At 42.5% G+C, this 144,179-nt stretch overlaps 1 protein-coding gene across 1 annotated transcript; it reads right to left on the reverse strand.

The window, feature by feature from the left end:
- Positions 1 to 24,283: 24,283 nt before the first annotated feature.
- On the reverse strand, positions 24,284 to 111,076 carry LOC124595829 (brachyurin-like). Its single transcript, XM_047134727.1, has 7 exons — positions 110,997 to 111,076; positions 107,908 to 107,974; positions 72,328 to 72,496; positions 66,631 to 66,797; positions 50,984 to 51,082; positions 26,274 to 26,410; positions 24,284 to 24,543 (listed from the first exon to the last, which is right to left on the reverse strand). The coding sequence occupies exons 1-7, from the start codon at positions 111,042 to 111,044 to the stop codon at positions 24,373 to 24,375; spliced, it is 858 nt and encodes a 285-aa protein (XP_046990683.1). The 5' UTR covers positions 111,045 to 111,076; the 3' UTR covers positions 24,284 to 24,372.
- Between the last annotated feature and the right edge of the window lie 33,103 nt (positions 111,077 to 144,179).

Here is a 144,179-nt window from a genome sequence, read left to right on the forward strand (position 1 = left end):
AAATCGAGTATAGATTTAAGTGTCAGGAAGTCGTTTCTGAGAGTATTTGTGTGGAGTGTAGCCATGTATGGAAGTGAAACATGGACGATAAATAGTTTGGACAAGAAGAGAATAGAATCTTTCGAAATGTGGTGCTACAGAAGAATGCTGAAGATTAGATGGGTAGATCACATAACTAATGAGGAGGTATTGAATAGAATTGGGGAGAAGAGGCAGTAGGTACTGGGAGATGAAGAAGCTTGCACAGGATAGAGTAGCAGGGAGAACTGCATCAAACCAGTCAGGACTGAAGACAAGAACAACAACAAATAAAGTGTATGCATGTGCGTATTACAGACATTTGAGACACATGAAATAACATTAGAGAATACAATCTTTCAAGCCATTTGCTCACATTTCGGAAAAACACAATCATTTTACTTTCTACAACGACAAGCTATAATTCAAAGGGACGCTGCTGTTTTGTACACTATGGCAAGTTCTGTTTTTTCCAATGTGATGCTACATCACACCTGCGTTTACAAAACAAATCGTGAGAGCCTGTTTTGTAATAGAAACTCCTATAAGTTTTTACTGTGTGTCTCTCTCTTCCGTTACATAGAAACCAAGTACTGCCTGCATGCTTACATTTGATGTTTTTGCTCCATAACTCCCCGCTACTGACCTGCATGTAAAATTTCTGCCATACAACAGGTTATCATTCGCAATCGCAGCAGATTCTTGCATTCTAGTTTTGTAAGCAATTTGATCAGCACAGCTTGTTTCACACAATCTTCTCACATGTCGGGAATAAATCATTTTTAGGTTCCACAATGAACTATAGCTCACTTGGTGTCTACTTAAAATTAGATGTTATGAAGTATGAAATAACACAGGGCTTGCGGTAACACCTATTTTTAAACATGCAATCGTGGCGATAGTAATAATAACTCACATGATTCCACAAGAATAGATACAGCCTATTTCTATAAGCAGAGGTTGAAAATACTATTTCAGTTGTAAATTTCTTTATTTTCACACAACCGGTTTCGGACTGTTATAAGCCCATCTTCAGGTATTGTAGCTGTGCTGTGATCCCCGAGTGCTGTGTGTGCCAACAGGATTGTTTCTATTTCTATTAGTTTTATGAGCAAAATCAGTGTAGTTCAGAGAGAACTATTTGCATTCAAACTTTAACCAGTTACACCGCTCCTTGTAATAGAACTGATGAGTCGACAGAAGTGCCGACACAGTGTGATTTGAGGGGACCACAATGCACGCTATAAACACACGAAGGATGGCGTGAGGTCTGAAACAGGATACGTAATGAATGCTATAAAGACAAGTACGTAGCTGCTGGAAAACTTAACTTTAATCCATCCTTGTTGTATACATCGTTCTTGATGAGACATGCTTTATACGATGAGTATCAATTGCTATGTAAGGCTAATGGCGCCTTGCTAGGTCGTAGCCATGGACTTAGCTGAAGGCTATTCTAACTTTCTGCTCGGCAAAGGAGCGAGGCTTCGTCTGTGTAGCCGCTAGCAAAGTCGTCCGTACAACTGGGGCGAGTGCTACTCCGTCTCTCGAGACCTGCCGTGTGGTGGCGCTCGGTCTGCGATCACTAACAGTGGCGACACGCGGGTCCGACATGTACTAATGGACCGCGCCGATTTAAAATTACCACCTAGCAAGTGTGGTGTCTGGCGGTGACACCACAAGAACCTCCTATAAGGTTTTACCATCTCTCTCTCTCTTCTGAAACATCGAAAAACAAATAACGTCTGCATGGATACATTAAGCATATTACATAAACATATTTCACTATTTGGAGCAATTGGCCAGTGCTCAAAGTCACTTGCACAGATCTGTGAAAAGTTTTGTCGGCTGTACTGGAAGAAGACCACATCCAACAGTCTATTAATCACAAGAGAGCGTTTGGGTATTGTTCCTTCATAAGCAGTTTAATAAACTGTTTTTTTCGGCTGTAACACTTCCAAGCAGTGTAGGACTACAACTTTGTACAACACCATACATTTTGTTTTTCTACGATGACATCAAGGTCTGTGTCAGGTGCTAAAAAACATTAACACGTTTTAATCCATTGTCTCTCACAGAAAATGGAACAATGAATTGTGTAAATTATGCAGCTCCCACGTTACATAGATTGGTAGAAATTAAACCCAGATTTGCTATTTGTCATTAACTAAAATGTGGAACACATCGCAACACATGGAAACTGGAAGAGTTTGTGGCATTGTAGAGCTTTTCCAACAGTACCCAAAGGTGATGACCTATACAGTTAATTTCATCTTCCACAACAACGGGGTAATGGATATCTTGATGCTCTGTTTTGAGGAGCATTGCTTCCACATTTTGCATTTACGTCCATGATCAGCATGCTGGTGTTGACCATCGCTGAAAGGTGCTGTTCACAACACATGTGAAGTAATAGAAACAAAAGGAGGTACTGCTATCTTATTGGTGAAAAAGAAAAAAAGCGTGTGGAGGACATCGCAGCTTATAGAAATAGGACGAGTCTGAAGCATTGAGAAATGCTTTTAAACAATTGTCTGAAGGTGATGATCACTACATTTAATTGCATGTTCCACAATGACAAGTAGCAGATATCCAGTGTTCTGCCAAGACTCCCTCCATCTCAACCAAGTGGTTTCAATCAATCATTATGTAATCAACAGCATACCAGTTGACAGACAGGATGGGAAGAACACCATTGATATGGGACGATGTACTGTAATATGCACTGCAGTTGATAGTGCGGTCAGTTTTAGCAATTTTACCATTATTCCATAATTTTAATGCCAGCCAATGACATAGCAGATTTTTTCTCAGTTTCTGTATCATCACTAAATCACTTCTCCATTACTTTGCAAGTACCATACACTAGATTGTGAATGTAGATAGATGACTGTGCAGTACTTCCATTCGGTCATATACATCAAAGTATACCATTTGTTCCACAATTTGTAGCGCCATCCAGTGACATGGCCGGATGCTTCTCAATTTCTTCATCATCGCAAATTCATCCCTCAGCTACTTTGCAAGTACCATATGCTAGATGGCGAATGCAGATAGATGACTGTGCAGTATATCCATTTGGTCATAAACATCAAAGTATACCAGGTGTTCCATAATTTCAGTGTCAGCCAATGGCACAGCAGAATGCTTCCCAGTTGGTGTACCATTGCTAAATCATCTCTCCTCTAATTTACATGTTTCATATAGTAGACTGCAAATGCAGATAGATGACCGTGCCGTGTGTACATCTGGCCATATACAACAACGTATAGCGTCCTATACCGATGCAATTAGATTATCTTCATATTTCCAGCCCATCAAGCACAGTGCAGATATTACGATTACGACTGGCCATCTTTCCCTGTGTGGATGCGTGTCACAGAGGGCTCTCGCATTTGTGGGACAAAGCTGGAGACTGACAGATCCCTCCAACATTGCCATTGACCAGTCCTCTCTACAACACCAATCTTACCCCATGGCACCCATTCAAATGCACAAGATCTCCTAAGATGAGTGCTTGTCGAATATGGTAGAACCTCTTATCGGTGCATTGTAGACATGAGAGTGTTGCAGTGATATAACAAACAGTTAAGAAGAAATGTGTGGTTTACACATGATGTAGCTCCAGATGGATGGAGTTTGAAACATTTCACGTAAATCTGCCGTGCTATCAATTCTTAAGCATTATTCCACTGTCTGGAGTGATTACCAGGAGGGTACCGGCACGAAAGAAATGATCGTAGAGCATAAATTCACGCTCCTATGGTTACACGGCTCTGCACCTAAAAATCCTGTACTGTTAAAGCCATATTGTTTTCAAAGTATTAGTCATGCTCAGTGCAATGCTCTTAATACTATAATGCGGAATTATTTGTCCAACATCAGGCATACAACCACCTGCAAGTTTCCTACCCCAATCACTACAGTGTCAAATTTGAAAATGTTAAAACTACTTCCTTCTACACTGTTCTGGTGTCCTAGGAAGGCATCATCAGTGTATATCCTCCGCTCCAGATGCTTATGAACTAGAACAAAGTCAGGAGACTGCTGTTCTGTTTCTTAGGAAATTAATGCATTTATACGTTTCCATAGGTCGTAAACATACATATCCTCAATAATACATCCCACGTCAGTTGTGATTATCATTAGTAGTAGTAGTATCAGTTTTGATGGATGTGGCCATGTCTCACTAGGAAATAGAGCGAGGAAAACCGACATGAATATTTTCGACAGCTGATGCATTGAGGCACCACCCACGCCTTGCTGCACGAAAATGCACACGAAGAAGCAGCAACTTCTTATGACGGAGTAAGCACCATAATAAGTAGCCAAAGGAGCAATCTTATTGCTGTTTATAGTAGCATCGCCACAGCTCTGGTAGCATTACACTTGCCCAAAACTTTCCTGGTCTGATTTTAGGTAATTTTGCCCATGTGTAGGATAATATAGCAATTTTGTCCTAACACCACATCTCTCAAGTACACCCCTCTTACGGTATTGAAGGTGATATATATGGCATCGGTCCACTCTCCTACAGAACACTCCAGGGAATGATTTAAGTCTGATAAACACATTGATTCTTCTCCTTAATACTTAAGGAATAAGATTGCATCTGAGAGCCAACAATAATTCGGTAATATCTATATTCGACTGCATGCGTGAGAACACAGTTATGGACTGGGATACATGTGTTTCACCTGCTTTAATGTAACTCCTCTGTGTAATACTTATGTCGCCTCTGTTGAAGTATGGGTTACGAAAACCCACACAGGGAGAGGGGGAGGGTAAAACTGAATACAGCTACAGCATAATTTTGAAGCATTTTTCGGTTTTGAGTGTCCTGATACCCCCAACCCACCTCTGTTTCCCGCATTTCATGGTACTTTTTCTCTAATTTTATGTATTCTCAGTCAATTTACATAATTTTTCAAGTTTTTTTGCGATTTTACATATTTCGTCGTATTTCCCTCAATTTTACCTATTTCCCACCAATTTGTTATAATTATACCAGGTTTTCCTCACTTTTTACAGATTTTATGTCATTTTTTCGTATTTCTTATATTTTTCCGAATGTATATGGCCACATTGCTGGCATATGGCCAGGATTGATTTTATACGAGGATATTTGCATGTCATATACACCAGCCTATTAAAAAATCCTTAGAATTCCCCTCTTCCCAATGATCTACATGCATGCATTTTGGATAGGAAGATCATGAAAAGAATAGTAACGCCTCATACCTAGATGAGACTCAACAAGTGGTGCAGATTGGAAACAAGTCAGTGTACTGAAATTACACATCAGAGAGCTTGTCTGCAGACTCGTGTAGTGATGCACTTGATGGGTACTGAAGGCCTAGCATAGTTCTACACTCTCTGAGTTCCGCTCTAATGTGTAGGGATCAGCAAGAGGGAGCTGTCAAGTGTGTAGAGTTGATTTTTGCTGCTGGTCTGATGTTTTTTTTCCGAAAGTATATGCTATTATTGCTTATGAGATGAGCTTCACTATTTTTGTGTACGCCTTCCAACTCTGATACGTCCCCACAACCATGTCAGAACGTATACAAACTGTAGATTCCAGATTTTTTTTAGTCCTAGTAATAAGTCATTCGTTAGTTGGCAGTGTGTCGACTGCACTTAGCATCTTGGAACGTGAGAGTTTCCCCTACCCGTTGTAACGTCCCCACAAAATAAAATAAATAATATAAATATTATCCTCATTTAGCGTAACCTCAAAACAGAAAAATCCCTAAACTTCTCAACAGTAAAAATTATAATTATGTCGTTCACATTCAGTGTAACGTCCCAAAAAAAAAAAAAAAAAAAAAAAAAAAAAAAAAAAAAAAAAAAAAAAAAAATTCAGTAATCTGGTAATAATACAATGTAACTAACCTCTCAATTAAATTGTCGCTCACTTATAACTTTTCAATAATTGACTGTGAATTTAACCTGGTAAATTTTGGACGTCAGCAGTGTTGCGTCATGGCCCTGAAAGATCATTCTGAATAAAAAAGAAAAATTCTTACCTCAATGAAGTCACCGGATTACGCATATATATCTGCTCTTACGATAATTTTTTTTTTTTTTTTTTGGCACAGCCCTGTGCAGTGCTGGCCGATAGATTTGTCATTCATGAAAAGAAACAACTGATTTTTCTTTTGCAATAATCAGGATGATCATGGATTGGAGAAATTAGTAAATTATTTAAATTGAAATGAATGGTTGTTAAAAGTTACTTTTTATGAGAAAGATTATTATTAGGACATTTTTTAAAAACATTTACATGGGACTTGAGATAATAATACTACATATGCGCGAGGCTGCTTTTACCTTATACAATAATGCTCAGGTTCCGCCATCGCTGCACCACGACCGGCCCAGCCAACACGATACACCAGACCAGACTAGACCAGACTGCTCGCTAGCAACAACTTACTGCTACTGTTACACAGTTCCTACAGCAGTCAACACTGCTCTTTGGTCTCAGATTCTCTTACAGCTTACATATCGCAGGCAGCGCGTGAACAATACATCGATATTACATCTGCTCGGACCTCTTACATAACCCTCCACTGGGGGGCAAAAATCTGGCAGCGATGGTGAATCAATCGGACTTGCCATGAACAACAAATTTTTCTATAATCTACTTAATTAACTAAGTCTACAGTCACAGAGTATATACATTATTGATAAGTGCAGAACATATTAAGTAATGAAATAGAGTGCACACTCACTGAGTACAGAATATATCAAGAAATGACAAAAAGTATACGCAATGAGTACAAAAGATATTAACAAATGACAAAGTGCACATGCACTGTATAAATCTTTAGCATTTTTACATAACATATCATGAAGTGAAATAAAGAGCACACACACTGAATACAAAATATATTAACAAGTGACATAAAGTGCACACGCACTGCATAAGTCTTTAGTATTTTTAGGACAACTGATCTTATTAACAAATGAAATAAAGTGCACACGCACTGTAAAAATCTTTAGCATTTTACAAGAACAGATTACCCTAAAAATGAAATAAAGTGCACACACACTGTAGAAGTCTTTAGCATATTTACAACATATTATGGAGTGAAATAAAGTGCACACGCACTGTAGGAGTCTTTATCATATTTAGGACGACTGATCATATTAGCAAATGAAATAAAGTGCACATGCACTGTAAAAATCTTTAGCATTTAACAAGAACTAGGAAAGGAATGGGAAGGATTGCATCATGGTTGTAGCACAGTAGGTTGCACGTAGCTGCACTGAAAGTCCATATCTTTCTACACAAGCACAACACCAAGTGAGACAATCTGAAGTTCTCTTCCCTGAAGTATTTATCAGTGTAGCCAAGACACTGAAATATTGTATTAATATTCAATGTTATCATTTTGGTAGTACATTAGGTACACCAAACAGTAGGACCATAATAAAATCTCCATCGTTCAAGGTGGTGGACAGCATGATGTGTCAACACCACATTCTTGTAGAATCCATACTCTTTCACCAACGTAGAATTAGTGCAAAAACCAAATATAGTGCTCAATGATCATGAGGATGGACAGGACAAACGGATATTGCAGTAATTTCTGGTAATTAGGTCAGAAGGTGAAGGACATGAAGTCTTATGCTAGTCATCATTGAGAATTACACTAGTGTATCAACCGATTTGAGTAATTATTGGCATTCATTGGCTATTTACACAGCATTTAAGTAGTATGTATGGAGTATTACAGAACATTATTCATAAGTCATCTCAATATAGTAATTATTGGCACTCATTGGCCAGTTACAAAGCATTGCTTTATGCATTATTCAGAAGTCATAATTCAAAATGAGTTAATCATTGGCATAGCATTTATACATAATTCATCTAATTATAGTAATCATTGGCATTCATTGGCCAGTTACTAAACATGTAACAAGTATTGAATATTACAAAACACTATTCATAACTGATCTGATTGCGGTAATTATTGGCACTCATTGGCCAGTTACAAAGTATTCATACAGTTTTACAAAGCATTATTCAGTATTATTCAGAAGTCATCATTCAAAACAAGTGTTAATTATTGGTATAGCATTTATAGAGTGTAACAAAAATATTATTTATTGAAATTATTGGCATAGCATTTATGCATTATTACAAAACATCATTCAGTATTACTCAGAACTCATTATTTAAGTGACATAGGACATATTTAAAATGTAACACACTGTAACTATTACTCAAGGTCTGTAGTCCAATAATACATAGACATAATGGAATCAATACATCAGAAAAATTTGCATTATATTTAGGACTAGAAATACATCTTAAACTGGTAGTATTATTTAGTTGTGTAGTGGTAGTAGTTGGGACTGGTAATATTTTTTTTTTTTGTTCTAGCAATGCATTGCGTTGGGATCGATAATTAATTGCTGGGGCACGAAAACATTTGCTTTGGACTTATTGCTGGAAATAAGGATTAATAACGTCATGAGTCAGCTGTAGCAAGGTTATGAAACAAGTAGAATATATGTGATCACATTCATGAATGATACACACAAATGGGTAAAAAAAATGCAAGTACTAGAACAGGTTTAATGACTAACTGCTTATAGCTTATTAATTTCATGAATAGCTTTTCCTGGAAAAAATACAAAATGGATTATTGAGCTGAAAGAAGAAACGCATATTATGCTGAAAAGTAGTGAAATTCGAATTAACAGGTAATGAAACGTGTACTCAATATGTATGTACTCTAGCTGTCCTTTCCAAAACATTCAGTCATTACACCATGCGACATAAGACAATTTGTCAAAACGAACTGCAACAAATACTTAAATAACTACATAGCATCTCTTAACTAACAGTAAATATATAAACTTCATCATTATCATCATCTCCAAAGAAAAACTTCATTATTCATATTACCAAAACTTCATCACTATCATCACGTGCAAAGAGAAACCTCATTATTCATATTAGCATATTCTTCATATAATTATTCATCATCATTTATTATCATCTGCAAAAAAGGATATTTAATTATTCATTATTCATATTACCATTTACGTCATTCGACTATCCATAGTATAGAGTTTCTTATTTCTAGCATATTTCATCACGAAAACTAAGATGTGTAGTTCTGTCTGACAGCCTGCATCAATCGCCTCGTATTCTGAAAGAAAAATAATTAGTCAACACTGCTATCATACGATGTGTATAGTATATTCTGGTTAATGCTTGTTAATTCTGATCCATTTACTCTTCATGACAAGCTATTGCATTATCTTTCGTTCATTCCGATGGTAAAATTTCCATTTCAGAGTAAACCACTGTGGTTTGTTTAATTTATTTCTTGTACACGTTATTGCTTTCTGAAAATGATGAATAAGGATTAATATCTTGCATTTAAATCATATACCCATTAGATAAAAACTTGTTTCTAGTGATACAACTAAGCATACAGCATAGCATGACAGAAAACGTATAATGTCAAAAACATAGACAGTTTTCGAGTGCAAAAAATGTACACAGAGTATCATAATGTAGTAGCAAAAAATGTAAAATAGTCAAGATATTGAGATATCATAAGGATAAATGTCAAAGTCAACTGGTGTTTGTTATATCTTAAAGATTACATAGTGCATACAGACAAAAATTCCACTTTCGATAGGAAAACAATCATACATACACAAAAAATGGACAATGTACACGGTCCGATATATAACGACAAGAAAAGCGACCTGATATCCTTACCTTGCCGAGCGCTTGCCAAGAAAAAATATGATAATCATCAGTAAATAGTCACATAGATGTAATTGCATAAGTGGTCATAAAATATGTAAGTTTATCTGGAAAAATGTGCACGGTCTGATGTGTAACGACAAGAAAAGCGACCTGCTAACCTTACCTTGCCGGGCACTTGCCAGAAAAAAAAAATGATAATCATCAGTAAGTGTTCATATAAATATAATTGCATAAGTGGTCATATAAAATTCAGGAAATGGCATTACAGTGTGATAAATCATAAAGTATATTCATTCAATAAAGGGTTTAATATTGGAGACATGGTGATTGCCTTTGCTTTTTCTGGTTCTCAAAATTTCGACGTGTACTACATTGGGGTGAGGAATGCTGCGAATTCGATATGGACCTGCGTATAGAAGCTCAAATTTACTGCATCTACTCTTTCCTCTGTTGGATAAAGAGTGTGTACTAATGTCTTCTGTCCAACGTGAAGGTTACGGCGTGTACAAACCTGTTGCTGTCTTCTCCGGCCCTCTGCGCCCCTTTTGATGTTGTTGAGTGCAATGTCAATTATTTCATGGTGGCGTAGTCGACGAGATGTAGGAAAGGATACTAATGCTTTAATTTTGTTGGGTGGTTCAACATTTTTCAATATAACAGTCGGAAATAGCATAGTAGATTCATTTGGTATGGAGTTAATTACATCTTGGAATGAGAGTATGTGTGTATCCCAATCAATACGTTTTTTTATGGCAGTATGTTCTACATAGTTTACCAATTTCTTTCATTAGTCGTTCACAACGGTTCGAAGAAGCGTGATACTTGGATATATAGATCGGAGAAATGTTTCTAGCTCGTAACATACGGGTCCATATTGCAGATCGAAATTGTGGTCCATTGTCAGAAATTACTTTCAATACATGCCCTACATGAAATAAAAAATGTTTTACAAATGCATTCGAAATCGATTTAGCAGTAGCTTTGCGTAACGGAGTGAAGGTAACAAATTTCGAAGTGAGTTCAACAGCGACAAAGATGTAGAAAAACCTCTATTAGTTCTGGGAATCGGACCAAAAATGTCTACAGCGGCCATGTGTCTCAATTTAACGGGTACAATGGGATGTAACGGAGGAATATGTGAAGTATTGTCTGATTTAGCTTTCTGACAGATTTTACATGACGCTAAAACTCGTCAAATACGTTTCTCCATGTTGGCAAAATAACAATTCTGTTTCAGTATAAGAAAACATTATCTGGCTCCGTAATGTGCGTAACTTAAATGAGTATACCAAATTAATTTGTTAACAAGCTCGTCAGGAATACATAATAACCAACTGTTGCTGTCAGGGTGAGAGCGGCGAAACAGAATATTATTGCGAACAGTGTAATGGTTTCTGATGGTAACATTATTTCTATCTTGCCAGAGGCGTTTAATTTCTTTCCATACGTTGTCTTTGCTCTGCTCTTGTGCTATGTCTCGTAATGACGATGAAATGAAGTTTTCAAATGCGACTTGTTGAATATACATGACGCTAGAATTTGCTTGGCAGAAGTTGGTTGCGACGTCTTGCTGATTGTTGCTGAGAGAACGGGACAGTGCGTCTGCTACAATATTTTGTGTATCGGGAATGTGAAAAATTGTAAAATTAAATTCCTGTAAATAAAGTTTCCTTCTGCTTAATCTGTCATGTGAAAATTTAGCTGAAAGTAAAAACTGTATAGCTCTATGATCTGTGTAAACGGTCGTATGTCTTCCATAAAGAAAATGCGTAAATCTCGTAAATGCCAATACAACACATAATGTTTCAAGTTCTGTAACAGAATAATTGCGTTCAGCAGGTGACAGAATGCGACTTGCAAAGGCGATGTTTTTAATTACTGTAGTACCATCTTCTTCAATTTCCTGAAAAATGTGTACGCCTAAAGCGGTGTTAGAACTGTCGGTGGCAATGGAAAAATTTCTGGTAAGGTCTGGGTGTGATAAAAGTAGTGCATTCAACAAAGCATGTTTCAAATTAACAAATTCAGAATGTGCTTGCCTATCCCATGACCAAATAGTGTTTTTACCCGTCAATTGGCATAATCTAGGGGGTGTCTAATGCAGAGTAATGAATAAATTTACGAAAAAAGTTAATTAAACCCAAAAAGCTGCGTAGTTGTTTCTTCGTCGTAGGTACAGTAATGTCACGTAAAGCTTGAAGTTTTTCCGGGTCAGGCGCAATGCCTTCTGCTGAAATTACATGTCCAAGAAATTTTATGGACGTTTTACCAAAGTGCGATTTGCTAAGATTAACTGTAAGTCCTTGTGCACGAAAAGTTTGCAACAGTTGTTCCAGAATCAGATTATGTTCAGACCAGTTAGCTTCTGCAATAAGAATGTCGTCTACATACGTTGTGATTCTGTCTTTCATGCAAAAGTGTGTATCGGATGTCGTCAAAACTAATAATATTTTCGTGAACAAGATTCTCTGTTTCAAAAGTATTGCTTACGTTGCTGGAAGATGCAACCTATACTGCATCTAGTCAAATTCTTTCTGACGTACTGTTATTTGCGGGAGGATGCTGTGGCATTTCAACTATTTGTACTGTTCTGTTATTTCTTCCTGACGTATTACGTTCGGGATGATACCTACTGTCTGGTTCATTCATGATAATCTGTTGTTGTGGTTGATAATGCTACTGGTAAGACCGACTGTTATTAAACGTACGCTGAAAATTGTGCTCATTACTTTTACGTCTGTCATGATAGTCATTTCTATACGGCGCGTTGCGATAGGAGTTGAAATGATGTGTTTTCTGTACGTACTGATTTCCATGTTGCGGTGCGTTACTATTTGGCGGAGCCGACACTATACGTGTAGGCGGCGAAACATTAAAGTTTGATTGACCTTGCACATTACATTGTTGGTTGGGTATGCCAACCGGCTGGTTTTGTTGCTGTTGTGGGGAAAAACCTCTAATGTTACCAAAGTGTGTCTACGATTGCTAATAATTTTGTACATACTGATGATTAAAATTTTGTTTGTTATTAAAATTGTGCTGGTAGTGCTTGTCATTTCAGGAGTGTCTAATGAAAACTGTCACTTTCAGGTAAAACTTGTCATTTCAGGTTTTCTTTACACATTTCTAATCCTAGATAGGTCGATAGTTGAAGAGCTGTTTTGATAGATATAAAGGACAGTAGAAGAGAAGGCAGCAGTGCAGAAAACTAAAGATGAAACAACACTACTACAGCTCGGGGCCCTGTGCACTCTACGGCACATATTCATCGAAATGTAATGAATCCCCTGAGGTCACTTACGCGCTGCAAATAAATTTTAGTTTCTGCGTTACAGGCAATGCCGGTCAAAATTCAAAAACAAATTGTCGTATCCAGTCCAAAGCGTGACTTTGTGTTCTGTCATTATTAAGTACCTTAGACTTTCTCACGGTTAGAAAGTGCTTGTAATCAAAATTATCGTGTCTGAGTATGTTCAGGATTGCATGAGAGACTATTTGCCTGTGTCTGTTCGGAATCTTCTAAGTCACGTACTCTCTCTAAATCACCTAAGTTACACTGGCTGTGTGAGTGTGAGAAATATTCGGAATGTGGCGTATGCTGTGCCGTGTTAGAGGGTGAAACATTTTTCATTTCTGTCACTTTAAAACGTTCGTCAATATGGCTGTTCTGTTGTTCAAATTTCTTATCGACTTTCGCATCCGAAGTGCGTGAAAGTTCTGCTGACATTAATTTAAACTCGTCGCGTAACTGTGTTGCTTTTTCAGAACATTGTTCAGTGACTGCACTACTTTCATCTCTAAGTAATTTCGTTGTGGCTACACGTGTATCACGTAACTCTTCGCTACTATTCCTAGCACAAGCCTTAATTTCCTCACGTAATTGTTCTTTAGTATCATGTCGCTGCACGGCAACGGCTGCAATCTCTTCACTAAGGTGTTTGTTCTGTTCATTAAGGTTGTCGTGTTTTTCATTCGACTGTTTGAAATTTTCATTAAGCTGTCCGTTCGATTCATTAAATTGTTTATAACTGTTTTCTTGTTTTTCATTAAGCTGTTTGAAATTGTTGTTTTGTTTTTCATTCCACTGTTCGAGATTTTCATTAGGTTGTTTGTACGATTCATTAAGTTGTTTGTACGATTCATTAAGTTGTTTGAAATGGTCGTCTTGTTCTTTCTTGAGTTGTAGTAATAATGCTACAACTTGATCCGAGCCAAAATTAGTTGCTGTATTCTCTGTGCTGTGTGATGGTGTATCTGCATGTGTCACGTTTTGTGTAACCATTTGGTCATTGTCTGACTCGCGAAAAGGTTTGCCAATCGGACGTGCACTGTTGGTCACATCATTGGAATCAAATAAATCTGACGTATTCTGACTACATTGTTCACCTTCGTTAGAAACAATTATCTGTTCGTTACGTAAATTTTGCAAATCGGGTACGTCAAACTGGGCAGCGTTCATTGTATCAGAAAGTGCCGCGTCATCAGTTGTTACATTTACTGTGGACATAATTGAATTTGTTTGCTCATCATTAGAATTAAAATCATTACTAGTGGTCGGTACGCACTGATTATCAGTAATTAGAGGATTATCGCTATTACACTGAGTGTCGCAAGTATTATCGGTCAAATTATTCGAGTCGGCTATTTCACTCATTGCACATCGCGATGTACTGTTAACAGTTTTTCGCGGCATTTTTCACAAATCAAAATTTAGCACAAAATGAAACAAAGACAAAGCAAAAATGGAACAAACACAATTACAACGAAGAGCAATAAATTGCCGATGATCTGTGCTAGAGTGACAAGTTAGTAAATGCGTTGCGCCAGCTGCAAACTACATTTAAAATTGAGTAAATAAGAACAGATATATAATTCACTACTTCTCAGAAATTCTCAAAGAAATACGATCCTGGCCGGTTGTCGCCAAGTGTAACCTCCCTACAAAATAAAATAAATAATATAAATATTATCCTCATTTAGTGTAACCTCAAAACAGAAAAATCCCTAAACTTCTCAACAGTAAAAATTATAATTATGTCGTTCACATTCAGTGTAACGTCCCAACAAAAAAAATAAATTCAGTAACCTGGTAATGATACAATGTAACTAACCTCTCAATTAAATTGTCGCTCACTTATAACTTTTCAATAATTGACTGTGAATTTAACCTGCTAAATTTTGGACGTCAGCAGTGCTGCGTCATGGCCCTGAAAGATCATTGTGAATAAAAAAGAAACATTCTTACCCCAATGAAGTCGCCAGACAACGCATATATATCTGCTCTTGCAATAAATCAAAGGCAGCATGAATACACTGCTACAGTGTCTCCACAACTGGAATGGGCTCTGCATACTTGATATTTTTCAGATGTCCCTATAACCAGAAATGGCACAGGTTGAAGTCTGCTGAACAACCAAGCCATGCAACTGGACCCTTCGTCTGATCCATCGACCAGGGAAGACACGATTGAGATATGTCCAGACGTTAATGTCTAATTGGGCTAGAGCGCCATTATGTTGCAGCCACATAACTCTTCGTATCATCAATGGCACTTCTTCGAACATGTGAGGCAAAGTTGCCTACAAGAAACGCTGATAGTTCCGGCCTGTCAGGAGACGTGGAAGGAACACTGGTCCTAAAATATGGTCGCCAGTTGTCCTGTCCCACACATTCTGGCTGCACTGATGCTGATGTTTCGCTTTCACCAAACCATTGGGGCTCTGCATACCATCCCACAGATGATTGTTATGAAAGTTGTAGATATCACTCCATGTAAAGGTGGCCTCATCTGTTAATACGATGGATGACACCAAGCCCAGAATCGTGGTTGGCTGGTGAAGAAACCAATGACAAAACTGCTCCCGATGTCTGTCACTAGTTAGCCCTGCATACGCTGTAAGTGATAAGGGTAGTAACAATTGTCACAGAGGATGTTCCACATGGCCGTCTGACTTACCCTTTACTGGTGGGCCAACTGCCGGTTGTCGCCTTTCACAGTGTTAATCACATTTGCCTCCAAGTCTGGAGTTCGAACATTTCAGGTACATCCTTCATGATTTCCTGCTTCCTGAAACGACCCCATCTCAGACAAACGGCGAAACACTGTTGCTAACATTGAATGCTGTTGGTATTGTCTACTGATACAAACTTGCCGTCCACTGCCCGTTGCTATTTGCGTTTCCGTAAGTAAACACCATGTCGGCAAGCTCTCGATTCGAAGATGGGACTATTGCGTACAACACTGTATCACATCTATTACAATGTGACTCAGCAAGAGAAATGAATCGGACACAACATTACCAATTACTATGGCAGGAGAGGGCGTTAGGGCATGAAATATGAGGAAAAGTGTAACGGTCTAGAAGGAAACCATGCATACTGTAACCATGGCTGCATGGCACAGCGCATATTAGACCGCAGTCTCTGTAATAATGTATGATTGAATAACTGATCACTAGAATGTAAACCATGAATTTCTGGACGTACTTCATTAGACCTTCTTGTTCTGTATCCCCTCATCGATCAATCCCTAGAGATTTTACAGGGTGGAAAAGTCACCCTGTATACAGGGTGGTCAGAAGGAGTCTGAATAGCTTGCAAGGCTGTTGCAGGATAAGTTGTGCTGAGAAATTCTTCTTAAGAAAAAACTTCTATATTTTGCGGCGCTTATGAGTTAATTAACATTGAATTTAGCCAATCAAGCTGTTCCCCACTAATTCAAGCGGTCCGCCAGAGAAGTTATTGTCAGTTGTTCTCCTAGAGTAGATGATAGCGCACGACACTGCACAGTCCTTGGCTTGGGTTCGGACCTTACGACCGTCCCACATTCAATTTTTACGTCGCTCACCTGTTCTGTTTTAGGAAACCAAATGAAAATTAATTTTAGCCACACAATCTCTGGCGGGCAGCTTGAATACGCACGCGCAACACTTCGGTGTTAATCAACTCGGAAACGGCTCAATGTATCAATTTTTTTCTTAACATACTGACCCCACGACTTACCTTAGAAGCTAGATTAAGGAAAGGCAAACCTACCTTCCTAGCATTTGTAGACTTAGAGAAAGCTTTTGACAATGTTGACTGGAATACTCTCTTTCAAATTCTGAAGGTGGCAGGGGTAAAATACAGGGAGCGAAAAGCTATTTACAATTTGTACAGAAACCAGATGGCAGTTATAAGTGTCGAGGGGCATGAAAGGGAAGCAGTGGTTGGGAAGGGAGTGAGACAGGGTTGTAGCCTCTCCCCGATGTTATTCAATCTGTATATTGAGCAAGCAGTAAAGGAAACAAAAGAAAAATTTGGAGTAGGTATTAAAATCCAAGGAGAAGAAATAAAAACTTTGAGGTTCGCCGATGACATTGTAATTCTGTCAGAGACAGCAAAGGACTTGGAAGAGCAGTTGAACGGAATGGATAGTGTCTTTAAAGGAGGATATAAGATGAACATCAGCAAAAGCAAAACGAGGATAATGGAATGTAGTCGAATTAAGTCGGGTGATGCTGAGGGTATTAGATTAGGAAATGAGACACTTAGAGTAGTAAAGGAGTTTTGCTATTTGGGGAGCAAGATAACTGATGATGGTCGAAGTAGAGAGGATATAAAATGTAGACTGGCAATGGCAAGGAAAGAATTTCTGAAGAAGAGAAATTTGTTAACATCGAGTATAGGTTTAAGTGTCAGGAAGTCGTTTCTGAAAGTATTTGTATGGAGTGTAGCCATGTATGGAAGTGAAACATGGACGATAAATAGTTTGGACAAGAAGAGAATAGAAGCTTTCGAAATGTGGTGCTACAGAAGAATGCTGAAGATTAGATGGGTAGATCACATAACTAATGAGAAAGTACTGAATACGATTGGGGAGAAGAGGAGTTTGTGGCACAACTCGACTAGAATAAGGGAGCGGTTGGTAGGATATGTTCTGAGACATCAAGGGAGCACCAGTTTAGTATTGGAGGGCAGCGTGGAGGGTAAAAATCGTAGAAGGAGACCAAGAGATGAATTCACTGAGCAGATTCAGAAGGATGTAGGTTGCAGTAGGTACTGGGAGATGAAGAAGCTTGCACAGGATAGAGTAGCAGGGAGAGCTGCATCAAACCAGTCTCAGGACTGAAGACCACAACAACAACAACATTTATTTCTCAGCACAATCTACCCTGCAACACGCTTATAAGCTTTTCACACTGCTTCTGGCCACCCTGTATATTAATTTCACAATGCAGTGTTGGTAGCTCCATGTAAAAAATTATTTGATCGATGTGTTGCATTTGTATGTGAGGGCGAACCAAACTTAACAGTCTGGGCTAGGATTCAAGATTGTGCTGAATGTATGGCATGGACATATTACCACAGATGTATGTGGAACCTACTGCTAAGTTATCTAAGTGACAGTGGTCACATGACTTACGGCACTTTTTAGGCGGATTATGTTCTAACAGAAACACTATTGATGTACAAATATCATCTTCAAGAATCTTTATTCGCTGATTGAGTTCCACTAGCTTTGAATCAATATACTTTTTTATTACCAGATTTGAGGGTTCGTTTACTGTTATTGTTATTATTAGCTGACAATTTTTTTGCTCTGATGTCGCCAAAATTTGTCCATCATGTGGAATATTCAAGATAGGAGGAAAGGGCAGCATCGGTCGTAAGCTTTTATTTTTTAAAACTTCAAAACTTTTAATTTTTAAAATACATGTTTATTGCATACCGATTTCAGCTATTATATAGCTACCTTTCGTGCATCTATATGCAAGTCATGATGACTTAAAGCAAATAAAATCGCTAATGTTTTAACTGTTCGTTATCTGTCATGTCAAATGGTACCATATGCGATTTTGGTTACAATGAGTCATCTTTACTTGGTTATAATTGCAATGAAGATAGCTACACAGTAGCTGAAATCGATTGCAATGAACAGGTTAAAAATTTACGAGCGACACTGCCGTTCCCCCTCTCTTGGATACCGTTGATGTGGTCTGTATCACGCTGTTCCTGATGGAAGTAAAACGGGTGTGGAGTATTTCTTCAGATTGCTGTGAAATTTTCGTCGGTCTGCTACAAATAGTACTGAAGGTAGAAGAGAAATTCCCGTCGAGTGGAAAATGGGGAGAGGAAAAATATGTTTAATGGCCTACCAGTTGCCTCACTCTATCTTCCTCAGCACCTTCAAAAATTTAGCATGAGAACATATTGGAGCTTTTTTAACATGCAACTCACCTCAGACTCTCATAAGCTAGCTTAACTTAAACTCATTCACACCCACTGGTCCGTCGCTGTAAACCGCTCATGCCGATCCGCTCCCAGTTGCCCTTCCTCACTCACTTACTCAGCCCAACTCATGTTCATTCGCTCTTTGTGTCTCTTGTGTCACAGCCACAGTTTCCAACGCTCTGTCTCACTACTGCTGTCTCCTTTCACTGCCACTGTCTCCCTCTTGCTCTCTCTCTTACTGCTAATATCTCATTCCTCCGCTCCTACTGCTGCTGTCTGTTCCCGCTGTCACTATCTCTCTCTTCCTCGTTGTCATTGTCATACACTCTGTCTCTCATTATCCATTATCAATGGCTCTTACGCAGTTCCACTTTCCGTTTCTCTTTATTTGCCCCCCCCCCCCCCTGCTCCCCGTACTGTCTTCCTCACTCATGTCATACACTGTTCTGTCACTGTCAGCTATGTTCCACTGCTACTACTGTGTCCAGTGACCCTCTCTTCCACTGACACTGTGATTGTTTTCTTCGTTCTTTCTATAACAAAACCACTGTCTGCTATCTCCTACTATTTATTATGAAGAATGAGGCTGCTGGTACCGCACTTTTCAGGTAGAGTCACTTAAATAAACATGATTATATTCGTATTTTTTTTTATACTCCGACAGGAACGTTTTTGCACTGGTTCCCTTTTTTCCCCTACTGCAGCAGGACATGTAACTCACATGAAACGAATTGTACTGGTCCGTAAGATTTAGACAATTTATTATGTGAAATTGAAATAACGCAAGACTGATTTTATACCTCTGACCAAATTGTACGTGCAAACAAATTTTTTATGTGCTTCAGTACTACAGCGTGGGGTTTCCAGATGGTAACGGAGACACTTCATAATATATTCCTCCGTGATACATCACTTTATAAACTACGTTTTCCCATCACACCGGATTTTATGCGCGTATTTTACGTGTACACGTAGGGTAACTTTGAACCTCTGTATATCGGAAAAGGATGAAGATATGAAGACAATTTCCAAGGTTTTTTGAGATCAGAATTTTAGGAATACGCTGTAAAAATCACTGCCATTTGCTGTGCATAGCCGCCTCGAAATTGGCGGCTGGGGTTTGGTTGTTTCTCGAGAACGGATAAAGATTTCTGAAAACGGGAAGGTGGCTCTCCTAGATAAATGCCTAGAGAATATACTGTTAAAAATAGCTATTTTCTGCGGTTTTTCATTGTTTAGATTTCGCCTGATATCGGATGTTACGTGTAGATATAATGTAACATTGAACTCCTGTATCTTGGAAACGGATGAAGATACCAAGAAAATTTTCAAGGATGTTCGAGATCGGGATCTTAGGAATATATTGTAACAAATTCAGCCATTTGCTATGCATAGCCGTCTTGGAATTTCCAGCTGGAATTTGGTCCGCTGGTGACGGTGGAAATATAGTAAAAGAACCATCTTTGTGAGTTTTTCTGAGGGCTCGCCCATGAACTGATGATGCCTTCATAACTACCATCATGGACCACATCAAATGCAAAAGAACCAACCGATTTGCTCCATTTGCCTAACGAGGAGGAAGTGTGAAATGTTCATACTTTGACCCTATACTGTAGGGCAGTGACACTAAGAGGACCCTACTGTTGGGTATACATATGATTCCTACCCCAAGGGTGATCCAAAACACTGACCCTACCTTATTATCACGAATAGAATCCAAGGTTTGTTCACGGGAAATAGCCTTTTTTATGCGCAACATTTTGAAGTATATAATTTAACAATCGGTATGAAGTGCTAATTATACAATTACTAATTGATCAATTTGTCTAATCTGTATGAATTACGTATAAGATTATTAATTTATTTTTGGTATTCGGTGAAAGTGGGATAAGTGCTATTTTTATTCGAAGTGTCATACTTCATACTAGTTCACTTGATATTTTTCAAACAGAAGCTTCAATAGTCGATATATTAAGCCACAGAGGTTCTGAGTACAAGCAATGTCATCTTTGGTTGTCAGTCGCACTGTCGTTGCCAGTATAACATTCGGTGAGTAGTATGTGAGAGGGTCGGGTGTTGGTTATGCTGCTGAGTGGTCCGGAAATAACTAGCAGAACACCAAGAGACAAACGCAGAAATGTTGCTCTTTCACAATATGATTTTGTGAAAACTGATCTGAAAAGTGTGAAGATATACTGTTGTCGCTGCACTGCTTGCTCACGCATAGTTAATCATGAGTCTGAGAAAGATAAACTTTTAGCATAATTTTTCTTTATTGTTTTATGTTAGTTACTTCGACTGTCGAGACGCGACTAAACAAAGTTATCTGCCCAAGTGGTTTGCATTCCGAGTTATAGATTCACCACTCATTTACCATTCTATTAACTAATTTTATGACAGAGCTACATTTTTATAAGATTTAATTTTTGTGAAGATGGTTGCAATTGTTAAGGAACCAGAGTTTCACACTACAGTTTTTGAATACTAGTCTCTTTGAATCACTCAGTAAGTCGAGGCTTTCAGGCCGTTTCCTCACGAAAGTTTAATTTTACAACTGTGTGTTGCCTCATTGCACTTAGCGGAACACGGTTGCTCAAAATGTAACGCATGATGTGCTTAGCATAGCTACGTTTTCTTGCATTGCACTTGGCAAGGTTTTTCCTTTAAATGGTTTACTGTTTCGCCATATTTTGGTATTCATCACTTTCGAGCAGTAACAAGTTTCCGTTGCCGCAAGGCAAGTCATGAAAATTTGTTATTGTCAGTTTAACATCAGTCAAGACGCAGCAAAATCGTTCACGGTCAGGCTTTGTGTGTCGATTTATTATCAGGTTCACTTTGGGTAAAGTTCAATGCAGATCTCTTCTGTTTATGCTAAGAGTCTTATTCTTAAAGTGCAGTGTTACGTCTTCCCGTGTATATCATTTAGCGTTCGGAATTTTGTTTAACCAGTATGCATACGTAAAAGCACAGGGCATTTTAATAAAAGCATTTTGGATATTTATGCTTTCAAATTTTGATTTTTAATTTTATATAGAATATTTATTCTGTTTGTTTCGTGTGTTGACTGTAAGACAAGCACTGTGACGTCACACACTGAAGCACTCTACAATGCACAGTACATAACTTCATAGGATAGCTTATTTAGTACACAGTCTTAAGTTTTCTAATCAGTTTTGGTAAAAGTTATTTGCAGTACAGTTATAACGTTTCAGACGGATTTGACGACTCTTTTTATCAAAAAGCTTTTACATAAACATTGTTTAGGTTTACCTTAAAACAAAGACCCACACGAAAGTTGAAGAACAGGGAAACAGTTTACATATACAACAGCGACAAACAAAACAGTTACACAGTGCATCTACATCTACATACATACTCCGCAATCCACCATACGGTGCGTGGCGGAGGGTACCTCGTACCACAACTAGCATCTACTCTCCCTGTTCCAAACAGAACGAGGGAAAAATGACTGCCTATATGCCTCTGTACGAGCCCTAATCTCTCTTATCTTATCTTTGTGGTCTTTCCGCGAAATGTAAGTTGGTGGCAGTAAAATTGTAGTGTAGTCAGTCTCAAATGCTGGTTCTCTAAATTTCCTCAGTAGCGATTTACGAAAAGAACGCCTCCTTTCCTCTAGAGACTCCCACCCGAGTTCCTGAAGCATTTCCGTAACTCTCGCGTGGTGATCAAACCTACCAGTAACAAAGCTAGTAGCCCGCCTCTGAATTGATTTTATGCCCTCCCTCAATCCGACCTGATGGGGATCCCAAACGCTCGAGCCGTACTCAAGAATAGGTCGTATTAGTGTTTTATAAGCTGTCTCCTTTACAGATGAACCAAAACTTCACAAAATTCTACCAATGAACCGAAGACGACTATCCGCCTTCCCCACAACTGCCATTACATGCTTGTCCCACTTCATATCGCTCTGCAATGTTACGCTCAAATATTTAATCGACGTGACTGTGTCAAGCGCTACACTACTAATAGAGTATTCAGACATTACTGGATTCTTTTTCCTATTCATCTGCATTAATTTACATCTATCTATATTTAGAGTTAGCTGCCATTCATTACACCAATCACAAATGCCGTCCAAGTCATCTTGTATCCTCCTACAGTCACTCAACGACGCCACCTTCCCGTACACCACAGCATCATCAGCAAACAGCCGCACATTGCTATCCACCCTATCCAAAAGATCATTTATGTATATAGAAAACAACAGCGGACCTACCACACTTCCCTGAGTCAGTCCAGATGATACCCTCATCTCCGATGAACACTCACCATCGAGGACAACGTACTGGGTTCTGTTAATTAAGAAATCTTCGAGCCACTCACATACTTGGGAACCAATCCCATACGCTCGTACCTCAGTTAGGAGTCTGCAGTGGGGCACAGAGTCATTCGCTTTCCGGAAGTCAAGGAATATGGCATCCGTCTGATACCCTTCATCCATGGTTCGCAAGATATCATGTGAAAAAAGGGCGAGTTGCGTTTCGCAGGAGCGATGCTTTCCACAGCCGTGCTGATGTGTGGACAGCAACTTCTCTGTCTCAAGAAAATTCAATAATTTCGAACTGAGAATATGTTCGAGAATCCTGCAACAAACCGATGTTAAGGATATTGGTCTGTAATTTTAAGGATCCGTCCTTCTACCCTTCTTATATGCAGGCGTCACCTGCGCCTTTTTCCAGTCGCTCGGGACTTTACGTTGGGCAAGAGATTCGCGATAAATGCAAGCTAAGTAAGGAGCCAATGCAGTAGAGTACTCTCTGTAAAACCGAATTCGAATCCCATCAGGACCTGGCGATTTATTTATTTTCAACCAATTCAGCTGCTTCACAACCCAAGGGATGTCTATCACTGTGTCCTCCATACGGGAATCCGTACGAGACTCAAATGGCGGTATGTTTGTACGATCCTCCTGCGTGAAAGATTTCTCAAATGCTAAATTTAAAATTTCAGCTTTCGTTTTGCTGTCTTCGGTTGCCAGGCCAGACTAATCAGTACGTACGTCATTTACGAAACTAGCAGAGAAGCATTACAATCGAGTTGCTTCTGCGTGCTTGCAAGATTAGCTGTGTGTGATTGGTAATGACGAATAGCGTAAGGCTTTTTTTTGCATAATTTGTGGCCTAAACACAAAACATGGCTGCCTTCTTAAGTGCCGTTATCTGTATGTTTCGTACATGGAACTGAAATTATGGAACACAGAAAGTTTCCAGGTATACTGTGTGTGTAATTGACACATTCATAGTCTTGTTAATTAACGAGCAATAAATCAATAAATAAGACACTTCATATAATGAATTATTTATTTGGGGTTCTGTATTGTTCACAGTTTCTTCTCTCGAGGAATCTGGAAATAGCCGGTGATGAATGTGCTGCCTTTACGGAATGGTGATGCCGGCGGTACTTGCGATCCAGTCGAGGAAGTAGGTGACCCTGGTGAAGCCGGCCGGGTCTCCGCTCGAACAACCATTGCCCGAAATCCAGCTGACGACGGCGATCTGCGTGTAGCTTCCCTGCGAGCCAACCACCAGCGCGCCGCCGCTGTCGCCCTGAAACGTGACCACAGTATAATCTCTGGCTGGTGGGAGCCCCAATCATGATTTCCCCAACACAGTAAAGTGTCACTCACTCAAGATGTAGCGCTGAAGGTAAACACATACGTTCTAAAATAGTACCACCATAAGTTCTTGAAATCGCTTCCCTGGAATGCAACTGCCATTGTGGCGGATATTCGGTATCTGTTCTAAAGTACCCGTGCGTGTCCACCACGCATCTTTACGTCGGCGTGAAACAGTGTGGAGACACTTACAGTCAGGTGTCTGAACGTATGTGGAGGAATGCTAGCCCAAAACTAGAGGACGTTGTGCTGTAGGACGCTGCAGTTTGAAGTAATGGAAGTCGACCAAAAAGTGTTCCATTGTGTTCAGGTAGGGACTCTGTGCAGGCTAATCTATTTCAGGGATGTTATTGTCCACAATCCATTGCCTCACAGCTGCACCTTTATTATAAGGTGAATTGTCATGCTGAGACATTCATGATCTGCTAACTGTTCTTCTACTCTATGAAGTACACGATGCTATAAAATACACTGACGGAAAAATTTTGCAACACCAAGGCGTCCTGCGACATACACGAAAACTGATAGTCGTGTTTCTACATCTGAAAAATGAAGTCTACTCAAATTTCGAGCTATTCGCACAAGAGCGCCGCTAGTAGCGTCACTGTGAGGATACAATCCAGGTTTGCTTTAATTACACGCTGTAATGGTCGTGAGAGTTAGTTGCATTTGAGGCTGAACTTGGTGAGTTGATTGTAGTCATGAATGCCTTTAGGCGATAAAGACACCAATATCATCACCTCACTGAATTTGAACAAGGTCGTATAACAGGGTTGCGATAAGCTGGATGTTCCTTATTCGATACTGTAGAAAGATTTGGTAAGAATGTAGCCACTGTGTATGATTACTGCCAGCGGTGATTACGAGAATGTAGTCACGAGAAGACCGAACTTCGGGCCGGCCGGGGTGGCCGAGCGGTTCTAGGCACTACAGGCTGGAACCGTACGACCGCTACGGTCGCAGGCTCAAATCCTGCCTCGGGCATGGATGTGTGTGATGTCCTTAGGTTAGTTAGGTTTAAGTAGTTCTAAGTTCTATGAGACTGATGACCTCAGAAGTTAAGTCCCATAGTGCTCAGAACAATTTGAACCGGACTTGGGACGGCCACGTGGCACTACCGGGAAGGAAGACCATCGTCTTCGGGGTATGGCTCTGGCGCATCGTACTGCACCTACTGCAGCAAACTGAGCAGCAGTTGGCACCACAGTGACTCTACGAACTGTTACACATCAGTTACTTCAAGAACAGCTTCGAGTCAGACGCGTTGTAGCGTGCGTTCCACTGACCACAAACCTCTGCCAGCTCCAGTTAGCAGCAGTCGAGGATAGTTCTAGTGCAGTCGTAACTTTCTTACCGAAAGTAGTGCATCAAACTGGCATCAAGACTTTCAGTACGTATATTTCTATGTAGAGAACGTGTTAACTTGTCCCTGCTTTGCTAAAGACTTTTATATGGATTTCAACAGGGACACTTTATACCAAACTTAAGTGTAATACAATATTACGTTGAGTGATGATGTTCACTAGTTCTTTTGATTTCTGTCCCAGAATCCGCGCACTGTCCCGACTGGACATGGTTCTCGTGGCGGTCAGATTACTCGGCCACTTCAGTTATCGTGTGGAATCAATATCTGGTGCAGTGAAAATGGCGGTAGATACTTACGTTGCAGGTGCTCTGTCCGCTGGAACCGACGGCGCAGAGTGTGAAGTCTAAGATGGGACCGCCGAAGTATTGGCTGCACTGCGTGTTGGACATGACGTTCAGTGTCGTGTACTGCAGCGCGTCTGGGCTGGCACCGTCTGGAAACAAACAACACGGCCTCGTGTACCCCTCAATGCTTCCATGAGTGACAGCTTCACTAGATGTGCGGATGTTCAGTTACCAAGAATGTTCTTTATCATGTTGCGTTACGGAATTACACAGATAACGTAGTGCAACAAGTAGGCCGAACATTAAACAAATGTCATGTATTTTGTATTATATGTTACTCTTCACACGCATAATTTAGTTGTAAACTTTTATTAGGATAACCAGTGACACAAATATTTGCTTTTATTGAGGCATGTACAGGGTGACAATTATTGAACTATACGAAAAATAAAAAACGTAAATTAGTTAGAGACTACTGCAGGCACACATTTAATTCAACATGTTAACGTCACTACAAATATTCGGATATAGGTTCGATACGCTTGCCATCATTGGCGATGATGTAGCGCAGACGAATAGCGAAATTCTGCATGATCCGCTGAAGTGTCGGAATACCGACGCTGTCGATGACCTTCTGAATGGCTTTTCTCGTCTCAGCAATAGTTTTGGGGCAATTTGTGTACACCTTTTCTTTAATATAGCCCTACAAAAAGGAGTCGCATGTGCTCAGATCCGGAGAATATGACGGCCAATCGAGGCTCTTGCCTGTGGGCTCCGGTTACCACAGAGCCAGAAAGCGGTCCCCACGGTCCCCAGAGAGCTCCTCCAGGACATCAAACACTCTCGTGCTTCGGTGGGGTTGAGCTCCGCCTTGCATGAACCACATCTTGTCCATATCAGGGTCACCTTAGATAATGGGGATGAAATCATCTTCTAAAACCTTCACGTACCGTTCGTTAGTCACCGTGCCATCGACGAGTATCGCACCCATTACATTCCGTGCATGGATATTACACACCACACAGCCACTCGTTGATGTGAAGAGACTTATCTTTCGTAAAATGCGGATTCTCAGCCCCCAAATTCGTCTATTTTGCTCAATGACGAACCCATCCAAATGAAAGTGGGCTTCTTCGCTAAACCAAACCATACGGTGCATACTCTCTTCATGTCCCGCGGCCAACCGTGCAATTTGAACGTCGTAGCGCGAACCATTGAGAAATTTTATTTCATAGAATTCAATAATTGTCACCCTGTAACATTTAAGTGAGAATGGCGAGAAGAATCATAAGTTCAAGGTATGAGACTTCTTACTGAACTGGTTACCGTTAACATAGGAGTATGGGTTCGAATACCTGTCTCGTATACAATATAAACATGTATCAAATAAAACTTCCTGGCAGATTAAAACTGTTTTAATCTTCCAGGAAGTTTCATATCAGCGCACACTCCGCTGCAGAGTGGAAATCTCATTCTGGAAACATCCCCTAGGCTGTGACTAAGCCATGTTTCCGCAATATCCTTTCTTTCAGGAGTGCTAATTCCGCAAGGTTCGCAGGAGAGTTTTGTAAAGTTTGGAAGGTAGGAGACGAGATACTGGCAGAAGTAAAGCTGTGAGGACGGGCCGTGAGTCGTTGATGTCTGACGGGCCCGGGTTCGATTCGCGGCTGGGTCGGAAATTTTCCTCTCTCAGGGACTGGGTGTTGTGTTGTTATTGTAGTCGGCTCTCAGCCGTGGCAGCGTGCGGACGGCCGCGCGCGCCGGCCAGTGCTCCGCTGCAGGCGTTGTTTACTTCCGCGTCGTAGTTTTAAGGCTTGTGTCCGTCCACCGTGAACAACATGTCGAGCGCTTACCGCCAATGGACTTAAGTTCAAATACTCTGATGGTCACGTCGGAGCTGTAACACTTGAACTCGCAGAGTACGGTCAACGCACGATTAGGGTGTTTGAACTACCTTTTGAAGTGCCGAAGGACGAAGTTGTCTCTGCTTTACAACCATACGGCAACGTCATCGGTTACGTAGTGGAAAAAGCCTTCACGACCTACCATGTCCTTAATGGTGTGCGTCAGGTCAAAATTGAACTGAAAGAAACATATACCATCATACCTGACAATTGGCGGGGTGGGAACCATTGTCATGTACAACGGCCAACCCCGAACATGTGCGGGTTGTGGACAAGAAGCCCACGTCAGATCCGCCTCCATGCGACGCCGCCTGATCGAGACGCCGGTCGGCGAGGAAGCGTCCCCAGCGGTGATCACTCAGATCCCTGTCACATATGCCAAGGTTGCCAAGGAAGGTAGCACCTCGACACAGGGTCTTCCTGCTCCGTTGACGTCGCCTGATCAGGTAGGTTCAACTGCTACTGAGATTCCTTCTGAGGTGCCACAGACGCCAGATCCTGACCTGCCGAATCTTCGCAGCACTGTGACTGAAAATGCTACTGAGATGGACGTTGATTCGGGAGTGGTACCTACTTCTGCTTTCTTTCAGACATATGGAGTCAGACGAAAGCCACTCGCAATCAGACTCTATACGACATGTTCGAAAACAAGGGTCGACACGAAAGAGAAAGAAACGTAGCCGTACACCCCCTGATGAATCCATTCTACGGATGGATACCAGAGATGCAGACCCGAAGATGGACGACAAACCGCTCTTTGATGACCAAAAGTCTGATGCGAACGACCCGCCGCAGGCGACCACTGGCAACGAACACCCCTCCTTACTGGCGCCGTTCCCCCACGGGTCAACGTTGAAGAGAGCCTATCCGCTGAGCCGAAAACTACGTCTCCTCTCCACGTGGATGATGTGCACAGCCGATGTCCTACCGCAGTATCAGTCTCCTGGGCAGACGACGTGGAGATCGAAGGGACTGGGGTGGACGGTGCTGATGATGGGGCGCCCCCATCAGTTGCGCCCGCAAACTCTCCACAATAGCAACCTCTTCAGCGGACCGGCAAGATCGACGACCTCTCGCTCCTGAAGAAGGAGCCCCACCTGTGCCTGTCGGAATCCAACACCAGCATTATCGTGTCGCAACGATTAACCTCGCGACCATTCGTGCGCCCTGCAAACTAGCGCTGCTCCGCGATATGATTTATGATGCGGACATAGATATTGCGCTTTTTCAGGAAGTGCATGTCGCCGATTTTTCACCACCACATGGCTTCACGGCGCATCGTTCTCCCGCTTCGGACACCGGTAGTGGTGTTGCCATTATCTTACGAGAAGGTCTTCCTGCCGAAGATGTCCTATACCTCCCCAACAGCAGAGGTATGGCCCTTACTCTCTTTGGTGTACGCATCGTCAACATTTATGCGCCGTCGGGCTCCAGCTACCGTCGTGAACGCAATGCCTTCTTCGCGAATGAAGTTACACCCCTTTTTATGGGACCACACGATGATTGGGTCATGGGTGGAGACTTCAACTGCACCCAGCGACCTCAGGATCAATTGCCGCGTCACTCACCATGCGCAGCTCTGGAAACAGTCGTCACGCGGCTACAATTTGTCGACACGTGGAGACATGATCACGGTGATCTTACGGGCTTTACGTACTACACTGCGCACTCCTCTAGCCGACTGGATCGCATATACATCTCGCGATCCCTAATTCAACACACTCGACAGGCTGAAATCTGGCATGTTGCTTTCTCAGATCATGAGGCTTACTTCTGTGATGTGGTTCTCACAAGACAGGCAGTATGGCACGGACGTGGTTTATGGAAACTGAACACGGCACTTCTTAATTCACCTGACTGTCAACTTCTAATAGAAGACACTTGGATCACATGTAATAGACGCCGTCCCACGTATCCGTCTACCATATCCTGGTGGATCAGTGTGCAAAACCTGCTCTTCGAAAAACTTTGATCCGGTATGGCAAAGTTGTTGTAGTCTGGAGGAAGAGCACTATGGACTTTTACTACAGGATCCTACGAGAATGCTCCACGATGCCAGCCTCCCCTGAGCGCCATAGAAGGATGAACCATGCTAAGGCACAAATCTCCAATCTCATGCGGAGGCATTTGGAAGGAGCGATAGTACGATCTCGTACTGCTGATCGCATGCCTCATGAACATCCGTCGATGTACCATATCATCCAAGAACGCCAAAATCGACGCCGAAAATTGATTAATGTCCTAACAGACCAAGAAGGGCGTCGCTACGTAACCCAATCTGCAATAGGGAATGTGCTTCACGCCCACTACCAGCAGCTCTACGCCGCAATTCCACATTCCCCAGAGTTGATCGAGGAAGTCTCACAGCTCAACTTCGGTGGTATCCCAGGAGATGCGACGAGTGACTTGATGTCAGAGGTGACTGATGATAAAGTTCGCAATGCGATCCGGGCAGGAACCATCAATCGCTCTCCAGGACCCGACGGTCTTCCCCTCGAATTTTATCGCACCTTCCGCGATTTGTTAGACTCCACCTTTACCTCCATCTGTCGGGAACTGATGTCTCCGGAAGTACCTGTGCCGGACGCTTTCATGGAAGGAATCATTATTCCTGTACATAAACCGCATGGTGGCAACAATGTCAGTGATTATCGGCCCATCACCCCCCTTAACAGTGAATCTTCACTCGCCTTTTGGCGGCACGACTTAAAAACGTTGCCCGATATATTGTATCGCCAGACCAAGCATCTTTGGGAGGGGATAATAATATCCGCACGGCTTGATGCCGCTACAGGGATATGATCGCTGTTACCCAGGCACAACGCCTCTCTGGGGCACTTGCGTCTTTGGACTCTAGTCAAGCTTTTGATAGGGTTGACCATTCGTTCCTTACGGCCGTTCTCCACCATATGGGTTTCCCAGTCGCCGTTATCACAGTAGTGATGCGCCTTCTGCGGGGTGCCTCATCCAGGATTATGTACAATGGCAGACTCACTCCTCCGATAAAAATAGGTCGATCCGTACGTCAAGGTTGCCCTCCATCAGCGATTTTGTACGCCTTTTCCTTGAAATCCTTGCTATGTGGACTAAGACAACGTTTGGTAGGGTTGTCCATAGATCGCTACCGATTCTGTTGCACGGCCTATGCTGACGATGTAGTCATCTGTTTACGTAATGCCGACGAGGTTCGAGCCGTTTTGACGTGGATAGCGACTTATGGTGAGGCATCAGGTAGCTCTTTAAACGTACGAAGTCACAAGTTATGTTCATTGGCACGGGACTTCCCGTGGAGTGCGTTACACCTCTCACCACCGTTGATACCATTCGCTGTTTGGGAATAGATTTTTCATCTGATCCCCAGCGTTCGGCCACCATCAACTGCCGACGCCTCCTTTTAATGATCAGAGCAGGTCTTATGGGCCATCGCCTTCGATCCCCAGATATTCTCCAACGAGCTTGATATGTAAATATGTATATCGCATGCCGAGTTCCCCATGTAGCACAAGTACTACCTTTCCCACTTACTGTGGCACGTCACATGTTGCCAGCGATGGCATCTTTCGTCAGCTCTGGGCTGTTGTTCAAAGTTAACTATGCAACCCTTACTCTTCCCCGTGAAAGAGGTAGGATAGGTCTGTTTCACGTGCCGGATAGAGCTCGCGCCCTATTTGTCAGCTCTCAGATGACGGTATGGACACGTTGCCCAACGAGCCTCACTAGTCTCCTCCTGTCGGCATATTCGCCGTTCTCACTGTCAGCCCCATTCTCACTGTCAGCCCCAGTGATGATCTCGGATGTTCCGGCCCAGTTCCATTATATACGATACTTCTTTCTTAAACTCAGTTATCTACGCCTCACTTTACCAATACAGCTTTTACTCAAGACAAAGGCAGTATACAATGTCCTCCAATTAGGTCGTCCACCTAACCCGATTGAACAAAAGTTCCCCCAGGTTGACTGGCGTCATGTATGGCGCGCGGTGCTCGCCTGTTACCTTGACACGAATGTTCAATCTGTCTGGTACCTAACTGTCAATGGTAAGCAAATCAACCAATTTCGCCTTCATCGTATCCACCTCGCCCAATCATCTCTATGTTCCACGTGTGGAGTGCCAGACAATGATGAACATCCGTTTGTTTGCGGACCGGCGGCGGAGGTTTGGCACTTGGTTCGTCGTATTGTGGCTTTTCTAACGCGGGACATTCCGGATCGGATTACTCCCCTTTCATTATTATTTACGGAACGTGACTATTTTCCTCGGACAAAGACCAATGCTGTGAATTGGATTCGCGGACATGCCATTCACCACCTATTTGGACAAACTGTAGACTCTGTACTCGATTTTTGGACATACGTCAATGACCGTCATTATGTCATTGTCCGTCACCCAAAATACAGACAATTTTTCTCGAACTTCCTTGGGAGTGCTTTCCACGACCCGTCTCGCAGCTGGAATGTGTTAAGCCAAGAGAGAAGAAGGTTTCCTGTTTGAACCAATGAACATTTTTGAACAATTGAACGAAACAGTTTCGAGAAGACGTGACTGAACATATTACTAGCGGGGCACAGAAGGCCTCTGATCAATTACACAATAAAACTAAACAAAAAATAAAAACAATAAAAATATAATTCAGAAAAAGGAAGATTTTGTTTTGTTTGTAAGGATAGCCCTAACCTTGATTTCCCATATTTTCCCTGGTATATAGGTAGCTCTCTGGAGTAGGTTTAGTCAGGAGCCAACGCCTGAAGTGGACCAGATTTTTTTGTAATAGGCTGAAAAGTGGCGGTGGCACTTAGGGTTTTTTTTGTAGTTCCATTTTATTAAGGGACTTTCTAAAAATTAAAGAAGAAAAAAAGAAAGAAAAAGAAAAAGTTGGTAGAGCAGTTCCCCGTAAAGCAAAGGTCCCGAGTTCGAGTCTCGGTCCGGCACACAGTTTTAATCTGCCACATCAGCGCACACTCCGCTGCAGAGTGGAAATCTCATTATTTATCAAATATTAAATCATGACTATTCTCCACTGCGCAACGCAATTAAGGCATTACTTTTTCGAAACCTCGTAAGTGTCTTCCATTGCAACTCAGAAGCTTAAGATCTGGCTTAAGGATCACTACAACTTTCTTCTGTGATGGTGCAAAAACGTGGCGCCCTGAGACTTTACCCTAGAGCTGGACGAAGCCTCAAACATCAAGGTGTAGACACAAGGAAAACAAACAAGGCCAGATATTAGAAGTTCTTATGATGTACAGGGCGGATTAATGAGGCCACATTGGTACCTTATTTCACCATAATTCTGCTTAGCACCACCGCGGACCTGTCACACGATGGGATGACCGCCACACTCCCTCTTACCCACATTTCACCCCTTCTTTTGACGCTTCTGCGATGGAAATCAGAACCGCGACGCCCAGCGTTGAAATCGCGGAGTTTTCTTATGGGTGGCCGAGAACAATATCTGAGACACACCGCCGCTCACAATCAACACGAAAAGGCCTGAGGGGGTGGCGTAAAGAGCGTCAATGAGAGCGCTCTTTTCCTTGGGGCGTTGACTCCTACACATTTCGCGGAAGAAAACGACAGTTCACAGTGCGATGAGCGAGAGAGCATTGTTGTTGACAAACTTTGACACTACTCACACCCCGAAAGACATTGTGGATCTGTATCCTCGTTCAACGTGATCGGACCTCTTTGCAGCGCAGTGCGACCGCCATTTCTGCTCTCGTGTAGGGAGCGTTCAAAACCATTCGACGAAATTTAAACGAGATTCTAAGCATCAAAAGGTGCTCGTTATTTTTCAGTCCTTCTGTTTCACGCTGTCCTGTGGCGTAGTCAGGGGATGGGACGAGGCGGATGGGGGTGGGGACTCCAGCATTGACACATGCTTGAATAAAAAGTGTCCCTCTACGATTCACAGTTCGGCAGCATCCTCAGTGCCACTCCCACATCCATACAGAGAATTTTAAAAACTTGCCTTTACAGAGATATTCTGCAGAGACCCCTTCAATTCCAGATGTCAGATGACCGCCTGGCGGTTAAAGAATTTTCGTATTTAGTTACTTTAGTGTAAGAACTCTCGTATTATGAAAGTACGTCGACTTAAAGCAATGGCACATTGAAGATCCGTCAAAATAGTGTTGTTTTGGTAGGATTTTTTATTATTAAATGTCAGTTAATAACATATCGGCGATTAAAGCCTTCAGAAGCCTTAATGTAAAATACAAGGTTGCTCACAATAGAACCTCAGTGTAGCGTAGGTGGTAGGGGCGCCACGTAATGAACCCGTGGGTAGTATGTTCGCGTCCCAAATCCCACTTTTTTGTTTAATTCACCTTCGTGTTTTCCAAAGGTTTGAGACTTTCTTATTAAATTAGTAGGAAATATTTCTGTAGTATTTGATGTTGTATATATATAAGTGTGCTCTCTCTCAGAAACAGATTCGTTCTATTTTGTGAAGTTTTATAAGCTGATGTCCTAACTGACTGGACATATAATTTTCCTTTTTCTGTTACTACGTGTTCGTCAATATTGAAGTTTTCATTTGCGTATCCTACGGACGAAACAGTACGACTAGCATGTGGACAGGGACGGAATGTGCATAGGAATTTCACACGCGTCCGTTTTCGAAAACAAACTATGTGGATCGTGAGCCAAATAAAGCCGACAACTGCAGCTGCAGTGCGCTGAGAGCGTACCGTGTGCTGAAGGCGCTGTCTCTCGTGACGTTCGATTTCCCATCCGCGTATGCGTCAGCGTTAGCTGCCTTGTGACGCCGGCTTAAGGGCTGGACTCAAACCTGCGTGAGACATAGAGGTGAGACTCTCAGCCCCAACACAGCTCGTGGCTGTTGCTCCTAGAGAACGCCTCTGTAGATAGACTGGATAGGAGTGAGTGAGGCTTGACCATACAAGCACCCAATGATCAACTGACGAGAAAACGACATCAATGAACGGCCTAGATGGCAGAGTAGACGGAAGAACCTGTTCTATGGCTTGCACCATAGTTCTAACAACGGACAGGCACATCTGTCCATCAAACATGGTGAAAATAATTTCTGAAAGACCTATCAGGGGTGGTATCAGCCAACGAGACTCCATTATCGCGCACTCAGGTCTTTGGATTCTTGGAAGCCTGTACAACCATTCAGAATGGAGTCAGAGCCATCTGTAACCCTTCAAGTAATAAAACTGAGACTAATACTTCAATAAAGATAACCAGGTATAATTTACGTGTTCAGAAGCGTCACTATTTTTGAGCAGTCAGCTTGAAAACACTAGTTCAGTTACTTGCATGCCTGGATACACACAGATTTCGTCACCTTTGACTCTCAGTATTACTGACTGTACTAAGGGAAATCTAGAAAAATGATCGAGCAAATCTACGATAGCATTCTGAGTTCAAAAACAAATAATGGTCTCCATAACAGCCTCTCCGGAGGTAAAATAGTCCTCCTTTCGGATCTCCGTTCGGGGATTACTACGGAGGACGTCGTTATCAACAGAAACAAAACTGGTGTTCTACGGATCGGAGCTTGGAATATCAGATCCCTTAATCGGGCGGGTAGGTAAGAAAAATTAAAAACGGAAATGGATAGATTAAATTTAGATATGGTGGGAATTAGTGACGTTCGGTGGCAGGAGGACTAAGACTTCTGGTCAGGTGAATACAGGGTTATAAATACAAAATCAAATAGGGGTAATGCAGGAGTAGGTTTAATAATGAATAAAAAAGTAGGAGCGTCGGTAAGCTACAACAAACATCGTAATGAACGAATTATTGTAGCAAAGATAGACACGAAGCCCACTCCTACCACACTAGTACAAGTTCTATGCCAACTAGCTCCGCAGATGACGAAGAGATGAGATAAAAATTGCAAATTTGTAGTAAGTTCCCAACGGACCAAACTGCTGAGATCATCGGTCCCTAGGCTTACACACTACCTAAGATGAGATAAAAGAAATTATTCAGACAGAAAAGGGAGACGAAAATTTATTAGTCATGGGGAACTGGAATTCGATATTAGTAAAAGGAAGGGAAGGAAAAGTAATATGTGAATATGGAATGGGGGTGAGGAATGTAAGAGGAAGCCGCCTGGTAGAATTTTGCACAGATCATAACTTAATCATAGCTAACACTCGGTTTAAAAATCATGAAAGAAGGCTGTATACGTGGAATACACCTGGAGAAAATGGAAGGTTTTCGATAGATGATATAATGGTAAGACATCGATTTAGGAACCAGGTTTTAAATTCAAAGACATTTCGAGGAGCAAATGTGGACTCTGACCACAATCTATTGGCTATGAACTGTAGATTAAAACTGAAGAAACTGCAAAAAAAGGAGATAGGACTTGGATAAACTGAAAGAACCAGAGGTTGTAGAGAGTTTCAGAGAGCATTAGGGAACGAGTGACAAGAACGGGGGAAAGAAATACAGCAGAAGAAGAATGGGTAGCTTCGAGAGATGAAATAGTGAAGGCAGCAGAGGATGAAGTAGGTAAAAAGACGAGAGCTAATAGAAATCCTTGCGTAACAGAAGAAATATTGAATTTAATTGATGTATGGAGGAAATATAAAAAAGCAGTAAATGGAGCATGCAAAAAGGAATACACATGTCTCAAAAATGAGCAGGAAGAGCAAAATGGCTAAGCAGGGATGGTTAGAGGAGAAATTTAAGGATGTAGAGGCATATATCACTTGGGGTAATATAGATACTGCCTACAGGAAAATTAAAAAGACCTTTGGAGAAAAGAGAACCACTTGTATGAATATCAAGAAACATGGAATCCCAGTTCTAATCAAAGAAGGGAAAGCAGAAAGGTGGAAGGAGTATATAGAGGGCCTATACAACGGCGATTTCAAATATTATGGAAATGGAAGAGGATGTAGATGAAGATGAAATGGGAGATATGATACTGCGTGAAGATTTTGACAGAGCACTGAAAGACCTGAGTCGAAACAATGCTCCGGAAGTAGACAACATTCCATTAGAACTACTGACAGCCTTGGGAGAACCAGCCCTGACAAAACTCTACCATCTGGTGAGGATGATATATGAAACAGGCAAAATACCCTCAGACTTCAAGAAGAATATAATAATTCCAATCCCAAAGAAAGCAGGTGTTGACAGATGTGAAAATTACCGAACTATCAGTTTAATAAGCCACGGCTGCAAAATACTAACACGAATTCTTTACAGACGAATGAAAAAACTGGTAGACGCTGACCTCGGTTAAGATCAGTTTGGATTCTGTAGAAGTGTTGGAACACGTGAAGCAATACTGACCTTACGACTTATCTTAGATTACGGAAAGGCAAACCTACGTTTCTAGTATTTGTAGACTTAGGGAAAGCTTTTGACAATATTGACTGGAATTCTTTCAAGTTCTGAAGGTGGCAGGGGTCAAATACAGGTAGCGAAAGGCTATTTACAATTTTTGCAGAAACTAGATGGCAGTTATAAGAGTCGAGGAGCACGAAAGGGGGCCAGTGGTTGAGAAGGGAGTGAGACAGGGTTGTAGCCTATCCCAGATGTTATTCAATCTATATAATGAGCAAGCAGTAAAGGAAAGAAAAGAAAAATTAGGATTAGGAATTAAAATCCATGGAGAAGAAACATAAGCTTTGAGGTTTGCCGATGATATTGCAATTATGTCAGAGTGAACAAAGCACCTTGAAGAGCAGTTGAAAGGAATGGACAGTGTCTTGAAAGTAGGATATAAGATGAACATTAACAAAAGCAAAACGAGGATATTGGAATGTAGTCGAATTAATCAGGTGATGTTGGGGGAATCAGATTAAAAAATGAGACAATTAAAGTAGTAGATGAGTTTTGTTATTTGGACAGCAAAATAACTGATGATGGTCGAAGTAGAGAAGATATAAAATGTAGACTGGTAATGGCAAGGGAAGCGTTTCTAAATAAGAGAAATTTGTTAACATCGAGTATAGATTTAAGCCTCAGGAAGTCTTTTCTTAAAGTATTTGTATGGAGATTGGCCATGTATGGAAGTGAAACATGGACAACAAATAGTTTAGACAAGAAGAGAATAGAAGCTTTCGAAATATGGTGCTACAGAAGAATGCTGAATATTAGATTGGTAGATTACGAAACTAATGAGGAGGTACTGAACAGAATTGGGGAGATGAGGAATTTGGGGCACGGCTTGACTAGAAGCAGGGATCGGTTGGTAGGACACGTTGTAAGACATCAATTAGTACTGGAAGGAAATGTGGGGGGGGGGGGTGAAAATCGTAGAAGGTGATCAAGAGATGAATGCAGTGACCAGATGCAGAAAGATGTAGATTGCGTTAGTTATTCGGAGATGAAAAAGATGAAAAGGCTTACACAGAATAGAGTAGCATGCAGACCTGCATCAAACCACTCTCTGAACTGAAGACCACAACAATAACAAGAGATTGTAGTTCCCCTTCTGACAGACTCTCTACTGTAACATCCAAATGTGCGAGCAAAATGTACAGAATGCTCAGTGACAACGCATTCATAAATGAAGACAACCGAAGAAACCCTGAAAGCGTGGATTTTCTTTGGAAACAGGTAGAGAGATAAATACAAGGAACCTCAACTTGGAGTTTTAGTTTCATCACGCGAACTGGAAAGGAACGTCAGTTTCGGAATGTGACTGGCAACTATCCTGCTCACAACAGAACAAATTTAAATGGCAGAAAACTTATTGACGTTTGTGATGCGTTTGGTCTTATACTTGTGTCTAGGGCTTTTTGACATTTCACGAAAAAGAAAATTCGGCGTTTTCCACAAAAAGATTTTGGGGAATTTCAACTGGGCTACGTCGCAATATCGAAACGCGATGTTAAGGAAGTAGGGAAAGTAGAAGTGAGGAAAGGAGGCAGTTTTAACCGATCACTTCCTGCGGCGCGATGTAGCCGCCTGGTCCAAGGCGCCTTGCCACGGTTTGCGCGGCTCCCCCCATCGGAGGTTCTAGTTCTCCCTCGGGCATTGGTGTGTGTGTGTGTGTGTGTGTGTGTGTGTTGTCCTTACCGTAAGTCACTTTAAGTTGGATTAAGTAGTGTGTAAGACTAGGGACGGATGACCTCAGAAGTTTGGTCCCAAAGGAACTTACCACAAATTTCCAATTTATGACTTACTACCCGTGTCAGACTTCTATCATTAAATAAGAAAACACTGCCTGAGATTAAAGTTATAAGAAACGACGATGAAAAGCCTAGGCTAAGCTAATTTTTAAGAACTGCTATAGCAAAGGAAAACAGAGATCTGGCATGATACCTGAAAAAATACGCACCTACAGAAAAGGAAATAGCAGCGTTACAAAGAAGATGTAAACTTGCTTGGTGGACTGAAGGCTGTCATAAGGCAGTCCGCCTAATAACAGTGGGTTGTAAAACATTGTACGTTGCCAAAACAAGAGATAAGCTCTCAGAATACGAGGAAGTGCTGAAGCAGACAGCAAAAATTTTCTGTAAAACCAAAAGTTCAAGAGGGCGAAGGGAATGTGGCAGTGAATAATTAAGAAAACTGAAAGACGTTGGTTGTGTAATGATCTTGTGGATGTTGGAGTTCTTATTTGCGTGCTTTCTAAGAAAAAGTCGAGACGAATTCCGCGTTATTCAAGAAACTGTTTTATAGTTTTTTTACCCAGTAATGTTTCAGCACTTTTGTGCTATCTTCAGTGGATTATTGTTTAGTTTCTTTCTGAAAAACTGTTGTTTCATATTAACCTCTCCCGTAGATTGTTTGAACTTCTGGTACAAATGTATTTATATTTGTAAAAGGAGCGATTGTTAAGTGTCAAACGTTTTTCATTAGTTCGCATACAGTACAGAGTTGAGACATACACACATCAAAAGAGTTTTGCATCGTTCCGGTTCCCAGAACTCCTGAAGACAAACGTTGAGTATGGATATTGTATCACAGACTTTGACTGTTCAGAGACGTCTGTAAACCCGCCCAAAGATGTAAACAACCATGCATGAGCAGCGCCTATTAGACGGAGGAGGTTCGACAGCCGATAAGCTGCAGTCATTCCACCATGAAGAAGGTACACGGCTCGTGTTGTCTGCAGTTCTACTATGCCTAGACGGTCAACACCGCGGTTCGATCGCGTCCGCTTTGTTACTGAGTGCCAGGATGGTCCCTCAAGAAGGGAAGTGTCCAGGCGTCTCAGAGTGAACCAAAACGATGTTGTTCGGACATGGAGGAGATACAGAGGGACAGGAACTGTCGATGACATGCCTCGCTCAGGCCACCCAAGGACTACTACTGGAGTGGATGACCGCTACCTACCGCTGATGGCGCGGAGGAACCCTGACAGCAACGCCACCATGTTGAATACGCTTTTTGTGCAGCCACAGGACCTTATACACATTGTCCAGCGAGTGCAGTAGGATGGAGGTTCGCTGCTGTTTTCGGGTGGCATTATGTGGGGCCGACGCTGTGGTCATGGAAGGCGCCGAAGCGGCTGTGCAATACGTGAATGTCATCCTCTGACAGATAGTGCAACCATATCGGCAGCATATTGGCGAGGCATTCGTCTTCACGGAAGACAGTTCGCGCCCTCATCGTGCACATCTACATCTACATCCATACTCCGCAAGTCACCTGTCGGTGTGTGGCGGAGGGTACCTTGAGTACCTCTATCGGTTCTACCTTCTATTCCAGTCTCGTATTGTTCGTGGAAAGCAGGATTGTCGGTATGCCTCTGTGTGGGCTCTAATCTCTCTGATTTTATCCTCATGGTCTCTTCGCGAGATATACGTAGGAGGGAACAATATACTGCTTGACTCCTCGGTGAAGGTATGTTCTCGAAACTTCAACAAAAGCCCGTACCGGGCTACTGAACGTCTCTCCTGCAGAGTCTTCGACTGGAGTTTATCTATAATCTCCGTAACGCTTTCGCGATTACTAAACGATCCTGTAACGAAGCGCGCTGCTCTCCGTTGGATATTTTCTATCTCCTCTATCAACCCTAGCGAACAAGCGTACTGTAACCTACTTCCTTTGTTTTCAGATTGCATTTCCTTAGGATTCTTCCAGTGAATCTCAGTCTGGCATCTGCTTTACCTACGATCAACTTTATATGATCATTCCATTTTAAATCACTCCTAATGCGTACTCCCAGAAAATTTATGGCATTAACTGATTCCAGTTGCTGACCTGCTATATTGTAGCTAAATGATAAGGGATCTTTCTTTCTATGTATTCGCAGCACATTACACTTGTGAATGACTTCCTTCAAGATAACGACATCGCTCGACTAGAGTGGTGAGCATATTCTCCAGACATGAACCCTATAGGACCTGCCTGGCATGGATTGAAAATGGTTGTTTATGGACGACGTGACCCACCAACCACTCTAAGGGATCTACGCCGAATCGCCATTGAGGAGTGGGACAATCTGGACCAACAGTGCCTTGATGAACTTTGTGGATAGTATGCCATAAAGAATACAGGCACGCATCAATGCGAGTGGACGTGCTACTGGGTATTGTAGGCATTGGTGTGTACAGAAATCTGGATCACCACCTGTGTAGGTTTCGCTGCATGGTGGTACAACATGCAATGTATGGTTTTCATGAACAATAACAAGGGAGGGAATGACGTTTATGTTGATCTCTATTCCAATTTTCTGTGCAGGTTCCGGAACTCTCGGAATCGAGGTGATGCAAAGCTTTTTTTGATGTGTGTATATCACAGGGTTAAGACTTCAGGAGTTGTTCATTTACCGTATGCCTAAAGATTTTGGTTTTATGGTAAATTTGAAATAAGACATGTATATAAATGTGTTTACACACCTCACGTGAAGCTATTAATTGCGTACGGTGGTAGCTTTAAATCTACTATACAATCTACAGCTTTCATCTGCAAACAACGAAACGACTTTTTATTTTCTTTGTTTGTTGTTTATTCCGACTGGGAAATCGATATATATCGAGGTATTTGGCGTGTTGCGGTTATTCTAAGTGAAGTGGTTTTTACCTCGTTTGTGTCGTATAAACGAAGTTATTTTTTAACTTAAAGGGGGATCACTGTTGTCAGCTGCAGCAGGACGTTACGCGGAATCAATAGCGACAAGTGTCGTTTTACTTTCGCTCGTCGCCGCTGATTCCGCGTAACATCCCGCTGCAGCTGACAACAGTGATCCACTGATCCCCCTTTATTTTAATATAATGTTTCACAGCTGGGAATTCTGCGCGATGTCAGTTCTTACGGACATGTCCGAAAGAACAGACACCACGAATCCATATAAGAAGCTATTTCTTTTACTGCTGTCGTTACACATGCATTTTGTATGATTCATTTGCCAAGACTAGAGTTTCTACCGCCATTCCACGTTTTATGGCTATATGGTGTTCATTTCTTTTGTGAGGTGTTTCTTTGGGTGCGGCGTGCGTTTTTGACATTTGTGATGCTTATGTCATGTTTGTGTGTATGTATGTGTGTGTGTGTGTGTGTGTGTGTTTAATTTTACAGCTTGAGCGTATGTGTATGATATACTTTGCCTAAAAGATGAATCACACTCTCGAAGGAAAGAACTTTATAATGACATAAACGCTATCCACCCACAAATACAAATCACCATTGAAACGAAAATAGAACACAGACTTAATGTCTTAAACCTCATCATACCAAGAGAAACAATAAGGCTGAGTTCAAAATTTATATGAAGTCTATAATCTCCAGCGCAGTTGTTCAAAACCAATCCAATCACTCCATAACTCACAAAGAAGTCAGTTTTAAATATTTATTACACAGAAGGAGCACTACATCTATGAACAAACGTGATTACACAGAAGAACTGAACGTAATAAAATAAACTGCACAGGAGAATGGGTACGATGCAAAGCCAACAGACAAAGTAAACAACAAAATACAAAAACAGCGAACACATAATAGACAAACACACACACACACGCACAGAGAGAGAAAGAGAGAGAGGTGGGGGAGGGGGTAGAGGACCGCTACGGTCGCAGGTTCGAATCCTGCCTCGGGCATGGATGTTTGTGATGTCCTTAGGTTAGTTAGGTTTGACTAGTTCTAAGTTCTAGGGGACTAATGACCTCAGCAGTTGAGTCCCATAGTGCTCAGAGCCATTTTTTGGAGGGGGTAGAGAGAGAGGGGGGGGGGGAGGGAGATGGAGATAGGTGACACTACTCAGATACTGTCAACAGATAGTAACAAAAGGCACGTAATGACTTACAGCAACATAACTACTCACTGAGTAGGCAATATGATAAAGAGTCAAGAACTCAACAAAGGATACCGAAAAAACAACACAATACAGAACAGACTTGGAAGACATAATACCGGCGCTGATAAATATAGCCAGTCTGGTATATATCGATTAACACGCAATTACAGTCAATCTACATATGTGGGTCGAACGTGGAGAAATTGTAGAACCAGATATACAGAACATGATTGCATTCGCAATTGTAGTGATGTTTTAGTGACTTTTGGCTATTGATTACGCCTTTTCTCCAATCGCCCACGAGAGCAATGACCATTTGGGATCCGTGTGCGGTTGTGCTACAGTCACTAAGTATGGAGCATATACAACCACAAATCCAGACTTTTAACCGATTGCTACCACGGTTACTGCAGAAGCCCAGAACAATTTTAGATTTAGTGCCATACAGGACTGTTTGCACTCCTGCATATGTTTTTAACCACATTATTTTATGACATTGTAACTGGGCAACACAGCTCTTCAGCTGTCTTTGCCGATTCGTCGAAACAGGAGTCCGTTGGTTGCCCTGTAGATCGAGTCCTCTAGGTCCGGCAGCCTCGGGACTTAACTGCCTTCGACGGGGAATTTCAAACGATCTTGCGGGCAGTGGAGCAGATAAGATGCTGCTTCAAGTGCAAAATTCCTTGTCTATTCAGTTTCTCTGAGCGATCGTCATTCTCTATAATGCTTGTACCCAGCAGAGAAAGTAGGACAGAATATACAAGACACCTACCTCTAAGTACAATGGCTGTGGAGGGAGGTCTTTTTTCTTGGTACCAAGGCACATGAATATTGCGGGGAACGAAAGCGCAGATGTAGCAGCGAAGGAGGCATGTCGTGATCCTCAGTTATTTCACTGTGCCGTCCCCTTGCACACTGTCGCCTCGCTGTTGAGGTACAGAGTCATGCCGCGATGGGAGTAACTGGATGTGACAGGTAATACGCTGCATCTAGTAAAGCGCACTACGCGGCGGTGTTTCAGCCACGAAGACGGGGTGAGCTTCTCCTTGCTCGTCTTCGCGTAGGCCACAGTCCTTTCGCGCCTGGCTTCTTGCTCCGGCGCGGCGACCCTCCAGTGTGTGGTACTTACGGTGTACAGATCACTGTACGCCACATTCTGTTAGACTGTGTTTTATCTTCGGGACAGAGGGCAACGGAAAATTTACCAGTAGTTCTGCCCTCTGTTTTAAGTGACATTGAAACGAATTTGGTTAGAGTTTAAGGTTTTGTAATCTGTCCACCTTGTTTCCGCAGATTTTAGGGAGATGTTCTTAATGTGTTAACAGAGGAACGGTTTGGTCCTTTATTGTGGCGCTGTTCGTATTGAGAAGTGTTCATTTATGTTCGAGCATTAGAGACATACTTCTGTTCCTGGCCAGAGTAGGCAAGGAGACTGCAGTCTCCTAAACGATTGCGATAACTGAGTATCTTCAATCATAGGAGTTTTCCGACGCAATAATGAGTCCATTGAGTAGCCGTATTTATTTTCTGGACGTCACACTGCATCTCCAAGGCGCCACCAGTCTTCTACGATGCGGAAGATCGACACTTTGCTGATCACTCGGGTGACATTTGCGCATCGAACAAGAGGGAAGAGTAAATTCACATACATGCAGTCCCGCTAATTCGTCTGTGAGTTTTTCGTTGTCTACGCCAGCTTGGGTGGTGGTTAGAACTAACAAAAGGGTTACAAAATCAACCTTTGCAGTGTTCTTAACGAACATAACAGGGGACGCGTTTTGACCGCTAGGTGTTGTGCCAGTCTTGGATAGGGTAAATAGTAGGATTTATAATTGTATATTTGTTAGGATTTCATGTTGTGTGTTTTGCACTTTCATTTTTATTTTACAGTTAAACATTCAGTAATAGAATTCTCTTAAACTAGGTTTTGTCCTTATTCTCACTCTGAATACACTAGACAAGGGATAGATATACATGGAACGGTCAATTAAATTAATTTTTCATGCCAAGAATACCTCAGTGTTGTCGCGAAAAACAAAGCCAGAGTAAGATAGCTATGAATGCACTACTAACGCCATTGATGGCATCTTGCAAAATAACCCACACAAGAGGTCAACTGGTTACAAATTTTCAGAAAGAAAACAAACGACCCACATCTTATATTGCATGCAGTAATATTTTTCTATTATCTTTTCAATGGATGATGAATACAATGTAAGTTCTAAGGACAAAAAGATATTTTGTATGTGACATAACGACAGTTCAACAATTTTAGGATTTTTTTCCTGTATTTGTACTGTGAAACCTTGCTTCTTGTCAAATTTCATGTTTCTAGGTCAACGGGAAGTACCCCTAAGGTTTTGATGAGTGAGTCTACGAGTATTAAATCTATGACATAAATGGCCGCATATTTCGATTTCTTTGACTTGCAAGTTTAAATGTTTTACACCGTCGACGGACCGTAGATCGTAGTATGTGACATAAATTTCAACTTGATACATCTATCCGTTCCAGACAAAAATGTATCTTAGGAGTCGGAACGACAGACAGACAACAAAACAATGCTATAAGGATTCCGCTTTTACAGACTGATGAATGAAACCCTAAAAAAAGATAGGAAAAAGCGTGTCACCCCACCCAAAGGATTACTAGGGGACGTCTTAGTTCCACAGTTTTTTTTTATCAAGATAGGAAGTCATATCGCCCGATGAACCATGTACCATCGGTGGGGTGACATGCATTCCTCAGCGATGCAGATAGCCGTACCGCAGGTGCAACCACAACGGAGGAGTATCTGTTGAGAAGCCAGACAAATGTTTGGTTCCTGAAGAGGGGCAGTAGCCTTTTCAGTAGTTGCAGGGGCAACAGTCTGGATGACTGACCGATCTGGCATTGTAATATCAACCTAAACGGTCTTGCTGTGCTAGTACTGCGAACGGCTGTGATATTTCCCGGGCTCATGCAGCTCTGGTAAAATATTCCAGAAGTAAAATAGTCCCTCATTCGGATCTCCGGGAAAGGACTGCCCAGGAGGATGTCACCATCAGGAGAAATAAAACTGTCATTATACGGATCGGTGCGTGGAATGTCAGAGCGCTTAATTGGAAACTTTAAGAAAGGAAATGGATCAATTCAACTTAGATATAGTGGGAATTAATGAAGTTCGGTGACAGGAGGTACAAGAATTCTGGTGCGGTGAATACGGGTTTATAAATACTAAGAGAAATATGGGTAATGCAGGAGTGGGTTTCACAATGAATAAGATAAAAGGAATTCGGCTAAGCTACTATGAACAGCATAGTGAACGCATTATCGTATCCAAGATAGACAAGAAGCCCTCACCCACCACTGTAGAACTTGTTTATATCTCAACTAGCTAAGCAGAAGATGAAGAAATTGAGAAACGTATGACGAGATAAAAGAAGTTATTCAGATAGTTAAGAAAGACGAAAATTTAATAGTGATGGGGGACTGGAATTCCAAAGCAGGAAGCTAAGGAAAAATAGCCGGTGAATATCGACTGGGGAAAAGGAATGAAAGAGGATGCCGCTTGGTAGAGTTTTGTACAGGGCATAATTTAATCGTCGCTGAAACTTGTTTTAAGAGTCACAAAAGAATATTGTTTACGTGGAAGAGACCTGGAATACCGCAAGGTTTCAGACTGATTATGTGGTGATAAGACAGATTTAGGAATCAGGTTTTAATCTGTAAATCGTTTCCAGGGGCAGATGTAGACTCTGACCACAATATATTGGTTACTATCTGTAGAATAAAAGTGAAAGTATTGGAAAAAGGTAGGAAATTAAGGAGATGGGACCTGAATAAGTTGAAAAAAACCAAAGGTTGCTGAGAGTTTCAGAGGGAGTATTAGGGGACGGATGACTAGATCAGAGGAAAGGAATACAGAAGAAGACGAATGGGTAACTTTAAGAGATGAAATAGCAGCAGAGAATCAAATACGTAAAAAGACAAGCCCTAGTGAAATACATGGATCACACAAGAGATATTGAATATAATTGATGAAGAAGAAAATATAAAAATTCAGCAAATGAAGAAGGCGAAAGGGAATACAAAACTCTAAAATATCAGATTGGCAGGAAGTGCAAAATGGCTAAGCAGGTATGGCTAGAGGACAAATGTAAGTATTTAGAAGCGTATTTCTTTACGGGAAAAATAGATACCGTCTACAGGAAAGTTAAAGAGGCCATTACAGATAAAAAGAAGCAGCTGTTCTAATATCAAGAGCTCAGATGGGAAACTAGTGCTATGCATAAAAGGGAAACCTGGAAGATTGGTGGGGTACATAGAAGGTCTGTACAAGGGGGAGATAAACTTGAAAAGAGTGTTACAGAAATGGAACTGGACATAGTTGAAGATGAGATGGGAGATATGATACTGCGAGAACTTGACACAGCTCTGAAAGCCCTAAGTCGAAACAAGACCCCAGGAGTAGACGATATTCCGTCAGAACTTGTGATAGCCTTGGGACAGTCATCCATTAAAAAACTCTTCTATCTAGTGTTAAAGATGCAGGAGACAGATGAAATACCCTCAGACTTCAAGAAGAATGTAATAATTTGAGAGAAAGCAATTACTAACAGGTGTGAGAATAACTGAACTATCAGTTTGATGCCATGGCTGCAAAATACTAACTTGAATTCTTTACACAATAATGGAAAAACTGGTGGAAGCTGGCCTCGGAAAAGATCAGTTTGGATCCCGGAGAAATGTAGGAACATGCGACGCAATACTGACCCTATGACTTACAAGAAAGGTTAAGTAAAGACGAACCTAAGATTGTAGTATTTGTAGACTGAGACAAAGCTTTTGACGACATTGACTGGAATACTCTCCTTGAAATTCTGCAGGTAGCAGGGATAAAATACTGGGAGCGAAAGGCTATTTACAACAGAAAACAGAAGGCAGTAATAAGGGTCGAGGGGCATGAAAGGGTAGCAATGGTTGAGAAGGCAGTGAGGCAGATTTTTAGCCTATCCCAGACGTTATTCAATCTGTATATTGAGCAAGCAGTAAAGGAAATAAAAGAAAAAATTTGGAGTAGGAATTAATATCCAGGCAGAAGAAATAAAGACCATCAGGTTTGCCAGTAACATAATTCTGTCAGAGACAGCAAATTCCTTGGATGAACAGTTGAACGGAGTGGACATTCTCTTGAAAGGAGGATATAAAATGAACATCAAGAAAAGCAAAACAAGGTTAATGAAATGTAGCCGAATTAAATCATGTGATGCTAAGGGAATTAGATTAATGGATGAGTTTTGCTATTTGAGCAGCAAAATAACTGAAGAATGCAGAAGCAAAGAGGATATTAAGTGTAGACTGGAAATGCCGAGAACAGGATTTCTGAAGAAGAGATATTTATTAACATCGAATATAGATTTAAATATCAGGAAGCCTTTTCTGAAAGTATTTGTCTGGAGTGTAGCGATGTGTGGAAATGAATCATGGACGATAAACAGTTCAGACAAAAAAAGAGTAGAAGCTTTCGAAATGTGGCACTACAGAAGATTATTGGATATTATATGTGTAGATAACGTAACTAATGAAGAGGTCCAGAATGAGATTTTCACTCTGCAGTGGAGTATGCGCTCATATGAAACCTCCTGGCAGATTAAAACTGTGTGCCGGACCGAGACTCGAACTCGGGACCTTTGCCTTTCAGGGGCAAGTGCTCTACCAACTGAGCTAGTTGGTAGAGCACTTGCTAGTTCTGCAAGGTTCGCAGAAGAGCTTCTGTAAAGTTTGGAATGTAGGAGACGAGGTACTGGCAGAAGTAAGACTGTGAGGGCGGGGCGTGAGTCGTGCTTGGGTAGCTCAGTTCGTAGAGCATTTGCCCGCGAAAAGCAAAGGTCCCGAGTTCGAGTCTCGGTCTGGCACACAATTTTAATCTGCCAGGAAGTTTCAATGAGGAGATACTGAATATAATTGGAGAGACAAGAAATTTTTGGCACAACTTGACCAAAAGAAGGAATCGGTTGATAGGACACGTTCTGAGACATCAAATGTTCAAATTTGTGTGAAATCTTATGGTACTTAACTGCTAAGATCATCAGTCCCTAAGCTTACACACTACTTAACCTAAATTATCCTAAGAACAAACACACACACACATGCCCAAGGGAGGACTCGAACCTCCGCCGGGACCAGCCACACAGTGCATGACTGCAGCGCCTTATACCGCTCAGCTAATCCCGCGCGACTCTGATACATCAAGGGATCACCAATTTAGTATTGGAGGGAAGTGTGGAGGATAAAAATCGTAGAGGGAGACCCAATGATGAATAGAGTAAGCAGATTCAGAATGATGTAGGTTGCACTAGTTGTTCGGAGGTGAAGATACTTGCACAGTATAGAGTAGCATGGAGAGCTGCATCAAACCAGTGTTGCAACTGAAGACTAAAACAACAATAAGTCACCTTTAATGGAATTTTCTCGAAGCGTTTCGAAGTTAAGCATTCGATGTCAATTTTGGCTAGTGCTACCTCTACCTCTAGGAGTCAACTGTCACTGGAAATGTCACCATTCGTGAATCCCGAAAGCTATGGACTAGAAACTAACATAGCGCGTTTTCGGTTTTTTTTTTTTTTTTTTTTTTTTTAAATGTCGTTTCCTTAACCACCTAAGACTCTACCCTAGGGGTATCTTACCCCACAGCAAACTCTTCTAAATGACAAGTCACATTTAGCAAATCTGATTCGAACTTTTTACAGACGATCTAGTGCTAAGCATATCTATTCATATTCAGACGGTAGTTGTCTCGTTGTACTAACTCATATGTATCAAGTCTTTGTGAAGCATTGCAGGCCTTTCAGAGCTATGGTCGAACAGGATACATGCGCAGTATGCGAAGTATCTCGTAGGACAAGACTGTCATCCACGAACCTCATAAATGGCACCTTTATATTCTTAATTTTATCTTGCATTGAGGTTCGTCTTTCCCTTATACCACAAAAAAATTATGCTGCAATGTTAATGAGCTGTAGCTCTCTTTTACAAAACATTTAACTTCACTTAGCTTCATTCGGTTTCGACAGATATTATACTTAAGCGTCTCTCCTGTATTGCATTTCGTTATCTACATAATTCTGAATATCTTATTCCAGCTTTCACATATAATGATTTTTTAAAGATGGGTATTCAAATGTAAATTTCGAATAGCTCGTGACTATCTATCACTACCTGATGGACATTCTTTTCTATTCTTCTCTGGATGCATCCAGTCAGCAATTTATAAGTTTCCCATGCCTTGTTGATCATGTGGTAGCTCTTAGCGTTATCTGCTTTTAATTTCTGCCGCAGTATGAGTACATTGCTTTCCTGGAGGCCTGACGGCGCGTTTCATATCTCATGATCACTGATTTTAGTGATTCAGAAGATACTTCCATAAAACTGTTGCGTTGAGGAGATTACTCAGTTTACATAAAGTTTACTCAGATCGTGCAAAATTTGACGTATTGTATGACATGAGACAACGTATACAATAAATGTAGACTCACATGTTGAAATGTATTACCTCTAACAACATTCGGTACCCTTACACCAACTTTCAGGATGAGACGGAATTAATAAAAAGTATAAAATGTAGTCACCAGCTACGTAGAACGCGTGTACTTACTGTCGGTAGTGAGGCCCCAGCCGCTGACCGTAGCGATCTGGCCTTCGAAGCTATTGCTCGCCTGTGAGCGAGAAGGCAGGTTCACCAGCGCGATGTAATCTGTAAAAATAGAAACATATATTTTTATATTTCTCGTTATCTCCCAGGAACAATCAAGACGTAGGACTCTCTTGAAGAATGAAGTCACAGAAGCAATGAAAATACTCTCTTAACTACGATTCTAGTAATCAAGATACATTAACTGTGAACACATATGGACGCATTTAGTACGTAAATGAACGGACGTCTATATAACGTAGTTGATTACGATGACTTAGAAAATATGAGCACTCGACCTACAGTTTCTGAGAAGCCAGGTGTTCTTACCGGTAAAATTAAGACAGTTACGTGCGAACCATCGTGTGCCGTCCCTATCTGTTTGTAGAGAACTGCTTTTGCCGAAAATTTACCACGGCATTTTCTCAGATATTACCAGTGAATCACAGAACATTATCAACAAAGACAAACGATGCCCGCATATATTTCGTTCAAATAAGTAGCTTCATGTTTAGAGAAATTTTGTATAAATGACTTGGCTCAGATAAATAATGCAAAAATCTATGCATGGAAAAGCATTCCAACAAGCAAGAAATTAAGCTAAAAATGGCCGTGGAGGAACTATTCAAATAGGGAAACCGAAACTAATTTTACTGTTAAATTATGTTGCAAATGAGCCAATTAAATAGGCTGAAATATACATTATGCTCTGTCTCTATAAGGGTAGGTAATAATTATCAGAAGATGATGAATGAGAAATGCACGATAATTTATTATTATACAAATCGATTCTCGGCTGTTACTCTACTATCAGGTACATGCGTAAATACGAGTGGTTGTGAAATTATTGCAAGGTCAAATATTTGAAGTGTGGTGTATTTAGCGAATATCTAAGTTTGTTTTGAAATATGACAGTTGGTAATATATGATTTAGGACGAAAACCAGAGAAGTTTTTCAGTAAAATGCAATGTAAGACTATTTAACTTAGGTTAAATATGTGACAAATGAAATGATAAACTACATGAAAATTATAACAATTGTTCTAGTTGCACAAAATATATATCCATAATTACTTTAGGCTTCGGAATACGTTTCATTAAATACTGCGATCAGAGAGCAAGTAATGGTCCCCCTGCAGCGTTTTGTCTCATCCCACTCCATTGATCGGAGACAAGCAGCAGTCGCACTAGGGAATTCTTATCTCATTTGTAGGCTGCCATTCGCACCACAACACAAACGGCTCAGTTTTGGAGTGGTGTCATGATCGGGTATCGTGGACTGCTGATGAATGACACCTCATTATGTTCAACGTCGCATTGTGGTCATCCACTACCCAAGACAACCATTGCCGGTGAGTATGATTTTGACCTGGGCAGGGGACCCATTCTTCCAACATACTGGGGAACAAAGTGGTTTTACTTCTGGCGTCATGATGTGGGGAGCAATTGCCTATGATTTCAGGACACATTTGGTAGTGATCGAGCGAACTCTGGCGGCAGAACAGTACGCCACGGACTTGTGTTACCGCTCATGTGACCTTATCGTGATACCATTTCTTGCAACAGGACAATGCTCGTTCATACATAGCCCATATCCCTATGAACTATCTCCGTGATGTTGAGGTACTCCCGCGACCACCAATATCCCCAGATATTCCCCCGATAGAACAAGTATGGGACCAGCTCGGACGTCCACTCCGACCCAGTGGATATCAAGGACGAGTTAGACTATGTGATCAAAAGTATCCGGACACCCCCATAAACATACGTTTTTCATATTATGTGCATTGTGCTGCCACATACTGCCAGGTACTCCATATGAGCTACCTCAGTAGTCATTAGACATCGTGATAGAGCAGAATGGGGCGCTCTGCGGAATACGGACTTCGAACGTCGTCAGGTGATTGGATGTCACTTGTGTCATACGTCTGCACGCGAGATTTTCACGCTCCTAAACATCCCTAGGTCCACGGTTTCCGATGTGATAGTGAAGTGGAAACGCCAAGGGTCACGTACAGCACAAAAGCGAACAGGCCGACCTCGTCTGCTGACTGACAGAGACCGCCGACAGTTGAAGAGGATCGTAACGTGTAATAGGAAGACCATACACAGAAATTCCAACCTGCATTAGGATCCACTGCAAGTACCATGACAGTTAGCTGAGAGGCGAGAAAACTTGGATTTCATGGTCGAGCGGCTGTTAATAAGCCACACATCACGCCGGTAAATGCCAAACGACGCCTCGCTTGGTGTAAAGAGCGTAAACATTGGACGACTGAACAGTGAAAAACGTTGTGTAGATTGACGAATCACAGTACGCAATGTGGCGACCCTATGGCAGGGTGTGGGTATGGCGAATGCCCGGTGAACGTCATGTGACAGCGTGTGTAGTGCCAACAGTAAAATTTGAAGGCGGTTGTATTAAAGTGTGGTCGTGTTTTTCATGGAGGGGGCTTGCACCCCTTGTTGTTTTGCTTGTCACTATCACATCACAGGCCGACATTGATGTTTTAAGCACCTTCTTGCTTCCCACTGTTGAAGAGCAATTCGGGGAAGGCGATTGTGTCTATCAACACGATCGAGCACCTGTTCACAATGCACAGCCTGTGGCAGAGTGGTTACACGACAATATCATCCCTGTAATGGACAGGCCTGCACAGGGTCCTGACCTTTGGGATGTTTGGGAGCGCCGACTTCGTGCCAGGCCACACCGACCGACATCGATACCTCTACTCAGTGCAGCACACCGTGAGGAATGGGCTGCCATTCCCCAAGAAACTCTCCAGCACCTGACTGAACGTATTCCTGCGAGAGTGGAAGCTGTCATCAAGGCTAAGAGTGGGCCAGCACCATACTGACTTCCAGCATTACCGATGGAGGGCGCCACGAACTTCTAAGACATTTTCAGCAAGGTGTTCGGGTACTTTTGATCACGTAGTGTACATCAGTTATGGGGCAGCTTACCCCAGGGGAGGATACCACGGCTTCCCAAATGAATGAGAGCGTTCAACCAGGCCAGGGTGGGTGCAGCGTCATACTGTTACGTAGCTTCGTACTTTTTGACTATTTTGTAATCACCGAAATAACGTCACAAACTCTCTCCATCCGTGAAGTTTCATGTCGTTTGCTGCTCTCCTTCTGGGAGCTTCACCTTTTTTTGTCAGGCAGTGTAATAAATACTACAGAATATCACATCAGTGTAGTGCATTATTTCATTTATAATGTGTAAAATTGTCGTGTCCTGATACAGGACAGAGGGAAGGCCGGGAGTTTAAGGTCAGTCTGTAATTTCCGAACGAATGCAGTAAAACAAATTTCCAGTGAAGGCAGGTTGATGCCTTGGATCAGCGCCAAACTCTATCACAGGGCATCTACGAGAGACGCTTGTTTTGGAGCTCGACAGGATACTTGCAGCGGGAGATTAATGGAAGTCAGGAGTCTTATTAGCACTATTTATTTGCGATCATACTAACTACTACACCGAAGACCAATTCTAAAGATTAGAAGATGCAAAGGAGGAATTTACTTGCACAATAGGAGGGAGGGGGGGGGGGGGGGATGCTAACGCAACTAGGGAACACAAGCAGCACGTCAAGTACAAACTTGAGAGCAGCACCCCAAGTGAGAGAAATACGACATGCCGGAGCTTATCGGGGTTGGGAACGAAGTTTTTCGCGACGGCACTTATATGTAAAACATGTTTTACTTATCGGGGTTTGCCACGAGCGGCACGGAGTCGGCACCCTAGCGATTTCAATGAGAACTCTCTCTTAATACAAAAACAAAGGTTATTAAAGAGTCGTGGCGGAGCAACATTTCTATCTTCCTATAGTCGACTTGCCAATCCACCGGGTTAACAAGCTTTAGTCGTTCAGCAGCTCCAGAACGCCTCTGGCCAACCACATTTAGATCCCTCCCCTACTCCTACACGATAGGAAGAGGGTTTTAAGGGCGCACGACGGCAAAGTCTTCAGCGTACATTCAGTAACAGATTGAGACGGGTGTCAAGAAAAGACTCAGAACAATAAGATTAAACAGAACATAAGACACAGGAAACAACCTTGGAAAACTACGTGCCTACCCACACCGAAGCGAGGGGCGAAACGTGCCGCCAGCAGTAAAACATGGTCAACTCAGGAAGAAAGTGGTAGAGGGAGCTAAAACAATAGAGCAGATGGAAGTGGCTGGCTGACCGCAAGGAGAAGGGGAGGAGCCAGCCACTGTGCAACACACTAAAACCTCCAGCCTAAAAGTTTAGGCCAGAGTCCAGACACATCACAAAACTTTGAAACCCTAGACACACACGTCTCATCATTAGCTAAAACACAGGGCAGATCCCCATCAACTTGTGCTTCTGCCCTTGCATCATGGTATAAAAGGCAGTCTGTTAAAATGTGCCGGAAAGAGATGTGCACGCCACAACCATCACAAATCGGGGGTCCTCCCGCCGTAATAGAAAGCTATGTGTGAGAGGACAGTGCCCAATCCGAAGACGCGTGAGGGTCACTTCCTCCCGCCTGAGCAACCGCCAGGAGGAACGCCATGGCCGAGTTGTTGACTTCACCAACCGCAATTTATTGGCCGTCACCGCCAGCCATTCTTCCTCCCTCAACTCCATGCACTGCTTGAGGAGTGCAGAAATTACACACTGCAAGGGAATAGGACACTGGACCACATCCTGCTCTCTGCAGGCCTCCTTGGCAGTCCGATCGGCCTGTTCATTGCCCCGTATACCTACATGACCAGGCACCCAGCAGAAGGACACCTCCTTACCCCGCCGTTGGAGCAAGTACAGCTGGTCATATATCAGCTAGACCATCTCCTCAGTGGGGTACAGATTCTGCATCGATTGTAAGGCACTAAGAGAATCGGAGCAGAGGAGACATCGATTGCCCCGAACACGATTCATCCGCTCCAGTGCCTTCAGGATCGCGTGGAGCTCCGCTGCGAAAACTGTATATTCATCAGGGAGGCGAATCCGGGTAACATGATCAGGGAACACTACAGAACAGCCAATGAAATTCTCCTGTTTGGAGCCATCAGTGTAAACGACGGTAAAACCGTGATGCGCATCTAAAATGTTAAAAAACTGAGATTGGAATGTAAAATCTGGTGTACTATTATTCTTAAAATTAGTCAAATCTAAAATAAGTCTGGGTCTCCGGAGGAGCCAAGGTGGAAATCTGCTCCAACCGCGACAGAAAACTTGAAGACCAGCCATATGCATCGCAGAGAGGCAATCCTGTGCGCGAATACCATAGGGCCGCGTCGCTAGTTGCCGGTTATGAAATAGCCGTGCCAGAGGAAGCAGAGCAACGGTATGCAGGTGTGTATGGTGTGGACAAAGTTTTATACGCCTGGCGCACCGTAAGTAGCCGCCGCCGCATATGAAGCAGCGGTTCACCAGCCTCTGCACAGAGGCTTGGTATGGGACTAGTTCTGAATGCCCCAGTGGCCAACCGAAGCCCTTCATGGTGCACAACGTCCAACATCTTTAAGAAAGAAGGCCTGGCAGACCCATACACCGTGCACCCATAATCGAGCCGAGATCGCACAAATGCCCTGTAAAACTGGAGTGCCGGCCGGAGTGGCCGAGCGGTTATAGGCGCTTCAGTCTGGAGCCGCGCGACCGCTACGGTCGCAGGTTCGAATCCTGCCCCAGGCATGGATGTGTGTAATGTCCTTAGGTTAGTTAGGTTTAAGTAGTTCTAAGTTCTCGGGGACTGATGACCTCAGAAGTTAAGTCCCATAGTGCTCAGAGCCATTTAAACCATTTTTATAACTGGATCAAACAAGTCCTGTCGGCTCCCTATGTACTGTGGCTAAGATATTTTAAAATACTTAAAGCCGTAAGTGACCGTCGTTTCAAGTCTTTGAGATGAGGTAACCATGTAAGCTTCGAGTCAAAAATGAGCCTCAGAAATCTCACTGTGTCTTTAAAAGAGAGGACAGTGTCCCTTATCCTCAACTCAGGAAAGGTTAAAATTGAACGAGAACGGTGAAAAAGAACACACACGGACTTCTCGGTGGAAAACTTAAAACCACTCTACTGCGCCCAGTCATCCAAACGTCTTAGAGTATGTTGCAACTGACGCGTTGTCGTTGCAAGGCTTGAAGAAGAGCAAAACAAAGAGAAATCACCCACAAACAAGGAACACTGGACAGGACTTTTCACTATGGAGGTAATGCTATTAATAGCGATGGCAAAGAGAGTCACTCTTAAAACGCTACCCTGAGGGACACCGTTCTCCTGCTCAAAGCGATCAGACAGGACGTCACCAATTCGGTATCTAAAATATCGTGGCGAGGGGAAATACTGAATAAAAAGAGGAAGACAACGACGAAAACCCCCTTCATGAAGCTGCACCAGGATGAGACGCCTCGAAGTGGTATCGTAGGCCTTCTCAATGTCAAAAAATACACCTAAACGGCAGATGGTGATGGCGTAGGAAAGCTTGTTGTATAGCCGCCTTCAAGAGGGCAAGGTTATCGAAGGTGGAGCGAAACCTCCTGTACCCGCACTGAAAGCGACTAAGGAATGTTCAAATGGCTCTGCGCACTATGGGACTTAACATCTATGGTCATCAGTCCCCTAGAACTTAGAACTACTTAAACCTAACTAACCTAAGGACATCACACAACACCCAGCCATCACGAGGCAGAGAAAATCCCTGACCCCGCCGGGAATCGAACCCGGGAACCCGAGCGTGGGAAGCGAGAACGCTATCGCACGACCACGAGATGCGGGCAGCGACTGAGGAGTTGCCAGGATTCTAACATCCAGACAAGGTGGCGGTTGACCATCCGCTCCAAGGTGTTTCCCATGCAACTAGTGAGGGCAACACTACGGTAGCTACTCGGGCTCGTGCGGTCTTTCCCAGATTTTAAAAAAGGAATTAAAACTGCCACACGCCACGAGTCAGGAAAGTGACCTGACGCCCAAACAGCATTAAAAAGTGCGAGGAGGATTTCTTTGTTGGGCCACATAGAAAATGTGCAGTTGTAAACTTAACGAGAGGTGGACTGGAAGTCGAGACTACACCTCTCAACAACCGATCTATGGCGCTGGAAACCCGGATCCTGACTGATTGTTGCAGTAATCATGGCAAAATACGATGCCATAGTGTGGGCAATGTCTCGCGGATCCGTGTGGAGAGTGCCGTTAACCATTACAGAAGTTTGGGGCACCTCCCTCCTCTCCCAGAAATTCTCCTGATGGTCCCTCTCACAATGGAACTTTTGGCGAACGATTAATGGTGTTGAGGAACTGTTGCTACGACCTCTTCTACAGTGGCACCTTACGACAGCGTCTAGGTGGTGGATTGAGTTACCACTTAACTCTCTGAAGTGAAACTACTCCCCTGAGACAAAAAAAAAAAAAAAAAGGCTCTGAGCACTATGGGACTTAACATCTGTGGTCATCAGTCCCCTAGAACTTAGAACTACTTAAACCTAACTAACCTAATGACATCACACACATCCATGCCCGAGGCAGGATTCGAACCTGCGACCGTAGCAGTCGCGCGGTTCCAGACTGAGCGCCTAGAACCGCTAGACCACCGCGGCCGGCCCCCTGAGACAGCTGCAATTGGTAATAGTGTTACTATTTATCTCCGGAAACCTAAATTTTACCACTTTTGCTTGTTCTCCACGTTTTATCTCTGATTACCTGTCTTAGAATGCCCTTGATGGCTACAAACAACATGTCAGATGGATCTCATAAGCGATCCTTATTTGTCATCGGAACAAGTTTAAAGCCATTATGTTTTAAATATGTACGGCCACGAAATAAACGTGGGTGCTAACTAATATGTTTACCGACTGGATTCTCAAATTCAGTTTACGAGAAAAGCATTAAGCGTGATTATTACTGATAATTCTCCGCAATGCTGCAATATTAAATTAAAATACATAAAGCATAGAAATCTCCCTACGGACACCACAAATATATTGCAACCGTGAGATCCACGTATCATACGAAGCTTGAAATTTCACTACCAAAAGAACATACTTGCAATTGTAGGAAATCGAAGCACACGGGGATTTCTCCCCAGTCTTTTAGATGCATTACAGATGTTTCGACTACGTACGTTGCGATCTGTATGGAAGTTAATGGTGCCAGTGACATTTAATGAAACGTTTGGGAAAGTTTTTACATTATTGGACGGTTCTACACTATTGCTGTTACACTTACCTACACTCTATAAATACACAACGACACACCTCCCACATTTCCGCAAGAGAAGGGCCAAATTGCGTCGAAGAACAACAGCCTTTCCGACAACGGCTGCACCCACCCTCTGGGATTCACAACTAAAAATGCCATACCATACTAATTTTACCGGGCGAATTTGTTGCAGTCCATGAGGACCTTGTTTTCCTAGTGTTAGTCGCGGAAATACGACGCTAGTCATGCGTACATCCCCAGCCCTCTCACTCCCAACACTAACCAATAACCCTGGGTTCGGTGTGGGGCGGCGGATTAGAGCCAACAAAATGTAAGAAATTTGACCTCGGCAGTCTCATGACATCTTCAGAAATTGCAAGAAAAAGATTGCTCAAATGGCTCTGAGCACTGTGGGACTTAACAGCGGAGGTCATCAGTCCCCTAGAACTTAGAACTACTTAAACCTAACTAACCTAAGGACATGACACACATCCATGCCCGAGACAGGATTCGAACCTGCGACCGTAGCGGTCGCGCGGTTCCAGACTGAAGCGCCTAGAACCGCTCGGCCACTCCAGCCGGCAAATTGCAAGACACTGAAATACCCACCGCTCAGCAAAATCATTCTACGCCATAAGAAAGATCGCTATAATACCACCAAAACAACTCTTATTTTAGTATTTTTAAGTATTTTATTAGACGACGCGGCAGTGCACCAAAAAGGATTTTAAATGGATGGTGACGAATATGACGATTGAATAAACACTACAGTTTCTGTCCCCAGTACATAAAAATGTGGAACACCATTCAAAACGCAGCTGTTTAAATGCTCATTCGAATGGTGACGTGAACAAATTCGGACGACATCGAACAGTTTGTCGAAAATTTTTTGTTTGAAAAGACGCTGCAAAATACAACAACAGATTTTCCTAAGAAAAAACGAAAACGTGTTGCTTATGGACTTCCGGTCTTCAGTTTTTAAGTACAAGAGTAAATGTCGGCAGGAGATCGAATTCTCTAACAAAATTTGACGAGACCTAAACTACAGCATTATTGGACTTTTCTGCGTACACCACTTAACACGGAATTCTATTAACACTAAAAACAATTTCGGTCTCCTCAGTTTCGTGTTAAGAATTTTTCATCATACTCTTCTTAGAAAATGTCCTTGTTCTTTCTAAAATGCTCAGAAATAGTTATATTTATCATACGTTACCTGGCACACGTAAATAATTTTGCTTTACCGACACTCATTTAGCGCATAATGTCTAATGTGTGAATGCACATTTCAACAGAGACAAGCATATTTTGTTTGAATTTTAATTTTTTGTTTTATTCGTTAAAGTTCAGTTTAGCAGCCATCTTCTGTTTTCAGCATTTGGTCACAGCTCTATTTTCACACCATTAAAAACAATAACTCGCTGGGAAAATAATTTTTTTATGTCCTATTGAGGGTGGAAGCAGTCAACCTGTTTGGTAGGGTATAAGGTCTGACTAATGCGGATATTTTTCAGCGTACAGCACATGAACTGAACAGTTGCTTCCATTTGCCAGACCATAACAAAACATCATGTCTGCCGTTTCCTCTGTCTAGTAATAAGCTTACATTGTGACGGAAAGTGCGAAAATAAAACTCTTCATCTCAGCGTAGCACCTGCAACCTGCGTTCTCAATTATTTGCTGGATGTTCCAATCTCTGTCTCCCTCTACAGTTTTTGCCCTCTACAGCTCCCTCTAGTACCATGGAAGTCATTCCCCGATGTCTTAGCCCGGGTTCCCGGGTTCGATTCCCGGCGGGGTCAGGGATTTTCTCTGCCTCGTGATGGCTGGGTGTTGTGTGCTGTCCTTAGGTTAGTTAGGTTTAAGTAGTTCTAAGTTCTAGGGGACTGATGACCATAGATGTTAAGTCCCATAGTGCTCAGAGCCATTTGAACCATTTTTGAACCCGATGTCTTAACAGATGTACTATCATCCTACCCCTTCTCCTTGCCAGTGTTTTCCACATATTCCTTTGCCGGCCGAAGTGGCCGTGCGGTTAAAGGCGCTGCAGTCTGGAACCGCAAGACCGCTACGGTCGCAGGTTCGAATCCTGCCTCGGGCATGGATGTTTATTATGTCCTTAGGTTAGTTAGGTTTAACTAGTTCTAAGTTCTAGGGGACTAATGACCTCAGCAGTTGAGTCCCATAGTGCTCAGAGCCATTTGAACCATTTGAACCACATATTCCTTTCCTCTCCGATTCTGGGCAGAATCTTTTCATTCCTCATTTCATTAGTCCACCGAATTACCAACATTCGTCTCTAGCACCACATCTCAAATGCTTTGATTTTCTTCTGTTCCAGTTTTCCTACAGCCCATGTTTCACTACTACACTATGCTGTGCTCCAAATGTACATTCTCACAAATTTCTTCCTAAAAGTAAGGCTATTGTTAAATACTAGCAGACTTCTGTTGGCCAGGAATGCTCTTTTCGCTATTGTAAGTCTACTTTGATGTGCGCCTTGCTCCGTCCGTCATGGGTTGTTTTGCTGCCAAGTTAGCACAATTCCTTTACCTCATCTACTTCGTGACCATCAATCCTCATGTTTACTTTCTTGCAGTTCTTATTTTTGCTACTTTCTTCGATTTACTCGCAATCCATATTCTGTACTCGTTAGACTGTGATTCCATTCAACAGATCATGTAATTCTTCTTCACATTCACACAGGATTACAATGTCATCAGCGAATCGTATCATCACATCTTTTCACCTTGAATTTCAATTCCACTCCTGAAACTTTCTTCTCTTTCCGTCACGGCTTCTTCGTTGTATAGATTGAACAGTAGGGTGAAAGACTAGATCCCTAGGATACACCCTTTTTAATCCGAGCACTTCGTTCTTGGTCGTCATTTCTTATCTTTCTTGGCTGTTGTACAAGTTGTACATTACCCGTTTTCCTCTATAGCTTATACCTATTTTTCTCATAATTTCGAACATCTTGCACCATTTGACATTACCGAAAGCTTTTTATAGATCGACAAATCCTATGAACTTTGCTTGATTTTTCTTTAGTCTTGTTTTCATGATCAACCGCAAGGTCAGAACTGCCTCACTGATGCCTTTGTCTTTCCTAAAGCCAAACTGATCGTCATGTAACACATCCTCAATTTTCATCATCGACACGTAAGTCATCCCGTATGATAATATACAGAATGATGGAGAAGAAAATTGAAGGTAAAACTGCAATGTAATAAAAATATTTGACAGTCTAATCACAACACAGCCTGGTTCCAGCAGAACTAATGTATGCTCTGCACTTACCCAGAACCCTAAATACCGTTTACAGTAACAACACTAACAAATGTTTACTGCACGCTGTATCCAGGAAAGTAACAAAGGAGTGTGTCCTCATTGGTTCACTGCGTTTTACACATTATTCGTAGTAACAAAGAGCTTGCAATACAAGAGATGTGTTTCACACTATCGAAGATAAGAAAATGGTCATAGCTCTTAAGGTATGCACTTTGGAGCCTGTATTTAGTGGACTTTTTGTCTTGTTTTTGGTTCATATATCTCCTCTCATTTATAATATTTTCCAATGACACACAATTAGCGCACAAGGCGTTATTTTGACAATGTCATACAGTCCAGGGTGTAAAGTTACGTTCTGATGTGTTAATTTTCAAAGATTCACTATTCAAACCCCCCAACCCCTAACCCCCCACAATCCCTCCTCGTATGACGACGTTAGTCGGAGCACTAGCTCCGATATGTCAGAAAACCAACAATGGCTTTGTCAGTGATTCATAACATTCCCAAGCTAGAGTTGAAAGATTTAAGGATTAGGGTTAGATCCTTGCTCCTCCCGAATCCCAGGCCATTATCTCCATGGGGAGGAACTTGGCCTTCCATTTCCTCCATATGAGAAACTTGCTCGCTGAAAGATGTGTGCACTTATCAACATCCCTTGATTCCATTAGTGAACTAAAAGAACCGCCAATAGCTTCTTCAGAACAGAAACCGGAGATTTTACGACAGGAATGCGTTAAAGTTTCTCGAAGATTCTACTTATTGTAGTTTTTGTGGTCCTCAGTTCAAAGATTACAATGACGAACAGCTGCCAAGATGAGAAACATAGAAGCAGATATCCTGGGTGTAGAAAAGCAGCTTAAATCACTTAATAAAGGCAAGCCCTCCCGTCCAGATTGTATACCAGCCAGGTTGCTTTCAGAGATTGTTGATAAAGTAGCTCCACATTTAGCAATTATATACAACCGCTCGCTCACATAAAGATCCGTACCTAAAGACTGGAAAATTGCTCAAGTCACACCAATACACAATAAGTGAAGTAGGAATAATCCACTGTTTAACAGGACCATATCACAAACGTCGATTTGCAGTAGGGTTTTGGAACATATACTGTGTTCGAACACTATGAAGCATAACGAAGAAAACGATTTATCGACACATAGCACGGATTCAGAAAATATAGTTCTTGTGAAACACAACTAGCTCTTCATACTCATGAAGTAATGAGTGCTATCGACAGGGGATGTCAAATTGATTCAAAATTTTTAGATTTCCAGAAGGCTTTCGACACCGTTCCTCACAACCGTCTTCTAACCAAACTGTGTACCTATGAAACATCGCCTCAGTTGTGTGACTGGATTCGTGATTTCCTGTCAGAAAGGTCACAGTTCGTAGTAATATATGGAAAGTCATCGAGTAAAGTAATATCCGGTTTTCAGCAAGAATTATAGGCCCTCTATTGTTCCTGATCTGTGTTAACGACACGGGAGACAATCTGAGTAGCTGTCTTGGATTATTTGCAGATGATACTGTCATTTAACGTCTTGTAAAGTCATCATATGACCAAAACGAATTGAAAAACTATTTAGACAAGATATCTGCATGGTGCAAAAAGTGGCAATTTACCCTGAATAGAGAAAAGTGTGTAGTTATTCACGTAAGTACTAAAAGACATCCGCTAAATTTCGATTACGCGATAAGCCACACAAATCTGAAGGCTGTGAATTCAATTAAATACTTAGGGATTACAGTTATAAATAACCTAAATTGGAACGATCGCATAGATATTGTTGTGGCTAGAGAAAACCAAAGACTGTGATTCATTGGCAGAACACTTAGACGGTGCAACAGGTCTACTAAAGAGACTGCTTACACCATGCTTGTCCGCTATATTCTGGAGTATGCTGTGCAGTGTGGGATCCGCATCAGGTGGGACTGACGGATGACATCGAAAAACTTCAAAGAAGGGCAGCTCGTTTTGTATTATCGCGAAATAGGGGAGATAATGGCACAGACATGAGTCGTGAATTTTATTGTCCATCTTTCACTTCCATACATTGATGCACTCCATACAAATACTTGCAGAAAAGACCTCCTCACACTTAAATCTGTACGCGATGTTAACAAATTTCTCCTCTTCAGAAACGCTTCCCTTGCCATCCCCAGTCTACGTTTTGTATCCTCTCTACTTCGACCATCATCAATTATTTTGCTTCCCAAATAGCAAAACTCATCTACTATTTTAAATGTGTCTCATTTCTTAATCTAATTCCCTCTGCATCACCTGATATAATTCGACTACATTCCATTATCCTCGTTTTGCTTTTGTTGATCTTCATCTTGTATCCTACTTTCAAGACACTGTCCATTCCGTTCAACTGTCTTGCAGGTCCTTTGCTGTCTCTGACAGAATTACAGTGTCATCGGCAAATCTCAAGGTTTTTATTTCTTCTGCCTTTATTTTAATTCCCACTCAATTTTTTTTCTTTCCTTTACTGCTTGCTCAGTATACAGACTGAGTAACATCGGAGAAAAGCTACAACCCTAACTCCCTTCTCAACCACTGTTTCCCTTTCGTGCCCCTCGACTCTTATAACTGCCATATGGTTCCTGCACAAACAGTAAATAGCCTTTCGCTCCCTGTATTTTACCCCAGCCACCTTCAGAATTTGAAAGAGAGTATACCAGTCAACATTGTCAAAAGCCTTCCATAACTCTACAAATTCTAGAAGCGTAGGTTAGCCTTTCTTTAATATATCTTCTAAGATAAGTCGTAGGGTCAATATTGCCTCACGTGTTCCAGCATTTCTACGGAATCCAAACTGATTATCCCTTCTACTAATTTTTCCATTGTTCTGTAAAGAATTCGTGTTAGTATTTAGTAACCGTGACTTATTAAACTAATAGTTCGGTAATTTCACACCTCCTTTCTTTGGAATTGGAATTATTATATTTTTCTTGAAGTCTGAGGGTATTTTGCCTATCTCATACATCTTGCTCGCCGTATGGAAGAGTTTTCTCTTGCTCTCCGGAGGCTATCAGTAGTTCTAACGGAATGTTGTCTGCTCCTGTGGCTTTGTTTCGACTCAGGTCTTTCAGTGCTCTGTCAAATTCTTCACGGAGTATCATATCTCCCATCTCATCGTCACCTACGTCCTCTTCAATTTCTATAATATTGCTGTCACTTACGTCACCCTCGTGTAGACCTTCTACATACTCCTTCCACCTTTCTGCCTTCCCTTCTTTACGTAGGACTTGTTTTCCATGTGATCTCGGGATATTCATTCCCTTTTCGCCAAAGTTCTCTTTAATGTTCCTCTATGCGGTATCTATCTCATCCCTATGATATATGCTTCTACATCCTTAAATTTGTCCTCTAAGCATTGCTGCATAGCCATTTTGCACTTCATGTCGATCTCATTTTTGAGGCGTTTGCATTCCTTTTCGACTTTTCATTTACTGAATTTTTATATTTTCTCCTTTCGTCAATTAAATTCAGTATCTCTTCTGTTACCGAAGGTTTTCTACTAGCTCTCATCTTTTTACCTACTTCATCCTCTGCTGCCTTCACTATTTCATCTCTCAGAGCTACCCATTCTTCTTTCACTGTATACCTTTGCCCTGTTCTTGTCGATCCTTCCCTCATGCTTCCTCTGAACCTCCTTACAAACTCTGCTTATGTCAGTTTATCTAGGTCCGATCTTCTTGAATTCCTTCCTCTTTGCAGTTTCTTCATTTTTAATCAACAGTTGATAACCAATAAATTATTGTCGGAGTGCACATCTTCTCTAGGAATGTCTTACAATTTAAAACCTGGTTTCTAAATCTCTGTCTTACCATTATATAATCTATCTGAAACCTTCCAGTGTCTACAGATCTCTTCCACGTATACAGCCTTCTTCCATGATTCTTAAACCAAGTGTTAGCTATGATTCAGTTAAGGTCGGCGCAAAATTCTACCAGACGGCTTCCTCTTTCATTTCTTACCCCCAGTCCAAATTCACCTACTACTTTCTCTTCTCTTCCTTTTCCTAATGTGGAATTCCAGTCCGCCACGACTATTCTGTTTATACAGTGTATACAGTGGTAAATTTTTAGATAATGTTGGAAACTATTTGTCTGTATGATAATGTATCCACATATGTGTGAGACTTACTGCTGAGCGGGACGTTGGTACCCAGGAAGACGACGGCGATGTCGTTGTAGAGGTTGTTGGGGTTGAATTCGGAGTGCACCGTCGCCGACCTGGTGACGATGGTCACGCGGCTAGGCTCAATAATGCTGAGACTGGTGAGTCCAAGTCTCACCTCCCACGTGCTGAACCTGTCGCAGCAAAAGAAGGTTACAGCACAGGTTAGCGTGACGAAGTAAGAATATGCTGACTTAATAGTATTCAGGAGAATTTTCTTCCTTCTTCTTCTTTTCTACAGCGTTAATCTATACCGTTATGGGCTCTACTGTACTCAAACTTTGGCAGTTTTACGTCTGTTTTACTTTTTCTGTCGTCAAAGTAGTTTGTTCCCTCAGAGAGGGCAGTCGTGTGCTCAAATTGTCTGTGGATCGCGTATTTTTTATCTGCAAAGGGCGTGAATATGCCGCGAACCGTCACTGTCGGCACAAATGTAAACTGTACTAGTTGACGGTGGCTCGATTACGTATCTGGGGAGCTGAACCTCGGAAGAGGAAACGAAACTCGACATTCGATTCGATCTACCGGGGATGCAAAGAGTCTGAACAATGCGTAGGTGTAGAGAAAAACACAAAACGTGACCAGCGAGAGGAACTGAACAACAAAGCACCGGAAACAGAGCACGGTGCGTGGTGAAGGCCTCAGCCAAGGAAGTGTAAATCAGTTTAAGAGCACAGCTCCGGTCTATCACTGCCGACAGGTAAACTCCAGGGTCAGTGACTCTGCCTATAAAATGCGTTAAGCGCGCCTTCAGTGGCAATGTGATGCACTATTCTGCAGCGAAACCCACGCCATATCTGCGTCCACATCGATGTCCACAGGTGGGAATGCTAATTCCGCCACCCCTGGAAAGGCCACGGGTCGGTGGAAGAATGTGCAGGCTGGAGTAATGGATGGTCCGTCTACATCAGTGGGGATGAGAACAAATCCACGGGAGAGCGGCAAAAGTAAGGCGCTGGTTCCAATTCCATGTAGTCCGAAGTGGGAGTCACGGGAGCAACACCACACTACCCTATTCTGTGGGTGAAAGGATGGCAAAGGAAACAGTGAGGGTGGTATGCGCGCTGTATCAGTTTAGTCTACGGGTAGAAATATGCCATGACCGACACTGTCGCCCTGCTGACACGTAAACCCATTTATGCGAAGCAAGAGCAGTTGAGGGCTCTGTGGAGGGGGCGGGCAGGGGGGTGGAGTGGAGGCTTCTCCCTAGGCACTTGGCCCACCTTCAGAGCAGAGTTACTCTGCATTCTGTTTGAGCAGTTTCTGCATCTGCTCGTGCTGCAGGTTTTATTGCTGTTCCTGGAGGGACAACTGCTCATACTAACATCGCAAAAATGCCATCTCCGTGATGGCCACCAATTAAAACTACAAAAGAAAAAAAAAGCGTCTCACGCATAAGAATATCCTACCTCGCCACTTTTGCATCCGCAAAACCACCACGCTCGGCACAAAAGGGTTCAAATGGCTCTGAGCACTACAGTACTTAACATCTGAGGTCATCAGTTCCCTAGACTTTGAAACTACTTAAACCTAACTAACCTAAGGACATCACAGACATCCATGCCCGAGGCAGTGTTGGAATCTGTGACTGTAGCAGTCGCGCGGTTCCAGACCGAAGCGCCTAGAATCGCTCGGCCACTGCGGTCGGCCTCTGCACAAACTGTTGCAAACTATACTAGCCGACTACAAAGCCCGTGACCTGAAACCCCAGAAGAAGGAATGAAAATTCGAAATGTGAGCTGATCTATCAGGGAACAGAGTCTGAACACTGCATATACCGTAGATAAGCGTGGAGGAAAACACGAAACGCGCGCTGTAAACAGCACTGAACAACTAATCACACGGAAATAGTGGAGGACAGGTCTGAGGTGGTTGAAATCACTGTAAGAACTGACAGACGTGGCTTATCGCGACAGACAGGAAACACATGGAGCAGTGGATCTGTAAAATTGTGAACTTCGGATGATGTCTGACGCTGAAGTGCAATTTCATCGCAGAGGCGGCAAGGGTAGTAAACAAGAGACATTTCGATGCCAGGACATAAAGTCTTTGTTAATTTCATTCCGTCTACTCAATTGAACGGTACATACGACTCGCACACAGACAGCATTTGAGAAAGGGCTGATAGATGGGCTCACAGAAGACGGTTGGAGTAATCGACGCATTGTTCGACATTTGAATAGGAGCGATGCTATTATTCGACGATGGCAACAGGAATTTATGAACCATGGTGAACTGCATGCTAGGTGGGTAAACTTAATTACTTCTGTAAGTTGTCTTAATGTTCTGTGGTTAAGTACAGAAACTATAAAACTATAGTGCCATGTATTGTAATTATTATTGTGTCTCCCAGATTTTAGTTATGTTTGATTGTGTCGAAATCATTTAATTGTTATTTTCTTGTTTGAGCTGTGCTTGTAGAACTAAATTGGGGTGAAATCTAAGCTCTGTTTAGTTGTTACTGATCTATTGTTAGAAATTTTATGTTTATTTGTTAAGCTGAACTCATACGTGCACAACCCACAGTTCTAATCCAACGCCACTGAAATGCTACGTATCCATATCTAAATGGTGGCAACTAGAATAGCAACACCGGGAAGGACAGCAAATAACGAAACTTCTGACAGGTTTTCGAGTATGATGTAGTAGGGGACTGGACGTAGAGCTAGGGGCTGGTAGTCCAAACAGTCTGCTGCCAGCGCCGCTCTGGCGCGGCAGTTCTTGTCGAATGATAGTGGTAAACCTGGATGAAAATTGTTGTCTCGTTTGACAAGGGCATCATCTGTCGTTATTTCCACCGCCTCTTTGATCACAGACTCTTCGATCCCTTTGGCACTGTACAGCACTATGACCTGTTCCAAGTTGTCATAAGGTGTGTCTGTCATTGTTTCTCTGTTCTGCAAATGATATAAAGGAACTCTTTTGTACGCTGCACCCAATGCCGCAAGATACTGCAGAGTGTTTGGTGTATCCACAACTAACATTGCAAACACCTAGTCGGCTTTAATGGACAGCACCACATTTTTAATTCTGCTATTATTCAGGAAAACACGGTTCATTTACATCTCTACATAGGCTTTCTTCCGGAGGTATCGAGCAGGACTTATAGTTCGGTAGTTCGATAGATAGGCTGTTTCTCTCAGATACTTGACCTGTACATGTGGATGGGTAGCACAGAGCGTTTATTTGGCAACGTCCTACAGCTCCAAAGTTACGACCTGGTGTGATAATTTGGAAATAAACGTTAGATACATTACCCCAAGTTCCAACCCCCTCCTAAAAAACGAGAGACATAGAAATAAATACGAATTAGGCAGACTAGACATCTCGTCGATGGCGATGTCGTCAGAGTCTGAACACAAGCTCTGATGAGACAGTAAATGTGCGCTGGTATTGTCAAGGAACGATTTAGTTCCCGAATTCATGTTTAATAACTTAAGGATAAAGACCAGACCCTTACTCCTCTCAAATTGCTGTCCACTGTCTGCATATTAGGTACTTTATCGTTCAGGGATGTGTGTAGCGCACAACATTCCTCGACTTCAGCAGTGGAGTAAAACATCTACCAGAAGCTTGTTCAGAATAGTAATATTTTGATTTCAGTGGAGAGCTCTAGGAATGTGCAGTAGTTTCTCGCACGTTCTTATATAATGTCGAAAACGACTTGTTTTTATATGTGAACTAGTGACACATTCCTGCTTCATGCGGGTAGTTCAAAGTATTTACGACGGACGAGTTGTCGGGGTTAGCGGTAATGCCGCCACCGCGCGTGACAATGAATAAAAATCAGAGAACAACTCAGACCATTTAAGCAGTGCACGCCAGGGAAGTTCTGAGGAGGCCTGAATGTTGTCTGTTCCGTAGTTAATGGCGTTTGGAGTGATTTCTCAGGGAAATGAAGGGAGAACTTCATGATTTGTTTGAAATGTTTATAACCAATGCTAATAGGATATGTCTGTGTGTGTGTGTGTGTGTGTGTGTGTGTGTGTGTGTGTGAGATTGGATATCACTGGGCGGATCATGTCTTAAGGCGACAAATTAAGTAAAATAAAAGCAAGCTTGTCCAATGTACATGTGTAGCCCGTGACGGCACTGGTTCATTGTACAGATTTATTGACACAATTTTTTGTAGCGGACTCTCTGTGGCAGATTTTTTCGCCATACCATGCATAGAACCGTTCCTGCATTTAGCTCTGGTACATGGAAAGCAGAAAGGTGAAAGTTCATTTACAGCTCCGCTGAAATAAGCGAACCAAAGCTGCATTCGTGGCTGAAGTAGATTTTTGGAAAATTTTTACACTTTGCATAAAAATTAAAAGTCACAGTTTTAGGATTCTCGTTTTTTTTTTTTTGCTATACAATTGCTCTCAGACTATTTCAGGGAAACTACTCAGTAAAATTATTTGATTCACCCGCATATTATAGTCTTACATCGTAGCTTGATGGTAAGTGATTATGTTTTCGTTATTGCCTATGTTTATTGTGATACTTTTTTGGAAATGCGTCCCCAACCACCTATAGCAAGGGATTTCTGAATCCTATTCCGTCCTCTATGTTTAAGGAATTAAGAAGATCATGCCCATGTCTGTTTCCTTCAGTTTATATGTGGATGGATAGATGATAGAAGATCCACTGTTATGTCAGTGTTGCCTGCATCTCTGCTCCCACCCACATTTACAAGGCCCTCCAAATCATCGGACGCCATACACTCCACCTTGTCTTCGGTATCCACCCTCCTTCCCCCACACGGCTCCTGTTCGACCTCATCCTTTTCCTCCATCATCTCCACATCCTTTACACTGTCCGCAGGCTTGATCCCCCCACCTCCTGGTTTCCTTCTCCTTCTCCACCCCCCGCCCATTGTCGCGCCTCTATGGCTGTATCCCTCCCTCTCTCCACCTCCACACCCTCCATCTCTTTCATTAGGGCAATTTCCAGCACCTCCTCCTCCCAGATATTGAACTTCGCTGTACAATGTACCCTTCCTTCCAACTGTAACCTGGCTTTGTTCCCTTCCCTCCCCAGGGCCCCCTTTCCCTCTCCCCTCTTTCTCCAAGAGCGGATTTTCCTCCTTCCCCCCCCCCCTCTGCGTCCCTGCACCCTCTCCTCAATAGTGTCCCTCCCTCGTCCTTCTGTTCCACCTTTTTTGTTTTCTATATTCCGCCATGTTTTCTTCTGTATATTGTTTTAAATGTCATCCTGTCTATTTTTGTCTCTCAGCTGAAGAGCAGCGCTTATGCTGCTGCCAGCCTGCCCCTGATGGCAAACGGAAATAACAATAAAGGGAAAAAAAAGGAAATGATAGAAGAGCGAGAGAAGATAGAATGCAGAAGACAGATAAATGCTAGGTAGGCTAACACGGTAGATAGTGTTGCGCTGTGTCAGATGAGGGCAAATGCCGGTCCCTTAAGGAAGGAAGAGTGCAATTCATAGTATATTGAGGATGACTTCATACAGGATACGAGCCCATCTCCTGAAGTTGATCAGTAGGAAGCTTGTCGAAACATTGCTTCAAGGCAGTATTGTTTTAAGGTAATAACACAGGAAGATTTCGTCAGTGCAATTCGACGTCAAGTCTTATAATTGCAAATGAACGTAGTCTTCTTCCGAATATATATGAGACCACCTTTTGGATCTTGGCGTTGGTACATTGGTTTTACTCACCCGGAAGCGCAGTGCCCCGCTGTTAGGACGACAGAGGTGGAGATCAGCGACCCGCCACACAGGTAGGAGTAGTCCATGATGACGGACGCCTGGTGTGGGAACTGGCCAAGTGAGGCTGGGGTGCCACCTATAATGCGGCCAGCAGCCTCTTCAGCCTTTGGGTGTCCAGCTGAAACAGTCGGAAACTGGTCATGGGTTGGCAGTTTACTGAAACAGTTCAGGAGGGATTTGGGAATATGACAAGTTTTTGTCCTGGTTGTGTCTATATATGCAGATAAAACTGCCACAAGTCACACAAAACATACACTGCCCAACTTAAAAAATGAAATATCACGAAGAGGTGGTGGGATGACAATATCACTTCGTACACATACAATCGGCATGTATGTAAATGACAAGTGCAATGTCCACCAAAGTGAATTAGTGTTCTTCGTGTTTGGTGTTGTTGGTAGGGTATACAAGAAGCGGGATCAGTATCAGATGTTGAATGATCGCTGTGAAGAACACGGAGATGCTCTATACTCGCGTGAGACACCATTATGAACATCTGAAAGAGTTTGAAAGGGGCATCATTCTTGGTCTCCATTTGGCCGGCTGGTCGAATCGTGTAATGTCCAAATTTGTGGGGCATTCAGACATGACAGTGACCCGAAATTGGCCTGCAAAGGAAATGTAAGGGCAGGCATACTTGTCTTCAATGCTCTGGTCGACGACTTCTGACTATCGCAAGCGAGGACCAACTTGTTGTGAATCGAGCTGATTGTAACCCGCCGGCCGGAGTGCCCGTGCGGTTCTAGGCGCTATAGTCTGTAACCGAGCGACCGCTACGGTCGCAGGTTCGAATCCTGCCTCGGGCATGGATGTGTGTGAAGTCCTTAGGTTAGTTAGGTTTAATTAGTTCTTAAGTTCTAGGTGACTAATGACTTCACAAGTTAAGTCGCATAGTGCTCAGAGCCATTTGAACCATTTGATTGTAACCCCTTCATATCAGCGCCTGCCATCCGAGCACAGGTAAGAGACCCACTGCAACATTCTGTGTCATCCCACAACATAGACATTTGCGTTTGGAGGGGTACCACGCCCAGGAACACCACTTCACCTTCATGAGTTATCTCTCAAGCGACAGTAGCTTGGTGGCAACTTTCAACAAGACAGTGCTCGTTCAAATATGTCATGTGTCACTGTGAACTGTCTGCCTGATGTTGACGTACTACCGTGGCCAGCAGGACCCCAATCTGCGCTTATATAACATTTATGGCATCTGTGTAGATGCGCCAGTACACTAAGGACCAGTATAAACAGTTGCAGACCAACTTGTCTCAGGAGAGGATACAATGGCCTTCTTACAACCTTCCCAACAGACTCACTGTTGCAGCCAGGTGAGAGGCGGTGCAACGTCACACTGATATGTGGGACACACTGGTAAGTTCTTTATAAATTTGACTTGAAATTGTAATCTCTGCAATAACATCATACACCCTCTCAACCTATGAAGTGTGTGCTTCTGTCATTTTCTCACGTAATGTAATTCACTGTTACCGACTTCGCTCATCAGATGAAAGCATCAGAGCAATGATTGTAACTTAGCGTGTTGTGTCTTTTACTGACCGATTATATGTGAAGTTGTTGTTAAATACTGTAATTTGGGCAGATGTGATGTTGTTCACCCATGAGGGGAGAAGCCAATATTTGTGAGCCTAATACTATGCGACTTGTGGCTGTTTCGTGTGAATATTAATTAAAACTGTCGCCGTGTACCCCGTAGGCGACCCCTACGTTTTTTAAAAATGATGTCCAGTTTCTGTATTAACCAGTACTGTGACCTCCATATACAATTTACCTTTTGTACTGTCTGTAAAATACTGCTATTTGTGAATTATCGTATGGAATTTGCAGTAGATCCACAAACTCTGCAAACCACTGTGAAAAGCGTGGCAGAGGGTACTTACCATCATTTCCTCCAGTGAAATTCACGTACAGAGCGTGGGAAGAATGATTGTTTAAATTCATCTGTCAGCACATTATTTGTCTCATCCCGTCTTGAGAATAATTACAGGAGCAATAAATATGGGGCTATAGTATATTCCTATACTTCTTACTCATCGTCTTCGACATATCGTCGAAGCAGGAAGCGGAAGACTTGCCAACAACAGAGTGCCAAATTCAACCAGGAGAACCACAGACCCAACTCGCCGGCTCAAAGAACGCCCCATGGCGTGGGACGGGAGAAATCAAAACCACTTTCCCTATACTCGAAACACACTGTGAATGACGTTGAGGATTATTTAAGACAACTTTGACAAAGTGAGGGTCCCAAAGCAAGCAAATAACACGCACGGAAAGTCTAGAGGATATACCCAGACGCATGAGAAAATTACATTGCGCATGTGATGGTGCATAATACCAAAAATGCCTAAGGGTAAACAGCGGAGACATACAATCTGTAATAAACCACCATAAAGCAACCGCTAGTCTTTCGCATTACAGTCAAAATTAGATAAAATGCCTCCATGCCTTAGCTCAATCTGGTTGTTCAGTGTGAGTTGCGGGTACAGTTCCATGGCACGCACTATCTCCACCTCTTCTAATACATAAATAGTGAGACACTTTTCCTGTGTAAGTAATATTCTTAAATTTTTAGTCGTGTGACCACGGAGTGTTCATACTCTCAAAAGTCAGTACTCAAGGCAGTCCTTGAACTTTGTGCTCTTTGAGCCACCCATGGACCCACGTCCACTCTGCCACGCGTAACGAGTAAGGCAATAGTCATACATGATACAATAAACCCCTGTTGCCTGATATTTTTGACAAGTCATCTGTACTCTGTATCTCACTCTCTCACCCAATTTCCCAGGCGTAGAGAACGCAGGTCTTATACTTTTTTGCCGTGACATGTGAACCGTGCTGGCCCCAGCTTATGCGTTGGTTTAAACCTTGACTGTTACTCTGTGTTTGGTTTCCCGCAGTTATTGCGGTAATGCCATGTTTCTTCCTCTTTCTACGTGTAGCAGCAGCAGTGTGTATCGATATTCGCGCCTTGTACTATCTTTGGTCTGGTGCTTATAGTTTCTAGCTAGCCGGTGTGCGGCAGTCGGTCGGTTGGTGTGTATGAGCCAGGAACTCTCCGCGCAGCGCAGTGGGCCGGGCCCGCTGGCAGTCTCTACGCAGTGTCGGAGTGTGTGGGAGCTGTTCCGATTGCTACGAGGTTCGTGGCTCACCGACCCAGGACATCAAAATTGAGTGTTGATTTAATTACCGAAGCCAGTCTATTAACATTGTGCCGTTGGTTTTCATGGTTGGCTGTTGGGGAGTTGCCCGTGAGCAACAGCGAGTGTTCGAGCTGGCGAAAGTTTGGCAACCATCCGGTGGACTTTAACTGTATTTGAAGTCCAAGTGCACCAGCGGATTTTCTGCCTTGTGGCCGTTAGTATTCGGGTTACCTGCCCTGGCCGCTGATGTAAAATTCAGGCAGTGTCCTTTCGTCATCGTGTTGTCACTGTCCAACACATGTGTGTAGTTTTGAAAGATTATGCAAACTTGGTTGTGGGCGGCTACGCCTTTTACGTTTTGGCTTTGGAGTTTTATCGCTGGGTCTGTTGACTGTTTCTTGGTTGGATTGCCAGCGGATCGGATATAGTTGGGCCGACTACCAGTCTCCCCTAAGCGAACGTTAATATTTCAAGTGCAGACCGACCCCTGGAAACCTCTGAGCGGCGCTGGTTGTACTGGCTTTTCTTATTGCTGTTTGATTGTGTATTTTAATGGCTCGTAGCCGATGCTTTGAATCTGTATGCCTGCAGCCGCTTTAAAATTGAAAGTTCCTTTCTTGTCAAGTCTTGCATTGTTTGGTCCATCAGCCTCATTAAATTTTTTTTTTCTGGATAAAGCTTTGGGCGTTCTGCCTTTTGAAAATTTATTGTTGTGTTTTTTTCAATTATGGGCCTTCTTCCGTCTTAAAATTTAAATTCGTTACTTGTTAAATCTCAGATTGTTTGAGCCTTCAGCCTCATTTGAAATATTATTTAAGCATAAAACGGTGCACTTTCTGCCCTTTGAAAAATTATTGTAGTTATGTTTTAAATCATGGGCCTTCAGCCGTTTTAAACATTAAAGAGGTTGTGCCCTTAAGCCATTAGATTGTGTGACATATTCATTCGATAGTTAAGGTCGGAAATTTGCGCTGTTATGTTTGGGCAATGTAATGTGCGTACTGTAAGACCTTCGGTACACATACCATCAGATTATTTGACTCGTCGTTCTAACGAAGTAGACGAGTATCAGCAATATGTCTCGTGCTCTTATCGTGACATGTTTATCTTCTGCCGTTAGGTCAGACGATAGAAATGCCACTTGCACGCTTAGAGTAGCAGATTGACGGTCACCAACTTTAAACAGAACTTGATTAATTTTCGCAAACATTTATTAAAATAATAACAAGCATAAAAATAAATTAACTTGGTTCTGGATGCTATTTACAATTGACAATCTGAAGTTCCTTTGGTCTTGGTACGTTAATCTTATTCTCACATATCTCTGATACTTGATACAGTGTCTGTACATTTTTCTTCATGGCTATGAACAGGAATATGATAATCTTATTAGGCGCAGACTGAAACTTGACTACAGACAAATGCAGACTAATGCAAACTGACTAATCGAAGGTCAGCACACTCGTTATAATACCTCAAGCGTTCAGGTATCACTGAGCGAGTGTGAACCGCGAGGAGAAAAGGTTCTACATTAGCAGCAGTCTCATTGGCTGCATGACATATAAATACGCGGATCGGCGGAAGCAGAATTTGGTCCGTCTCTAAGACAGCGCCGTCTAGTAGTGCGGAGACGGACGAGCGCTGCGCCTGCGCTGTTGTGCTTAGCGGGGCGCGCCCTAGGGGGAACGTTGTGTACGCGCTGACTACGCAGGACTATGTACACAACAGGCAACTAAATAAAGTTATATGTGTTCAAGTGTAACTGACAGCCGCTCATTTTTGGCCCTTTTCCACAATTCCAACTACCTGTTCTGTGCTTCGGATTTAACCCGGAGATTCAACATGATTAATAACTTTTTTCCTAAATTTCACCTCTTTTTTTTCCTACGTATGATAGTTGCTATGATGCGAGTCGATAACTGTTACGTTCTGAGAAGCCAGATCTTACATCCTCGCTACTAATGATAAAAGGGTGGAGGGTGGTCAAAGGATCTGACGTCGTGGGATATGGATAAGCAAGCAAAAGATTAGTTGAGACAAGTGCACTTCAAATGTATACGAGGGCTACTCGGAAAGTAAGGTCTGATCGGTCGCTAAATGGAAACCAGTGTGAAATTCAAAATGTTTTCTTTGAAATAGTTAGCTAGACGTTCCATTTACTTCTCTACATAGTCGCCGCTCGGGCTTCGACATTTGTCGTGGCTTTGTACCAACTTTCCAACGGCCTCGTCATAGAACGCAGCCGCCTGTGCTTTCCGCCAAGTCTCTACGCTAATCTACAGTTTGTTGTCTGTGCCAAAATGTTGTCTTCATAGCCAGCAGCTCATGTGAGCAGAAATGAAACTCAGTGGGTGCCAATTACAGGCTGTATTATTGGTAATCAAACAATGTCCATCGAAAACATTGCAAGAGCATCTTCATTGCTCCTGTAGAGTGCGGGCGAGAATTGTCATGATGAAGGAAATGCATGACACTAATGTTATGTGGGTTGAATAGCTTCAAGCGAAATGTCTCACCAGAACCTCACACTTGACGAGAAACGCTTTTTTCGAGGTATCCTTACGTGCTCACTGTGCGCTCAAAACTGAAAAGAGCAACTTGACGCTCCCTGTCGTTTCCATTTCGCGATCGATCTGGTCTTAATTTGCGAATGACCCTCGCATATTATTCTCGACTTGTCCGGCAGAACTGCTACACTGTTGACAGCTTGTGGCAGACGCGCCTAGCCATAAGCGTCTAAGTAGACTGACCGTTTGCCAGCAGGGCTATGAGCTACTCGGTGTAACGTTCGGAAGCATCTCGCGTCACAGAAGTAAACTCGACTAGAAGACTGGTGCCCAGGTGCCCTCCAGTTATAATACCGTCCTCGTGTTCTTCATTGGTCGCCGGCCTGGAGGTTCCTCATCGGTGGCGATGTGCTCGCGACGCCCGGAGGAACTTTCTAAGAACCGCCTCCGGCAGTTTCGATAAGCTACGACACTACAGTAATGTCGTCAGGTGTTGCAGATACGTCGATGACATATAAGTTTTGCGGAGGAGCACCAAGGACAACAGCTGTGAGATTGTCCATGAGAACACCCAGTTCACTATACAGCGAAGGGGGGAGGATTGGTTATCGTATTTAGGGTTGAAGATTTGCCCTCACGATTCTCTTTTTGACATCTATAGTAAAACCTCCGCCACAGATGTAGTTATTCATCGGAGTTTTAATCACCCGCTTCCATATAAGATGGGTGCTTTACGGTCTGTGCTACACTCCTAATGTTCCCCTGTGACGTGAAGCCTAGGAATTTTGTATCATTCTTCACCTAGGTCAATGAAAACGACAGGAATTTTTGACCGATATTAATAAGAGCGTACATCGCAAAAATGCCTGGTTTGTTACTCGACAGCCGGCCGCTGTGGCAGAGCGGTTCTAGGCGCTGCAGTCCGGAACCGCGCTGCTGCTGCGGTGGCAGGTTCGAATCTTGCTTCGGGCATGGATGTGTGTGATGTCCTTAGGTTAGTTAGGTTTAAGTACTTCTGAGTCTAGGGGACTGATGACGTCAGATGTTAAGTCCCATAGCGCTTAGAGCCATTTGAACCATTTTTTGTTACTCGACAGGGAGTGAGGACGAGAGGAAGGAGGCTTTTCATATTATGTGACGGAGGGAAGATGGATGGGAGAATGGGTTCGTACGTTATGAGAGGATTTCGTTTTACAATAAAATTTCGGAAGAAATCGGTAAGCTTCTCAAGGCAAAAGTTTAAGAGCTGCTTTCTTCATCCCTGACAAGCTGGGTCAAAGAGTGAGACAGAGAGAGCAGAAGTCATGTCATAAATATCAGGTCACACAGGTTTATCGTATCCAGTGTGACGATTGCCTTATGTGTTACACATACTAACCGTCAGCTCGGTGTAAAGTTCAGAGAGCGCACGCAAATTTGAGAACTTCAAGGTCTGCGTTGAGCTCCCTTTTCCGGTAGTACGGTCACTTTGTGCTCAACGTGCCTAAATTATTTGAGAATTTTACACAGGGAGAAAAAGAGTAACACCCTAAATTTTTTGAGATGGAAATCATGCATGGCATGAAATTGTATCCGAAAATGACTTGAACAAATGGATCGAGCTAAGGCATGATGGAATTTCGTGTAATCTTGACTCTATTGCGAGAGCCTAGTGGTTCCTTTAACCTGGTTTATTACAGCTGTTTGTCTCCCTTGTTTACCCTTAGGCATTTTTGGTTTTGTGAGCTTTTCCTTACAATGTATTCGGCTGTGCCACCATCGTATGCGCAATATAATTTGCTCATCCGTCTGGTTTTATCCTCTATAATTTACATACGTGATATCTGCTTGCTTTGTAACCCTTATTTTGTCATAACTGGTGTCAATAATTACCAACATTTATAGCATGTTTTGAGTATAGGGGATGAGGTTTTTGGTTTCTCCAGTCCAAAGACATGGTGGCGACTCAACGCGATGTATACTTTCATACACCATGTAGTCCCTCACGTGCACTGCGGCCGGTGGTTGTTACAGCAGACCTGGGTCGCTCTGCATTGTCGATAAGCGTTCTGCTTCCTGTCTCGATGACATGTTGCTTGAAATCCAGCATCTCACTTTCACTCGTTGTTACGTGGCACTCCCGACGCCCAACTTTTTCATCAGTTACCATCTTCCATTGACTATCCTGTGGCATTAAATATGGAGGTCGCACTTTTTGTATTCTGCGTCAAGTTGTTTATCATGTTTTAATTTTCTTAAGAGCAGTTGTATTTTATCTAGTGTCATAATTTAGCGCTTTTGGTTCTGGTAGTACTTTGATGTAATGGGTTCAACCACTATCATTGTTAATGCCTTGTTGTTTAGATGTACACCTGATGATGTAACTATAAGTCACGAAACAGACAGCATCTTAATGGAATTAGTTCAGCTGTTGGTACAGCTGTTTGCGAAGTTCTTGCTATAAAAATGTAATGGTTGACATTGCGAATGTGTTTGGAAATCTGTTATGACCCGGAGCGTTTGCTTGCCTTAGAGAACTACAGAGTTCAAAATGTTTGTACCTAACTTCAAGGGCACACTGTGGAGGGAGGCATAATATCCATTAAAGTGGTGAGGTTGTAATGGGACACCCTCCTCTAACATTACCTTTTTTAATAGAAATAGCCGATACCAAGTAACTCTTAAGGGTGAACACTATCTCAACTGTTTAACTAAATGAATTTCATATGATTTTGTATACGATGTATTTTATTTCAGGTTAAAATGTATAAAAATAAATTAATGTGTTACAATCGATATGTGCTAACAGTTAAAATTACTCTTCTTTTAGAAATATTTGAAATTACGAAATATCTGCTATCCTTAAAAATCATATTATTAATTGCACAATCTAACGCTAATTATTAAATTTATTTCTGGATTTATTTGCAGAATAACGTTATATGTCGTGATTCTTCTTTTGTCAAGAAAGTTTGTAAGCTCTTTTGCATTGTGAACTCTTTGGGATATTGTGAGTACCACAGAATGTAAGGAGTCGTGGGCATGCCTCTGATGGAAACAGACGTAATTTTATGACTTACACTAACAATGTAATTTGCGGTGTGATAGAAGTGGAAATTGCAAAGACGGTGTGATACTGAAAAATGTGATAAAGAATAAAATTCAATAATAATACAGGCAATTTTTCATCAGTTATTTAGTCTTTGGGGACCCGATCAGTCAAAATTTCAGCCGCAAGATTTAGACACAAAATTATCGAGACTGGACACCATTGCCTTTTAGATTCCAGTGCAACTGTTTAGACTCTATCATGATGCAACAGTCACTACTGTCATTGGATTTTTAGCCAGTGTCTGAACACACACACACACACACACACACACACACACATACATACATACATACATACACACGAAGTGCGATAGAAACAATACGTGAGTCCTAAGGCATACACACAAGAATGTGCTGCTGACGCTCACAGGAGCAATTGGGACAATATTGTGGAGGCATTATTAGTCATAATTTACTTCGTTCATCATAAGAATAAACCTGTTGTAAACAAATAGAAACGCAATGATTAGTCAGCAACCGTATCAAACACACACTGGTGTTGTTACGCTCCGGGATGTAGGTCCTATTTATATTTGCTCAAATGGTTCAAATGGGTCTGAGCACTATGGGACTTAACTTCTGTGGTCATCAGACCCCTAGAACTTAGAACTACTTAAACCTAAGTAACCTAAGGACATCACACACATTCATGCCCGATGCAGCATTCGAACCCGCGACCGTAGCGGTCGCGCGGTTCCAGACTGTAGCGCCTAGAAACGCTCGGCCACTCCGGCCGGCCTATTTATATTTGTATATATTATTACTGTGCTGCTGTAAATGAGACCTGTATCTCAATCTGCTCGTGTGAGCTGGCTCGCTCTATCGTCTCGGCAGTGAGGTAGGTAGTAGGGTGGTAGAGCAGTCTGAAAAGCATGTATGAGCAGGCTATGTTGAGAATTAATTCCTTAAGAAAAAAATCGATACGTTGCACTGTTTCCGAGTTATTTAGGATTGAAGTTAGCGCTTAAAAATTCAAGCAGCCATCGAGAGACAGTGTTGTAAACTTGTTCTTCCTTTGGTTCCCTCAAACCAAACAAACGCAGATTTCGCTCTGCTACCTTAAATTTATCACTTCCTAAAAGGTTACATCTCCCGCCGCCCCTCCTATGTTACCATCCATAATGCCAATTCCCACACCTCCTACCCCTCTGCAGGTGTGCCCCAGGGCAGTATTCTCGCTCCTACCCTCCAATGGTCCCAACGCCTTCTCCAGAATCACCTTGACCTTTTTGCCGCATGGTGTAACCAGTGGCTCCTGAAAATCAATCCTTCAAAGACCCAGGCAATCATCATAGGTCGTACCACTTGCTCCTTCCGGCTCCTGGATTTCTCCCTTACCACCTGCACCCGACCTGTCCGCATCTCCACCACCCTCGCCTACCTTGGCCTTACAATTGACAGTCACCTCACCTGGATACCTCATCTCCACTCCATCCAATCCAAAGCCCACACTGCCTCTGACTCCTCAAACTCCTCTCTGGCCGTACATGGGGGTTGCACCACTCTACCATCCTCCACACCTATAAATCCTTAATCTGTCCCATCCTCTGTTATTCCAGTCCCACCTGGATATCTGCCCCCCCCCCCCAAATTCTATAAATCCCTTCAGATCCTTGAGCATCATGCACTCCACCTCGCCTTCCATATACACCTCCCGTCCGCCACGCAGATCCTCTATGACCTCTTTCCTTTCCCCCATCTGCTCCTATTACTCGAACATCTCTGCATACTCTACACCCCCTGCCACCTTGATCCCCCTCACCCCCTGGTTCCCCCCTGCGGGTCCGGGGTAAGAATAGGCCCGAGGTATTCCTGCCTGCCGTACGAGGCGACTAAAAGGAGTTTTAACCGTTTCGGCCTTCCATGTGATGGTCCCCCATGGGGTTTGACCTCCATTTTTCAAAATTCTACTGAAGTACGAGCCTTTTGGGGAAGGACACCTTACGTGGTGTACCACTGGTCCTAAGTGCACGAAGACCTTGGCACTCAGCATTGCACCGGCGTTGTAACCATACCCACTATTCCTCAAATTGGGCCTAAACGCCTGATGGGTTGTCCAAGTTATGCCCATAGTGCATCTCCATCTGCCCCAGCGATCATGATGGACTTTCCATGGCACCAGAAATCCAGCACGGTAGCCAGCCCATTGTGGTGGGGTCGTCATGTACCCTCTAGGTTGTAGCCCCCTGACAACACAGGGATCGTACTGCCGATACCTGAGCTGCACCCTCCCCATGTCGGCCAAGGAGTAGATGCCCGTCTCCTTGGGGCATCAGGACTCCCGGCAATGGTCATCCTGCCAGGTGGCCCTTGCTGCGGCTGGGTGGCGCCCGTGGGCAGAGCCCCTGGTCGGAGTGGGTGGTATCGGGGCGGACGTTTTGCAGATGAAACGTCAACACGTATCAGGTCGCTCTGCGGCCGAGTCTTTCAAAAGAAAATGTACCGTTTCTAGTCCTGGTTCTCCTGCCCTTTCCCCCTTGCCCACTCCATGGGAGGAGGGACAGGCCCGCCGGCTTGGGGCGAAGTACTTCCCCCGCTATTTGGTCTGTTCTCGAACCGATGGGGGGGACATTCGCCACATCCAAGCCCATGTTCTTTGTTCAGCACATTGAGGACATCTTCGGGGAAATCGAGGCTCTCAGCAAGATGCGTTCAGGGTCCGTTCTTATCAAGACCACCTCCGCCACACAGTCGGCGACGCTCCAGGCGTGCGACCGCCTAGGGGACATCCCAGTATCCATTGTCCCACATCTGGCACTAAATAGGACGCAGGGGGTTATTTTTCATCGTGACCTCCTGCTACAATCTGATGAGTAGCTCAGGGCCAACCTGGAGCGCCGAGGCGTGCATTTCGTCCGGCGAGTCCAGCGCGGCCCCAAAGACAGTCGCATTGACACCGGGGCCTTTATCCTCGCCTTCGAGGGGACGTTCTCCCGGAGAAGGTAAAGGTGATGTGCTACCGGTGTGACATGCGACCTTACGTCCCGCCTCCTATGCGCTGTTTTAGGTGTTTGCGCTTTGGGCACATGTCGTCACGGTGTGAGGCTGAGCCCCTTTGTGGCGATTGTGGACGTCCTCTTCGTGAGGAACATACATGCACCCCACCACCTCGGTGCATTAATTGTCCTGGCGTCCACTCGCCTAGATCCTCAGACTGCCCCACATATCAGAAGGAGAAGAAGATACAAGAAATCAAAACTTTGGATCGGCTCTCTTATTCTGAGGCCCAGAAGAAGTACGACCGCCTCCATCCCATGCCATTGACCACTTCGTTTGCCTCAGTTGTGTCCACTCCTTCTGCGGTATCCTCACCCCTATCCTGTCCCCCCTCCACCTCCTCAGCCCATCAGGGGGCTCTGCCTCCGCCTCCCAAATCCCTCCCTTCCAAATCCTCCTCCCCGTGGCCCCCACCCCCTCTGCCCCAGGGGCCACCCTTCCTCCTCCTCCTCCCCCCCCCACGCCACCTGAGAAGCGATCCTCTTCTCAGGCGTCCATCGGGGAAACGTTCCGGACCCCAGCTTCAGAGGTCCGGCGTTCCAAAACGGACCCCGCGTGTGAGGACCTACTTCGGGTCCAGCCCACCATCCCTGTGCCTCCTCGGCCTTCCAAGAAGGCCTCCAAGAAGAAGTCTCTATCCCCCTCTCCACCCCGGCGCGTTTCGTCTGACGCTCCATCCGTGAGTCGCTGCTCCCGGCCGTCCTCAGTTTCGCTGGGACGCTCTGCTGCCAGGCGCTCCGCCGGCCTTTCGTCGGTAAATGATGCGGCCCCTCCTACACAACCAGGGACAGCGGCCGCAGCTGGCGACGAGTCGATGGAACCAGATCCGCCTCCCGTCGGTTGTAGCGTTGTTCCCTCGCAACCTGGCCCTCCGTGGCCGTCGAGGTGACCAGCTCTTCCCCCGTCTCGTTCCCCCAACTTTGTGACTAGCGATGGCGTTGTTTCATTGGAACATAAGAGGTATTCGATCTAATCGGGAGGAATTACAACTGCTCCTCCGCCTGCACTGTCCGCTCGTCCTTGGTCTCCAGGAAACCAAGTTGCGCCCGACTGACCGTATTGCCTTTACCCACTATACCTCGGAGCGGTATGACCTCACCCCTGTGGACGGTGTCCCAGCTCATGGTGGGGTCATGTTGCTCGTTCGGGACGATGTCTATTACCATCCCATCCCATTGACCACCCCACTCCAAGCAATAGCTGTCCGCATTACTCTTTCTGCTTTTACTTTTTCAGTTTGTACCATCTACACTCCACCGTCATCTGCTGTTAGTCGGGCTGACATGATGCACCTGATCGTTCAGCTTCCCCCACCGTTCTTATTGTTTGGTGACTTCAATGCCCATCATCCCCTCTGGGGCTCTCCTGCATCCTGTCCAAGAGGCTCACTCTTGGCGGATGTCTTCAACCATCTCAATCTTGTCTGCCTCAATACCGGCGCCCCGACTTTCCTCTCGGACTCTACTCATACCTACTCCCACTTGGACCTCTCGATCTGTTCTACCACTCTTGCCTGTCGGTTCGAGTGGTATGTCCTTTCTGACACCTGTTCGAGCGACCACTTCCCCTGTGTCGTTCGTCTCCTGCACCACACCCCATCCCCACGTCCTTCGAGCTGAACATACTGAAAGCTGACTGGGGACTTTACTCCTCCCTGGCGACCTTTCCGGACCACGATTTTCCCAGTTGTGACAGTCAAGTCGAATACCTCACGGCTGTTATCATCAATGCTGCCGAACGTTCCATTCCTCGTACTACTTCTTCTTCACGACGCGTTTCCGTCCCCTGGTGGAACGAGGCTTGTAGGGACGCTATCCGTGATCGACGACGTGCTTTACGCACCTTTCGCCGCCATCCTACATTGGCGAATTGTATTGAATACAAACGACTCCGAGCCCATGCCGTAGAGTCATCAAAGACAGCAAAAAAGCTTGTTGGGCCTCTTTCACCAGCTCCTTTAACAGTTTTACTCCCTCTTCCGTCGTTTGGGGTAGCCTGCGCCGGCTGTCGGGCATTAAGGCCCACTCCTCGGTACCTGGCCTGACCTCAGGTAATGAGGTCCTTGTTGATCCTGTGGCTGTCTCCAACGCCTTTGGCCGCTTTTTCGCGGAGGTTTCAAGCTCCGCCCATTACCATCCTGCCTTCCTTCCCAGGAAAGAGGCAGAAGAGGCTCGGCGACCTTCCTTCCACTCGCTGAATCTGGAAACTTATAATGCCCCCATTACTATGCGGGAACTCAAACGTGCGCTTGCACTGTCCCGGTCCTCTGCTCTGGGGCCAGATGCCATTCACGTTCAGATGCTGGCACACCTTTCTCCGGCGGGCAAAAGCTTCCTTCTTCGTACCTACAATCGCGTCTGGACCGAAGGTCAGGTCCCCATGCGTTGGCGTGACGCCATTGTTATTCCTATACCCAAACCCGGGAAGGATAGACACCTTCCTTCTAGTTACCGCCCCATTTCTCTTACAAGCTGTGTCTGTAAGGTGATGGAGCGCATGGTTAATGCTCGGTTAGTCTGGATTCTTGAATCTCGACGACTACTTACTAATGTCCAATGCGGCTTTCGTCGCCGCCGCTCCGCTGTTGACCACCTTGTGACCTTGTCGACATTCATCATGAACAACTTTTTGCGAAGGCGCCGAACGGTAGCCATGTTCTTCGACTTGGAGAAGGCTTATGATACCTGTTGGAGAGGAGGTATTCTCCGCACTATGCACAGGTGGGACCTACGCGGTCGCCTGCCCCTTTTTATTGATTCCTTTTTAACGGATCGAAAGTTTAGGGTACATGTGGGTTCCGTATTGTCCGTCGTCTTCCTCCAGGAGAACGGAGTGCCTCAGGGCTCCGTCTTGAGCGTAGCCCTTTTTGCCATCGCGATCAATCCAATTATGGATTGCATTCCACCTAATGTCTCAGGCTCTCTCTTTGTCGATGACTTCGCGATCTACTGCAGTGCCCAGAGAACATGCCTCCTGGAGCGCTGCCTTCAGCGTTGTCTAGACAGCCTCTACTCATGGACCGTGGCAAATGGCTTCCGGTTCTCTGAAGAGAAGACGGTTTGTCTCAACTTTTGGCGATATAAAGCGTTCCTTCCGCCATCCTTACATCTCGGTCCCGTTGTTCTCCCATTCGTGGACACAACTAAGTTTCTAGGGCTCACGTTGGACAGGAAACTGTGTTGGTCTCCACATGTCTCTTATTTGGCGGCCCGTTGTACACGTTCCCTTAATGTCCTCAGAGTTCTTAGCGGTTCATCTTGGGGAGCGGATCGCACTGTCCTGCTTCGCTTGTATCGGTCCATAGTCCGATCGAAGCTGGATTATGGGAGCTTCGTCTACTCGTCCGCTCGGCCATCCCTCTGATGCCGGCTCAACTCTATCCACCATCGGGTGATACGTTTTGCGACCGGAGCCTTCTACACTAGTCCTGTCGAGAGTCTTTATGCTGAAGCTGCCGAGTTACCATTGACCTACCGGCGCGACGTACTGCTGTGTCGGTATGCCTGGCGGCTGTTGTCTATGCCCGACCACCCCTCTTACAAGTCCTTCTTCGCCAATTCTCTCGACCGTCAGTACGAGTTGTATGTGTCTGCCCTGCTGCCCCCCGGAGTCCGCTTCCGTCGCCTGCTTCGACAATTGGATTTTGCCCTGCCTACCACCTTCAGAGAGGGTGAGAGCCCGACACCACCTTGGCTCCAGGCTCCGGTTCATATTTATCTCGACCTCAGCTCACTCCCGAAGGAGGGTACTCCGGCTGCAGTGTATTGCTCACGGTTTGTCGAACTTCGTGCTCGACTTGCTGGTCACACCTTTATTTACACCGATGGCTCCAAAACTGACGATGGTGTCGGCTGTGCCTTTGTCGTCAGGGCCGCCACCTTTAAATACCGGCTCCTCGACCAATGTTCCAGCTTTATGGCCGAGCTTTTTGCTCTATCGGGCCGTTCAGTATGCCCGCCGCCACCGCCATTCATCGTATGTACTCTGCTCTGACTCACTAAGTGCTCTTCAGAGCCTTGGAGCTCCCTATCCGGTCCATCCCTTGATTCAACGGATACAGCAGTTCCTCCATTCTTTCGCTGATAATGGTGGTTCTGTCAGCTTTCTGTGGGTTCCCGGACATGTAGGAGTGCCTGGGAATGAGGCTGCGGATGCTGCAGCCAAGGCTGCAGTCCTCCTGCCTCGGCCAGTCTCCCATTGTGTCCCGTCATCTGACGTTCGTGGGGATGTATGTAAGAGGCTTGTGTCGTTGTGGTGGGATGCTTGGTCATCCCTCCAAGGAAACAAGCTCCGGGCAGTAAAACTGCTCTTAACTGCTTGGACAACATCCTCCCGACCATCGCGGCGCGAGGAAGTCCTTCTGACCAGGTTGCGGATTGGGCATTGCCGGTTTAGCCACCGCTACCTGCTCTCCGGTGACCCAGCCCCGCAGTGCCCTTGTGGTCAGGCATTAACAGTGCGCCATGTTTTATTGTCGTGTCCCCGTTTTAGTCAATTTCGTGTTGTCCTGTCCCTGCCATCTACTTTACCGGATGTTTTAGCTGATGACACTCGAGCAGCTGCTCGTATTCTGCGTTTTATAACTTTAACTGGCTTGTCCAAAGACATTTAACCTTTTTACTTATTTTATCTGCATCTTTGTCAGGTCCTTCTGGTGTCCCCCCATCCCCTTGAGTTTTAACAGATTCCATGTGCTCTAACACCAGTGACTGGGCGCTAATGACCTCAGCAGTTGAGCGCCCTTAAACCCTAAAAAAAAAAAAAAAAAAAAAAAAAACCCTCTCCCGTACCCCACGCCGTCACTGTTGTGTCCCCCCTGCCCTCCATCTCAACACCCTTCATCTCCTTTTCCAAGGTGGCTTCCATCAACTCCCCGTCCCGGATGATGCCCTCTCTCCCTTCATTTATGCCTCCTATCAACTCTGATCCTCACCCCCCTCCTTTCCTCTGTCCTTTCCCTGGGCTCCGTCTTCCCCCCCTTCCATCCTGTTTTCTCCCCGCCTAACCTCTTCCTACCTCCCTTCTCACCCCCCAAGTCCTTTTGTATTCCCCTCCTCTGCCTTTCCCCACTCCCTATCGCGTCTGCCCAGCTCCCCCGCCCCCCTTCTTATGGGTCCTCACCTCATCCTCCATCGGCTCCTTTCCCCCCTCCCGCCCTTCGTTTTTCCTCTGCTTCCCCCCTTTTTTTCCCATCATCTGTCCAGGTTCCCCCCACCTCCTGTCGGCTGTGGTATGTCATATTTGCCAACTTTTTAGTGCAGTGTTCAAGTGAATGTTCAGTGTTGTTCGTTTTTCCAAAGTGTTGCAAACAGAAATCATTCTGTCACTGAGTGTGAATTTTACGTATCTTGCGGACAGAAACCAGACAAACAGAAATCATGCTGTCACTGAGTGTGAATTTTATGTCTCTTGCGAACAGAAACCAGACTGTCGCCATGTTTTTCAATTGTCTTATTTTACCTGTCTGCTTCATATGTATTTTATTAGCATCATCATCCCTTTGTTCTATGTTTTACGTTCCACGACTTCTCCACCATGTTACCTTTTAAGTCTCCGATTCTATCGCCTGTTTTTATTATTTATTATCTTCATCTTTTTAAAACAAATTCTGTAGGCTGAAGAGCAGCATACTAAGCTGCTGCCAGCCCGCCCCCTCCGGGGGGATCGAAACTCAATAAAGAAAAAAAAAACGCTACATTTTCGCTAGTGACGAGTTTCCGAACAAGTGGTAACTCACGACCTACAGTAGCCTGCGCATTACCCCATTTAAGACGTGCAAGTAATTGAATTTGCTCGCGCAACGGACCCGACTGCCTAACGTTAATCCTAAATAATTCGAAAACGGCGCAATGTGTCTAAATATCTTCTTAACAGTATTTCACAGAATAACCTGCCACGTGAATAGCCTTACGCAGTGGTAATACTGGTTCCCGTCAGATCTCCAAGTCGGGCTTGGCTAGCACTTGGCTCAGTCACCGTTCGGGTATGCCGAGCGCTGTTGGCAAGTGGGGTGCATTCATCGGTTGTGAGTCCGATTAAGGAACTACTTCAGTGAGACGTAGCGGCTCCGGTCATGAAAACTGGAAACGGCCGGGAGAGCGGTGTGCTGACTACATGCCCCTCCACATACGCATCCAGTGACATCTATTGACTGAGGATGACACGATGATCGATCGTTACCTTCCATACAAGACCCTCAGAAGTTTTGCCGACTGTTTTTGAGCATCCTGTGTTAATGGAGAAAGAAGTGCTAAGGGGGAAGGTAGGGGAAGGAAGGTCAGGAAGAAGATAGCTTCGCAAAGAGTCTTAATTCTACAATCGATAATGTCAAGTTATACGGATATACAGGGTGAGTCACCTAAGGTTACCGCTGGATGTATTTCGTAAACCACATCAAATACTGACGAACCGATTCCACAGACCGAACGTGAGGAGAGGGGCTAGTGTAATTGTTTAATACAAACCATACAAAAATGCACGGAAGTATGTTTCTTAACACAAACCTACGTTTTTTTAAATGGAACCACGTTAGTTTTGTTAGCACATCTGAAAATATAAACAAATACGTAATCAGTGCCGTTTGTTGCATTGTAAAATGTTAATTACATCCGGAGAAATTGTAACCTCCGACGTTCAGTTGCGTGTTGTAACAAACACGGACCACGGTCGGCGAGCAGCATCTGCAGGGACATGTTTACGATGATGACCGTGTTTACGAGTGTGGATGTAGTGCACTGTTGTGGTTTGGTCTAGCTGTCGCAGTGTCCGCATGTAGCGCTTGCTGCTATTGTTATTCTGCATTCGTCTCCGCACGCAGACCAACTGTAGTACACCGTGTTACCAGACGTCTGTGATAGTGTAGTGTTGTAGGAACTGTGACCATGGTGTATTCGAACTCTGAAAAGGCGGAGATGATACTCATCTATGGCGAGTGTCGACGAAATGCAGCTGAAGCCTGCAGGGTGTGTGCAGAACGGTACCCGGACAGAGAGCATCCAACGTGCCGCACATTGCAAAACATCTACCGCCAACTGTATGCAACAGGTATGGTCTTAGCACGGAAACGGGTCCGTAACAGCCCCGTCACAGGAGAAGCGGGTGCAGTTGATGTGTTAGCTGCTGTTGCCACGAACCCACACATAAGTACACGGGACTTTGCGAGAGCCGGTGGATTGAGTCAAAGTAGTGTCATGCGCATACTGCATCGCCACCGCTTTCACCCGTTTCATGTGTCGCTACATCAGCAATTACATGGTGATGGCTTTAATCATCGAGTGCAATTCTGTCAATGGGCATTAACAAAAAAATGGCTCTGAGCACTATGGGACTTAACATCTGTGGTCATCAGTCCCCTAGAACTTAGAACTACTTAAACCTAACTAACCTAAGGACATCACACACATCCATGCCCGAGGCAGGATTCGAACCTGCGACCGTAGCAGTCGCGCGGTTCCGGACTGAGCGCCTAGAACCGCTAGACCACCGCGGCCGGCGGGCATTAACAGAGAATGCGTTGCAGTTCTACCTGTTTACCGATGAAGCGGGTTTCACAAACCACGGGGCAGTGAATCTACGGAACATGCATTACTGGTCCGTGGACAATCCTAGCTGGCTCAGACAGGTAGAGCGACAGAGACCGTGGACTGTAAATGTATGGTGCGGAATCATTGGCGACCACCTCATTGGTCCTCACTTCATTGCAGGGGCCCAAACAGCTGCAACATACATCGCGTTTCTACAGAATGATCTGCCAACGTTGCTCGAAAATGTCCTACTAGAAATGCGTCGACGTACGATGGTGCACCTGCACATTCCGCAATTAACGCTAGGCTGACCCTTGACAGGATGTTCGACGGGCGTTTCATAGGAGTGGAGGACGCATAAATTGGCCAGCCCGTTCTCCTGATCTTACACCTCTGGACTTCTTTCAGTGGGGTACGTTAAAGGAGAATGTATACCGTGATGTGCCTACAACCCCAGAGGATATGAAACAACGTATTGTGGCAGCCTGCGGCGACCTTACACCAGATGTACTGCGGCGTGTACGACATTCATTACGCCAGAGATTGCAATTGTGTGCAGCAAATGATGGCTACCACATTGAACATCTATTGGTCTGACATGTCGGGACACACTCTATTCGACTCCGTAATTGAAAACGGAAACCACGTGTGTACGTGTACCTCAGCCCTCATGGTAATGTACATGTGCGTCAGTGAAAAAGTCCAATAAAAAGATGTTAGCATGTGGACGTAATGTGCTGTTCCAGTCTCTTCTGTACCTAAGGTCCATCACCGTTCCCTTTGGATCCCGACGTAATTCGGTGCTCTCCGATACACACGATCGAACAGCGGAGGAGTGGTACTCAAGCGTCATCTTCAGGTGACAATATCTCCGGATGTAATTAACATTTTACAATGCAACAAACGGCACTGATTACGTATTTGTTTATATGTTCAGATGTGCTAACAAAACTAACGGGGTTCCATTTAAAAATAACGTAGGTTTGCGTTAAAAAACATACTTCCGTGCATTTTTTATGGTTTGTACTAACCAATTACACTAGCCCCTCTCCTCACATTCGGTCTGTGGAATCGATTAGTCAGTATTTGATTTGGTTTACGAAATATATCCAGCGGTAATGTTAGGTGACTCACCCTGTATATTGCTTCACGGTGGCTCTAATGCGTTTCATCGCGAATTTATATTCTAGCACTGTTGTAATAATGAGAAATGAGAATCGAATTAAACGTATCTTCATATTTTGATGAAGCGAAGAACGTGCAGTAGTTAAATACAAAACGTGATATTTCTTAAGATTGATGCAACCTTATGATGGATGCCGTTTAGTACGTAATTTAAGCTGACAAATGTAACCACTTTATTTCAGCGTTAATCTTAGAAACAGGGGAACTCAATGAAAATTACATATTTTGATTTTCACTATAGTTCAAATTTCTGTTACCACTTTTTGACCACTGCTAAAACGAAGAAAAGCTCGTCAGTTAAAGTCTGTCAGTAAGCTTCTGTGGATAGATTTCGCGATCTCTATTGCTGAAAACATTGCTGCCATAAGTATCTAGATCGAAATATCGAGATAATCTTAGCTGCAGTCTTGTAAAGTTGCGAAAATTTATACTGAGGAAATAAGTCTGCGAAACTAATATTTGATGACTAACTGAAAACCTCAGCTGCCGACAGGTGTTGTTGATATACAGTAACTGTTCTTTCGAGAACAAGTTACTGTCTTCGTATATGGACTAATATTGTCCTGGAACTTATCACGCAACGCTAGCACTGTAGGTCTATAATTTCTTACTAAAATTAAAACAATAACAGCCCTCGGTCGCAAAAATTAAGCCTTTTGACCTTGTTTCGGCTCTACGATGAGTGCCCTCATCAGAAGCAAAACATTCAAAATGGCATGTCAAATATAAAATAAATATCAAGCGATAAAGATTTAGCCCCAAATTAAAAAAAAAAAAAAAGAATACATGGAAGGCAAGCCGCTATGGGCTGCTCACACATGTCAAGCCACAGGTAGCAACAGACTGAGGCGCCCATTTTTGTGACTAAAGCTTTATCACTTGATATTTATTTCATACGTGACATTCCAGTTTGAATGTTTTACTTCTGATGAAGGCACTCATAGTAGTGCCAAAACCAGGTCTAAAGACATAATTTTTGCGACCGAGGACTGTTATTGCTTTAATTTTACTCCGTAAACGGTTGCTGACAACGCAGACAAGTTTAAAACTTTAAAGAATCTATAATTTCTAATTAAATCTCATTTATACCTTGTCAACATCAACTGGAAAGCAGCCTGACAACTAACGTTAATTGCAGATTCCTCCTGGCAACAAAAAAAAGTGGTGAAAACAGTGGAGAAAATTAACCAGACATTTACTTCTCTACTACCATAAGATGAATATTTTCTTCATTCTTCAGTCACAACTCTTAATTGCACTTTCTTTAAATTTTGCACTTTCCAACTGTCCGTAATACTTTCCATGTTGTAAACTGAATTTTCGTTGTGTTCAGACTTTGAATCACATTAAGCATATCAAGAAACCGTCGCATACCATGAACCTAGAGGCATCCCGCACTATCCTGTTGTAAACTGATGTTGATGTGTCTAACCTTCGCTATGAAGTTCCTAACCCGGCTACTTCTCCACGCTACTTCTCATCGATTTAAAAAGTCCTAATCTAAGCACTATGCCGTAAGAAAATATGTTCACATCTAAGGTTACGCCGAGCCAATGCTTACAAAAATTGTTTGCCACGCTCTTAGAGCAAACGTTAACAGTGAAATGTTTTCAAATTTATTCAGTGCACAAAAATTCTTAAGCACGTAATCAGTGCATATAATCTCTAACACCGATTGACACTAAGGACACATATTCTTTGTGTAGACAGATTTCTCCGAACACTAACCATACGCATATTTGGAACAGCGCCCTTGCCTTTCGACTGCGTTGTTGACAATCCAACGATTATCCATGTCCGTTCCCCTCTGGATTCCACTTCCTTCTGCATTCTCGGCGCACTAAATGTAAATGTCGTACGACTAAGGCCTCTCGACGGGTAGACCGTTCGCTGGGTGCAAGTGTTTCGATTTGACGTGATCCGGTGACCTGTGGGTCGATGGGGATGAAATGATGATGATTAGGACAACACAACACCCAGTCCCTGAGCGGAGGAAATCTCCGACCCGGCCGGGAATCGAACCCGGGCCCTTAGGATTGACATTTTGTTCGTTGTTGATCGTTGTGTTTGGTCGTTGCGGACGTCGCATGACATCCATTCAAGTTCGTTTATTGATGCTTCCACTCAGTGTTTTATTACAGAGGCCAACCAGCTCTCTGAGCGAACACGCTGAGCTACCGTGCCGGCACCACTCGGCTACCGGGGCGGGCGGACGGTGCATTTAGCGCGACCCAGACATTCAGTGCAGACGGATATGGAACAATAACTTGTAGCGCACCACTATACATACACATTACATATCGTTAGTGTTCTGGTTAACAGCCATCAAAGTTTTTCTTAATCATCCCTTCGCTACGTAGCTTTTATTTAAGGAAACGTCTACGATCGCATTCTATGTAAACGCTAGTTGGGCTTTGATTGTCGATCTGTTAATACGTTCTCTGAAAATGACTGACGCCGCTTTCGACTTCCTAGCAAAACACTTGCGTGGTGCACCGAAAATAGCGAGAAACTAGATGTTCTTTACTTTTTTCACAACGTTAAAGAAAAAAATCGGCAGTTAAGTTTCGCGAGAAATTGCATTTACTGAAGTTAAGGACGGTGGCGCGGGAGAATGGTAATTGGATATTCTGAAGAGCTCTGGTTCCGGTCTCGGCGAGGTCTCCTTTTTCTTTTTGTTTAGTTCGAATATCTACATCTCTTAAATATAAAATGCGTCAAATGTATGCTACCTGCAACATATCTAATCATCATTTTTATAAGAAATGCAAGTCTTCTTCTTTCTAATTACATATCAAGCGCAAAATTTGTTTTCATTGCAAATATAATTGCTAAATCATCGACATTTTATAAAGGATTGTTAACAAGGACTGCTTACATTAAGAAAACATTAGAAGCTAAATTTTTGGGAGAAAAGTTTAAAATACTCTTTATCTGGACTGTCTCCATTTTTTATACCACAGATGTAGTCTCACGTGAGCCAGAGTGATAAGAGTCGTAGAAACGTGGAACACATTTTTTACAGTTGCTGCCGTACCACTACAATTTGAGCCCAATAGAATGGATCTTAAACCAAGGTAAGGGATTTGTTGCGAGAAATAACAAGGCATTTAAGCTGCCAGACGTACTAGAACTAATGAACGAAGCTTTGTCATACGTCACTGCCGAATGTCGGTGGAAACTAGAACGATATATCATAAAAGAACAGGCGAAAATGTGGCACTTGGATGGCTTTGTGGATTCTGTTGTTGCTCGCCTCGTTATCAACGACTGATCATAAATAATACCTTCTGTGGCTTCAATATTCAACTACTCGATGAAATCCGTGCAATATGCTTTTACGTCATAGCTCACACACAAAGATTGCTCCTTGTTTAAATTAGAAATTTTCATCACTCTTGTTTTTAATTATAGTGCTATGCCAGCTAAGAACGAGGTCATGTTATGTTTTCAATCTAGTCCCGAGATTTGCCGAATATTTTTTCATTCGGTTTTAAAATTAAATAACATTCGAGGCTATACGGTTTCTCCGCTAGTCTGGTTTTAGGTCTTCACTGCAACTGTTCACATCACATTATGTTAGTGGGACCAGCTGGCCAGCCAGTGGTGTAGAAGTTAAATGTACCGGCGAAACTGTTGTCCCGTATTATCGCTGAGTCGATGTTCGTGTAAAATACAGCATAAAACGTATCCTTATTATCGTATTTGACTGCACTCGAGACAGTTTTTTCAATTCCACGTGGAAAGAAATCCAATGAGATGCCAGCAAACGCGAATAGATAGTGCAATGTTCACATCAGGTTTATTCTTATGGTGAACGCAGAGTAGGCGTATGCGCAACAGACATTGCTGTCGGTTACAGATGTCCTCTTTATTAGCTTCGCGAAGGGAATCTTTCCAAGGTGGGAGAAATTACTGGACGATAAATAACAACCAGCCAGAGCTAAAATTATGTAATGTTTATGAGCGGCTAAGAGACGGGGACAATACCATAACAGGTCGCAGATTATATATTTTCAGACATCGAGGAATTGATGGTTATAACTCATACATATCCTTTTTTCAATTTCTATGTCTATTGACATAATTTTTAAAACTCAGTAAAATGTAAAATATACTCCAGCATCATGTTGTAGTACTGGCCACTCCTATATTTTGTAATACTTGTATTCAGCCGCTTTTGGTAAACATCCGACGTACTTTTTATACAAGGTTGTCACTTTCCGGATTATTTCACGGTTTCTTTATATTCAGGACTTACCCTGCTGATGTAACTAATGTTATGACACTGGGCGTGCTTTTGAAGTAAGGTAACCGTACAGCTGGAGCTGCGCTTTTATTCGTCAAACAAATCCATATACAGACATGATTCGCTGCCTGACACAACTAACAGTCATTCGTATATTAAGCGACATTGTAGAGAAAAACACAAAGAGCACCTGGTGATTTAAGTAGCGATTAAGTATCCGGGAGGGAACTCAGAAAATATTTAGGAAGTACACTGAGACGAGATAGGTGATGAGAGAGCGATTTGCACATTACAGGTAGCTGTACTAAAGCGTGCAGAAGATACAAAAGGCAAGTGCATAGGCGGAGATGTCATTTGCACTCAGTTGATTCATGTAAAAACGCTTCCGACGTGATTATAGCCGCACGAAAGAATTAACAAACTTCGGACGCGGAATTTTAGTTGCAGCCAGACGCTTTGGACATTCCATTTCGGAAATAGACGGGGAGCTAAATAATCCGAGATTCAGAGTGTCAAAGTGTGACGAGAATACCAAATCTCAGGCATTGGCTCTCACCGTGGACAGCGCAGTGGCTGGCGGCGTTCACTTAAGGACCGAGAGCAGCAGAGTTTGCATGGAGTGGTCAGTGATAACAGACCAGAAATAACCGCAGAAATCAATGTGGCACGTACGACGAACGTGTATGTTAGGACAGTGCGGCGAAATGTAGCGTTATTGGGTTATGGCGGCAGTCGACCGATTCGAGAGCTTTCTCCAACAGTGTGACATCGCCTGCGGCGCCTCTCCTGGGCTCGTCATCATATAGGTTGGTGCGGTTCGAGTATGGTACAGGCTCGACGAAACCATGGACCCAGGTTGTCAGTAAGGCACAGTGGAAGTGATGGTGGTTCTGTTGTGTCTAGGCAAGACAGCCTAGACACAATGAGAGGAAGCCGAAAGGCACGCGCTCACGCAGGCTGGCGTGAGGTCTGAAACAGGATACGTAATGAATGCTATAAAGAAAAGTACGTAGCTTCTGGAATACTTAACTTTAATCCATAATTGTAGAACATCGCTCTTGATGATACATGCTTCATAATATTAATTAGCAATTGAATACGGCGCCTTGCTAGGTCGTAGCAAATGTAGCTGAAGGCTATGCTAACTATCGTCTCGGCAAATGAGAGCGTATTTGTCAGTGTGGCGTCGCTAGCAAAGTCGTCTGCACAACTGGGGCGAGTGCCAGTATGTCTCTCTAGACCTGCTATCACTGACAGTGGCGACACGCGGATCCGACGTATACTAACGGACCGCGGCCGATTTAAAGGCTACCACCTAGCAAGTGTGGTGTCTGACGGTGACACCACAGGTTCCATAGTGGTATAGGCTGTGTTTGCATGGAATGGACTGCGTCCTCTGATTCAACTGAATCGATCATTGGCTTGAAAAGATTATATTCGGCTACTTGGAGGCCACTTGCAGCCATTCATGGACTTCATGTTCCCAAAGAACGATGGAATTTTAATGGATGACAATTCGCCACGTCACTGCGCCATAGTTGTTCGCGACTGTGGTGAAAACATTCCGGTCAACTCGAGCGAATGATTTGGTCACCTAGAACACCTCGTATGAACGGCTATAGAGGCAGTATGGCTCAATATTTTTTACTCTAGACTTCCAGTGACTTGTTAAGTTCATGCCACACCGAGTTTCTGCACTGTGCTGGGCAAAAGGAGGCCCGACGCGATGTTAGGAGGTATCACATGACTTTTGTCAACTTGGTGTAAAGACATATTAAGAGAAACTCCAAAAGAACGTGCGACAGCTGAAGTGAATACTGTGAGCGAAGTGGATATCACCGAGTATTCATCGACGCCCTAATTAATTCCATAATTAATTCCTGTACAGAAGACGACCAGAAGCCGCCGATATGTAGTAGCAACGTGGCATATGGCAGAACCACCAGAATGAATGACAGGCTGGAGAAATATGTGAGTTTCTCACCAAGAGCAGGCTGTGGGACTGGGATGGCGGATCCGTTAAGTCCCACTGGTTAATCTCAGGGGGGCTGCTGACGATGGCACTAGCTCACCCATGGTCCATTCTAACAGCCTACGCGCGTTGATGCGGAATTGTTAGGGGCTGCTATGGGTTTTCTAGAACTCCGGTTCTAGAAACTTGGCAGTATGGCGATTCAGTACCGTTGGTCATAGATATATAATGTCCACCCTGATAGCAATTAGAATGTAGCTTGTAACCAACGGAAGGGAAAATCCGGTAGGGGCGACCCAAGCCCAAAGAATGTTCGGTCCGAAACGGTCCTACACTAATCACTGGAGGAATAATCGGAAAGTTTACCAGGAAATCAGTGTGCTTGCTGTACAAGAGAAAACATCAGCAGCAGAAAAAAAATGGGACAGTAGCTAATAAACTGATTGAAGTGTTATTCCATGTTCAGCCTTCCGAGAAAACTGTTACAGCTTAACTGAACCCTGAACCACAGGAAACTAAATTAGTTCATCGAAACAACTACACAGTGACAGCACAATGACGCAATCTTATTCTGCCACCACTATAAACATAAATAAAATTACTTCCGGTTTTGAAACTATCGGCCCTTAAGGAATTTTTGAACGAATCCACTCTTCATATTGCCCTGTTACAAGAAGTTCTAATTTCGGATTTAGTAATTCCTGGTTTTGTCAGTTCCATACATGCGTCTCCAGAAACAAGTGTTGGAACAGCTGTTTCGGTGAGGGAAGGGATTACAGTAAGTGAGGTGGCACGACTGGAATCCGGAAGGGGAAGAGAACTAAATATCTATTAAGTGGAAGTTGAACACTTCCTTTTTAGTACATCATGATTTAGAAGACCTGATTAAAGAAACATGGGTAATATACCTGCGTGCTCGTAGTAGATATGCCACTGCTATCGACTGGTGGGTTAAAATGGCAAAGCCAAAGTTGAGGAAGGTTCTTATTCAGTACAGTGCCCAGAGCGTAAGAGAAATGAAATGCGCTGTAGAATGTTACTATTCCGTTTCGAGAGATTTATATGATCAAGTCTCAGCAGGTTCCTCACTTCGGATAGCAGACATCAAAATAGTCAACACCAAGTTACTTAATATCAAAAGAAGTCAAATGGAAGGGTTAAAAATAAAATCGAAGGCAAATTCGGTGTCAGAAGATGAAACTACTTCCCTATATCATTTAGTGAAGTATACGGAACACGGGAGAAGGACTTTTATTGATGAAATTCGAACAAAACACGGTACGATTCTCAGAACCCAGCAGGGTATCATGGACGAGATTTATCGCTATTATTGCGAGCTATATTCTGTGCACTAAAGTAGTGAAGCTTCCTTGGAAGAATTCCTTGATATCCTAGCCCCACAGCTGACAGAAAATGACAACGAAAATTTTCTCGAGGTTGTCAGTGAAGAAGACGTGTATGAGACTCTGTGCGCCCCCCCCCCCCCCCCCCCACCACCACCAAAAAAATCCCCAGGACCGGATGGTCTGCCAGCAGAGTTTTACATCCGTTACTGGCCAATAGTAGATGCGAAAATCACGGACATTGTAAATGAGGTTATTCAGGGTAAAATGATTCCGGGTGAGTTTAAGGAGAGTAAAATTGTTCTGGTGCCAAAAAGTAATGGAAACAAAGATTTGAATAATTTTCGTCCAGTTTCATTGCTGAATTCTGATTATAAATTAATAGCTATACTAGTAAACAAGAGAATTTCATGCCTTACAGATAAACTTATTTGTCAACATCAGAACTGCGCGCAAAGCAGAACCATTTTTCAAAATCTAGGAGAATTCTGGGATATCTTTGCAATAACTTCTCTAACAAACATAAAGTGTGCTTTTTTTTGATTTTTATAAAGCGTTCGATGTAGTAAATCATGAATATCTTCTACAGACATTGAAGAAAATAGGTTTCAACGACAGGGTCACACAGTTGATTAAGAACATAGCAACTGGAATAAATGCTTAAATAGCGGTGAATTGTCAACAACCCAGACCGATGCAAATACCACGCGGTGTTCCTCGAGGAAATCCTCTGTCCATGTCGCTCTTCGCCATTTCGCTGGAACCTTTCCTCCGACATGTCCATGCTAGATTAAAAGGCTTAACATTATCAGGAAATAAAAAAATTGTAAGAGCCTATGCTGAAGATGTTGGGGTCATTATAAGGATTAATGGCGAGGTAACCACGCTAGCAACAGAGACTGATTCATACTGTAGAGCATCTGGAGCCAATGCAAACGAAAAAAAAGTAAGATGTTAGATCTCAGAGGTTTTGATAATGTCAACGTGGAGTGGGCAAAATTAGTCCGATAACATAAAACACTTTGGATCACCCTGACAGCATGCCCCATGAAAATGACGGCTTTAAATTGGAAAGTTGCAGCAGATGAAGAGCAAGGTGCCATTATGGAGAATTTAACTCAATATATGAATCAAGTTCAAAGAACAAAGTATATCAACTCATACATCCTTGCTAAAGCGTATTATACTGCCCAGCTGTTCCCAGCACCGAGAATGTTAGCGAGGAGAATAATGTCCAAAATCACCAACTTTTTGTGGAGAGGTGAAGTGTTCAGACTACCTGCTAAAGTAGCCACTTGAGATCCTAAAAATGGTGGACTAGGATTAATTGATATAACGGATAAAGCCACTGTACTTTTTATCAAAAGGCAAGTTAATTTAGTAAGAGACTCGCTAGTACGCATAACCAGACAACTTTTCGAGACCTCGAAGCCTGCTTCCCCGATTGACGTGCAGAATATCAACAGTCGTTTACAGCATGTGAGGATTTTCTATGTTGAATTTAGTTATGTAAGAGGCGAACTCAGGCAGTCACGACACTTAACATCAAGAGCCATAATGCGGAAACGAAAGAAAAGCGAAGGAAGGAGCAAAATAGAACGACTGTTTCCAAACATTGAGTGGACTGAGATTTGGAAAAACATTAGTTCTAATGTGCTCACGTCTATTATAGAAACGTCATGGTACAAGGCAGTTAACAACATAGTTAGCACCATTGAAAGACTGCACGCAATCGGACTCTGTGAAACAAATTTGTCAACAATGCCATCTACTTGACACAATAATTCATAGATATACTTGCAGTGCTCACATGAATAGTTGGAAGTGGATCTGGGTGCAAATAGCTCTGATTACAAGAACATCCCCTGAGTATATATCGCTGTCATTGATACACAGCCCTGAAACACGCTATTTTCCAGAAGCAAAAAATAACGCTGTGTACTGGTTGCTGGGAAATTTGGTTAATTACGTTCTTAACAAATTAGGATCCGACAGCACCAGAGTTCAAGGTAAAATCCTGTGTGAATTCCACAAAGTTAGAAGGTATTCCAATCACAAGAAAAAGTTCGGTAATATGTTAAAAATTGTATTTCAAAGAATGGGCATTGGTTAATATAAAAAGAAAGACTGTGTTGACTGTGATGTAGTTACCTTAAGGATATTACTTAAAATTTTACTATATGTTTTTGGTGTGTTTTTTTTCTACTTTTTTATAGTTTTTGAAATTTATAAGCTAATGTACAGAACTTATGTGACTGTCAGATTGTGTGTCTAATAGTGTCAAAGCACAAAACATTAAAGCTGCATTATTGGTTTAATTAGAAATCTGGAAATAGACAATTTTTATGGAAATGTCCTTATCTATTAGTTAAAACCATAAGATTCTATCTGATATAATGTGATATTCAATGGCTGGCTCATTGCCCTGTTCATTTTTGCACTGTGATGTGTAAGTCAGTTTTGCAGTGAAAGACTTATTATATAGGTCTGATCACTTCAGATACTTAACATTCAATTAATGTCCAGAAAGTGTAGTAGGAATGCTAATCAACTTTATAATATCTCTTTTCCGCCATTCTCAAGTATTTCAGAAATAGTCTAATATGATTATTAAACTGTTTTATATTTAAAATTATCCTACCAACGTGCTGATATCCTTCATAAAGAGCTATTTATGCTTCTGTAAAGATTGGAGCACATGTAATTCAAAGTGCAGATTTTATTTCTTCATATTGAAGTATGAATGTCTTAAAAAACTTTTCTTGATGTTTAATTTAATTTTTTTCCGTAATTTAGTCTGTATCACAATCTGCTCTTGTCTTTCTTTAACATCAGCATAATTGAAATGATCAAACTGTTTTTGTTTAAACCACTTCACGCATAACACGTGTACATGGTTAGTACATGAACTTAGTATGTATTTGGAATGTGTAACATTGTTTTTTTTAATAAATGTTTTTAGAAGAAAAAGCTAGCTGAGTGGTCAACGTGACGGATTGCCGTCCTACGGGCCCGGGTTCGATTCCCGACTGGGTCGGGGATTTTCTCCGCTCAAGGACTGGGTGTTGTGTTTTGTCTTCATCATCATTTCATCCCCATCTGGCGTGCGGGTCGCACAGTGTCGCGTCGAATGTAGTAAGACATGCACCAAGACGGCCGGATCTGCCCCTTAAGGGGCCTCCCGGCCAATGATGCCAAACGCTCATTTCATTTCATAGATATATAATTCCGCAAGAGGGGCTACCTGAAGTGTATACGTTCCTCAACCCTTAGCTGTCCTAGTGGTAAAGATAAAAAATTGCCAGTAAGTCATCTGTAGCGAGACTAGTGTAGATGATCAACAAATGAAGGACCATCCTTTAAGAGTTTTGTGTGTTTTTCTTTCTTATATGACATTTAATTTCACCAGTTATTGAAAATACTTGAACTGCCTGCTTAGTTCCAGTTGTATACAACTTGCCGGTGCTTTGAGGAAATACGACCCGCAGTGCATTCTGGGTGGCAGTTACCCCTTCTCAATCCTATGTGATATTGGTCCGACACACTTGAGTGAAACTGCAGGATGGGTTGCACGACGAGTGTTCTGTAAGGAATATACTTCGTAGGCTAACTACAGTTTCCCTATATTTTATCAATGAACCGAAGTCTGACAGCTATTTTACTTACAACCGAGCCTATACGATGATTCTGTTTAATAACCATACACTTGTATGAGTTTGTTGGTTCCCATTATGAGTCACTGACACTGTACAGGGTACGGTAAAAAGTCCTCCCGTATTTCAAAAGGTAGTTACAAAGAAAGAAAGATACGGAGAAAATAGTTTTATTTGTGAGCAACGCATACTATATCATTTTCAGTTGGTGCATGTCGTCCTCCATTGTTGACACATTGACGCAGGCTTATCCGGGAGTTGTCCATATTCGTGTCGTTTCCTGTGTAATGGCAGCCACTTCCTGGGTGACTGCCTCTTTCCGTGCTTGTAAAGTTGTGGGTAAATTTTTGTACACTTGAACCTTCCAGTACCCGCATAGAAAAAAAAAATCAGAAGGTAATAAATCCGGTGACGTAGGGGGCAGGCGATTTCTCCTCAAGAAGAGGGAAGGCGCCTGCTCAAAATGGCATGTACGCCGCTATTGATCGATACCTCCTCGACATCTGTAACGCCACGACGACTCACACAGTGACCTCTGCAAGAACGTGGTTTCGCCGAAGCCTGTATTCATAAAATACTACTTGTTCCCAGTTTGTGAAATTCCCAACTTAAACTTTCTGAACATTTAAGGTCAAGATATTTGCACTACTCTGAAGTCTTATTATCTGACATGATTTTTGTGTAGCATTTTCCATACTGTACATCATTAAGGGTAAGTAAATCATCTACAGAAATCTGAGATAACTATTAAATTTGACTGCCAGGTCATTAATATAACAATATTCACAGTAACGGTTTCCACGCACTTCCCTGTGGCATGCTTGAAGTCCTATGTCTATCGATGACTGTCCTGCTAGGGTAACATGCTGTGCCCTCCCTACTAACAGATTCTCAAACGAGATATCAATTTCACTTTATATCTTATGCAATCTCAAGTTCGTTAGTAGCAGTTTGTGTAGCAATGAGGAAGAAGCATTTCTGAAGTCAAAAAACACTGCATCCACCCATTTGCCTTCATACATGGCTATCAGTATGTTATGTAAGAAGGACGCATTCCGAGTTGGCGAAGATGCCACTCGTATTAATCGGTAACTGACAGAAACATATAGCCTAACATCCAAATAAGTACAGAGTTTTCGCTTGATGGTGGAGAACAGATCAGCATTCTTGGAGGCATCAGATGGTCTAGTTCCTGAAGGAGTTGGTGTTTTTCGTTCTCAATGACCAAACGCCCTTACCACGTCATACTCCAGCGTCAAGTTCGTTGTAAAACAATAGTACCGCTTACAGAGTCCCCTTTACCTCCTATATTATTATGTTCTTAGCGTCGTCCAGAGCTTGTTTGTTTTTTTGTCAGTTTCTTCTTACATATGCCGCAGAAAATCCCTGCTCCACATTGTGTTCACTAATGTACACTACTGGCCATTAAAATTGCTACACCAAGAAGAAATGCAGATGATCTACAGGTATTCATTGGACAAATATATTATACTAGAACTGACATGTGATTACATTACACGCAATTGTAGTGTAATAAATATGTAGTGTACTGAATCGACTGTGAGAAAGCTTAGTGGCAAAGACGTTATCTGAGAGACTCTATGATAATTATTTCGTTGACTCGGAATATTACTCTCTCTGTGGTTTACTCGTAACTAAGGGTAACTAGAGTTTTCTGTTCGCTTTTTTTTATGTTATGTGGAGAATTGTACAAGAGACACAATAAACCGTTATTATGTCATGAGAACAAAGGTGAGCGTCACGACCTTTATTATTTTTGGAAGTACTGAAATAGCAGAATTGTTTCAGATTGAATGCGACGTGTAAGGGAAGAGACGTGGACAACAGCACTCGAACCTGCAATCTCATGTATGAATAGTTGCTAAAAATATCCAGCCGTCTCTCCCAAGACTCTCCATACGCGCAACAATCAGTAATTCTTTTAACAGCACTATCAGAGACAATTTTATCACGTTGTTACAACCTATTACTGCGAGCATAATACATCGACAACAAACAAAAAATAGACAAACACATAAAAGAATCTACCACACCATGCAGCTTCAACACAATACCACAGTTCATCAAGAGTAGTGACTGGCGTATTGTGACGAACCAGTTGCTCGGCCACCACTGGCCAGACGTTTTCAGTTGGTGAGAGATCTGGAGAATGTGCTGGCCAGGGCAGCAGTCGAACATCTTCTGTATCCAGAAAGGCCCATCCAGGACCTGCAACATGTCGTCGTGCGTTATCCTGCTGAAATGTACGGTTTCGCAGGGATCGAATGAAGGGTGGAGCCACGGGTCGTAACACATTTGAAATGTAACGTCCACTGTTCAGAGTGTCGTCAATGCGAGCAAGAGGTGACCTAGACGTGTAATCAATGGCACCCCGTACCATCATGACGGGTGATACGCCAATATGGCGATGACGAATACACGCTTCCAATGTGCGTTCACCGCGGTGACGCCAAACACGGATGCGACCATCGTGATGCTGTAAACAGAACCTGGATTCATCCGAAAAAATGACGTTTAGCCATTCGTGCACCCAGGTTCGTCGTTGAGTACACCATCGCAGACGCTCCTATCTGTGATGCAGTGTCAAGGGTAACCGCAGGCATGGTCTCCGAGCTGATTGTCCATGCTGCTGCAAACGTCTTCGAACTGTTCGTGCAGATGGTTGTTGTCTTGCAAACGTCCCCATCTTTTAACTCAGGTATCGAAACGTGGCTGCACGATCCGTTACAGCCATGCGGATGAGATGCCTGTCATCTCGACTGCTAGTGATACGAGGCCGTTCGGATCCAGAATGGCGTTCCGTATTACCCTCCTGAACCCACCGATTCCATATTCTGCTAACAGGCACTGGATTTCCACCAACGCGAGCAGCAATGTCACGATATGATAAACCGAAATCGTGATAGGCTACAATCCGACCTTTATCAAAGTCGGAAACGTGATGGTACGCATTTCTTCTCCTTACACGAGGCATCACAACAACGTTTCACCAGGGAACGCCGCTCAACTGCTGTTTGTGTATGGGAAATCGGTTGGAAACTTTCCTCATGTCAGCACGTTGTAGGTGTCGCCACAGCCGCCAACCTTGTGTGAATCCTCTGAAAGCTAATCATTTGCATATCACAGCATCTTCTTCCTGTCGGTTAAATTTCGTATCTGTAGCACGTCATCTTCGTGGTGTAGCAATTTTAATGGCCAGTAGGGCACTTTTGGATTCCATCAAGGACCTGTGATCATAGCATATGACTGATGTAGGGTTAGTAGCTCCCAGCTTTTGCTTCTAGTACTGTAGGACCAAGATACTAAACGTGTGGCACAGAGGCTTGACACACTATGTTTCCCCGCTCAGAAGACTTGGCAGACACAACAACTGATCGACGATGTAGGGAGACAGGTAGCACCGATCGAAGATTCTGCAGCTATTTCATGGGTACTTCGTATAAGACCTTGGACACGAATATCACAAATGCAAAGAACGTTTGCTAGAATGGCCAGACAGAAAAGAGTTAAGGGAGACTTAATGTAATGAAATAGTGTATGTGCAGTTAATTTTAAAATTTCTTTTAGTTTCCACAAATATGATTTAGAACATCGTATGATTTCAGAACAGAAATATGTACTGGAGCTAAGTAGTGATAAAATGTGGTGATAAGCAATGACACAATTTGCGACTACGACTGCTGCCACAGGAAATACGTATTCTACGATGTGGGTATTAAAGGTCGCCAATAATTAAGCGACCAGTTATAAGATGTCACGGATTGGAGGCTTAAGGAAGAGTGAATTAAATACTGCTGTAAAACATAATTTTTCTCTGGTAGAAATACTTACGCACAAGTGGCTTTGTCTTCACCATAGGTATAAGATTGCGCCGTGGTGTCGCATACTGGGGCAGCGCCTGAGAACAAAGCGATGTTATATATTTTTGTTGATATCGTGTTCATCAACATCATACGTCAAAAATACGTCCTTTTCTATATCTATACTAATAATGATGCTGTAAAACAGTAGCGGCTGTCTGTCTATTTTACCGACGAATTTTAGTGGGGTTTTCACAGGTGCCGGCCGGAGTGGCCGAGCGGTTCATGGCGCTTCAGTCTGGGACCGCGCGACCGCTACGGTCGCAGGTTCGACTCCTGCTTTGGGCATGGATGTGTGTGATGTCCTTAGGTTAGTTAGGTTTAAGTAGTTCTAAGTTCTAGGGGACTGATGACCTCAGATGTTAAGTCCCATAGTGCTCAGAGCCATTTGAACCATTTTTTTTCACAGGTAACTTGAGCGTCGACTGGGGCAACATTTTACATCAAATGGGATCAAGAAACAAATATCGTAGTTTAATGTTCTGTAAATGCGAAAAGTACTTCGTCTGTTATTTTTCCACGAATAAACTGCTGAACCGATGTCGATGATATTTGGTATAGAGGTAGCTTGAACGCCGTGGAAGAACGTAGGCTACCATAAAAAAGTGTGTAATTTAAGAAATTTATTGATTCGAAGAATATTACGCGAATTAGGAGAAAATATTTGCTCTTTGAGAGAGCTGTTTATTCTTTGACTTTTGAACTTTATCATACTTGTGAAAATGCTTTTATTCGTTGATATGTTCTGCGAATTATGATTCGAAATAACGTTTACAATGCGTATACAATCCTCAACGTCTTTAATCCATACTTCCATACTACACTTTAATACGTACGGAAGTATCTCAGTTACGTTTTCACTACGAAACTAGTGATCTAATTTCGATCAAACGTGATATGGAGACAGCTTTAATCCTGAGGAAGAACATAAGCTATTTTAAAGAATAAAAAAAGTCAGCAACTGAAGGCATGAAATAACAGATGGAACACGTTTGCACCGCTCAGCAGCAACGCTGCGTGCATGCTGCCTTGTCATGAACTGGAATACGTGATGTGATGGACGAGGGTGGGGGCGGGTGGGGTGGTGGGGAATGGGGCGGGTGGCTGTGGCAGACATCCTGAGCTATACCTACCCAAATAGGCAGACACGTGAAGGCAGCCGGCGTTATTGCACGTACAATAGCCTACTCACCATCACTCATTCTAACAAAACTACTGGTATGCAAGCACAGGCAGAGGAAACAGCTAGTTTTCAAATAATCGACTAAGACAACAAGTTATTCCATTTATTAATACTGAACCGGAATCGAGCAGGATGCATCTGTGGTGACACATTATTTTACAATTTGTTGTGAGTTACCTACGTATATGTTCATATACAACCAAAATTTATGAAGTTAAAACAGTAATCACTAAATTGTCCACACAAAATCACTAAAATTGATTTGGTTGGTTTTGTCCACTGTATGGCCAGATGAATCTTCAGAGGGTGAAGCTCAACACAAACATGAGGGAACCTAATTAATAGCTGTAATGAAGCTGTCATGAAGTAATAACAGCAGATCTACTGTACACATCATATTAACAAGTATGAAATGGCAGTGATTGTGGATATCCAATGTGGCAAAGGGAATGCAATGCTCAGAACATTTTCTTCAGGTTCTTCATTGATGGCGGTCATGGAATGGAATTAAACAGAATTATACGATAGTAAAATAGGGGAGAGGGGATTGTAGTGTGCTCACTTGAGCTAGCCAGTGAAAATATCTGCAATTTTGGTTGCGTGAAGGATGTAATATGACCAGTTAGGACATACGCTTAAAAACATTTAACAGAAACAAAGCGTTCGTTAATCAGATATTGTGTTCTGAAAATTATGACAACATATGAAGTGGTTTATGGTACAAATGTTGTTAGTCTGTGAGCTTTTATTCAGTTCTCTTAGAACTGATGTGCTACTGGAGTTCTTCAGCTACCTGAATCATTACATTATAAAAAAAATATTTGCCATAGAATGCATAGTGTATTCACACAATTTGCTGCTTAGAAATGGTGAAATTTAGTGGAGGAGTTTAAAAAATTAAAAAATAATAATAATAGTTTCGGAAATTATTGAACATGTTAAAAATTGTACCAAGCTCACAAAAACTCGTTGAATGGTGATAATTACATATTGCTTTGTTGCTGTAGTTTTCACACATTGTTGATGCAGTTTATCCTAGATAAAAAACAGTGTGCTCTCTTCATATGATGTGGTATTTTAATATTTAAAATGCGTCTTACTTCAGGAAGTTGGAGAAAAAAGATAAGAAAATTGCATTATATGTTACCAAACTAGAGAAAGGACAATACTTTCGTAAGGTAAGCTATACTTTCTCTTCTTTAATTAAATTTGTAATATATGGTTCAGAATTTGTAGTTCCTGCTTAAACTAGCGAAATTCTATAGTCATAGATGTTTCCTAGCAAGCACACTACCCTGTGAGGACTTTGTATCATTTGCTGCACTGCATATCTTTGAACTTTGTGTTTTTATGGAATTGCGTATTTTGCATATTTTTGACAGATTCTTATTATTACAATTATCATATAAGTAAGATTTATACTATACTAACCAATGAACCTCAGTGTAGTTCGATTGAAATTCCACGAATCTTATTGCGAAGTTACATTGATGAGGTTATCCATTAGGATAGCTTCTAAATAACTTGGGAGGATAAATCAAATTCTATTATGAAAAATGTAGCAGGTACAACCTCAACAATAGTCACATCGACGTATTTCAGCACAGCAAATCAGTACACAGCTGGCTTTTCGACTATAGTTTCGCTCTACGATGCACACAGACATCACTTAGACGTGTAATGTTCTTTGGTGTAACTGTTTCAACCAGTCTACATAAGTTTTGACGTAAGTTCGGTGCTAAGATTGGTTAAACGTAGTAAATGCATTGATGGTAACCTCAGAATAGTTTACACAACGTTCAAAATAACCATTGTATGTCTCAGCCTGTTTGCTGCACTTGTAGTATACGTGCTTAAGTGACTGCAACACATTTTACCTGAACGGCAGCGGCCACGGCAAAAAGGAATATAGCCAACACGTTCATTGTGGTCTTCCACCCGCACCTATGGGTATCAGACGCATCGCTCCGTTTTATACTCGATATTGTGCAGACTTGTTGACAAATGAGTTATCAAATTCAGATTCAGATTTCAAGATAAAGCTAAAAAAACGGACTTTGAAACGCTGAGAGGACGCTGATATCTGTAAAATTGGAAAGATAACAGTGATTTCCAAATAACAGGTCGTGGTACAGGATCGAAACAACAAGGAGTGGTTTAGTGGTTTAGCACACAGTCGACAGCATGATTATTTGATATGCATTTGCTATGATTGAGAGAAACCGTGGAGCATCCTGATTGGGGCAGCCCGACGGGGATATGAAACCACCTCGTACCTAATATGAAAGCAATGCCTTAAGCAGTCTAATCTACGTTTAGAAACAATTTACGTACTTGACAAAAAAGTCAAGCAGCCAGATTGGCAGGAGCAAAGGAATGAGGGTATGTGACAGAGTATGTGATGTTATGTTAGTGATTACAAACTCTAGTGAAGTTTACAAAACATGTGGGAGTGTGAGACTAACAATCAGCATGACAGTGGACCTCTCTCTTGCGTGGATGTATGCAAAAGATTCTATTGGGGGAGGTGTCATAAAGACTATGTATCCTTTCCTGAGGCAAGTTGGCCCACAACTGTTGTAACCTGTTCTTGATATGGAGGTTACTGGCACTAGGACAATGTTGACCTGCGAGCCGGTCTCACACATGTTCTATCGGGGACAGATTTTGGGAACTCGCTGGCCTTGGTAGTATCACAAACACACAGATAGTTCAAAGAGACACATGACACTGTAAGCGTATTGTCATATCGCTGGCTTAGTTGGGGAGTATCTTTGCGGGCAGCGCGTTTGCAAAGTCGAGCATGGGACACGGAACTGTTGTGTTGTGGGTAGCTCTGCACGTGAGAAGCACTGTTATTATGGATATTAAAGTGCTATTACAGTAAGGTGATGAAATATGGACTTGATACGACGTAATAAAAAATAAGCAGTGCTGCTGATAACGTATTTGTGTACCCACTCGTTGTGTGTCGCACAGCATCAATCATCCGCGCCGTTTTCGGACTCTCAGAATGAAGTAATGTGAATCAGTAAAGATTAGTTACCATAAAAGAGTGCAATCAAGTGCCAGTGTCTTTATGCGAGTGGGTTCGGTCTTCGCGTTTCCGCTTCATGACCGATCAGCCGCGCAGCGACGGTTACACTCACGCTCGTACGATTGTGAACTGTGAACTGTAATTTAACTTTATGAGCAGTGTTATGTCATTACTAGTGTCAAGGAGGGCTGGTATCGAAAGTGCGTGACGAGCGTAAAGACTTTCGTTCGATCATTCGGCTTCCGTGTCATTATCAATCACCCGCGTTGCGTCTGTTAAGGATACGCTTGTCCAAGTGATATTGTGGACAGATAATCATCAAGAATGTTAATTGGGATAAGCAGTTATGACTTAGAATGTAAACAGTGCAACCTGTGATTTTCATATCGTCTCAGAATATAGATGTTCATACCAGACGTAGGACAGTGTTGTGCTTAACGTTGAGTGGCTCTCCTAAATCCGCTTGCATATTTAAATACATAATTTCAGGCAAGCCAGCGGCAGTGTGGAGCAGAACAATACGACCGCCGCGGGATTATCAGGTACGTTGTGTAGACAGGGCGCGCGGTCACAAAACGAGAAGCGACTACCAGGTAAGGAGACCCCCCGCCATTTGCACCCCCGGGCGTGTTACAACATGTGTGGACAAGCATTGTCGAATTAAAAAATTGTGCGACGGTACTATTGCGTGAGAGGTAACACCTGAGGGCGCAGGATGTCCGTGTGAAATACTAATGTGTCGTCAGAGTTCTCTCAATCAATAGCAGCTGCGACCTGAAGTCATGCCTCTCCACACCGTGACACCAGGTGTAACACCGCTGTGATTTTCCAAAGCATCGCAAGAATGGGACCTCCTCGAATGTTAGTCCACGGAAGTGCAGAGTCGTGATTCATCGCCGAACGCATTGGAGCCACGCAATTCAGTTGCGCCAGTCATTAGCAGTCCATTCTTCCCGATCGCAGCACTGCAATGAGGTCCCTTTCAGACTCTGTCAGGTGCTGTTAACTTTGTCTCAAATGAGCACGCTGCACCTCCACGTTCTTCGCAGTTGTCAACCAACGTCTGACTCTGTTCACGCCCCTTACGTGCGCTACCAGGCCTGGCTACAACGCTAAACTCAAACAACACTCCTGGCAGTAGTTCTCCTGTCACGAAGAGTTGCAGCTCTAATGATTTACATATCAGCAAACGGTGTGCAAATGTAAAAAAAATTACGCTCTTTCACAGTGTCATCGAAGTGCGTCATTGTTTTTTCCAGGTAATGCAATCAGCAAGTAATTAAATAGCTGTTTTAGTCGCTTCACTGCTTTTCTTTACAACAAATTTATTTCACTCTCACAGATAAACTGAACAACCTAAGTAAGCTTGGTTAGTCTGCAAAGCTAATCTAATCTACTGTGTATGACACCTGTACCCAAAGGCGTTATCTGTCTTGCTGCTGGCTCCCACCGTGTGATAAACAAGCGGTTTAAGTGATTCACACTGACGCCGGCGGCCCTCCTCCATCACCAGACTGCTAATCTCTTGTGATAAACAGTTGTTCACTACTTGCCACAAAGGAACGCTCAGCAACAAAATCACCCTAGAAGCTTCAAGAGAGTCTGTTTCATCGGCCTTGGGCCGCGAAGGCCGAAAAAAAGGGGGCATAGAATATGGTCGACGTTCCGCTGTGTTGTAAGGGACGACAGCCAAAGGGGTCCTGCTGTGATAATAAATAGCATCCCATACCATCACTGCTGGTTATCGGGCCTTATGGCGGCAGAAAATCAGGTTGGTATCCAATCGTCGTCTGGGGCTTCTCCAGACACATCTTCGCTGCTCATTGGGTCTCAGTTGGAATTGGTACTTATCACTGAAGATTACTCCAGTCATTGACATTCCAAGCCGACACCCCTGAAAACGGGCTTTTTGGTGTACAGAGGCCAATGTTATTCGGCGCAATGGGCGGTGTGAGCTCAGCCTCGTTCCTGTGAGCTGCCTATTAAAGGTTCTTGTGGTCACTGAAGCACCAGTTGCACATCGGATCGTTGACAATGATGAATCCAGGGCTCTGAGTGACTATGTGACGATTTCTCGATCTTCATGTTCAATCGTCTGTCTAAGTCGATTGCTTCCTTCTTGCCGCTGTGTTCAGCCATGGTTTACTAATGCTGAAATCAGACCTTCTGCGAGGCATAGTTACTGACCAACCGAGTACAAGGAACGATGTTTACTGAGACTTTAAGCCCTGGTATCGACATGTCCCCTGTTTACTATCTTTGCCAGCTGCGCAGTAAAATTGCGCTGCAGCATCACACATTCATCCATCGACCACCATAGTTTACAAGATACGTGTATGAACATCAGTTTGTGATCAATTTGCATAGCTACTTTGTGATGCGTATATTCTTTTTGTCTCAGATTGTATTTAAGAGTGCTTTTCTCGGTCAAACTGACGGCTCCTTCTGTCTCGCTTCCAAAGAACCCTGCGTTCCGCGAGCAACGCTGCAGCTCAGTATTGGATTAGATCAGGTGAAAGAGACCCTGATTCCGATATTGAGAAAATTTGTGGGTTCTTTATTAGCTCTCTAGATCAATCTCATTTAGATTATAAAACGGGTCGGCAAATGAAACAGATAGAATTGCCTTGCTGTCGTCCTGAGGGATACCGAGAGAGATATGTAGAACTGGGGTCACAGCGACAGCATGTTTAATTCAACCTTGAACTCTACTTGTGCGCTATATGGTGCATGAGAGAGTTCGAGCAGCGACGTTATGATCAAGCAGGATTTGTAATAGTCTCCACCCTTTCTCTGAATGTTATCTGTGTTTTTTGGGCTGTGACCCTAGTGACGAGAGGAACTCACTCTGGCCTGCACCGTCTGCCTACAAACATAGACCTGAAGCGCATGCTTTTAATTCTCTCCTGTTACAGATATAAGTAGACCACATTCTTGAAACGAGATACAGGGACATTCCTGAGACACATTGGGATGGAGAAGGGAAACATTCACTTGAGACAGCGCAAGTTGCAGGAGCCCAGTAGGGAGATAAAAATATTATAGAAAATAAATATTTGAGATTCTATAAAGTAACGAAGTGACGGGTTTTTGTACATAGAAAAGGATGTGACTCACGGGGTCAATCACAACTTAATCAATCACAACTTAATCAATCACAACTTAATCAATCACAGCTTAATCAATCACAGCTTAATCAATCACAGCTTAATCAATCACAACTTAATCAATCACAACTTAATCAATCAGAACTTAATCAATCACAACTTAATCAATCACAACTTAATCAATCACAACTTAATCAATCACAACTTAATCAATCACAACTTAATCAATCACAACTTAATCAATATTAAGGTCCTCCACTATACTGTTTACTCATCTGCGAAACCAAGAGAAGGATCCCAACTTTCGGTAGGACTCGACCGTTTAGCAAGCTTAATTTACAGTTATTTGTTTACTCCTATGAAATAACACTGCAGCAGCCTCCAAGCAGTTCCACTGTAAATGCTGTTCTCAGTCAAGAGACGAGTTAGTCGCAGTTTGTAAGTTGCTGAAAATCGCTCTGATTGCAGTCAACCGATCGGAATACGCAGTGACAGGGCGTAATGGAAGGGCTAGCGACGTACGTGTACCAAAGATACTCCAAGTATTATCATTTCCCGTGGACACTGTATTCTCTACATGAAGTGCAACATCTGTCAGCACTCGTCCGTCTGACTGTGAATGGTGTATCCGTGGGGTAGGTCTAAGAAATTTGTAAGGGAACTCGACGCGGAAAGGGATAATAGCTGTTTAAAGTTTTTGTAAATGAGGGGACGCAAGAAAACACTAATTTAAGGTATAAAAACCACCTTGTAATATAACCCAGTGTACCTTACACGACATATCCATAAAACTCTACGTTTGCTAATTTTAACATGTTTTCGAAAGAATGCTTACACGTTTCCCGTTCTTCCTATAACCACTCGCTATATATCCGGTCTTTTTTTAGACTAAAATATATTCTAACTGGCATAACAATTCCTAAATTTCATACAAAATCATGAATTGCAGTTTTAACATAGAGAAAATTAAACAAACGAATAATAAGAGCCAATTGAATAGATTATTATACGCAAAGTAGCAAAGGGCTCTATTCAAAGACTTTCTAATGAACGTCCCTTTTGTTTTACAACTACTATATAAACGCAGCGCACGTATCGTTAAAGTGTTTAGCGTCTGGGAGTCTTAAGTGTCTGAGGATCTCTGGCGTTTGGGGGTCTTTTGAATCTGAAAGTCTTTGTGTTCGAGATTTTAGTGTCCGAGCTTCTAGCATTTGAGTCCTGAGTATTCGTGTCTCTCATGTTCGTGCGCCACTGTGTGAGATAGCTAACTTTATTGAAGGTCAGGCTAATTAAAAGTAAATGTCTGTTCGTTTAATTTACTGTCAAAGGTACGAAAACTGACAGAAATGAGATAAAGCTAACATACAACGAACATTTCAGTCGATAAACGATCGATATCATTAATTTCAATTTAAGAACATCAGTTGTTGCCGAAGCTAATATTCAAACAGCGCGTCGAAACTTGACTTTCGATTATACACCCTGTTCGGACATTTATTATCGAACTAAAGTGTGACCATTCATAGTAGCAAATCATATCAAAGGAGTTATGTTAATAAAAGCCAAGTTGAAGAAACACTACAGTCTGCTACGATTTCGAACAGAGTATCAAGAGAATTGTGACGTCTATTGGATTATCTCTGGACAGTAATAATAATAATAATAGTTTATTCCACATTAATATCAAACGGAATAATTTTCAACGCGTAAAACATCGTGCTTTGTCAAATGAAACCTGTGTCTTTCGAAGGAATTAATTCGGTGTACATGTGCTACGCTAATCGAAGATATCAGTTATCTGGAAACGCGAATCGGTCGCCTAGTAACTGTTAATGAGGATCTTTGGTGGCAACCACCAAACAACGTAGCTGGGCGACAGAAATAATTAGAATCTAAGTTTATTAACGAAAGAGACATTAAAAGATTTTATGAAACCCAAGTTAGCCCAAAGAGCGCACATAATCAACAAATATTGACTGCAATAACAGATAGTGTTGTGTCACCTGGCTTTCACGTATTTCGACGAGCTGAAGAATAATGGCTGGGCATAGCAGAAGGACGTTATACTTCAAATGGTCGTGGAAGTGCCAGTAGGCAGCAATAGGAGGCGTCACAAATGGCGCCCAACGTGGGGTTCGAAGGTAACAAATTAACAATAGAGAGTTCATACATGCTAATTTGTGAATTATTTACTGACTGTATACGAACGAAATAACCCCTCGTGTTAACTTACTCGTGTTACACGTTCACTGTCTTCGACAAACTGCGCCCGGAGTGACAGGAAGGAAGTACTACAACAAACTGAAAGCGATAGACGTCGTACCTGAGGGAGGCACACATACAGGTGTTATAAAAGACAGAAAACCGAAGTACGTATCGAAATAATTGATACGACGATATTCAAAGTTTGAGTCATAGCTCATTGTGCTTCAGTTAAATATATTGTAGCTGGCGAACCACTACTGCAAGTTCGTCGCGTTGTTGAATTGATTTCGTAACTTAGACAGTATTTGTGTTTTATGTATCTGTAGTTGTGTTAGCGTTGGTTGGTTGTAATTTATAGTATTAGACCATGTCAAAGAAGTCCTAAGGTTGAGATCTAATGTAGAGGATGTGAACGAAGACATGACTAGGGAGGAGGGAACAGAAATGGAAGATAGTAGGGCAGGAGAATTAGAAACATCGTATGCGAACGGAATGGACACGTTGTTTGCGACGGAAACGACTGAAAGTAATAATTTCGGAATGTCGATACCCAATAGTGATTCAACTGCAAGACCTAGTATAATTGTTAAACCTACAAATGAAATGGGTGTGGGTGTTTTGTTTGACTTTTTGATTATATTCTAGGAGGAAATATTAGAAGCTAATCGGCAGTGGGATCAAAAAGACGGGGAATACAGGCAAGAAAGGAATCAGAAAGATCGAGAATTTAATGAGAAAATAAAACAAGCGGTTAAATCGTTAGAGGCTCAAACTGAGGAAAGAGGAGTTAGACTGGCTAAGGAACTCGAGAAACTGAGACTGGTCTTAAATTCAGCAAGTAGTAAACGTGCTACTTTACAAGGATCGATAAGAACTTTGCAGAAGGATGTGGAATAGATATGTTAAGAGCAGTCTACCGTGTCGGATGAATAGATGATCTGTCAATCAAAGTAAGAAGCCTACATTTAAGAAGTGAAAAGTATATTGACGATTATTTAATGGGTCAGGCGTAAACGATTGAGGCGGGAGGACATATTCCGGTAACAGACATAGAGTGAATATTTAACTTGTGTCTAGTATCTAAAATTAAATTTATGGCTACCTTTGAACTGACGTCTTCAGTATGGACATTAAATGAATCAAATATTTGATGAATGTTAGGAAAAATAGAAATATCTGAGATTGAGATAATACTTTGAAATACTTTAGTCCGTAATGAAGAACCTAGTATTTGTGACGTCCCCCATTGCTACCTACTGGCCCTCCACTATCAGCGGAAGTGAATGTCCATTTTCTATGCCCAGCCAGTATTCTTCACCTCATCGAGAGACGTGAAAGCGAGGTGACACAGTACTATCTGTTATTGCAATCAATATTTGTTGGTAACGTCCGCTTTTTGTACTAACTGGAATCTATATTCGGGGTTACACAAATCTTTTAAAGTCTCTTTCGTTGATAAACTTAGATTCTAATTGTTACTGTCGTCTACTACGTTGTTTAGCGGTTGCCACCAAAGATGCACATTAGTAGTTACTAGGCGGCCGATTCGCCTTTCCAGATGAACTCATATCTTTGATTAGCTTAGCAGATGTACACCGAATTAATTCCTTCGAAAAACACAGATTTCATCTAACGAGGCACGATATTTTATCCATTGAAAACTATTCCCTTTAATATTAATGTCAAATAAAGTATTATTATTTCTTTACTTTCTGAGACGTTAAGTCTGGTTAAAAATGGAGAGTGACGCGGACCTTGATCAATTGTCACTTCCTTTTAACTGTACGGTATATGTTATATTGCATTTAGGAACTTTCGGGTAATTGAACATGTATCAATAATTACGGATTTCTGTAGTTGTATATATAAGTTTGGACGTAGCTGTATTGCTTTCATGCACTGGTGGATAATGTGTGGTATGACTCCTGTAGTTGATAGTATAATTGGTATAATGTCAACTTTATCCTGATGCCACATGTCCTTGACTTCCTCAGCCAGTTGGATGTACTTTTAAATTTTTTCTCCTGTTTTCTTTTGTATATTTGTTGTATTGGGTATGGCTATTTCGATTAGTTGTGTTAATTTCTTCGTTTTATTGGTGAGTATGATGTCAGGTTTGTTATGTGGTGTTGTTTTATTTGTTATAATGGTTCTGTTCCAGTATAATTTGTATTCATCATTCTACAGTACATTTTGTGGTGCATGCTTGTATGTGGGAACCTGTTGTTTTATTAGTTTATATTGTATGGCAAGTTGTAGGTGAATTATTTTTGCTACATTGTCATGTCTTCTGGTGTATTCTGTATTTGCTAATATTGTACATCCGCTTGTGATGTGATCTACTGTTTCTATATGTTGATTGCAAAGTCTGCATTTATCTGTTGTGGTACTGGGATCTTTAATAATACACTTGCTGTAATATCTGGTGTTTATTGTTTGATCCTGTATTGCAATCATGAATCCTTCTGTCTCACTGTATATATTACCTTTTCTTAGCATTGTGTTGGATGCGTCTTGATCGATGTGTGGCTGTGTTAGATGACACGGGTGCTTTCTTTTTCCAATTTACTTTCTTTGTATCTGTTGATGTTATTTGATCTAAAGGGTTGTAGAAGTGGTTATGAAATTGCAATGGTGTAGCCGATGTATTTATATGAGTGATTGCTTTGTGTATTTTGCTAGTTTCTACTCGTTCTATAAAGAATTTTCTTAAATTGTCTTCCTGTCCGTAATGTAGGGTTTTTATGTCGATAAATCCCCTTCCTCCTTCCTTTCTGCTTAATATTGCTGAATGTATGTGATGTATTCTATATTTGTGGCATTGTGATCGTGTAAGTGTATTGAGTGCTTCTAGTTCTGTGTTACTCCATTTCACTACTCCAAATGAATAGGTCAATATTGGTATACAATAAGTAATTATAGCTTTCGTCTTGTTTCTTGCTGTCAATTCTGTTTTCAGTATTTTTGTTAGTCTTTGTCTATATTTTTCTTTTAGTTCTTCTTTAATATTTGTATTATCTATTCCTATTTTTTGCCTTTATCCTAGATATTTATAGGCATCTGTTTTTTCCATCGCTTCTATGCAGTCGCCGTGATTATCCAATAAGTAATCTTCTTGTTCAGTGTGTTTTCCCTTGACTATGCTATTTTTCTTACATTTGTCTGTCCCGAAAGCCATATTTATATCATTGCTGAATACTTCTGTTAACTTTAGTAATTGGTTGAGTTGTTGATTTGTTGCTGCCAGTAGTTTTAGATCATCCATGCATAGCAAATATGTGATTTCGTGTGGGTATGTTCCAGTAATATTATATCCATAATTTGTATTATTTAGCATGTTGGATAGTGGGTTCGGAGCAAGACAGAACTAGAAAGGACTTAGTCTCCTTGGTATATTCCATGCTTAATCTGTATTGGCTGTGATGTGATATTATTTGAATTTGTTTGGATACTAAGTGTGGTTTTCCAATTTTTCATTACTATGTTTAGGAACTGTATTAATTTAGGATCTACTTTGTATATTTACAATATTTGTAGTAACCATGAGTGGGGTACACTATCAACACCTTTTTGGTAATCAATGAATGCATAGTGTAGCGACTTTTGTTTAGTTTTAGCTTGATATGTCACCTCGGCATTTATTATCAGTTGCTCTTTACATCCTTGTGCTCCTTTGCAGCAGCCTTTTTGTTCTTCATTTATAATTTTTTTCTGTGTTGTATGTGCCATTAATTTCTGTATTATGACTGAAGTTAATACTTTGTATATTGGTGGTAGGCATGTTATGGGTCGATATTTTGCTGGGTTTTCTGTGTCTGCTAGATCTTTAGGTTACAGATAAGCTATTTCTTGTGTAAGTGTATCAGGGACTGTGTATGGGTCTGCAATGCAACTGTTGTTAGATGTGAATATGTTGAGGTGAACTTCCTTAGCCAGAAACTTGCTATTTTATCTTTTCCAGAGACTTTCCAATTGTGCGTAGAATTAATTGCTCGGGTGACTTCATGTTGCAAAATTATCTCTTCAGACATTTGTGGTATCATCTTGTATGTGTCTGTTTCTGCTTGTATCCACCGTGCATGCCTGTTATGCCGTACCGGGTTTGACCATATGTTGCTCCAGAAGTGTTCCATGTCTGTTATGTTTGGTGGATTGTCTATTTTAATGTGTGTGTTATCTATTGTCTGGTAAAATCTCTTTTGGTTTGTGTTGAATGTTTGGTTTTGTATCCTCCTATTTTCACTTTTTTTGTATCTTCTAAGTCGTTTGGCCAATGCTTGCAATTTCTGCTTCTTTTCATCTAATTGCTCTGTCGCTTCTTGTTGTGAAATTTTTCGTAAGCTTTTTCGTTTTTTGTCTGATATTTCATTTCTTATAAATTGTGTTAGCTGTCCGATGTCTTTTCTCAAGTTTGTATTGTCCATTAAAGGTCATTACAGTGCACCTTTTCCTCGTTTTTAACGAAGGAAAGGGTTCATTTTTGTCGTTTGATTAACTATTTTGTCGTTGTTCACAGGTCCGGTAGTACGTAAGAATATAAGTACGTAACTTCAGGTGTGCCACAAGTGTTTAGTCCCGGAGAAGTCATGGCAATCACTTCTGACGTCACAGTTTACTGATTTGGTTATCCAATGTTCTAAGGTTAGTGTTTGTCATACGTTGAATTATTAGCATTTTGAAGTCTTCCATAAGTTTCTCCTCCAGTCGCTTGCATGGCATTACATAGTTAGTTTCTCATATTGTGAGTGAGTGTGGGCGCACTCCGACGATAACTGTTACCGACAGCTTGCTCTCGTCGTCAAACATAATTGGCATAATGTCTTTGTTCAGAGTCGTTTGAACTACAAATTTCACCGTATCACATCGCAGTCATTGTTCGAATTCACACACAAGACCTAACAACGCAGTTGTTCATGCATGCGAATAACTTCACACATAAACACACTGATCACATTGTGTTTGACAAAGGTTTCAATTTGTGGAGATTTATATATTCTGGTCCTTTTCTATACTCTTGTCCTTATTTACAGGTACAGATCAATACATTGCCATGGAAATAAAATTAAGAATACAATTACAACTATATTTCTCACTCATTCATGTGAGGGTTTCATGTTAGACATGTACAATACTATTCACATTTCTCCTTCCGTTGTGATCTAGTTTTTACAACTAAATAACAGAATGAAATAAGTATCCTTGAAGGGAAATCGCCCACCTGGCTAATCTGGGGTGTAATAATGTACATGATAGAAGAAATGTCAATGCATGATGGTCTGTGTATACCCTTGTGTGCTTGCCAAAAATACAATAGTTAAATTTCTTGAAACCCCAGACTATTGCTAATGTTTCTAGTTCTGTAATTGTGTAAGATCTTTCACATTCGGTCAAAGTTCTGTTAGCAAATCCTATAATTCTAACTTCTTCCTTACCATCTTTATTTATAACTTGGAAAAGACATGCTCCTAAACCATTGTTGGAAGCATCACAAGCTAAACAGAAATCTGAGCTAAAATCTGGGTGGCATAATATGTCTGCATCCATTTTTGCATGTTTAATATTCTCAAAGCCTTCGTGACACTCCTTACTCCAATGCCAAGTCTGGTTTTTATTAAGTAGTTTGAATAGATGTGGGTTGTTTAGAAGTGGGTGAGGTAAAAATTTTCTAAAAAATGAGAAAAACCCAATTAGTGACCTTAGTTGTTTTTTTGTTCTGGGTGCTGGGAGATTCTTCAGTGCATCCAGCTTCATGGGATCTGGCCTTATGCCTTGTGCATTTATTATATGTCCTAGAAATTTTATTTGCTCACAAGCAAACTTGGACTTTCACTGTAACACCACATTCCGTAAATCTGTTTAATAGCTTGTTAAGTATGTATGAATGTTCTTCCCATGTGTTGGTGGCAATCGAAAGTTCATCCACGTAGTGTGTGACAGAATGTTTTAAGTCTTCATTCAGTACCGTCTCTAAGGCTGAGATGAAAACACCATAGCTAATATTCAAGCCAAAAGGCAGTACGCAAAATTGATATCTATTTCCATTAAACGAAAAAGCTGTGTATTTCCTACACTGAGGTTCCAGTCTTGTTTGCCAGAAGGAATTGTCCAAATCAGAGGCACTAAAACATCTTACATCTAGAAATTTCTGCAGTTGCTATTAAAGGTTCTCAGGCTTAGTTCTAACAGGTAGTATAATCTGGTTTATTTCCCTAGCATCTAACACAAGTCTAATGCTACCATTAGTTTTCCTTACAACTAATAGTGGGCTGCAATATGAAGATGTGCTGGGCTCAATAATATCCCACTCCAGCATCTGTTTTAACTATTTCCAAACTGCTGCTTTCTATAGAAGCTTTCGAAATGTCGTGCTACAGAAAAATGCTGAAGATTAGATGGGTAGATCACATAACTAATGAGGAAGTATTGAATAGGATTGGAGAGAAGAGACGTTTGTGGCACAACTTGACCAGAAGAAGGGATCGGTTGGTAGGACATGTTCTGAGGCATCAAGGGATCACCAATTTAGTATTGGAGGGCAGCGTGGAGGGTAAAAATCGTAGAGGGAGACCAAGAGATGAATACACTAAGCAGATTCAGAAGGATGTAGGTTGCAGTAGGTACTGGGAGATGAAGAGGCTTGCACAGGATAGAGTAGATGGAGAGCTGCATCAAACCAGTCTCATGACTGAAGACCACAACAACAACAACAGCTACCTGTGAGTGTAGTACACTATATGATTTGTGGTACAATACTGTATGAGGCTTCACTTCAATGTTATAAGAATATGTGTTAATTACTCCTGGTCTATTTGAGAAAACACTTGCATATCTATGCAATAGTTCTGCTAGTTCACTTCGTTCATCCTCAGATAAGGCCGATGATTGCTGTACTTTCCTCTGTATAATTGTATCTGTCTCAAACATGTCTTGCTTAGGTGCTGGTGTGCATGTCTCTGTATCATTATGTTCATGTATTATCTGTTACTTTTATCCTGGACAGTGTTTATCATGGGTTACTTCTCTAGTTTCTAAGTGCATGGTGTACTGACTGCCAAAATCCTTAAAACTACATGTTTGTGTAGAAAAGTCAATTATAGCGTCCTTTTCACACAAGAAATCCAGTCCCAGTATAGCATCACATATGAAATTAGGTACAACTAAGAATGCCCAATTGATCGATCCATTCTCTACTTGAACTGGTGTATAAAGTTGCTTCTGAATACTAATAGGCTTGTTACCTACAGCAGTCAGTATGTCGCATCCTTGCACTGGAAACACAGCCACTTGTCCATGTTCTTGCATTAAATTGTAAAAATTCTCAGATAATACCCTTACAGCTGCACCAGTATCTAATGTGAGACTTGTCGTTATACATCCTACTTTTGCTTTAGTGGAAGCAAGTACTACTATTTTGTGTGATGAACGGCAAATATTGTCATCATTTTCAGTGAGTTCATCTGATAAATTTTGACCATAATTATAATGTAAGAATAGCACAGGTCTATGTTTGTAAATACTTCTTATTTTTTCTTGTTCAGTACTTACTGTCTCAGTCTTAGATAATTCTTGTTAATCAAAGTCGCCCCCATAGTATTCCTCAGCCACAACTTGGGTTCTAGTAATGGCTGTCATTAGTTTAAATGTCTGTCTTGGTGTAGGTGGGTTACTGTCTACCTCTATTACGTTTACATTCGAGTACTGTCTATTCCAGTCAGCCGCACTCCTTCCTTGTTGCTGTGTAAAAGTTGCATTAGGTGTCTGTTGTGTTGTGTTCTGTATTGTATTACTGCAATTCCTTTGCGGCGGTTGCTGTGATTGAGTTTGATGTTACCATGCGCCGTTGTTTACAATCTGAGGCTGCGGACATGCTAGATATTGCATTCCGTAGTTTGGGTTATTACTGTACCAAACCTGCTCCTGTTGGTTTTGGTTACCTTTGTAATTAAAATTTTGTCGGTTATTTTGCCAGTTTTGGCCATTTTTATAATTGCGGTTTTGTTTATTGTTCCGCCTGCGCTTGTAGCCATTGTCGCTAGGCGAAAACGTGGGGTTAGTGTTCAAGATGGGTGGTTGCATATTAGATACACTGTTGCCAGCATAATTTGCATTCACTGCAGGGCCAAATTGCGGCGCAACATATGCTACGGTAGGTGGTGTGTATTGATGAGGTTGGCTATACTGCTTGTTTTGGTTGGAATTAAGACTGTCATATTGTTTGTTGTCATGTCGGATGCTACGCTGATCTTCAAATAACAGATCAACAGTATCTAGAGCCTGGAGAAAATATTCTATGTCGTAATCCGGGGTGTGTAACAATTTCTCTTTGATATAGAACGGTAAGCGTGCTTAACGCACGGAGCAGATCTCTAGACGCCACAGGTTCTGACAAGAAATGCGTCATATTTATATACTTCTCAAAGTAACGTCTAAGATTTACGTACTTTGGATTAAATTGTTCGGGTTCTACGATCTGTCTCCTTATATTTCCTGCACGGTATGTGACCAGAATTTTGACAGGAAAGCATTTCGAATTGCTGAAAAGTTTGGCATCTGTCTACCTCATTGTAGGCCCAAATAGATGCGTTTCCTTGTATATAAGATGCTGCAAAATTAATTTTCCTCCGCTCACTCCACGTGCGAGGAAATGCGTCTTTGAAAGCTTTCATGAAAATTACAGAGTGAATGGTTTTCTTGTCTGAAGTAAAAGGTTGAAAGGTTCGGTGTTTTATAAAACTTTCTTGCTGTCAGTCAGATTGATCTGTGTTTCCTCTTCTCGTCCTTCGTCTCTGATACATTTCAGGACACGAAGACTGTGGGTCAGAATCATTTCCGAAATTACGGTTTAGTTCTACTTTTCTGTACTTACATCTGTCTGAGTTGTCTGAATAAGTTTCTCTCTTATGTCTGTTACGTCTTGACAATTTATGTCGGTTGTGTGTTTGAATGTAACTATCACTGTGATCTGAATTGTCTGTACTGTCAACATCGTGTACACGTTTGTTTACACATCTTCTTGTTTGTGCGGCATCAGGTACTTTGCTCGCTTTCGTTACAACATATTCATCTACAGTCTGTTTGACCACTGCCGATAGGTTTGTCCTAATGCATTCGTCAAGATGTTTATCTTTTCTGTCAATCCACTCATCAAATTCTTCATTACTTTTAGAAACGCGTCTGTCTGTCTCTAATTTGATTGTCTGGTCAATTGTCTTTGTCATGGTTTCTAAATCTGTCTCTACTTGTGTGACACGCTTCGTGATGTCATCATGAGCAGTGACGCACTTTTCTACTTTTGTCGTCACGGTGCACACGTGCTACTTAACTGATTGACATTGGTTTCAAGAACATTGATTTTGGTTTCATTATGTTTTGCTAAAACTGTTAGTTTTGAAAACTTCGTGTCCATTTCATCGATCCTTTTGTGTAAGTCAGTACCAATTTTGGTTAATTTACCGTCATTACCGTCAAGTTTTTTGTTTATTTCCTGAAATTTTTCCGTAAGCTGCTTGTCATTGTTCTGTAAACTTATATTCATCTGCTGAAATTGTTGCATGACTGCATTGATAAATTGTGAGAAATTTACTGTTTGAACATTATCTGCCTCCGGTAAATCGTGAGAATTTACTGCTTGTGATTCAGTTTCCATACCTAGCGACTCTATGTTACTGTCTGTTGCTACGGCTAGGTTGTTTAGGTTCTGTATTTCATTTACTGTTTCGCTTGTTTGAGCATTAGTGTTTTGAGCAAGCGCATTTGATTCTGTGCTTCTTCATTGGATACGGAACTTGCAGTAGGCGAACTGTTTATGTTATCCATTCTATTTGCCATACTACGAGTCGTGACCATATCAATAGCAAAACTGTAATAAAATTTTTTGAAAATTCAGTAAAGTAAATGCGTGAAATATTTTTAAACTCGTCTCTACAGCAAATGAATATCTACGATGTTTAGCTTGTATGTAACTGTTATTCAAACAATGCACAGAGTTGATCTATTATTGACGATGTATCTACGTCTATTGATGAAAGGAGAAAATACAAAAATGCAGTAAGTGAAGCAGGCAAAAAGGAATACAAACGTCTCAAAAATGAGATCGACGGGAAGTGCAAAATGGCTAAGTAGGTATGGCTAGAGGACAAATGTAAGGATGTAGAGGCTTATCTCACGAGGGGTAAGATAGATACTGCTACAGGAAAATTAGAGGGATCTTTGGTGAAAAGAGAATCAGTTACATGAATATCAAGAGCTCAGATGGAAACCCAGTTCTAAGCGAAGAAGGGAAAGCTGAAAGGTGGAAGGAGTGTATAGGGGGTCTCTACAAGGGCGATGTTCTTGAGGACAATATTATGGAAATGGAAGAGGAGGTAGATGAAGATGAAATGGGAGATATGATACTGCGTGAAGAGTTTGACAGAGCACTGAAAGACCTAAGTCAAAACAAGGCCCCGGGAGTAGACAACATTCCATTTGAACTACTGACAGCTTTGGGAGAGCCAGGCCTAACAAAACTCTACCATCTGGTGAGCAAGACGTATGGGACAGGCGAAATTCCCTCAGACTTCACGAAGAATATGGTAATTCCAATCCCAAAGAAAGCAGGTGTTGACAGGTGTGAAAGTTACCGAACTGTCAGTTTAATAAGTCACAGCTGCAAAATACTAACGCGAATTCTTTACAGACGAATGTAAAACTGGTAGAAGGTGACCTCGAGGAAGATCAGTTTGGATTCCGTAGAAATGTTGGAACACGTGAGGCAATACTGACCCTACGACTTACCTTAGAAGAAAGATTAAGGAAAGGCAAACCTACGTTTCTAGCATTTGTAGACTTAGAGAAAGCTTTTAACAATGTTGACTGGAATACACTCTTTCAAATTCTGAAGGTGGCAGGGGTAAAATCCAGGGAGCGAAAGGCTATTTACAATTTGTACAGAAACCAGATGGCGGTAACAAGAGTCGAGGGGTATGAGAGGGAAGCAGTGGTTTGGAAGGGGCAAGCAGTAAAGGAAACCAAAGAAAAGTTCGGAGTAGGTATTAAAATCCATGGAGAAGAATTAAAAACTTTGAGGTCTGCCGATGACATTGTAATTCTGTCAGAGACAGCAAAGGACTTGGAAGAGCAGTTGAACGGAATGGACAGTGTCTTGAAAGGAAGGTATAAGATGAACATCAACTAAAGCAAAACGTGGATAATGGAATGTAGTCGAATTAAATCGGGTGATGCTGAGGGAATTAGATAGGAAATGAGACACTTAAAGTAGTAAAGGAGTTTTGCTATTTGGGGAGCAAAATAACTGATGAGGGTCGAAGTAGAGAGGATATAAAATGTAGACTGGCAATGGCAAGGAAAGCGTTTCTGAAGAAGAGAAATTTGTTAACATCGAGTATATATTTAAGTATCAGGAAGTAGTTTCTGAAAGTATTTGTATGGAGTGTAGCCATGTATGGAAGTGAAACATGGACGATAAATAGTTTGAACAAGAAGAGAATAGAATCTTTTGAAATGTGGTGCTACAGAAGAATGCTGAAGATTACGTGGGTAGATCACATAACTAATGAGGAGGTATTGAATAGAATTGGGGAGGAGAGGAGTTTGTGGTACAACTTGACTAGAAGAAGGGATCTGTTGGTAGGACATGTTCTGAGGCATCAAGGGATCACCAATTTGTTACTGGAGGGCAGCGTGGAGGGTAAAAATCGTAGAGGAAGACCAAGAGATGAATACACTAAGCAGATTCAGAAGGATGTAGGCTGCAGTAGGTACTGGGAGATGCAGAAGCTTGCACAGGATAGAGTAGCATGGAGAGTTACATCAAACCAGTCTCAGGACTGAAGACCACAACAACAACAACAACAACAATCTACACCTCATGTTGTCTCTATTAAGCTGTGTATCGGCCATATTGCAATAATTATTGTCGTACTTTGAAAATCTGAATAAAATTTTCAAAAAAGAAATCACACTCAGTAGTAATAATCACTTCTTTTTTTAACTTTTGCAAAACTTCACTATATATCGCGAGTTAATGAAAGATTGCGCCAGAGTCAAATGCGATAGATATGATAAGTCTGTCCTACCTTCTCTGTTTTGGTGATTGTTGTCACAGTCTGAATAGATTTTCCATTATGCTTTCTGGATTTAATATTCTTTCCATTCCTTCTTGGTGATTTCTCAGAGCAATGATGGCGATGAAACATGAAACAAAAAAAACAAAAAAAAAATTGTTAGCTCACAAATAGCGTCCTGGCCAACGTGTCGCCAATGTAAATAATTACACACACACACACACACACACATATATATATATATATATATATATATATATATATATATATATATATATATATATAGGGTGTTACAAAAAGGTACGGCCAAACTTACAGGAAACATTCATCACACACAAATAAAGAAAAGATGTGATGTGGACATGTGTCCGGAAACGCTTAATTTCCATGTTAGAGCTCATTTTAGTTTGTTCTTCCACCTACGCTCAATGGAGCACGTTATCATGATTTCATACGGGATACTCTACCTGTGCTGCTACAACATGTTCCTTTACAAGTACGACACAACATGTGGTTCATGCACGATGAAGCTCCTGCACATTTCAGTTGAAGTGTTCGTACGCTTCTCAACAACAGATTCGGTGACCGATGGATTGGTGGAGGCGGACCAATTCCATGGCCTCCACGCTCTCCTGACCACAACCCTCTTGACTTTCATTTATGGGGGCGTTTGAAAGCTCTTGTCTACGCAACTCCGGTACCAAATGTAGAGACTCTTCGTGCCCGTATTGTGGACGGCTGTGATACAATACGCCATTCTCCAGGGCTTCATCAGCGCATCAGGGATTCCATGCGACGGAGGATGGATGCATGTATTTTGAACATTTCCTGTAACAAAGTGTTTGAAGTCACACTGGTACGTTCTGTTGCTGTGTGTTTCCATTCCATGATTAATATGATTTGAAGAGAAGTAATAAAATGAGCTCTAACAAGGAAAGTAAGCGTTTCCGGACACATGTCCACATAACATATTTTCTTTCTTTGTGTGTGAGGAATGTTTCCTGAAAGTTTGGCCGTACCTTTTTGTAACACCCTGTATATATATATATATATATATATATATATATATATATATATATATATATATATATATATGGTTATTTATATTATTTTAATTTTTGTTGAACTGAATTGAGATAGATGGAAATATTTTTAAAAATCAGTGAATATATTTAAACCATGATAAGGTGGTTTCGGACATATACTTTGAGAATTTCGTCGCCGTAAGAAGGAGGTTCGTGGGCCACGTTATTTCTGAGCTAAAATGAAATAAATACTGAAGATACAGTTTACATATAATGTTGAAATTTTAGGATCATGGATTAAACAAGTAATAAAATCACAATTAATAATAACAATAATTACTGAAGTGCACTATGCTACTTACATTGGGAATACAATATTAATCACTAGTGATATGTTGATTATCCGCACGTCGGTATCTCGTCCGTACGCAGTTGAAATTTCCTTATGTAATTACTAGTATGTGGGAGTATGCGCCCTGCAGTACGCAGTGACTTTTTATAAAATAAAAGAGTTTAAATTAGAGCGGCCAACCTAACGCGCGAGGCTCTCCCTCGACTCCATTCCAGAACAGTTAATAGAAGAAGTAATTAACAAAAGACTAGACATCCCTTCTGTGTCTCACCAGCGATCACATGCGACCGCGCACAAGATAACTTGCATTGGCTTTCATGCTTTATTAAACGGGGTTCTCTGACTAAAAAATAGATTTACATGCTATGGCTAAAAATGTGCCTTTAAAAGCGCCTCGGGAAGCACCACCGTGTCGTAGTGGCGTAATTTGGCTTTCTGCGAGATAGACTTCTTCTGGTTTAATGATTCCACACTACTTTGTATGCCATGTCCAGTTTAGTTTTTATTTCTTCTTTTGAGTCTGTGTTATGTGCGCTCATTTCTAGTGTATCACCGAGGTATTTCAAGTTTGCCGTTTTGTAAATCGTGCCATACTTTGCGTTCAGAGATGAGAGTTTCTTTGTGCTCATAAACTGTGTCTTTTCGTAAGAGATCTGTAGTCCCGTTTTGGAAGCGATTTTGTGCAGTTTTTCAAAATCGCCAAATCGTCTGCAAAATCCAGGCACTTAATCTGTAAGTTTCCTAAGGTTATCCCCTTTTGTGATGTTTTTCATTCTTTTATAACCTTATCTAACACTAGATTGAAAAGGAGAGGTGAGAGGCCATCGCCTTGTCCGACACCTGTACGAATTTCAAAGGGCTCTGATAGTTCCCCACAGAACTTTACTTTGGAGGTCGTGTCGGTCAAGGTTTGCACTATGATAGCCCGTGTTGTGGTGTCTACTTTGTATTCAGCTAGAATTTTGAAGAGAGTTTTCCGGTCAGTAGAGTCGTACGCCTTTTTGAGGTCGACGAAGGTAATGATAAGGTTCTGTTTGTGTTGTAAAATCATTTTCATGTTCTAAATTTGTTCCGCACAAGACCGCCCTTTACGGAAGCCTGCTTGGTATTCCCCAATCAAGTGGTCGGTCTGGCATTCTAGTCTGTTTAGTAAATCTTTAGAGAGGGTCTTGTATGTGATCGGTAGTAGGGATATTCCTCTGTAGTTTTTCGGGTCAGTCTTGTCACCTTTTTTGTGTAGTTGGTGTATCAGGGCAGTTTTCCAGTCTTCAGGAATTTTCATGGTCTCCCAGATACCTTCCAAGATCTTGTGGATGTCTTTCGTGAGTTCTGTGTCTTGTAACTTCCAGATTTCCGTGATGATGCCGTCTTCTCCTGGTGCTCTACGATTCTTGAGTGACTTGATTATTTCATTAACTTCTTCTAGAGTTGCAGGTTCACTATCTGGATTGTACGTGCTCGTTTCTGTCTTCATTTCTTCCATAGGGGGGTCCGTGCTGAGGAGTTTCTCAAAGTACTTTGCCAGAATGTCACAATTGTTTTTGGTATTGGTTTCTAGGGTTCGACCCGGTCTTCTGAAGCACAAATTGGGTGACTGATATCGAGTCATATTTTCTCTGAAGGTCCTGTAGAAGTTTCTTGTATTGTTCTTCGTGAAGTCCGATTTGGTCTCCATCAGTCACCGTTTATCATACTGTCGTTTTTCACTGCGAATGATTTTGCTTGATTGTTCCTGTATTTTCAGGAAGTTCATCCAATTCTCTGGGGATTTATGGCTACTAAATTTTTTCCATGCACTGATTCTTTGGTCAATATCTTGGTCACATGTGTGGTTCCACCAACGATGGTTGCTTGTGCGTGGTAGTTGTGCTAGTTTGATAGCCTCTCGGATTCTTCCTGAAAATTGTGTCCAGTCTGTCGTTTTCCCCATTTTAATTTTGCCTAATATTTGTGTCTGGTTTAAAGTACGGTACTCTGGATCTGGTCTAACAATTTTGTTCTTCTGGAGCTTTTTCTTGGGCAAAAGACGAACCCTGTTCTGTAGTAGGTGGTGGTCTGAGCCGAAGTAGCCTTTACGTGTGTCTATGTTCAAAATTTCTTTTTGTGAGTCTTTCTGGACTATAACGTGGTCGATTTGTAGTTCTTGCTTTCCGCTGGGGAATTTCTATGTGGTAAGTTTCCGTGTTGGTTTCTTGAATTTTGTTGACATAATGGGGAGGTCGTGGCTTTTGCAAAAGTCTATCAGGTATTTTCCATTTTTGTTTATGTCCTTGTGCGGAGTATGTTTTCCTGTGGTATGTCTGTGTATCTTTTCTTTTCCGAGTTTAGCGTTGAAGTCTTCCAGTATTATTTTGACTCTATGTACAGGAATTTTCCTGATAGTTTCTTCCATTGTCAACCAGAAGTCATCAATTTCGTCCGGGTTTTTCCTGTTGTAGTCATTAGTCAGTGCATGTGCGTTGAGTATTGTGTAGGATTTGTTGGCTGATTTCACTGTGATGGTGCTAATTCTTTCGTTTGGTGACGAAAAATCGATTATTCTGTCCGTGATGAACCCCTATACTGCACGGGAGGACGACGGTTCAATCCCGTCTCCGGCCATCCTGATTTAGGTTTTCCCTGATTTCCCTAAATCGTTTCAGGCAAATGCCGGGATGGTTCCTTTGAAAGGGCACGGCCGATTTCCTTCCCCATCCTTCCCTAACCCGTCTCTAATGACCTCGTTGTCGACGGGACGTTAAACGCCACTAACCTAACCTAACCTATACTGCAAATCCTGTGCCAAAAAGATGTAGGTTTTTCAGTTGTCTCGATGGTTTTCCTTTGTATATTCTAAAGTTCTCCGTGTTGAAATGGTCTTCGTATGTGAATCGTGAATCTTGCAGTGCACATATTTTGATTTGAAATTTTTCGAGGGTGTCTGTGAGTTGTTCCATCTTTCCTATCTTCATCAGTGTGTTCACGTTGAGTGTGCCGATGTAGTGTTTGCGTTTGGTCTTGAGGGAGTTTGAGAAGCTCCGATTCTTCTCATGATGTCTGTGAGCCCCAGGAATCCGATGCTCATGACGACCCCAGTCTATTGACTGGGACCTGGGGTAATGAGATTTCTCTCGTTGTCATGATGCTGTCGAGCACAACCTGACTTTCCACATCATGAGGTTGGTTGGGGCCGCCATTGACATGTGGAGCAGACGCCTTTTGTAGCCGCCCACTGTGGGAACAGACGCTATTCGTAGGTTTGGCCCACCCCGAGTATTTCGTTTCCTCGGTACCACCTTTATCTAGGAGGCATTCCCCTACCCGCCACCTGGGGAAGCGCTCAGTTGCGGGTCTACTAACCGCCCCTATATAGTGGTGGTGGTTGTTAGTGTTTAACGCCCCGTCGACAACGAGGTCATTAGAGACGGAGCCCCTATATAGTGCACGAGGCTGCTGAGAGTTTGCCTCGGGTACTATCCTTACTACCGCTCCATGTCCAATTTTTGCTCCGCTCTCTTGATCGGGTTTTAGGAAACCAAACGAACACGTTTAGCGACACAGTCTCTGGCGGGCCGCTTGAATTTGCGCGCGCAAGAGAATGATTGGTCAGTTTCGATACTAATCAAATCGGAAACCGCACAATGCGACAGATTTTTTTCTTAACCATTACTTCTCAGCGAAACCTACCCTGTAACACTCCTACAAGCTTTCAAGACGGGTTCTAACCACCCTGTCTGTCTCTTCTATAATCTTCGGTGAGAGAGTTTGCGAGTATCAAAATAATATGTGACATAAATGGCCGTATCTGTTGATTGCATTGACATGGAAGCATAAACTTTTTACACTGCCAAGGAACCGTAGACTTTAGTACCTTACATAAATTTCAACTTGACACCTACACCTGTTCCTGAGAAGAAGGTGTTTTAACAGTTAGACAAACAAAAAACATAGTTCGTACTTTGCTTAAGTGTATTGCTCTAACGAACGGCTTATCTTGTAAGAATATATTCTACTTTAGGGTATAGGCTCTATCCGATTTAAAGTGTCTGTCCTTCAGTCTCTGTTTTTTATGCTGGTTCACTGGTTAATTTTTTCGTTTTCGGTTGGCAACCTATTTTTAACTCTTTGTACAATCGATACGTATAATTTCACATTCTAACATAGCATAGTGGGTGCAAGGACGGTGTTCTTTGTCACAAATTTCTTAATTTTACTGCACTTTAAGATGGCAACTCCGCTTTTTGTTGGTTTATAAGGCGTGGTTCCATGCTGAACGCATATCTGCCTTTTTGAAGCTGTCGATCTTTCTCCGATATTTTGTAATCAGTTTGATCTTATATTTTACTTTCTACCTCTTTGCACAGATGTGGTGTATTAATTCAAGGGTAAATATAACTGATTATGACACTGTCAATGTGTAAATATATTTTACACTGTCAGTTATATCGGTGATTGTGGATTTGGGTTCGGTACAGATGTTCCCCTACCTTCTCGTGCTGTACTGTAGTTAATTTCTTGGCTGGATTTGGTTTTACAATTGCTTCGCGTGTTTGCGGCTACCGGTCTTTCAGTTCCGTGCATGCTCGCCTCGGACATAACGCGTATACCCAGTACGTGATGCTTCGCCTGCGGATGTCTTCTGTGATTTTATGGGCGATGGGTGCGTATTTTATAAAGCAGTTTCAAGCAGAAAAATAAGTGATATCTATTATTTACCCTCATGAAGATCTAATCACAATTTAAGGTTCGTAGTCTTCACTTGGTAGTTCATACTGGAAGCATTCTGATATAAACCGACGAGCTAAAAACTTTATGATCACCTGCTTAACAGCGCGTTGTTCCACTTTTCAAACAGAGTACAACAGATATTCTATTTGGCATGGATTCCACTAGTCCTTGAAAGGACCAGATGTCTACGCACAGTTCAAGCAGTTCCCGCAAATTGCGGGGCACGCAGCTGGCGCCCGATACGTGTTCCAGTGGGTGTAGATCAGACACATTTGCTGGCCAACACATGAATGCGAGTTCACTGTAATGCCCGTCAAACCATTGTAACACGATTCTGACCTTGCAACACAGGCAGTTATTCTCGCCTTTGGAAGGGGGGGGGGGGGGGGATTTCAGGCATGAAGCAATTCAGGTGGTCCGCAGTAATGTTCAAGTAGTTCACTGCTGTCACGTAGCCTCCGATTACCTCCTCATGTCACATAGAAGCCCAACTCAATGTAACACATAGCATCATAATTCTGCCCTCACCGCCCTGCATGTGTGGCGTGGTGCATGTTTCGTGTAGCCATTCGCCTAGATTACAGCGCGTACGGACTCAAGCATCGACTCGGTGTATCAAAAATGGGCTTCATTCGATAGGCGACACGTTTCTATTGGTCTACGGTGAAAACTCGTGATGCTGTGCCCACTGCAGTCATAACTGACGATGTCGTTGGGGCAACACAGGAATACGTGGGGGTCGTGTGATGTAGAGCTCCATGTTCAACAATGGCCTTTGAACAGTGTGCTCCGAAACACTTGTGCCTCCGCCAGCATTACACTCTGCCTTCAGAACTGCCACAGGTCACTGCCTATCCTGGGGGTCATCCGACCTCTAAGTTTTGTGATGAGACGTTGTCGTCCAATAACATGCGGCCTGCTCGTTATTTCACCATCATTCAGCCACTTTTCCTGAAGTGGTCACGATAGCAGTGCGCCAACAGGTGACCAGATTCGCCGTTTCAGAGATTCTCGCTTCCAGCCGCAGGGCGATGACAATGTGCCCTATGTGAAAACCGCTAATATCAATGGATTTCCCCATTTGCGGCCCTTATCTTTGCTATAATGTCTGCCCATTCGTCTCTCTTCTGCTTACACTCTTTGCTTACTACTTCAAGTTCCCGCTACACCACCAGGTGGCATTCAGCCTCGCGGTGGCCACTAGTCATAATGTTTTGGCTCATCAGTGTAATGAAACTGAGTTTAGTTCTGATTCTAAACTTTGTATCTTCTTCTCGACAAAACTGAGCTATGGTATTTGCCAACTCTTTTCCATCTGAGCGTATGCTCCGATAACGAACATTTGAGCAAAGATTATCCATTTCAGCAAACGCTAAGAATACGCAGAAGTAGTAATGAACTACGACTATAACGTGACTTTACAATGCCGAACCGCTGGCGACAGTCGTGTACGCCCACTACTGTCGGAGGCCTTTGGTCCTATCTGTACATAAACAAAGTTCAGTTCTGCGTTCTGCCGTCGGCAACTGTAAAATGGACAAGCTACAGTCAACTTGAAAACTAACAAATCAAAAACGAGATGAGGTAGCAACTAAACAAGTAAACACAAAGAAATCAACAGCGTGACTGGTCTCTTCGCGCTCAACTGGTGACTGTGTGGCGTGGAATGTCCAGTCACAGAATGATCGGTGTGATATTCCTTGCTGGCACGGTGATTACCGAATGGTACCTGAAGGTTATGGAAATTGATTTCAACCTCATTATCCAAAGTGACCCTGATTTCGATAAGACGTGGTTCATAACAAGACGGAGCTCGACCCCATCGAAGCAGGAGAGCGTTTGATGTTCTGGAGGAGCATTTTGGGGACCACATTCTGGCTATGGCGTACCCAGAGGCCACTGGCATTGACCTCGATTGGCCGCCATATTCTCCAGATCTGAGCACATGCGATTTCTATTTGTGTGTTGATATTAAAGACAACGCGTACAGCAATAACCCCAAAACCGTTGCTGAGCTGAAAAGTCACTCAGGAGGTCATCGACAGCAGCGATGTTCCTACACTTCAGCGGGTCATGCAAAATTTTGCTATTTGTCTGCGCATCATCGCCAATGATGGCAGGCATATTGAACACGGCATACCCTAAATCCGAATATCTTTAGTGAAGCTTACGTGTTGAATAAAGTGTGTGCACGCCATAGTTTGCAACTAATCTACATTTTTTTTCATATAGTTCAATAATTGTCACCCTGAAGATAATCGTACATTCAGTGCGTACGAATTAATGACAGAATTCCATAAAAAGGAAAGGAGGGAAGCCTTTGTTACTTGCTGTATTTCAGCCTTCCCTGGTTTCGGCTGTTAAGGAAGAATGGGCTGCCATTCTTGCACAGACATTCAGACGCCACTCTGAAAGTGATCCCAGCTGAGCTGAAGCCGTCATAAAGGCGTAGGGTGTTCACTAATAGGGGCATGGATACATTTGACCTGATAGCATACATACAGGTTTCTGCAAGTTCCAAAGATCATATCCACCATAACTCGCTATGATGCTAAATGTATTGGTAGGTTTACAATTAAGGTACCTTACACATTCTGACCATTTATAAGTATTATCCAACAACACCACGCATACTGAAATTTTCACACTGCAGCGCTGTGTCTTCTGATATGAAACTTCCTGACAGGTTAAAACTGGGTGCCGGACCGAGACTCGAACTCGGGACCTTTGCTCTTCGCGGGCAAGTGCTCTACCAGCTGAGCTACCCAAGCACGACTCACGCACCGTCCTCACAGCCTTACTTCCGCCAGTAGATTGTCTCTTGCCTTCCCTAGCCAAACGCAAAGGTCCCAATGTCGATTCTGGGTCCGGCGCACAGTTTTGATCTGCCACGGAGTTTCACCACGCAGATTAATTACGCAGTGCAGTCACTATTATCTTTCTCTTTCAACTTCGAACCTTGATACCACACACAGTCCTCTATAGGCAACGAGGGAGGTGGCGTAATGGTTAGCACACTGGATTCGCATTCGGGAGGACGACGGTTCAATACCGGGCCAGGCCATCCTGATTCAGGTATCCCGTGATTTCCTACATCGCTCCAGGCAAATGGCGGGATGGTTCTTTTGAAAGGGTATGGCCGACGTCCTTCCCAATCCTTCCCTAATCCGACGAGACCGATGACCTCGCTCTCTGGTCTCCTCCACAAACAACCCAACCCAACCACTCTATAGGCTTTCTGATAGCGGTAGCGTCCCCTTGCAATCTATATTTTGGAGCAAAAAAAAAAAAATGGCTACAGGGAAGGGATATGTGAAGAAATAAAATAGGTTGTTGTGACGCTTTATACAGTATGTTCAGCCGCTCGGGGTAGCCGCGCGAGCTGAGGCGCATTACCACGGTCCCCACGGCTCACCCCGTCTGAGGTTCGAGTACCCCTCGGGCATGGATGTGTGTGTTGTCCTTCGTGTAAGTTAGTTTAAGTTAGATTAAGTAGTGTGTAAGCCTAGGGACCGATGAGCTGAGCAGTTTGGTCTCTCAGGAACTTACCACAAATTTCTAAATTTCCAGTATGTTGATTACCTGTGACATAATGATTACAGTCAGAATTTAAGACATTGTTGGTTAGATAAATTTAAAAATGTATTGCAGGGAAAGTGAAAACGTAATTAAATGAATAAAGAAGCTCAGCTTGAAATTCTAGTAACTCACAACTGCTCAGCAAACTACATAACCCCATTTGACAATAAATTAATTTCATTTTGATGAGATATTTAGCTCGTGCCTAAATACGAAACAAGACAAGTGTTTGAAGTTCTGAGAAATAATACGACTGGAAAGCCTGTTGCTATTTGGACAGTTTATTTTGATAAATGATAGATGTTACCCTTAGACTCTCAACTTAAAAATTACTTTTGTTTTGTTGTTGTTGTGGTCCTCAGTCCTGAGACTGGTTTGATGTAGCTCTGCATGATACTCGATCCTGTGCAAGTTTCTTCATCTCCCAGTACCTACTGCAACCTACAATCTTCTGTATCTGTTTAGTGTATTCATCCCTTGGTCTCCCTCTGCGATTTTTACCCTCCACGCTCCCCTCCAGTACTAAATTGGTGGTCCATTGATGCCTCAGAACATGTCCTACCTCTTCTAGTCAAGTTGTACCACAAACTCCTCTTCTCCCCAATTCTATTCAATACCTCCTTATTAGTTATATGATCTACCCATCTAATCTTCAGCATTCTTCTGTAGCACCACATTTCAAAAGCTACTATTCTCTTCTTGTCCAAACTAGTTATCGTCCATGTTTCACTTCCATACAAGACTACACTCCATACAAATACTTTCAGAAACGACTTTCTGATACTTAAATCTATACTCGATGTTAACAAATTTCTCTTCTTCAGAAACGCTTTCCTTGCCATTGCCAGTCTGCATTTTATATCCTCTCTACTTTGACCATCATTAGTTATTTTGCTCCCCAAATAGCAAAACTCCTTTACTACTTTAAGTGTCTCATTTCCTGTCTAATTCCCTCAGCATCACCCGATTTAATTCGACTACATTCCATTACCCACGTTTTGCTTTAGTTGATGTTCATCTTATATTCTCCTTTCAGGACACTGTCCATTCCGATCAACTGCTCTTCCAAGTCCTTTACTGTCTCTGACAGAATTACAATGTCATCAGGAACCTCAAAGTTTTTATTTCTTCTCCATGGATTTTAATACCTACTCCGAATTTTTCTTTTGTTTCCTTTACTGCTTGCTCAATATACACACTGAATAACATCGGGGAGAGGCTACAAACCTGTCTCACTCCCTTCCCAACCACTGCTTCCCTTTCATGCCCCTCCACTCTTACAATAACTGCTATCTGGTTTCTGCACAAATTATAAATAGCCTTTCGCTCCCTGTATTTTACCCCTGTCACCTTTAGAATTTGAAAGAGAGTATTCCAGTCAACATGGTCAAAAGCTTTCTCTAAGTCTACAAATGCTAGAAACGTAGGTTTGCCTTTCCTTAATCTAGCTTCTAAGATAAGCCGTAGGGTCAGTATTGCCTCACGTGTTCCCATATTTCTACGGAATCCAAGCTGATCTTCCCCGAGGTCGGCTTCTACCAGTTTCTCCATTCGTCTGTGAAGAATTCGTGTTGCTTCTTTGCATCCGTGACTTATGAAACTGATTGTTCGGTAATTTTCACATCTGTCAGCACCTGCTTTCTTTGGGATCGGAATTTTTGTATTCTTCTTTAAGTCTGAGGGTATTTCGCCTGTCTGATACATCTTGCTCACCAGATGGTAGTTTTGTCAGGACTGGGCCTCCCAAGGCCGTCAGTAGTTCTAATGGAATGTTGTCTACTCCCAGGGCCTTGTTTCGACTCGGGTCTTTCAGTGCTCTGTCAAACTCTTCACGCAGTATCATATCTCCCATTCCACCTTCATCTACATCCTCTTCCATGTCTGTAATATTGTCCTCAAGTATATCGCCCTTGTATAGACCATCTATATACTCCTTCCACCTTTCTGCTTTCCCTTCTTTGCTTAGAACTGGGTTTCCATCTGAGCTCTTGATATTCATACAAGTGGTTCTCTTTTCTCCAAAGGTCCCCTTAATTTTCCTGTAGGCAGTATCTGTCTTACCTCTAGTGAGATAAGCCTCTACATCCTTACATTTGTCCTCTAGCCATCCCTGCTTAGCCATTTTGCACTTCCTGTCGATCTCATTTTTGATACATTTGTATTCCTTGTTGCCTGCATTTTTATATATTTTTTCGTCAATTAAATTCAATATTTCTTCTGTTGCCCAAGGATTTCTACTAGCCCTCGTTTTTTTACCTACTTGATCCTCTGCTGCCTTCACTACTTCATCCCTCAGAGCTACCCATTCTTCTTCTACTGTATTTCTTTCCCCCATCCCTGTCAATTGTTCCCTTACGCTCTCCCTGAAACTCTGTACAACCTCTGGTTTAGTCAGTTTATCCAGGTCCCATTTCCTTAAAGTCCTACCTTTTTGCAGTTTCTTCAGTTTTAATCTACAGTTCAGAACCAATAGATTGTGGTCAGAGTCCACATCTGCCCCTGGTAATGTCTTACAATTTAAAAGCTGGTTTCTAAATCTCTGTCTTACCATTATATAATCTGAAACCTGTCAGTATCTCCAGGCTTCTTCCATGTAAACAACCTTCTTTTATGATTCTTGAACCAAGTGTTTGCTATGATTAAGTAGTGCTCTGTGCAAAATTCTACCAGGCGGCTTCCTCTTTCATTTCTTAGCCGCAATCCATATTCACCTACTCCGTTTCCTTCTCTCCCTTTTCCTACTACCGAATTCCAGTCACCCATGATTATTAAATTTTCATCTCCCTTCACTATCTGAATAATTTCTTTTGTTTTATTAATATAATATCTTTCACGCTCAGTAGCAAAAATGACTTATGGTACCTACATCAGTTTCGTAGCACTTATGTTAACGTGTTGTTGATGTGCCATTTGTTCTCAGCGACAGGTTATGATATGAAGAGATTTTTTTTTTAATTGTAGGATTCCCCAAAGTAATATTTCCGTACATCAGTTGCGACTGTTCACTGCCACCGTATATTTTCACTAGTGACGAGCAGCTTGTACTTTCAATATTTCTAACGCCGTACCTAAGTTTATTGAGCTTTCCACCTGGATTGTTAAGCTGCATCTCCCACCGCAAATCCTGTTAAATTATATGCACTCACATTTGAGGCAATTTCTTCCTCAACGATAACTGGATCTGCAGGATGGAGGTTTTGTGTGGTGCAGAAGTTAAGTGTCATAATTTTTTTCAAAATTTGTGAGGAGCCCGTTGGTTCGGAGCTAAACTACGCTTTACCAATGCTGAAATTTCCTGCAGATTTCCTTCACTGTTTGATCTAATTTGATAATTAATGTCATATGCAAATAGTACCTTGGTTTCGTCAGTTAGATTTTCGCACAACTGTTTTACACATAGTAAAAATGGCAGACATCAGAAGTGACACTTATGGACCGCCACACTTTTTTTTCTCATTATTGTATATCTAGAAATTCTGTGTTTCATTGTCTTTGTATTTTACTTCTGTGACCTGTTGGCGCCCCTCAAGGTATGACCGGGTCAACTTTTTTCGTTAGCCTTTATTCTGTATTTATTTAACTTACGCAAGTAAACGTCATGATAAATAATGCCGAAGGCTTTACTAACATCGGGAGTACATATACTGGTCCATCAATCCGTGCTGCTTCAGATCTGTGCTAGAGAGTCCATATCTCATGGTGACTGGCGAGTGGTGGCATGCCGCTCTGTCGGCGATGTGCACTGAGGCGACAGAAGTCGTGGGATAGCGATACGCGCTTCTACAGATGGCGGCAGTATCGCGTACACAAGGTATAAAAGGGCAGCATTGGCGGAGCTGTTATTCGTACACAGGTGATTCATGTGAATACGTTTCCGACGTGATTATACACTTACGACAGGAATTAACTGATTTTAACCGCGGAATGGTAGTTGGAGCTAGACGCATTAGGGAATTCAATATTCCGAGAACCACAACCTCAAGAGTGTGCCGAAAAATACCAAATTTCAGACATTACCTCTCACCACGGACAATCCAGTGGCCGACGGCCATCAATTAATGACCGAGAGCAGCGGTGTTTGCGTAGAGTTAATAGAGCTAGCAGACAAGGAAAACTGTGTGAAATAACCACAAAAATTAATGTTGCACGTAAGAGGAACGTATCCTTTAGGGCAGAGCGGCGAAATTTGCGATAATGGGCTATGGCAGCAGACGACCGGCGCGAGGGCCTTTGCTAACAGCACGACATCGCATGCAGCGTATCTCTTGGGCTCGTCACGATATTGGTTTGACCCTACACCACTGGGAAACCATGGTGTGATCAGATGAGTGCCAATTTCAATTGGTAAGAGTTGATGGTAGGGTATGAGTGTGGTGCAAACCCCTCAAAGCTATGGACCCAAGTTGTCAACAAGGCAATGTGCAAGCTGGTGGTGGTGGCTCCATAATGGTGTGGGCTGTGTTTGCGTGGAATGGAACGGGTCTTCTGGTCCAACCGAACCGATCATTGACTGGAAAAGATTATGTTTGACTGCTTGGAAACCATCTGCAGCCAAACAACGATGGAATATTTATGGATGACAATACGCCATGTCACCGGGTCACAATTGTTCGCCGTTTGTTTGAAGAACATTCTGGGTAGTTCTAGCGAATGATGTGGCCACCCGGATCGACCGACATGTCTCCCATCGAACATTCGTGGAACATAATTGAGAGGTCAGTCCGTGCCCAAAACCCTGCACTGGCAACACATATGCAATTGTGGAAGGATACAGAGACGGCATGGCTCAGTATTTCCGTAGGGGACTTGTCGAGTCCACGCCACGTCGATTTGTTGCACTACGCCAGCAAAAGGAGGTCCGACACGATACTGCGAGGTATCCCACGACTTTCATCACCTCGTTGTATGACACGATGTTTCCAATCGATGAGACGTGTTGCAGCCTCCCTTCGCCTATGGATTTTACTCTTGCTTCATTTCAGC

This window comes from Schistocerca americana, chromosome 2 (assembly GCF_021461395.2).
Source record: "Schistocerca americana isolate TAMUIC-IGC-003095 chromosome 2, iqSchAmer2.1, whole genome shotgun sequence".
NCBI lineage: Eukaryota > Metazoa > Arthropoda > Insecta > Orthoptera > Acrididae > Schistocerca > Schistocerca americana.

Excerpts from the sequence above, each read along its gene's own strand:
- LOC124595829 (XM_047134727.1), bottom strand. The coding sequence starts at position 111,044 with ATGAACGTGTTGGCTATATTCCTTTTTGCCGTGGCCGCTGCCGTTCAG. Across the intron at positions 66,798-72,327 it reads GCGGGGCACTGCGCTTCCGG|GTTCAGCACGTGGGAGGTGA; the intron begins GTGAGTAAAACC and ends TTGCTGCGACAG. Across the intron at positions 51,083-66,630 it reads TACCAACGTCCCGCTCAGCA|ATTACATCGCGCTGGTGAAC; the intron begins GTAAGTCTCACA and ends CTATTTTTACAG.